The 140,000-nt window shown below is 37.9% G+C and overlaps 5 protein-coding genes across 11 annotated transcripts in view; 3 read left to right on the top strand and 2 right to left on the bottom strand.

Moving 5' to 3' along the window:
* Window positions 1-45,356, top strand: part of mtus2b (microtubule associated tumor suppressor candidate 2b) — a 51,657-nt gene extending 6,301 nt beyond the window's left edge. The window contains exons 2-15 of the mRNA XM_084125884.1: window positions 3,239-5,304; window positions 5,954-6,164; window positions 8,239-8,442; window positions 18,349-18,441; window positions 20,125-20,223; window positions 23,237-23,436; window positions 31,300-31,366; window positions 32,840-33,054; window positions 34,779-34,884; window positions 35,143-35,216; window positions 35,303-35,401; window positions 37,468-37,587; window positions 38,381-38,478; window positions 39,399-45,356. Of these exons, the coding sequence (XP_083982010.1) occupies window positions 3,415-5,304; window positions 5,954-6,164; window positions 8,239-8,442; window positions 18,349-18,441; window positions 20,125-20,223; window positions 23,237-23,436; window positions 31,300-31,366; window positions 32,840-33,054; window positions 34,779-34,884; window positions 35,143-35,216; window positions 35,303-35,401; window positions 37,468-37,587; window positions 38,381-38,478; window positions 39,399-39,606 (3,684 nt within the window). The 5' untranslated portion in view covers window positions 3,239-3,414 and the 3' untranslated portion in view covers window positions 39,607-45,356. The remainder of the gene's footprint in view (window positions 1-3,238; window positions 5,305-5,953; window positions 6,165-8,238; window positions 8,443-18,348; window positions 18,442-20,124; window positions 20,224-23,236; window positions 23,437-31,299; window positions 31,367-32,839; window positions 33,055-34,778; window positions 34,885-35,142; window positions 35,217-35,302; window positions 35,402-37,467; window positions 37,588-38,380; window positions 38,479-39,398) is intronic.
* A 126-nt stretch (window positions 45,357-45,482) lies between these two features.
* Window positions 45,483-56,447, bottom strand: stoml3a (stomatin (EPB72)-like 3a; the record flags this gene model as incomplete). The annotated part of the gene is made up of 7 exons (XM_084125891.1): window positions 53,188-56,447; window positions 52,022-52,125; window positions 51,831-51,903; window positions 49,331-49,413; window positions 48,719-48,922; window positions 47,968-48,102; window positions 45,483-45,677 (listed from the first exon to the last, which is right to left on the bottom strand). The coding sequence occupies exons 1-7, from the start codon at window positions 53,246-53,248 to the stop codon at window positions 45,483-45,485; spliced, it is 855 nt and encodes a 284-aa protein (XP_083982017.1). The 5' UTR covers window positions 53,249-56,447.
* Window positions 56,448-57,372: 925 nt separating this feature from the next.
* On the bottom strand, window positions 57,373-75,832 carry slc25a15a (solute carrier family 25 member 15a). Of its 7 annotated transcripts, none has more exons than XM_084125883.1 (7): window positions 75,736-75,832; window positions 64,283-64,366; window positions 63,808-64,066; window positions 61,075-61,215; window positions 60,331-60,506; window positions 59,797-59,955; window positions 57,373-57,945 (listed from the first exon to the last, which is right to left on the bottom strand). In XM_084125883.1, the coding sequence occupies exons 2-7, from the start codon at window positions 64,335-64,337 to the stop codon at window positions 57,824-57,826; spliced, it is 912 nt and encodes a 303-aa protein (XP_083982009.1). In that variant the 5' UTR covers window positions 64,338-64,366; window positions 75,736-75,832; the 3' UTR covers window positions 57,373-57,823. The 7 variants fall into 7 exon arrangements, with proteins under 7 accessions (XP_083982009.1, XP_083982007.1, XP_083982003.1 ...); XM_084125881.1 differs by having other exon boundaries at window positions 63,808-64,044; window positions 75,736-75,807; XM_084125877.1 differs by having other exon boundaries at window positions 75,629-75,788.
* A 305-nt stretch (window positions 75,833-76,137) lies between these two features.
* On the top strand, window positions 76,138-126,680 carry foxo1a (forkhead box O1 a). The gene is made up of 4 exons (XM_084125876.1): window positions 76,138-77,646; window positions 121,526-121,717; window positions 121,831-123,041; window positions 123,145-126,680. The coding sequence occupies exons 1-4, from the start codon at window positions 77,098-77,100 to the stop codon at window positions 123,146-123,148; spliced, it is 1,956 nt and encodes a 651-aa protein (XP_083982002.1). The 5' UTR covers window positions 76,138-77,097; the 3' UTR covers window positions 123,149-126,680.
* Window positions 126,681-135,972: 9,292 nt separating this feature from the next.
* On the top strand, window positions 135,973-139,458 carry LOC311091536 (uncharacterized protein). The gene is made up of 6 exons (XM_084127494.1): window positions 135,973-136,259; window positions 136,614-136,714; window positions 137,086-137,307; window positions 137,458-137,591; window positions 137,931-138,004; window positions 138,885-139,458. Exons 3-6 carry the CDS (start codon window positions 137,303-137,305, stop codon window positions 139,038-139,040), a joined length of 369 nt encoding a protein of 122 aa, XP_083983620.1. The 5' UTR covers window positions 135,973-136,259; window positions 136,614-136,714; window positions 137,086-137,302; the 3' UTR covers window positions 139,041-139,458.
* Window positions 139,459-140,000: the final 542 nt, after the last annotated feature.

Genomic DNA, 140,000 nt, shown 5'->3' with positions numbered 1-140,000 from the left:
ATTGTATTTTATAATAAAAAATGTTTATTTATTTATTTATTTATTATTATTATTTTTTTTATGGTTTTAGTTAACGATAATAACCCTGCTTCATCCATGCCAGTAGGTGTCAGCATAAAGTTTTCATTAACCATTCATTAGGATGTATTCCTTGATTTTGGTCGTAGATTTAAAATGCTTTAAAAAAGAGAAGTTAAATTTATTGTGCATCAAAACTCTACACTCTGTACTCTCTATAATAAATACAGTTTATATGCAAAACTCATATCTATCTGTACTTAAAAGCTCAAATTTCTCGCTAGTGTTGGGCTGTGAGGTCTTTGAACATTTTAACTTGAGGACTTCTGAGGCCTTTCTGTGAAAGTAGGTCAAGTAGAAGGTTTGGTGTGTGTGTGTGTGTGTTTTGGTATGAAAGAGTGTTTAAGTGTGGGTGTGTGGAGTTGGGCATTGGGAAGTTAAATATTTTTAAATAGTTTGGTTTAAGTGATTCTGTGTAGCATTTATGTTGTATTTACAAATCAGTATAATAATATATGTCAGTCATGACGACTCTCAGAATAGTTTTAGCATGTTATTGAATATGGCAGTGTTAATGCATTTGGTCTTGGTGGACTAGATCTGCTCTCTGCTGTTGGTTATTGCTTCTGCTGTAGAGCAAGTATGGACTTGCTACTGCTAATAGATACATAGACATGCCGCTGTGAGCATGTAATATATGCAGCTGCTGGATGAATAGACGTACATAAATCCTGTTGCATATCTAGGCAGGTGGAGCTGGGGGAGGTAGAGAGGTTCAGTTCAGTTTAATGCTGTCAGCCTAACTGGGAGATTCTCGGTTTCTGTGCACCAGATAAATGTGGCTCTGCACCGAGGGCTTTTGAGTTGCTTGTTGCTTAACAAGCTGCATTTTCAAAGTAGCTTAGTTGTTTCCATTCTCTATTTCTGTCTGCCTTCCTCTTGTAAATAATTGAGCTCCTGACTCTAAATGGTTGTGGTGATAGGTTGCAGGGTTTCTCTTGATACATATTCTAAATCTCTTCACGCTGTCATACACGGCTGTGTTACTGTGACCTGATGATGATGTGACTCGTCACATGCGACTGACAAACCCTCACGCAGAGACAATCAGTGTGTGACACTTAGTCATTGTCTCTGACAGCTCGACAGTCACTGTTTAAAATATTCTGTAACATTTAGCATGAGCATGTCACTAAACAGTTGCTCATTGGGGAATGGAGGTCCTTTACTGTATATGTCCTTTACTTTACTGTCAGAAACATTTATCATGTTGCGTTAATTACATGGTTTGCCTATTAAATGAAAGTAATAGGTCAAAATGAGAGTCAAAAAGGACTGAAAGGGACACTTTCCTTAAAAACAACAACAGAAAATTAGTTTAAAAACAGCACAGAAGCCATAAGGGTTTGTATAGGGCTTTAGTCCTGGAAAGTCCTACCATTTCATCTGTTATTTATTCATCTGCAGTTTTTTAAAGCATAGAAAGATGATAAGACATCATTATGACAGTAAGTAAACCGTAATGATTGAGTGCAGATGCACAAAGTGGGTCAAGAAAGTGGACCATGCCAAGAAAGAGAAATGCACAAAATATATTTTGTTATGTTTTATTCTCTTATATTACTGTAGGTTTGGCAGCACCAAACCAAGGAGACTGTCTTTATGATAGGTGACAGATTGTTTTCTGTTATTTCTTTATAAAATCAGCATTCACTGTGATTAATGTTTGGGTAATATATTTATAAATATAATTTGTAGTAGTGTCAGATTTACAATTTATGATAGTATAATGGTAATTAGCCATAGTTGTCCTTCAGCATTGCATCTATTAAGATACATCATTAGCTCATTTAGATGCTTTCATCTATTATTTATCCTTTACAAAATCAGTTACTATTTTCCTGGAGAAGTTCCCGTTGAGAACATTTGTTTGCTGTTACCTCAGGGAATGACCTCCTACGGTTGAAGTTCTGTTCTTGTTGCTAGGGAGAACTGTTTTCTCACTGCGTGGAGAATTATCAGCATGTTCATCATTCTGTATGAAAGAATTTCATGGTCTGGATAAAATATTACACTTAATCCCATTTGACCGAAGCATTAGGTGATGTGTTTTGCTAGGGAGTCTTTTCACCTTAAAAATCCTTTTAATAAAACAATATGCAGTGCGCTTTGTACTTTTAATACAGCGCTGATCCTTTACATTGTCAGCTGATCTGAGAAGATGCCAGTGTTTGATCATGTTTTTACCAAGGAACTGACAAAGGAACAATGTTTTGGAGCAAACGTTTTTAGCCTTCATCTCTGAAAAATAATAGACTGTTGAGAATTGTGTTTGTTTAGGTCATTTTTAAAACACAATGCAAAAAAAGCAATAAAATGCAAGTGTACATTGACAATAAATTAAAGTACACCACAACAATTTTGGAATGTGCAGATTATAAATTGACCATAATTATAATATTATTTCATTTTATTGGAAACATAAAGCATTTCTGCACAAAGAGCTTTGTGGGTCATAATTCTTAACATACTACTAATAAATCTGTTTATGGCTTTGACTATTTTCCCACCATTGACGGAAATTTCCGGCTTTCCGGTGAACCACATTCTGAAAGAGTATCTCCTGATCAAAACACGGGTGAAGAAGCAGAAACAAGCGATAGCATATATAAGCATGCATGCATGTAAAATAACGTGATAATCAACATTAAACAGCAATATAAATCAAAACTGCCTAATGTTACTGAATAAAATGTCGACCCAGGACGAGGTATAGGACTGTGCAAGCATTAGGTGTGTTGATGCACTCGACCTACTCCATCTATGTTTTTATCATCGTTCTGAATCCGATCCGGATGTAGTCTTTGACAAAAATGCTATATTCTCAACTTTTTGGTCAAAATGTTGCTTTTTTTTAATGAAACTTACCCACATGCATTGCATTAAACTAGAATAAAACAGTTTTTGTGTTTAAAAGCAGAGGCTCTGTTCTGCTCTTTCTTCAGATATTCAGGAGGCCATACAATTTTGTGAAAATAATCAAAAATGGTGGCAGTGGCTGCCAACTTAAAAAAAAAAAACACTGGCAGGGAAATAGTTAAAAAATAAATGATATTGAACATCAGCATACAGATTTTTTATTTATTATTTCTTATTTGTAGTTCTGCTGCAAGTTTTATGTCAAGACATTTATAAATCTGTTATTTACCCCCCTTGACAGGTTGAAGACAAGCCCTGATGTCATCTACTCAAAACTAGTATCTCAAACAACAGTGTGAAAGATGCCAATACTTACTTTAACTTTAAGTTTGAAAGCGGAGAGAGCTCCAGACCTCAAGGGAGGATCAACAAGACTCTACTTGAAAGCTTGAGAACACATATGAGCCTTCAGGAAACATGAGTGTGAATGATGAACACAACAGACCCTTCGGGACCAGCAGTGAAGATGGCTGTAAGGAAATCAGGAACAACAACAACAACAGGGATGCTGAGGATTCGCTGGATGGAGATGCCAATGCTAATGAAATCCAAAAGGGAGATGGAGAAACAACTCTGGAGCCAATTGATGCCTTGTCCTCTGTGGTATCTCACACTGAGAAACAGGTGAAGATGACTATTCAGGCCACAGATTCCCCGTGTGATGACCCGGAGCTGGCTGAGTTTGAGATGCTGGAAAGTCAGGAAATAGAGGATGAGGAAAAGAACAATGTTCCTAAAGGTTACATGAAAGGGCTTCTATCCACCGAGATGACAAAGACCGAAGCAAAATCTCTGAAGGATAACAAAAGGTTTTCCAAGTTTACTTTAAAAGAGCAAGAGTCTACTGTTTGCCCTCAGTCCTCTAGCAAAGAAATGGTGACCATCATAGCCAGCACTGACTTTAGCTCTGAAAATGATGTCTTTGTTTCTTGCCTCTCGACAATGTCGAGTCTTGGAGGAAGTCTTGCTAGTGCTCTGGATAACGCCGGTCGAACACACAGCTCTGATTCGTGGCATGCTCCCTCAGAGCCATACCGAACTCTCTCTGAGGACCTTTCCCTTGCCTCACAGTACTGTTTGACAATTTCAGATAAAACCCGGAGCTCCCTACATACTGAGGGCATGCATCATCAAGCAGGAAAAAGTACAACGCACATCGGCAGTGTCAATCTTAATCTTAACTCTACCGCCTTGCCTGAAGAACCTCATTTAGAAGCACAAGAAAACCAACTAGCTACAGACTTTGTAAAATCTGAGAGCTCAGGGCAACTGACAAATGGCACGAGTGAATGTAGCATTGCAAGGATCACAAAGGTCCATAATGAATCAGGAAGTGCCAATCAGGACGATCTCAGAGAATCTGGAGGTCATGTAAAGGGGTACCATGCAAAAGACGAAAAGGCTCTAAAATTGAAAACAGTATTGACTGAGAAGAAATCTTGCCAACCTCTTGTCTCAGAAAATATTCAGTCTACTTCACAAAACAGAAGGTCCTCCCATGATTCCACTGGTAATATAAAGAATAAACTCAAAACCCAGAATGAGGAATCTCCTGAAATTGCTCTTAAAACCTCGAAACTAACCTCAAAGGGTGCACCCGTCCACTCTGATTGCTCTGAACCCCAACCGTACAAGAAGCAATCATCTTTTGAAAAGACCCGAAGATCTAGTTCATCGAGTTTGGAAAGGCGAAAACCTTGGGGCAGCCCATCTCACTCTAAGACTCCTCCATCCAGCTGTTCACCTCGGAAGCAACCACCTTCGTCACCAGCCAAATATACTAGCACAAGAGAAGCGAGTCAGGAGCGAATTGAAACCTTACAGAGGGCAAATACTGGTTTGAGGCAACCAAGTAAAAGCCTTCTCAGTAGTAGTTGCAGTCTCCAAAAACCGGTCGTTCCTCAACAACCCACTAGAGCAGAGTCTGAGTCTAAGAAGTCTTCTCCACCTCTGAAGCCCAAAATTGTTCGGCCAAAAATCATAACCTATGTCCGCAAGAGCCCTCAAGCAAAACCAATGTCTGAAGGTCCCTATGAAGTATCGACACTACCGCCGAGACTTACACCATACAGTAGCTCACCAACCTCAAAAGATCCCAAATCTGAGGGGTTCAGAGGTTCGCCAGTGCTCAGCTCCTCTAATGTCGTTTATGACAAGTATCGCCAGGAGGTACAGAGGTCAGGGTACTACTCCCCTCCAGGACTGATGCCATCTGGGATCAGGCCACCTAGCCACACTGTCCCCCATAAACTGGTGGGCAAATCGGAGAGTTTCCATGGAGAGCTGCCAGATCAATACTTGCATGAGGTGGGACTTCTCAGTCTATGGTTAACACTGTCAGTCCAAATCTGATTATTTCTGTATCTGATTGGAATCTGATCTAAATTATTGACTGTCCACACTGGGTATCGCAACTGTTCGGATCTGATTTGTGTGTCCCGTGCTGCTCCCTCGTTTTCCGGAATATCTACATTGGTATTGTAATGGCTTGCGTTAGTAGGCAATACAAATGTTGTCTTATTTACAACATGACAATGTGTAGCTGCCGCACTGGACTACTACGTCTTCTGAGGCAGAAACATAGGAGGCCAGTATGTGTGGCTTTATTCCGTGCTGTCGTCTCAGCCGGTATAAAATCTCAACATGTCTCCATTATATTGTAATTTTCTGCTTGTGTTGCAACAACACAACCTTGTTTATGCAGCGAAATTTTTTTGCTGTTCACACTTGCTAGATATTATTGGATTCCATTCGTATATGCACAAAAATCGGTTTGGACTGAGTCTGATCGAGGCTTTAGATGCTAACACAGATGCTAACACAGCATTACTAAACTCTAGATAAATGCGTTGTGCTTGTGAAAGCATGAGCAGTAAACATAATTAATTGATACTTTCAACTGCTTCATTAAGTTTGTGATAACAAAGACATCAAAATATACTTCTTACTGTTCCAGGTTGGTAGAGCGGTTCAGCTAAATACCCATGATGCCGCTGCTTCCGTTTTCCGCTTTCCCAGAGCCTTAAGGCCTCAGCTTGGTCTTGGAGCCGTCACGAGACAGCCTGCTACTAAGAACAGGACTGTATTACCAGGTCAAAGATCGGCACCACCCCTCAGTTATACCGCTCCAGCTGTTCATGCCTCAAGTAGTCACCAAGAACCCATAGGTCAGTAGGCACTAAAACCCTCAAAGTCATGTCCCTAGTTGTCAGCTGACGTTGTTCAGAACGTGATATGTTTAATTAAACAGTATTGATTTGTATTAGACATTTGCTTAAAATATAGCTCATAAAGCTAGACAGGAATATAAATGACTAACTTCACAGTTCTATGCTGCCACTACACAGAATCAGACTTGTTTCTTATCACAATGCCCACACACAGAAATTCCTTCAGCTGAGGTTGTGAAGTGCAGTCATTGATTCTTATAGGTGTTATCATTTCTCTTTGAAATGTAAAATCCATGACAGCAAGGACTGATGAGATACCTTGTCATATACTTATTTTTGTCTATCTTCAAATATCTTTTATGAGATTGAAAACTGTGACTTTGGGAAAACCTTTCGGAATTCTCACTTTTTTACAGTATGTGGCTCTTTTTAACGGGATCTTAAATTTAGTTACTCCTAGTCTTCTGAAAGTAAATCAAGGAACTGGATTTTTCCCAGTCAGTTAAAGGGCACCTATTATGACTCTTTTCACAAGATGTAAAATAAGTCTCTGATGTCCCCAGAGTATGTATGTGAAGTTTTAGCTCAAAATGATGACCAAAATATACTTTGATGAGTTCAGTGAAGTTTATTGTACATCACACAAAAGATGAGCGTTAGTTTTACTCCAGAGAATCACAGTAAGACCTGAATAAACACAGTATAAGAAGTGCGCATTAAAGTCTTATCCATAAACTCTCTCTCTCTCCCTTTCCTTATCATCAACATACACAGCGAAGTACACAAAACACTCGTTACAACTAACAGTAAACAAATATATACACACCTTTTCAGTGGGTGCTTAATAAACTGGTAAACCTTATGTCCGTAAAACGACTCGATGAGCTGTCATAAAGTGCGTGCTCTCACTTTCATTTCTGGCGTGGTCAGTAACATTAGGCTTGTCACTCTGGAGACCGTAAGCTGGATCACGAACAGTACAGATCCATCCTCGAGTAACAACGAGAGTAAATGAAGACTGCTATGTTCATTCTTACATCCAACAACAACACACCTCAATCGCTTGGGAGACATTCTTGTCTACAGCGGCTCAAGCGTCGAACAATGGCGGACTCTGTGTCCAGCTCACTCAGGGCGGGGCTATGCTCAAACTGAAGTGTCAATCAAGGAGTCGTGGGAGGGGCCTGCGCAATTCTACGTCACATTGCACCGAATCTGAGAACAGCTCATTCTGAGACAGTGCTTATGATTTATTGAGATTGTAAAAAAACCACTGGGTGGATTTTGTTCATTCTAGGGTGGTTTTGCTCACACATTGCCAACACACATTTATGTTCAAACACCATGTAAAAGTGAATTTTGCATAATAGGTGCCCTTTAAATATAAAAAAAATGTCCTGGAAATCAAGGAAATTAATAATTCAGCCATTCTGAAAGTAAAAAGGATTACTAAAATCATCGGATTTGTCAAATGAAAATTTCGTCACCCTTAAAAACTGTACTTTTTATTGGTTATATTATTGTTGAGCTGTTCCCATACAAATTTCATTCATCAATCCATAACAACAGGTCTTTTTATTAATTCCCAGTAAACATGGAGATATTTAGAGGTGTTTTCTAAAGCATTAGAAAGCCTATACCTCTCTAAATGACATTTATGCATTTACCTATATATTTTACAAAGTCTGCCATCATTTACTTACTTGTATTTAATTTTTATATTTTCTCTCTGCAACTAAAAAAAAAAGATGTTTTGCAGAATGGCCAAGCTGCTGCAAAGATTCACACTGTCAAGTGCCAGAAAGTCAAAAAATGTATCAAAAAAGTATATTCCAAGTCTTTTGTGTAAGAAATTGTGAGGACTTGTGACATTTGTATACAATCTTTCCTCCTTCACTGGTATTTATTTAATCGCACTGAAATCATGATTTAAACAAATTAGGTCAAGATTTATTTTTACTATTATAGATTGTAGATGGGGATACCGAGCCAAGTTATATATTAATGAACTAGTGATATTTGTTTGAAGGAACAAATCTAAAGGAACTAATGTTTGTCAACTGCTTTACAGTGGATCAGAAAAGACTAGCGTTGGGTGTTGCCCCCAAATTTATGCTCCCCAAACCGGGTCAATCTGGACTGCGTCCTCCCGGCTTCTCCCATCTTCCTCCTGCTCGACTGGCCGCCTTTGGCTTCGTCCGCAGTGCTAGCGTGTCTTCTGTGTCCAGCAATCAATCAAATGACAGCACACACAGCGACCCCTGCCGATCCAGCCGTGAGTTTTACATCTCTTCTTGTCATAAACCTGCTGTTTACACACTTCCCATTCTGGAGTATGCATATGTCTGACTGTTCTGGTTTTAACAGTTTCTTAGCTGTTGCTAGTTGTGTTTGTTTATGTTGAGGTAGAGGTATACCTTCAAGCTCTTGTTAATGGTGTCTTGTAGTGGTGATTGTTTAGAGTGTCAGTCTAAATTCTCAAGTGTAAGGAAATGCTACAGCAGCCCATTCTTAGACCACATGCTCTAGTACTGGTATTGTGTTAGGATTAGTATAGGCATTGTGGATTATCCAACTCTTCCTGTCATAAGCCTTCTTACTCGCAGATACAAAGTACAATCGATGGCTTCAACACCCTGCTTGTTGCACTGTATGCAAGATGATGCATCTCCGAGCTTAATGTATAGAGCAGTGTTTCCCAGTCTTTTAAAGTGCCCCTATCCTCTTTCATATAATACCTTTCATGTAGTGTGTAATAAAGCTGTTTGTGAATGCAAATGGTCTGCAAAGTTTTAAAGATCAAAGTGCTCAACAAATGGAGTTATTGTCTCTCAAAAGAAAGAACAAACACTCAAACACTGTAGTTGTAGCTGAAGCCTGGAAGAGTTTGGTTTGTGTTGTAGACATGTCGAGAAGACACTGTTTTATGCGCTGCGAAAACAAATCCACTTTTCAGCACATCAAAAGGATGAGGACTCGGGTTCTAATTGATATGGTAAAACCGACACCATCGTTACTGTTCAATCACTGTGTGTACAAGTGCTGAGGAAGATCTGGAGCTGAAATTCAGATATGATAAAGGGCAGTTTGGTTTCTGACACAATGTAAGCGGTCGACCAATCACGACAGACTGGGTCATCTGACCAATCAGAGCAGAGAGACCAATCACAACAGACTGAGTCATCTGACCAATCAGAGCAGAGTTGACCAATCACAACAGACTGGGTCATCTGACCAATCAGAGCAGAGTAGATCAAACACAAAAGACTGGATCATCTGACCAATCACATCAGAGTGGACCAATCACAACAGACTGGGTCATCTGACCAATCAGAGAAGAGTAGACCAATCACAACAGACTGGGTCATCTGACCAATCAGAGAAGAGTAGGCTCTCGGAACAGAGTAGTTTAGAGAGACTGAATCTTTATCGAGCAGTTTCAGACACTGTGAGAAAAAAGGTGATGAGAAAATGAGTGTTTTTGAACTTGGATGCATGCAAATCTATTATAGGAGACTCCAAAACAAAATTAAGAGCCTTTAAAGTAGCATAACAAGGGCAGTTTAAACTGGAATTTACTTAGCATGGAAGTCTAGTCATTCTGAAATATGATCTATGATTGAAGACCCTCAAATGTAATTTTGCCATACAGTATTGCCATTTTATTGTTAAGAAGTCATAAGACATAAGAGTGAATGTGAAAATGTGATAAAGGTCGTTCTATTACTTGGAGTGCTCAGCGCATTTTCAGTGCATTAGAGAAATATAGAGAACAGTGCGTGTTGTTTTATAATTGTGTTTACCTTTGATATTGCTTTGTGTGCTGTGGTGGGCTGAGGAATGTGAAGGGAATATAATCAGTGTTTTATTGTTGTGAGGAAGAGAAGTGAGACAGAGCAGAAATCTGCCTCTGTCTGACGTCTGTGCACAAACTCGGCTCGTCGTAGAAATGCTATCATTAGTTATTTTGCTTACACTTCATTTAAGGGTGATGTTGGTAGGCTACTGTGTAATTACACAAATAAGCACTGCGTAATATTAATTAACTACATGTACTTACTATAAGGTTATGGTTTGGATTTGGTTTAGGGTCAGTTACTTGTTATTATGCATCATTTACTGTTATTACTATAGTATGTAACTATGACACCTTAAAATAAAATACTATTATTTTATTTTATATTTCATCTTTTGGCAGTTATTAGTTAAGATAATGGCGACTGCAATATTCTTAATATAAATTAATTTGTTTTATAGGTTTAAACCCCCTGAAACCGGCATTGCAATCATGTATTTAGATCAGATTCACTACACATGTAAACAAACATCCCCATTCTCGAGTAATTTAGGTGAGATTAGGTTCATTCATACAGTGTGCCAGAGCGATGTTCTCGGATGTTATGTGACAGAATTGAGAAGAGCTCTTACAGGAGGATTGCATGAGGAGCGAGAGAGTGAGATGAGAGTCATGCGTCGACAAAAAAACGCTCTAGCGGTCAAAAGAGACGTGTCAGTCGACAAAAAGAATTCTAGAGAAACAGACATAGAAATACAATTGTTTATCCATGCATGACCTCTCAAATCTAAAAAAAAGAAATGACACATTTGACCACTATATGATGAGTCAGTATGTTTTAATGTTGTCTATCTTTCAGAACAATGTGACTCAGATATATCATGAAGAATGAAATATCTAAGTCTACTTCCTTCTTCCCAAGTAACTGATTCCTTCTTGGTAAATCTGCATTAATATAAAAATAGTGGATGAAGGTTGTTTCATGCCTTGAGCATAAGCTTGCAAACTTTAAAGCATCATGTGCTGCATCCTTATTTGTCACACAAGCCGCCGTTTCCCAGTTTCTCCACATTTTTCAGGAAACTACCAGACTTTTCAAATCATAACTTGTGCATTCAATTATAATATAATTTTTTTATATTGTAATTTTTTCCCCCTCCGCAAGCAAGGTTTTGACTAGTGACTACATCAGGATAGTTGATTTTAAAAAATATAGTTTATTATAAAATTCTATTTAAAGGCCCTAAGATGAAGAATTTGCAGCAATTGTCTTTTTTCTTGAAAAATGTTCACATAGAATATCCCATTAGGCTAGCTGTCTGTAATACCTGATCCTGTCATATTTGTTAGGGTTCTGTCACATCGATCTGGTTTATTCTTGGTCTGGTGACAAAGCCCTGACACTCCTTCTGTCTCGGGCGATACGCTCCTTCCTCCGCATGATTCGTTGGATGTTCGGAGCGTGATGTTTGGATCCCGGCACTTCTGTCTAGTTTGGTTTCAGGTTTGGACATTCATGCTCCATGATTTGTCTCTGGTTGTGAGCACACAGGTTGAGTGTTCATTCACTTGCCATGCACTCTTGTCTTGTGTATTTTTTGTAGTGCATGGTCAATGTGTTTATTGGCCAGGCGTTCTTGAGTTGTCGTGTTTTATGTAGCTCGCGGTTTGTGTCTTATCGTCTGCCACTTCTTTCATGTCTTGTTCTGTGTGGTAAGCGGCTCATCTTTTCCATCGGCCGCCTGCTTTCGTGTTATCGTCTTTTGTGTGAGAGCTCTCATTGGCTCATGTTTTGTGTGGATACGTGGCTTTGTTTTTTTTGTTTCTATGGTTATGTTCAGGCAGGCTGTCCACACTGTTAATTGCAAGTGATCAAAGAAGATTTGTGTGTCCAGACATAACCAACCTATCTGCATGGGTTTCTTAATGGCATATAGTAGGCGTACCCAAGTATGTGATGAGGCTTTCATAACGGATGCAGGAAAAATGGAGATGCATCATCTCATGCTCCAAATAATCGCCATGTCGAGTCGCGGTGCAGAACTCAGCGACGGAGGAGACTGGTATTGTGATGTTCCTAAAGGCTGAAATCTTTGGACATGCCGTTTGAATACTGCATGTATGAAAACATCCGCCATTTCTGTCGCTGGTTTTGACGCTATTGTTGCGTGTCGCATTAAGAGTGAGGCTAAAGACAACTCAAAATCTGACTCGGACAGCTACTTTTATGAATCGGACATCGCTAGTTCTAATTCTTAGCATCTGACAGAAAACATAAGACATGTGACTTGACTGACTCCTGCACCAGCTGAGCAAATGCTAATGTATACACGCTGTGTATAAAAAAAGTTGCTGCCTTAAATTTTTAAGTACAATCAACTTGGATGTCTAAGTCATTTCAACTTAAATTACATTAAACTGACCTAAAAAAAAAAAAACGAGTTGAATCTTGTATAACTTATTTTGATGAGTTAAAGTGATGTAAAAACGTATGTTGTCAACTTATTGATCATATAATTTTTACAGGGCAGTAGGTTTTGTCAAGATATTACAGCTTCTGGAACAAGAACAAATGTAGGGCGGGACTTGATATTGTCCATGGGGAATTGATTGGATGGTTGGGATTCGCTATTGGTGGATCTCATGTGAGTGACAGGTGGCCCCGCCCTCATGCCAGTAAACACATCATCAGAAAAGAGAAGAGATGAGCTGCAAGAGGATGAATAAAAAAAAAGAGATGTGCACGGATAAATAACTCCATAAAAAAACATTATCAATTTTGATTTCATGGCGACTGAAAGGCTTGAGTGTCCTCTTATTCATTTATAGCCTGTATTCACTGCAGTCATTCCCTGAAGACTGCAGATAAATGCTGAGCCTAGCAAACAGTGTTTCTAAACTGCTGAGTCATGTATGTGTTCTTACAATACAGAGACACACACTCTCTCTCTCTCTCTCTCTCTCTCTCTCTCTCTCTCTGGGGTTTAGAGTTGTACTGTAAGTACAGTGTGTTTTGAAACCACACCCTTGTTTAGCATCCCGTCATGACATCAGCACACGTCCTGACATGTCTGATGCTATAGTGGGGACACATTTGTCTCTCGGCTCGGACAGCTGAGGGGTCAACAGTGGCGCCTTCCCTTCCCAATTTTATGTCTCCTCTTAAAAACCCAAAGACTCGTCTGCTTGTTATTTAAATCCGGAGACTTGTATGTGCATGCGGCATTTTTGTTCGATGCCGTGCTCGGGATATAAAATATAATGGGCAGCTGTCGACCCCTCCTGAGTGTCCACATCTAGGCCTGTGTCCCCACTTTCACTCTTGTTTCCTCTCTGGGAAAGTGCGTTAGAAAGGAGTCGGGCTGTTAAGTCCTCCCGTTAAGTCTTCATAATGCAGCATAATTCGTAATCTTCAGGATTCGCTGTAAGTCTGAGTTTTTTTTTTTTTTTTTTTGCGACTCAGTGGAGTTTTAAAATCAGATTAACTTTCTGAAAGCGGATGATGTTCTTTGCCATCTCAAGTCTGGATCTTGGATGCGTTTCCTCTGACGGACGAATTTGCCGCACAAAATGTTTTCATTACTGGGGTATTTTGTACCCCTTTTTACTTTTGTTTTAAAAAGAGACACTGAAAAGCAAGACCTGCACCCATGTAAGTGTTGTTTGTGATTTATTCATGTCGCATACCGTACATTATTCATAAGAGCCCATTTGCCTGATTGGGGGGAATAAAAAGATGTTGTCAATGATTTATTAATATTTTAATTATTATTTTAAATTTTCTTGATTATTATTAATGTTTTTGTTAAAATATCTAACTTTAATTAAGGCCACTCCATGCCATATTTTACTGAAAACTCACTATAGAAATTTTTAATTTTTAGTTTTAATTTCCATAATTTTTCTAGGTGTGGACATTTTTTCTAACATCAGTTAGATTTGTAGTTCAAGGATACGTTTACATTTTTTCACCCAGCTTTTTATTGTTACAGTGTAATTTAACAATGCAAACTACCAAAAAACCTGCATTTTGCATCATTCGGTGGACTTTTGTTGACAAATAAACAGTGTTGGGAAGTAACTGATTACATGTAATCTGGATTATGTAATCAGATTCCAAAAATGCTCTTGTATTTAGATTATATTACATTTTCAAATACTCGTAATCAGACTTCAGTTACTTTTTTATTGATAACATGATTACATGTTATTTTCACAATGGCAGTAAATCAATTGATTCTCTCTACTACTTCTTTTTACTCTTTTAAATTTCCCTTTGTAAAAAAAAAAGCATATGGCGTATACATTCAGAAAGTCCTCTAGTTTTGTGTAATCGCTCACACAGACCGGCCACTAGTCATGTGACTATCACTGAAATCTGAGACACACAGCTTTGGATCACTGCATTTACAGAAATCATTTTTTTAAAAAGTGTTTTCTCTACATTGCAACATTGCATATCGAATCAACTCCTGACGAACACCTTAATTATTATTTGAATTATCATTCAGTAAGTCATTTAACCATGTATTGCTATGTTTTTGGAAGGCTTTTGTCTTTCAAACACATTTTTGTTTTTATTATTTTAAAATAATTTATTTTAATAAAAAATTGTATATGATTTATTTAATTATTAGCTTTTAAGCAGTGTGTGTGTGTGTGTGTGTGTGTGTGTGTGTTTTAAATCAAAATCAAAATAATTTTTTGGAATAAAATTATTTTTTTATAAAATAAAATTAAAAATGATAAAAATAAACATTATTTTTATTTATTTTTCAATATGGTACAATATTATCCTAATAAAATCAATGTGATAAACGAGTTAGGTCAAAAGTAATCTAAACGTAATCTAAATGTAATCTAAAATATAGCTGCGAGCAGCGATTACGGGCCCAAGCCGGTGGCACAAGTAGAAAAAAAATAATAATAAAAATAATCCTAACGAAAAACAATAGGGCTTGGGCCCTAATAATAATAATAATAATAATAATAATCCTACCGAAAACAATAGGGCCTTCGCCCTTTCAGGGCTTGGGCCCTAATAAGTACTTGTGTGTGTAAGATCGAACTTCTGCACTTTTGTATTCCTGCCCACAGACATCCGGATTGCCAGAGGGGCGGCAGCAAAATCAAAACTGCATTATGGGTGTTGAATTTTTGGCACCACAGCCATTTTCCTCTGTTTAGCCACAATTTAAGTTTGTTTTGCGTGTTTATTAAATAGCCCATCTTGACAGCAGTGAATTCCCCCTTATGTCCAAAACAATATTCGAGGGCCCCTCACCCCATATAAGATATTTTCAGCATTGCTATAATTAATACAAAGCTTCTTGTTGTTTTCCTGTTAAATGAATTCACTACGATTAATTTTGTAATTCTAAAAGTCTATCTAGAAGAAATTCTAGAAGACAGTCTCAAGTCACATAAATGAATGTGCATCAAATATACTGTACATGTACTTGTAAGGCGTCAGACAGTGAAACCTTTAATGCTTCATCATAAATAATGCACACGTCTTGCTGTCGTGTGTTCTCTGACAACACCTCATGCCATTTGCCAGCCGACGTCTTCCATCTCCTGCTGATATGGACTCAATCATTCTTGTGACAGCATATCATTAGCATTTTTGCATCAGCATCATGTGTTTTTTATGCACACTTTCTCTCTCGGTTTTATCCTTGGAACTCAGATTGTATTCCCAGAACTTCTGGCAAGATTTTCTCAAAGTTATGAACAAACGTTCTTCCAGGAACATTAATTAAATGTTTGATCGAAGTTGTCTGGTCTTTAATAATGTTCTCAAAATGTTAGCACAAAAACGAATGCACCGATACTAAATTTCTCAGCCGATCATGATTATTAAGAATATCTGCCGATACACATAAGTTGATTTTAAGAGAAAAAATAACTAAAACTCTTCCAACTGATGCTGCAAACTACACAGGGAACCCTCTCACTGGGTACATTACAATAATATTAAAGGTTAAAATTAACAACAGAACCCAAACTATTATATTCAACTGCTATTTATTTTCATATAATGACATTCAACTGAAATGGTTGCATACAACTCAGTTGCACATAAGGAAGTTTTCATACACACTGGTCTTCATGACAGATTTATTCAAAAATACATCATTAACAATAAACAAGCTTCTTTCCAAAGAAAGTGTTTTTATAGCTATATAAGTAACAAACTTACATTGAATTGAACATAGGATAACTTTCCTGAGGTAAATTTTAGTTGTTTAAGTTGTACTTTATCTTTCAACATAGCCCTCAACAAAACGTTCTTAGAACATGTTTTTGTTAGCTGGGTTGCTCATGTGTTAATTGTAATACAGGATCTCAAGGTTTTGCACGCGTCAAAAGGACTGATTTTGCTGTTGAATCGCATACACCATGAATGCTGCATTTTTGAGGTAGTAATATTACGATTAGACCATGCATTCACAACAACAACACTGTATTATGAATAGTTAAACCCTTCCTTGAAAACTTAACACTTGACTTAATTGATCTCGAACAGTGTCGCATTAATCATTAATCCTTGCAGCCTCTCTGCGTGACTTGTTCAGGTTGTAGCGCGTGTGAGTGTGAATGAGGATGTGTCAGCGTTTTTGAGACCTGGCTAAAAATCCATTATAAATCTGAGAGGAGGAAGGTGAAGACAACACGTCTGCGGTGTCAGCAGAACACGCCACATAACTCTGGACACTGGCATGAGTTTGCAACTCAGGGCCCTAGGAAAATGTTTAAAGAGACAGTTCACCCAAAAAATTAAAAATCTGTTATATTTTACTCAACTTCATGTTGTCCTGAACTCATATGACTTCATTGAGTGGGAAAGAAAAGCGTGAACCTTCTGGTTAGTAAAGATATGAGGGTGAGGAAAAAATAGCAGTCTTTATTCTGGATGAATTATGGTTGCTGTTGAGAGACTGCTGGTTAAAAACGTTTTGTGGCGGTGCTATGGTACAGTTATGGTATCAGTTATTTTCATATTACTGTATTTTTTGATCATGTAATGCAGCCTTGATGAGCATCAGAGACATACATTTTTCCAATCCCAAACTTTTGATGTTTCCTTTTATATATATATATATATTTTGGGCCTTTATAATCAATAGAGACAGTAGAGGACAGGAAATGATTTAAGTAACGCAGGTTGGATTCAAACATGAGTCTACAAGTCAAACAAGTCTACATTACATTTATTCATTTAATAGACATTTTTATCTAAAGTCAATTTCAAATAAGAATAATATGAGTATAAGCGATTAATCAAAGAGAGAAAACAATACAAGTAGCGCTACACTCTTAAAAATAAAAGGTCCAAAAGGGAGTTCTCACAGCGATGCCATTTTTGGTTCCCCAAAGAATCTTCTCAAAAGATAATAACCTGAAGAACCCTTTTCCACTATAAAGAAACCTTTATGTAATGCAAAAGTTCCTTGGGTGTTAAAGGGTTAGTTCACCCAAAAATGAAATTTCTCTCATTAATTATTCACCCTCATGTCGTTCCAAACCCGTTCATCTTCAGAAATCAAATTAATGTATTTTTGATGAAATCCGAGAGGTTTCTGAACCAGCCATAGACAGCAATGTAGTTTCAACTTTTCAGGGCCCAGAAAGGTGGTAAAGACATCATTAAAACAGTCCATGTGACTCCAGTGGTTCAACCTTAATGTTATGAAGTGACGCGAATACTTTTTGTGCACAACCCCCTCCCCCCCCTCCCACATCATTCTCCTATGCTGTTGACATAGTGTAAACATCGCAGCGCTTCCTGGTTCTACGTCAGAACACCGGCTCACCATTGGCTGCTCCTGCATCAGCATCACACGCATGTGTCGTGGTGCTCACATGACCAGCATCGGCCAATAATGAGCTGGCATTCTGACGTATATCCAGGAAGCGCTGCGATGTTTACACTACGTCAACAGCATAGGAGAATGATGTGGAAGAGAAAGAGATTGTTGAATAAAGTCGTTATTTTGGGTTTTTTCGTCACTTCTTAACATTAAAGTTGAACCACTGGAGTCACATGGACTATTTTAACGATGTCTTTACTACCTTTCTGGGCCTTGAAAGTTGCAATGACGTTGCTGCATATGTAGGGTCAAAAACCACTCGGATTTCATCAAAAATATCTTTGTTTGTGTTCCGAAGATGAACAAATGTCTTATGGGTTTGGAATGACTTGAGGGTGAGTAATTAATGACAGCAATGTCATTTTTGGGTGAAATATGCCTTTAAAGGTTCTCCTGAACCCATCAATGCCAATAAATAACCTTTTTAAGAGTGTACCGTAGAAATGTTCAGTTGTAGTGTAAGTGCATGAAAGGATATTTTCTTCAAAGCTTCTTCTTTGGTTCTCCACAGGTTCACACAGTGGCAGTGATGAAAGCAGGACCCATAACCCCCCGCCCCCCAGCCGCCGCTCTCTGCACACTCCCCCTCGCGCATCACCCGTGGGTAAGTCGCGCCACCGCCAGTTCCTGAGCGTAGTGATATGTGTTATAGTTATCACAGATTAATTTGTCTGATGCTTTTGCCTCCAAATGTAACCTGACCAATGTTGTGTCACGCAGCAGTCACATGACCCTGTGTGAAGAGGTGTGTCACAAGCTGTTTCCATCCGCCCATTTTTATGGGCATTTCGGGATATCACACACACACACACACACACACACATATTTCTATCGTCTCTATGTGTTAAAGAGTCACTGAAGTAGAAGCCTGTCGATAGCTGAAGACATCATTAGAATAATAATAACAGAATAATATTCTCACTCTTACAGAGAATTGAGCAAACCTAGTAATTATGGACAAAATCAGTTCATGGCTTATAAAGAGGGAGATTTGTTCACTCTAATGGAGAACAAATCTTATGAAGCAATAATAGCAATGAGCTTTATTTAAAAATACACTATTAAACCCTCCCAGAAGAGGTATATCATTTTTTTTTTTAAATCCAATACGTTTAAATACGAAAATAAAACTTTGGAAACATGGTAAGACTGTCAAAATACACATCATTTATTTTTTTCAGATCTTTTAAATAAAAAATGTATGAGATATAATTACCATTTACACATGAAATTATGCTGATTTCTGCTTTTAAATTCTCATACATGTTCAATCCATCTAATGATATATTCAAATAAAAGTTATCAGAAATATTGATAAAAATATATATGTTCTTGCATCACACTGGTTTTTGCTGTAGTTCTAGTAACATTTTCAATTTATTAACTTCAAATTATTAATAAAAAGGGGGTAAATGAAGTAATAGCATAGTAAAAAACATGGTAACATTCAAATTTTCACATTCATTTATTAATTAAAACAGATGCAATATGGTTTTAGCTGAGAAATATTAAGTTATGACTGTTTTAAAAGCTTGTGCAAAAGGTGTAATGCATTATTAGAGGGTTAAGCTGAATGATAAAATTCATCAAATGTGTATATAAGCTCTTTTAATGTTAACTACTTTTTTTATTGTAAATTATTGTTATTCTTTTGTATTGTGCATATATATATATAAAGAATATATTTGACCAAAAATACAGTAAGACCAGTAATATTGTGAGATATTATTACTATTTACTAATATTCTATGTGAATATATTTTAAAATGTAATTTATTCCTGTGATCAAAGCTGAATTTTCAGCATCATTACTCCAGAATGAAATAATTCTAATATGATGATTTGATGCTCAAGAAACATTTATTATTTTCAATATCGAAACAGTTGTGCTGCTTATTTTCTCACTTTTTTCAGGATTTTTTGATGAAGTTCAAAATAACAGCATTAAATTAAATCTTTTGCAACATTATTAATGTTTTTACTGTTAACTGATCAGTTCAGCAGTGTTCTTGCTGAATAATATATTACAAATATATATATAATATAACATGTAACGTTCTCCAGTTTTCAGAGTTGATTTAGATTTTTTATATATATATATAAATATTCTTGAAGGGCCCTTTAGTGGTTGAAGTATGCATTGCACCACAGCTGATCACTGCCGTCACAGTATGAGAGAAACATTAGTGGGCCGAGGGCTCCAGCTAGTGGACACTTTCAGCACTTACTTTATCCTTATGTAAAGCTACTGTATCATATAATAAATGCGCTCTTTGTTTCTCTACAGCCTCTAGAAAGGAGTTTCAAAGGGATGGAGAAATCAGCCGTCCCATTGTGTCGTCCCCGAAGAGGTTTGCAGTGGTCTGTCCCAAGCCTCAGTCCCCCAGTGAGTGTCCCGTGACCGTGTGAGGTCTATTTCTTCCGCTCGCCCCTCCCAGTCATTTCACATCCCTCATTAACCAGCTACTAGTGGTTGTCATAGCAACACTGTGAAGACTAAAGACTTCCATTAGGAAACCGGCGATTCCCTCACTAATGCTTCCAGACTAATGGAGGAAAAATTGACACCACAGGTCTTAAAATAAGATCATTTTACGTTTTGCTCAGTTTTTTATTTCTGTATTCTCAATAATTCTGTTGAAATACACAATAAATGGAACATACCAATACATAATGTCAGTTTGGATGATTGGATGATCCATGTTAACAGTTGTTTGGGATTGGTAAGATTGTTGTTTTTGAAAGAGGTCCTTTATGCTCACTGCATTTATTTGACCAATCGATACAGTGAAAATAGTAATAGTGTGGAATATAATTACATTTTAATTTTTATTTAAATATACAGTCAAACCAAAATTTATTCAGACACCTTCAACATTTCTCACATTATCAGTTTATTCGCTATAGTTTAGAAAATGGTAATAAAATACGACAAGAACTGATATTTCACTGGTTTTGGCCATCCTTCTGTCTCACAAATGAATTAGGTTGAATAGCTGTCAGCTGTTAAATTTAAGTACTCAATTAGATAATACCAATTTAGGTAAACCAATTACCAACCAATGCTTAATTTAGTTCAGTCTGTGGTGTAAAAAGGTCGCATTAGCAATTAAAGAAAAAACACTTAAGCAAAACATGGTCAGGTCAAAGTGTCTGAATAATTTTTGGTCCCAAATTTGTATAGATTTTACTGGTAGTCCACAGTATGAAGAATTTTTGGGTATAATATATCACAGTTTACTTTATTTTGCTATCCTCACTTACATAAGTAAGGGATAATCCACGGCTAGCCATGCATTTAAGGATTTTAATGCACGACGTAGAGGCGAAGAACCACCCGACGCGAAGCGGTCCGCTTTAAATAAAGTAGAGCCATCGGATTGCTTTTATTTGAATGAATTCACATTTATTTAAATTCATTATTAAAAGAGAGAGACAGAGAACTGAAGGAGAAGGAACAGAGAGAGAGAGAGAGAGAGATGCGTGCGCGAGAACCTGTGTGCGTCTCTTCTTTAAAGTCTAACGTTAGCAGCTAACGTCCCCTCTTTGCTTAAGCATATAGCTAACTTAATGATTCTTTAATGGATTTATTACAATTATTTATGAATGACAGGCAACACTGACAGTGACAAGGCAATCTTTATTTGAACTAATCATGTCATTTATTTATTGTTAATTCTTTGTGCCGCTTTTTGTCATTCAACGTCTTCTCCAAGTCTTCTATTTCGTCTTGTGCCTGGGCCCATTTCTCAGAGTTGCCATATTCACCATACAAATTAAACGATATGCAAAAATCATCCATTTAGCCTACCTAAATAAACATTTTCATATGCGTCTCTCACTCTGCTTGCAAGTGTATCTGTGTTACTATGGTTACCAATGTAGCGGATTAATTTCGAACTGTAATCAAACTGACTGGAACTACCTGTGCATTAAGTAAGGAATAATTGACGACAGGCCGTTGAATTATTAGAAAAATAATGCACACCCGAGGTGGTAATGCGGTCACGACGCGAAGCGGAGTGGCCGTTACACCTCGGTGTGCATTATTTTTCTAATAATTCAACGGCCTGAAGTCAATTATTCCGCTTATACTACAGTTACCACACCTCGAAACATTGTTCAGATTATGTATTTCAAGACGTTTGTAAAGTTTTTGTCATTAAAACGCTCTTGTATGTAGGACTAATTTCTTACGCATCTAATCCCATGCCTCCGTTGCTAATTCCAAAACGTCATTTTAGAGTTAGTAACGGAGGTTTGAGCCACTGATAGCAGATGCTGGGGACACACGACTAGCTGACACAATCTCTGACTGTTTTCATCGACTGCAGCAGATTTTAAACACCGACTTTGAACACAGACTGAACGCGCTGAACACGCGTTTGGACATGATCAGTCATAAGTATCAAATTACATTCATAACCGGCCTTAAAGTGTGTCCCCGGCTTTATGCAGTTATTAATGCAGTTATTAGAGAGAGATGTTGCAATAATGAGACAGAAAAGCATGTGCGTCGTCAATATTATTATTTATTTATTAATTTAGTTCGTTTTAATTAATTCGTTCATTCTTTTTTTTTCATTGACAGACAGACTAGCCAAATAAATGAAACACAAAGCCATTTTTATCAATACTTATTTATTTGTTATTATCTGCAATACAAATCCGTACTGCAGGACTATCCATTTATTTAGCCTATATTCAGTTTAATTTTCTATTGATTATAATATAGATAGGACTATATACTTTATTTATTAAAATTAAACTGCATGTTTCTATTAATTGTGAAGCTAGACATTGAAAATTGCAGATCAAGCGCATGGGGCTAAATGCTTTTTCTTGTTATGAATTGTATCCTATTTTCCGTTATTACAGTTAACTACGCGAAGTGATATGGAACTGTAATGCGGTCAAGACCTGCCTGGAACTACTTTAGCCGTGCGTTTCCCTGAAAATAATGCACACCTTAGAACGTTCGTCAACCAATCAGATTCAAGCATTCAACGGCCCTGTAGTATAAACGGTTTTACTGCACACCTTCCAGCCAATCAGAATCGAGTATTTAAACAGCCCATGGTATAAATGAACTATAAAGTCCCACTAGTAAAAAAAAATATCAAAAATGATATCTGGTGTCTGAATAATCTTTGGTTTGACTGTATGTTAAAATGTAAATAAACTCATATAGGTTTGGGGTGAGGGTGAGTAAATGATAGCAGAATTTTGATTTTCATAGGGTGAACTATCCCTTTAAAGGTTTTTTTTTTATTTTCTTTTGGTGTTGGATGCATGTAAACCTATTGTAGGAGACCTCCAAAACAAAAATAGGAACCTTTAAAATAGCATAAGAAATCTCATTCTCGTACTAACTAGTTTTTTTTCTTCAAATCTCCCAGTGCGTCAGAAATCATGTGTGGCCCGTCTGGGCGGGCGTTCAGACGGCGTGGATGCCGAGCGGGAGAAGTTGATAATGCAGAGACTGAAAGAGAGATGTGAAGATCAGGCCCGGCAGCTGATCATCCTGCAGGAGGAGCTCAGGAAGTCTTCACGATGCCTGGATGTGTTCACCATCAGCACACAACACTTCTGCCAGAAGGTGACGCTCTCAGAGTCTTCATATGACACCACCGTGACTAACTTAATAGTTAAGACCGTGATGGTACCACAAGGGGTTGCAGGTTCAATCCCAAATAGGAATTACCCAGAATTCAAAGTTTACGATGATGTAAATGAACTGCTGAAAAATAGTTTGAAAAGTGTTTGAAAGAATCAATTTGTGGAAACGAGGCAGTCAAAGTGATCAAGTGTTGTGTTCAAGAGCCCAGGGGGGTCAAAGGGAAACACCTTAATGGGGCTGTCAAAATGGCTGAAACTGGAATTTTATACTAAAATATTACTAATATTTGAATTATATTCAAATTTAAAAGGCATCATTTCAGTTAGGCTTGTCGCGATGAGCAAAATATTAACGCACCACATTAAATTGTTTATTCAAAGCAATACATTACATGAGTGTCTGAAAATAAGTGCATAAGGTTTATACTAATGTTTATAAATCAAATATAATCTCATAAATCACATAAACAATTATGAACAAAACAGCATCATGCATTTATGCCTAGTTTATTACGAAGAGCCGAAGCGGTGATCACACAGAGTACTTTTTGAGTCTAAAAACACGAGTAGCTGTGGAATGGAAAAAGCCCTACAAAGTCTTGAGGCGTGTTTTTTTTAAAGGGGTCCTATTTATAACTTTAGTTAGTGTGTAATGTTGCAGTTTGAGCATAAAAAAGATCTGCAAGGTTACAAAGCTCAAAGTTTACTTTGAGGGAGTTTTTATTTAACAGAATCCCCTTTTCAAGAACTACAACGAACGTTTGGACTTCAACGTGATTTTCCTGGATCTTATGAAGTCAAAATGTTACTCATTTAAATAATCTCCGCCCACGGAATACGCAAAGAAGGGGACGAGGCCTGGTTGAGCTACGCTAGAGAAGACAGTGTTGTTGTCGCTATATTGAAGAGACACTGTTTTTCCACCCATTTCCAAAACTCATTTGTTTGACCTTCCTAAGGCTGACGAACTTAGAATTTATTTTTAACACTGTTCCTGAACATTATAATCCCAACGTGTATCTGTGTGCTGCACATTTTATGGAGAACAGCTGCAGGCTACGCACAAAAGCTTCTCCTTAAATGGAGCAGTTCCCACTTTGTCGAGACAATCTGTTGTTTAGGGATCTCATCTTGTTCGTATGTCTTACTTTTGTAGTTGCATTTTCTATTAATTACAATTATATGTTTTATGTTGTTGCTACGATGTAAAGAAAGGGTAAAGCTTTGCCTCGGCTAGCCTGCTAGCTAACATTACAGTATTGATGTAGTGTTTACTGTTGCTTTTGTAAGCTCTCACTTTTGTAAGACTGTTCAACACCCCTTAGGAAAATTAGCCATGGTTTTGGGATCAATTACTGTTTGTATTACTAGTTTTCCAAAAAAAAAAATCATGATTAAATGGTGTATAACATCTAAAATGTATAAGAAAATTAAAAAAAAACAACAACTCCGAAACGTCCTGTGAAATCCATCCTGCACAATCCTCTTGTTCGTTAACATTCTTAAGTCTGAATTAGGCTTGAATTGGTTTGAAATTGACGCCATCCTTAATATTTACATCTGAGTAGAGCTTGCGGTTATGGAGGGGCGGGACATTTCCCGAACACACTCTAAGCGCTGCCAATCACAACACACTGAGCCAGCTAACCAATCACAGCACATTTCGGAAGGAGGGGCTTCATCGAAAACAACACATTCAACCAGACTGGGGAGAGAACAAAATCAAGACTTCATAAAAGGGCATAATAGGACCCCTTTAAAGTTGAACTTCTGTTTACTTTACATGGCTTTCTAAACATGCGGCTCTCTGTTGCAAGACTCATTCAAAAATGAGTATTAGTAGTGTTGTCAATCGGTGTGTGCAGTTGCTATGGTGTTGTGGGGGGTTGCTAGGGTGTTACTACTTTTTTGATTGCTAAAGTGTTCTGAGTGATTGATGCTACTTGGTCACTAGGGTATTCTGGATGGACAATTGTATGTCATTGCTAAGGTGTTGTGAGTATTTGCATGTTGCTATGCAGTTGCTAGGGTGTTCAGGATGGTTTCCATGGTGTTGCTATATGGTTGTTAAAGCGTTCTGAGTGGCTGTTAGCATGTTGCTATGCGTTCACTAGGGTGTCTTGGGTGGTTTTTCTGGCATTGCTAAGGTGTTGTGGGTAGTTGCTAGGGCGTTGCTACTTTGTGGTTGCTATAGGGTTGTGGGTGGATGTTGGTGTGTTTCAATGCAGTTTAGGGTGTTCTGGATGGTTGCTAGGGCGTTGTTACTTGTGGTTGCTAAAGGGTTGTGGGTGGATGTTGGTGTGTTTCTGTGCAGTCTCTAGGGTGTTCTGGGTGGTTGCTAGGGTGTTGTTATGTAGTAAACAAGCACACAAAGCTTGGTTCCAAATGGGATTGTTTAGGATTTATTGCACACAACCGCAAATGTCATGATTACCATAGTTTAAGTGTTGTCACTGTACTATAGGACATGTTGTTTATCATATTTCATCTGGAATGCTTTCCCTCGTCTGATTGAATGCTTGTATGTGAAAATGTGTGTTCGTGGACCCAGTGGTATCAGACAATGCACACGTGTTATTTTCTTCTTTATTGATCTCATCCTCCTGTTCTTCTATCTCTCCATCATTCACCCCTCCTCCTCCCAACATCTCCGAGTGTGTGTGTGTATGAGAGAGAGAGAGGGCGAGAGGCTTGGGGGTTGTCTGAAGAACATGTGTAGAATCGCAGACTCACACGACTCGTTGTTGAAATAGTCAGCCTATGACGCTAAAAACAGGATGAGGTAAGGTCGTTTGTTGGGTGATTTTAGCCTTTTTCTACCACATTCTCCCTAACTCCTCCTGTCTGTCTGTCCTCCACTCCCTCTCTCTCTCTCTCTCAATCGGTGTGCGTATGGTATTCCCCTGACAGGTTTTTATAAAGCTACATTTTGTCCTAGCATGAGCCAATGTCTCTCTCTGTGTCTCCATCCTACATGCTGTTCGGATACTACAGAAACAGTGCCAGGAAGAGTGTGTGTGATGCTGCTTTCTTGCTCTGTGACTTGTTTGCTAAAGTAGGACCAGTGATGCTTTTTGCTTAAGATCTGGTTTATTTCATATTCATTCTACATTCATCATTTTATATACTTTGTGTGATGGTAGTGTGTGTGTGATGATGGTAGTGTGTGTGTCACGCTGTCAGTGAAGACAAACATGTGCTCTTACGGAGAGGGAAGCCCCACCCTGAATGCTGAGTCTGACACTTGATGCAGATGGTCTGATATCATAATTCTGTTGTTTTAAAGCACTTTTGGTCTTTATTGACCTTTTTATATTAATGCATTTGAAATTAAACATTGCATGATATGAGCATGGATGATGCCACTAACTAGATTTTAACATTTTCGGAAGAAATTGTCAGTGTTGCCCTTGCAAAACTTGTCGCCACAATGTTGGAGCGGTTGGATGTTTTTGGATGGTTGCCAGGGCATTGCTATGTGGTTCCCAATGTTTTGTGAGTGGATGTTGATGTGTTGCTATGCACTTGCTGTTTTGTTATGGGTGGTCGTTATGTGGTTGCTAAGGTGTTGTGAATGGTTCTTGTGTGAGTGGCTTGGGTGTTGTTGTGTGGTTGCTAAGGTGTTGTGAGTGGTTCTTTATGGCTGTGTCCAAATTCAGGGTCTACATCCTTCGGAGTGCTCATTTGAAGGATGTTACGTCACAGCGCCGCGACGAAGGCTGTCCAAATTCGTAGGATCCTTCAAATGCGGCCCACAAATACGTCCTCCTTTTCCCCGAATTGGAAGGATGGGTGTGGTGGATCCTTTCCCGTCCTACCTATCCCATAATTCTTTTCGGCAGAGCGTAATGGCGGACGAAGCGAGTGGTAGCCATGGTAGCAGAGTGGGAGAGGAGTATGCTTTTCGATGTAAGTTTTTTTAAAACTGTCTTTTCAAAAAAAAATATTTATAAATTTATATATATTTATAAATATATTTTTTCAGTGGTTGTCTAGTCAGGCATTTTGTTTTAGCGTTAAGCATTTTTTTTTACATTTGTACGTTTATGTAAAAAAAAAACATTACTTTCGTAAACTAGCTTCTTCCTTACTGCCTGTGTGAATATCCCCTTATAGTAATTATTACACACAGCTAATTTGTTAGTGATTGAAGCTGTTTTTAACGCTTCTAGGGACGAAAGAGCAGACAGAAGTGTTTATAAAGCTCCGGTTGCTAGGCGACAGGATATGAGCAACGGGTAAGGGAGGGAACTGAAAGAAGGCTAGGCTGTCCAAATTCACAAACACCGATTTCCGGGTTTTGCGGTCGTCGGAGGATCCCTCCTCCTTCAACCGGGTAGGAAGGATCCTAAGGAGGATGCAGACCCTGAATTTGGACACAGCTTATGTGTTGCTTTACAATTGCTGTAGTGCTCTGGGTGGTTGCTAAGCCATCACTATGTGGTTGCTAAGGTGTTGTGAGGGGGTCTTTATGTGTTGCTATGCACTTGCTTTAGTGTTCTGGGTGTTTGATAGGTCATTACTATGTGGATGCTAACTTGTTGTGAGTGGTTCTTTATGTGTTGCTATGCACTTGTTGTACTGTTGTGGGTGTTTGCTGAGGTGTTGCTAAGATGTTGTGAATGGTTGTTTGCTGGATGCTATGTGGTCACTAAAGTGTTCTGGGGGGTCTGGGGGGATTGCATTTTGGTTTCTTAGGAGTTGTGTGTGGTTATTTATGTGTTGTCATGTGGTTAATGTGGTGTTCTGGCCAATTGCTAGGGCGTTGCTATGTGGTTGCTAAGGTGGCTGTTTGCAGATAACCACGTGGTCGCTAAGTTTATATGGGTGGTGTCTATGTGCCTATGGATGATCTATTTAGTAATTGAATGCTCCTCGGCAAAAATGATGTAATATATCGTTTAGTTTTTGTTCGGGGCATTCTAAATCTACGTCCAGAGGGGAGGGGGGAAAATTCTGAACAAAGTGGGTGCAATGGATCTTCCAATATTCTCAATGCCAAATTAAGGGTATACTGGTCAGTCAGATTTGTGATGCTTTTAGTGTCTGATCCAGTAATTTTTCTACCCATTTTTGTCACCTTGTCCAGCATGTTCCTGTTCAAGATAGAAAGACCCCCCCCCCAACACTGGATGGCAAAAGACACCACGCTCTGAATAAAAGTTAAATAAAACAATGTCAGAGTACTAGTCTCTGCATTAAAACTGCGCAATTTCCTTAAAAAAAAGAGCCGCTGCTGTGCTTTTGAGTATCTTGCTAATGTATTGGCTGACCAGGTGAGTTTGTGATCAATAATAGTGCCCAGATACTTGTACTCCTCCACAATCTCAATAACTGTCTCTTGAATAGTAACAGGTTGCAGTGGAGGGGGCCTTTTCCTAAAGTCGATCACCATTTCTTTTGTTTTTGGAATGTTTAAAATTAGTGAGTTTTCACTACACCATTCATAGAAATGGTCAACCTCAGTCCTGTAGTCCTGTTCGTTATCTGTTAATGTGTATTGCTAGAGTGTTCTATTTGGTTGCTAGAGCTTTGCAAGGACATTGCTAAGGTGTTGTGAGTGTTGTCGCTAGGGGACTGCTATGTGGTTGTGTTGAGTGTGTTTTAACATGTTGCTATATGGTCACTAGTGTGTTTTGAGTGATTGCTAGAGAGTGCTAATGAGTTCTGAATGGTATCTGGCATGTTCCTATGCATGTGGTTACCTTTAGTTTATTTAGTGTAAACATATTGGTACAGAATATCACAGAGATGTAGGGCTAACTTCTCCTCGACAAGAAATATGATTCCGGACAAGTTCCAGAACCAAAACGTTTAGGGTTATGGGTTTATTTTAAGTCCTAACTCCTGAGATAAGCATTAGTAGCAGTGATGCTCATCAGATATCACTAATAAGAAAGTCCATGTATGATATGTGTTTTTAAAGCATGTTTAAGCTGTTGGTGTGTTGGGTTGTAACAGTGTTACACCCTACAGATTTATCTTTTGTTTTATAGGTGGCGACTGAGTCCTTGAGACCGCCTTGCTCTCACTATTATAGACCTTTCGCAGCAGGAAATGAAAGGTAACTACGCTGAGCAACAAGCCAGTTGGATTAGTATTCATGGAAAGACTCTCTCCAGGGATCTGCGTGTTATGTTGTGTGCTGGAGGAAGATCTGATTGGGTGAGAGCTGTAGATGTGACACAATGATGACAGGTCAGGGCATTTGTGGGGTCATGGGGTCTAGACCCTGCTGTTTGTTTATAGTGTGAGAGGGTCAGGTGTTTTTTAACAGCAGATGGCGTTTGGAGATGAATGAGTGTAGGATTCATGACTGCTGTGTTAAAATGCTGACTCATGGCGTATCATTTGCTGACATTGATTCTTATTAACAAGTATGGATCATAAACATATCATTGTGTTGTGGCATCATCAAACATTCCTGTTACAGATATGGTTATTTATGTCACTTTGGAGTAAATGTGCTATTAACAGATAGAGGTACTACTAGTTAGATAGAGGTCTGTGACATGGTTATCTGGAGCTTGCTGGGTTAATTTAAGGGTTGAGGAACATTGTTTTATATTTAATTATGTGTGCTGCTGGTATACAGAGATATCTTGTTTAAAGGGGACCTATTATGCTCTTTTTCAAAGTCTTGATTTTGTTTTTGGGGTCTCCTAGAATAGGTTTTTATGCTTGGAAGTTCAAAAAATATTTTTCCCATATTTCACATTAATTGCAGCATCCGTAACGAACTGTGGACGACTTCACTGTTTTTGCTCCCTGTCGTTTTGCTTTATTTGATGATTGATTCATCGCGAATTCCCGGCGTACATCATATTTATGCACATGTGACTCTTCAAAAAGGCGCTGATTGTTGACATGCTAAAATATATAGATCAAATTGTATATGTACCTATATTTAAATGGGATTAAATATATAATGTACTGAATCACAGTTTGCTTGCTAACTGTGACCAAGAGCAGATCTATTTAAGTCCACATGTCATTTGAAACACAAACCATGCTTCTAAAAACAGGTTGAGAGCTGTAGCTCCGACCACGTAAGTTTGTGAATGTTCATTGTAAAATTGTTTAACTATATTGGTAATGATGGAATAGTTGGGTTAATAGTTAATGATAACTATACTTTTGGGAAAAGCACCCCTGATTAATTCCTGTTCCTATGAAGCTCCTCCTTCTGAAAAGTGCAATGTGCTCTGATTGGTCGGCCGGGCCAGTGTGTTTGGTGATTGGTCAACTGCTTCAATTGTGTTGGGAAATGTCACGCGCCTTACCATAACCATGAGTTTCAACACGCTACTAACAAACTCAACCAGGCTACTAACAAACTCTGTCCATTTATTTTGCGTGTTTCTTGAGCATTAATTATTTAAATGAGGAAAACTCAAAACTCAAGACTACAATGGAGGTGTTTCAGGGAGTTCAGAAACAGTGTTTACTCATATATAGAGAACAACTGCCTTTGGAGTGACTTTGTGCTTTGTAACTTTGCAGACCTGTTTCATGCTCAAACAGCAACATTACACACTAAAGGAAGTTGAACATTTAAAAAAGCATAAACAGGTCCTTTTTAAAGTGGTATTTTGGCTGGTATGTTTTATTTGGTTAAAAGTGAACTGCATAGAGTTATTCGCAATTTTGCAGATTCATCCCTCTTGTTTATTCATAACAAAATTTTGAAACGTTTGATTACATATTTACTGTGGTAAGCACTGTTGAACACATTTTACATCAGTTCCACTGCCTAATTTTCCCCTACACTCATGTGAGTTTGCAGATTCTGTGTGGAGCAATTCATAACACATTTGTGTATCCCTCCGTGTGTGTTTTCCAGAGCGAGAGCGCTGTCGTGAAGGAGAGGGAGTTATCCCTGCAGTTAGCCAGGATCAGGGATGAAGTGGGTAAGTCTTCTCTGGACATCTCACACACAACAGTGATCTCATGTCGCCCACTTGCGCTGCAGCATACTCACAAATGTTAGAAGGAGGTCAACCACTCAAGAAATAAAAAACAAACTGACCTTCTCAGATTGCATATTTGTTAATGCCATTTTTCTCTTTCCATCCCCCTCATATTTAATTTGGCACATGACTCGTCCCACACTATTTGACAAATATTCTACAAATATGACACACTTTGGTGTGTCCTCCCCTTTTTTGGGGGAAGCTTTAGTGGCACAATTCCATTTTATTTTGTTTATAAAGTTTTAAATTTGGTAGGTAAACTATTTTGTAATATACAATTAAACTAGGATGAAAATCAGCTAGTTTTAAATGCATCAAATATCTCGTATAAAACCATACAATGTCATTTTGAATGATATTTAGTTTCATTTTTAATCACCAAATACTCTATATTCATCTGTGTTATTTTGCATGATTGCGACCCTGTTACAGTATGATTTCCCCTTATTATGAAAAATATGCTATTCCTTAAAATTGTCACACCCAAGAAACATGACTTGTTCTTTTTCTACATGCTTTCCATTTGATCAGTTTTTACAAATATTGATGTGTTGACTGCATTCGTCAAGCTCAAGCTTCAACCCTAGTTATTCAAACAATTTTTTTTCTTTAATTTATGGGAAATTTAAGTTTATCAATATCTACAAACCAGGTTTATTATTATAACTGAACATTTTTTTCAACTGAAATAAAAAAATATATACAAAAACATAAACTTATGTTATTACAGCTAATTGCCAAGGCATTATTTCCCATTTTTATTTAGTTTATTTTGATGAACTAAAAAAAAAAAAACTAAAACTGAGCAAATAAAAATGTATTTGAAAAAAACTATATAGATAAAACAAACAAAAAATACAGCAAAATTACTAAGATTTTAACTGAAACTAAAATGAAAACAGAAAATATAAAAATATTAGCATCTCAATAAACAAATAGCATCTCAATAATACTAAAATAACTGCTACAACTAACATCTGGTGTCAAAATTGCCAGCCTGAGTGACAGCTTTATTTATGCTCAATGTGTGAACCTGTTTCTTTGAACCTTCTGGTGAATTATTATTATTATTTTTTAATAAATGTTGATCATTTAATATTGATTGCTATAAAATTGCAAGAGCACACAAATCAGGTTTTTTTTATATGTTAGGATTAAAAATATTTTTATTTTGGCAAATCTCAAATTTTGGTAACAGGGTTGTCAAAATGTGCAAACCCCATATTTAATTAAAAGAAAATAAAACAGCTCATATATTATTTAATTTCTACACCAGAATAGGTACAAAGGTTGAAAGTAACATGGCGTAAAATTTAGCATATTTAAATCTGTCACTCAATGATCAACATTTTCTCAAGGTTAAGTATGTCCTTTTCACTGCCCGTAACAAACAATTGTCGGTCTCTCCAGTGGTCAGTGTTCAGCGATGGGAGCGTCTGCAGGGTGAGAAGGCTCAGCTGGAGCAGAGTTTTGAGCGGGAGCTGAAAGCACTCCAAGAGGAGCAACAGCAGGAGCTCAAGGCCCTACAGGAGAGACTGGTAGAGGAGCACAACTCTGAGATTCAGCGACTCCGGCAACAACAGAACAGCCACCTGGTGCAGCTACGCTCCCAGCACCAGGACCAGGTGAGACGAGGAAGTAACAGGGTGTAAAGACTGGGGCTGAATCCGAAATTGTGCCCCTAAATATTCCCTACATTAGTCCACTAAAACTGTTCACTTGAAGGAGTGGATAAAAATGAATTCGGACAGCCGTTGAGCATACATCGGTTGTACACATTATTGCTCTGCATTGTGGGATTGAATGAGTGCACTCGATAACGTCCACAACTACAAATGGCTGTCCCCTCAAATAGCGCCCTATTTAAGGGTATAGGGGGCTATTTCGGATTCAGCCTGAGATTATCATTGACACACCTTGAAGAGGATCTTATTTTAGCATTATACACAAAGGACTGCATGGTGTGAAGGCTCAGTGAGGATTAAGAAAGCCTGGAAGGTGTTTGCATGTTTATGTAGTCTGAAAAGTGACCCAAAGTATACTTCAATTTTGACGTGAACTAGTTTAAACTAGTTCTGTTGGCAAAGATATTTCCCTCTGTGAATTCTGCGTTGGATTCAAGTTTGGTGAACTTGACACACAAATTGATATACTATAGCCGCGTTTCCACCGCAGGAACTTTCCCCAGGAACTAGGGACTCTGTGTGTTTCCACCGCAGGAACCAGGGTCTAAATGAAGTTCCAGGTAAATATCCCCCCCTCAGAAAGTCCCTGCTGGCGAGGTAGTACTTTTTCAAAGTTCAGGGGTGGGACTTGGGCACTGAACATGCTGATTGGTTGAGTTCACGCAGCATTTTGATTGGTTGATATTTTATTTCAACCACCATTTTTAAAAGTCTGTTGCGGTGCGTGCAGTAAGAGTTGTTTGCTATCCGAATCAACAATGTAGTTTAAAAAATACGACCGATGGACCGATGACGAGGTTCAGGCTTTAAAGCTGCAGTCGGCAAGTCTGGCAGATTGGGTCGACTTAGCCAAAATTTTGAATGTTTACAACTCTCATGCCCCTCCCCCACTACCAGCGAGCACCCTCCCATCGAGGTCGTGCTCGTCAGTGCGTGTGTACCTGATTTTCTGTGAACGCGTCCGTCTCTTCAGCATCGATCAACACCATGGACTCGGAGGTAGGCTGCCCTGGCTAATCTACCCATAGATAGCAATAACCGAGGAATTGGAAGCTTGTTAGTAGATTTTCTCTCCGCCATCACGCTTCATGCAATCTTCAGGCGAACTCCAGGCGTGTCGTGTGCATGTGATATTGTAACGTGCGCGAGGGAGGGGGGATCTGTGGCGTGTGCACGACCTGTGATTGACAGTCAGATCTCACACCCCCCTGCGCTGATTGGACCCGATGATCCGGAGCGGTGGAGTTAGAAGCTCGGGTTTTTTCTAAAACCACCTTATTTATGTTGTTCTGTCGGATTATAGTGTCGATTTCACTGAATATGATAAAAAAAATGCTGCCGACGGCAGCTTTAATAAGCTTAAATTCAGAGGATGAAATCCAGCGGGAACTGTAAAGTAGCGCGCAGTCCTACGTCACCGGATTAATTAGCCTAATCTTCACGGTACTTTAGAAAGCGATGGAAACGCAGACAGCAACAGGTCTAGGGGGGAAAAAATATCCTGGGACAAATTGTCGGTGGAATTTCGATAGAAACACGGCTGATGTGAATTTTATATGGACGGTCGAATATACGTTATACAGAAATTGCTGCATTTGAGCAAAAATAATCTAATATTCCAGAGCTCCTTTTAAACGCTGAAAAACAACCGTTTTTGTTGTTAGATCGAGGAGATGAGTGAAAACCATGAGACGGCCATGGTGGAGATGGAAGCGACTCATGGTGCCACACTGGCCACTTTACAGGAAGAACACACCAGAACCATCAAGAGTGAGTCCCGCTGACAGACACATCCATCACACTCCCAGAAATCAAAGCGACTGTCTAAAAACCTAGCTAGCTGCCTACTTAGACAGCGTTATTTGAGCTAGAAGGTCTATAGTAGCAAATACAGTAGGTTTGGCCCACTAAGAGAGCTCTGGTAACTTCTGCTTAACAACATCAATACTGACTGTTGAATCCAAACTGTGTGTTAATTCTTCTTCATCAGTGTGTTCTTACTAACATGAACTGGTTGTTTCTTTTTAGACCTGAAGATGGCACATGAGCAGCAAAAGAGGTCAATGGAAGAGGAATTTGAGAAACTCAGACTCTCACTGCAGGTACTGCATGTCTTCACTCTGAATGCCAACATGTGTTGTATTTATGAGGGAACGTGTAAAGGTGTGTGTTTCTGTGCTGTGTTTAGGATCAGGTGGACACGTTGACATTTCAGAACCGCACTCTGCGAGACCGAGCCAAGCGTTTTGAAGAAGCACTGCGCAGAAGCACGGATGAGCAGATAGTGGTAACGTACTGTCCTTGAAGTTCTCTTTTGATTTGTGTGTGGCCAGTGGTATTTAGAGAAAAGTTCATCCCCAGGAAATGTTTCATTTTTTTTCACTCTATTTTACAGTATGTGCACTTTCAATGTACTTACAGTGTACTTACCAAGAAAGTACTGAGTAATATAAGGTAACTACATGGGTTAGGTTTAAGGTTAAGGTTTTAAGGTTAGGTTTAGGGGTAGGTTCAGGAGGTAGGTACATAGTTCAGGAGTAGGTACATAGTTATTACCCAGTTATTGTAATTACTACAATAAGTATATATTATGTACATGTGAAACAGGACTGTAAAATAAAGTGGCAAATTTTTTATCTCCAAACATTTGTCCTCTGTGTTCTTCAAAAGAAAGATCTGGAACGAGGGTGAATGATTGCAGAATGTTAATTTTTTAGTCACCGTCCTTATCTAGATTACACCTCGGCTCACTCGACATCCAGGGATGCGTTTTAAACAGTGTTGAAGGAGTTTGCATACTGGACACTTGTTTACTTTCTTTCCTTCTCTATACTCTTAAAAATAAAGGTTTCAAAAGTTGTTGTTTTTTTTAAACGATGCCATAAGGGGCTTTTGCACTGGAGGGACGCTTTCATAGTTCCTATAACTATTGGTGGAAGAACCTGCTTTTTGGCGTGTTCGCACCGCAGGAACTGGGAATGACTTTAGTTATAGGAACTAAATTAGCTCTTACTTCAGAGTAGGGTCTAACCCAGGAAGTACCAGTGATGTAAGTGTACTTTAATTGAACGATCGCATGCCATATGAAACACCACAACCCTAAAGGTCATGTAAACACACTAATCGTAAACACGAGTTGTCTAGTTAAAAATTGGATATGAACGGGGAGCTTGGGGATTATTTTGATACCCAAGTTCCTGAGTTGGCCGTGCCATAAACTTAAAACATAAACTAAAAAAAGAGAGGAGAACGATTGCTGCTGTGACTGCAAATCTTTATTAGTTTTTTTTCTTGTCGTTAAAGTAGTGCATATTTACATACGTATATAAAAAATCATTTGAAGCATATTGTATGTTTTATACACAGCTAAAATAGCCTGTATTTGAACGCAATTCCGGAATCTTCAGCAAGCTGACTATAGATAGGGTTGCTAAATATCTTTTTGGCTTCAAAAAGATTTCCCCAATAAATAGGCAAGAATAAACCTGGTGTCCTCCATGATTCCTGTTCTTTCCGACAACAAAGCACTTGAATGCGACGAGCTTCCAATCACGACTTCTGAAGTGGGAAGTAGGAAATATCCAATAGCACTGCAAGTTGTCGTAGGATATGTAGTCTCTTAGCCCTCCTTTTTGCTCTTTCAATCACATAATTTATACGTCTACATTCCATCTCCGTTATCACGAAACCCAAGACACAACAAAAACACAGCTCCGATCACGCCGTCCTCCATCCTCCAGCTGTTGAATGCTGTGCGTTAATTTATGTCACTTCAGAGTTCCTACTAGCGGTGTAAATGCAACCAGGAAAATGGCCCTAGGGGAAAATGTAGTCCTCGGGGGACCGTCCTGGAGGCTATTTCCTCTAACTGAGTTCCTATAACTACCCAGTTGCAAAAGCCCCTATAGAAGAGACATTTTTGGTTCCCCAAAGAACCTTTCAGTAAGTTCTTAAAAGAAAGTTTTTTCCTTAGTGTGAAGAATATTTTAATAATCTAAAGAACTATTCTGCACTCTAAAGAGTCTTTTGTGGAATGTAAAGGACCCATGGATGTTAAAAGTTCTTCATGGAACCATAGATGCCAATTAAGAACCTTGATTTTTAAGAGTGTACCTGGTTTAGCTAATACATTAAAAGAAAAATTAATTGATTCATTAAATTCTTAATTGTGTTACTTAATTAAAATGGTTGTAAGAAGCTTATACTGTACATAGGCATACTTTATACTTAATAAATTGTAGTTAATTTATATTTTATCAAATAATTATAATCAAATTCTGGTAATTATATGATTAGATGTGATTAGCTATGTGATTCAGATTTGAAGTAATTTGAATTTGTGTGTGTGTACAGGATGCTCTTGCTCCATATCAGCACATTGAGGAGGACCTGAAGAGTCTTAAAGAGGTTCTGGAGATGAAGAACCAGCAGATTCATCAACAGGAGCTCAAAATTTCAGAGCTGGAAAAAATGGTGAATTACAGTGGAGAAAGAGATGGCTTTAATTATTAAAATCTCCATGAAATTAGATGTTTTGTGACTTTTATTCCCTGTACTCATAAACAAAAGTTTAGTTTTAGCAGATATGTGTAAAATTGACAGTCTTTTTTATAGGAAAATAGGCCAAAAATATTGATGACTCATGTTGCACTACACAGATTTCTGTCCAATCAAATTCTCTATAAAATGAGAATGTCCCTCCCCCAGCCAATCAGAAAGTAGCCAATCATAGTTTGTGGCGTAACTAAAGTAATAAAAAAAAGACCACCCCTGCGTCTGAAATTGCGTACTGTCCGAGTAGGTACTACATTTGAATTTACATCGCAAAATTTGGACGTACTACATCAGCCATGTGTTTTACCAAAGCAATAAGCCCTGTGAAGTCGCACCGCGTCGTGCCTAACAACGTAAAACACGGCTTCAAGGGGCTTATTGCTTTTATAAAACGGTTACTCCATAAAAATATTTATTTTATTCATATAATAAACACCAGCAACAAAAAATACGTGTTAAACGTTATTACACATTTATTCCTCCGCCAAGCAATGTAGTTCTCGGTCAAATCGGTAGAATCAGTCAACATCCCCCCCCCCCCCCCCCCAACCACCCCCCCCATATAATTAAACACTTATTATATCCTCTGATATCACTGGAGTTTCCATCTCATTTGATTTTACATAACAAGGAATACATCACTAAGTTCTCCTTTGAAAGTAGAAGTGTCGGTCTTTCAGTGATTTAGTGTGTTTGTCATGTTTTTGCACAGGCCCAAAAGAACGTTCTGTTGGAGGAGCGTATTCAGGTGTTGCAGCAGCAAAATGAAGACCTAAAAGACAGGATTGACCGCAACGTCGCAACGTCCAGGTCTTTATAAAACATTTCTAGTTCATACCATTCGATTTTCTGAGTAGAAAGTAAATCAAATACAAAATTCTGTCATAAAATTCTAGACTGTGCATGCTAATAGGTCCTTAACTCAATCTGCTTGCAATTCATCACATCACTCTCTATAAGGCACAGCTGGTTGGTTTCTGCTATATCAGTAGTCAATGATCTCGCTGTTCAACCTTCAAACCCTCCACCTTCCCCAGCTCCACCTGTATAGATCAGCTATGGGTAATCATCCATAGCATCATGTCTTACTTGCTCACAGCAGCGTGTGTGTATTGGCACTATCAAGTCCCGTACTTGCTCTGCAGCAGCAACAGCAACAGCGTAGCAGATCTACTCCGCCAAGACCAAACATATCAACATTGTCACGTTACCAATGCCATGCCAAACACTCTGAGAGTTGTCATGACAGAAACTCTTATTTCAAAAGAGCAATGAAATTGTGATTTCCTTACTATGACTACTTTAAGGCCACATTCACATGCAGTTAAATTCAGTTATCAGTTCACCTTTTAGTGCTTAATAATTTAGTAATTTACAGGAGTGACAACTGCATTCTACATTTATACGCATTATGAGTAGAACGGAACTAAACAGTTAGTTGTTAATGACGTATTAAAACGTGTATCAGAGATGTGTGTCTCTTCTGTATGTGTGCATTGCAAGAAAACCACAAGGAAAGAGTTATGAGCCTTGACTCGGCAGATCGAGCTCTGCGTAGGGGAGGAGCCTTACAAGCATAAAGAAAGCACAACGCCTTACAAACACGGAACGATAATTTAGGGGATACACTCCTGTATTTGAATGCGGTTGTCACTCCTGAAACTTTACAGTGTGTACGTGGCCTAAAGCTACAGAAGAATTCTCATTAGTTGTTTCCTCTATTCTACCAGGCAACTGTCAGAGGAAAACGCCAACCTGCAGGTGTACGTTGAGAAAGAGAGCAACGAGAAGAAGCGACTGAGTCGCACCAACGAAGAGCTTATGTGGCGTCTTCAAACGGGCGAGTTGAGCCCTCGAATGTCTCCCACCCAGTCTCCTCTTCATCGACCAGTCTCTGGTCCTTCTTCACCCTCCCGACAACAGCCCTTCCCTAGATGAGTGTCCAATTCTCCGCCACTATCTTTGACACTCTGTTTTGTTCCTTTTTTGTATCTTTAACTTATATTTCTCATCATGTGGTTTCTGATTGGATGGAACAGAAGATGCTTCCACACCTCTTACCCAGTGCGTTTTCTGTTTCATCACGTCTCAACTTACTCGTTACTGTATTTCGTTGTAAGTTGCTCTTACTGAACATTGATAGGCTTTAATACAGTAATCAAGGTTTGAGTTTGAGCATTACTGAACAAAATAGATGAAGGCAAGTATTTAGTGAAGGGAAAGCTCACCCATTATTTTGTCATTATTTACTCATTCCAAACCTGCATGACTGACTTCATTGTGGAACATAAAACTTTTTTATGCAATGACAGTACAATTAATGGGGACTTAAGCTTTTACGCTTTACAAATTGAAGTTCACTGATCATTTTCAACTTTCAGTGAGTTGAACAAAATCAGTCATGAAAGAATCATTCAGTGGTACTTTTCCCAAAAGCATTGCTAGCCAGTTATGATCTCAAGTTCTGTTGTTAGGGTTAGGGTCAACATTTCTGTTTCCCGAAACCATAGTCCCAACGAACATTTGCAAACAGCATCGCAAAGTTGTGTGGTTGGCACGACATCTCTCAACCTGTGGTTAGCAGCAGTTTCTTGGTAATATGACATGTGGACTTAAATTGATCATGTTCTTGAGCACAATAAGCAAGCAACATGCAGTACATTCTATACCTTTTATTCCATACATATTCCAGTTTCATTCTACATCTTATAGTTTGTCAAGAGAATGAAAGCGCCGTTTTTAAAGAATGCTCATGTGCTCTAGTACTCCGGGAAGTGAGGTAAGAGAAAACCCACAATTGAATCATACATCTGGAAATAAAGCAAAACAATGGAGATTAAAAGTAGTCCTTAGACACCATGTTCATTATTTACAGCAATAATCTGAGAATAAATAATCTTTGACCGGTTAATTAGTAGAAGTTATTACTCCACCACCTGAGGGACATCATAAACAACTGCTCTTTATTGTTGAACCAATGTGGTTTGAACAACAGGTTTGAGACAAAGTTACTGTTTACTTTGGGGAAACAGTCATAACAAGCAGGTTGATTTCTCCAAAGATGCATGATACTATGGTAGTTGCACAGCGAGTTATGTTGTTGTACGGAAAAAGCACACCAAACTGTTTATTAGAAACTGGATCACCCAATTAATTAAAAACCAATCCATTCAAAGGAACGGTTCATTGACCAATTGGACATTTGCTATTTTTCTCACAAACAGCCCAAAGACCAAGGAAAGATGTCAAGATTTTCAGTGAATTACGACCAATAAGATTTTGGTTCGTTCTTACAGTCGTGTGACTTTAGTAGACTTGGAATATAGTGCACAAGTTGTATAGATCACTTTTAATACACTTTTATGGTGCTTTGTGTGATTTTTGAAGCTTGAAAGCATCGTTCCCCATTCGTTGTAATTGCATGGAAAAGAGCGAACAGCACATTCATCAGAATTTCTCCTTTTCAAAAAGTTTTTGTGTTCCACAAAAAGGTTTGTCATACGCATTTGTTAAAGTTGTTCCTTGAACAAATGTAACGGAGGCAAGCTAGTTAGAGCTGTGCAAGTAAACCTCACTCCCCTGGCCGCAAGAGGCCTCCCATGCCGGAGACGCAGGTTCGAATCCCGCTCGGAGCGGGTTGAGTAGGACCAGTTATATTGGTGCCGTGACCCGGATGTGAGTGAGGTTTAGGAAGATGATTAACAGAGGCCAGCTAGTAAGAGCTGTGTGAGTAAACCTCACTCCCCTGGCCTCAAGAAGCACACTGGAGACTGTGGTCTTTAGCATCCTTGTAAGTGTGCCCGCATCCCACATAGGACCGGTTTGACAAACATGATCCTACATTAGAGAGAACAGAAAAAGGAACATTATTCTCCTTTCTTTACTTTAATACTTTGTGTCCATCACAATGTTGTGCATTATGATGTTTCACAGGCCATTTTGAAATGTACCTTTTTGTACCTTCTACTCTGATGGATTTGGCTCTTGGGCTTGCGCTGAGGTGAAAAGTCTTCAACCTTTGCCTATGGTCTCAAGCTTTTCCAAAGATTGATCAGGACATCATCTATACCAGTTTTACTAGGAATATCTGCCTTTTTTCAAAGGAAAGCCACCCACCAGCAACCTTCTGTGCAAGCCGAGGCATTACTGTACTCGACACACTCAACAGGAAAACATCTCTACAGGCAAGTTTATAATGGACATGTCATTCAAATGAGGTAAATACTTTGTCATAGTTATATGGTCTAGGGCAGGGTTCACCAATCTCGGTCCTGGAGGGCCGCTGTCCTGCAGAGTTTAGCTCCAACCAGCTCCAACACACCTGTTTGAAAGTTTCTAGTATGCCTAGTGAGACCTTGATTAGCTGGTTCAGGTGTGTTTAATTGGGGTTGGAGCTAAACTCTGCAGGACAGCGGCCCTCCAGGACCGAGATTGGTGAACCCTGGTCTAGGGGGTTAAATGTTGATGCAAACGTGATTTTAACAAGTACTTACACTTTTTAAGGTGGTTCATCCACATGTTGTAACCACTATACAAGGATGCTAATATTAGCATGGACTGACAATTCAGTAGTGTAAATGACTTGCAAAACTTCAACCTGCCGTCTTTACCTTCGTCTTCTCACTCATGTTTGTGAGAGAAAACAACCCTCATGCCTTCATCTCAGCTAACCTTGTTTACAGAAATCTCCAGAATGCATTACACTGTAAGAACTGCCTGTAAACTTGACGCCATAGGTATCAGTCATGGCTGTTTGTGTCTCTCTTCTCTGTACAGTGTGTATCATAAGTCTTCCGGTTGCTCTAACCCAGATAATATGCTTAAACTGCATTCACATGGACACTACTGAGGGCATTTGACCTACTTTGTAGAGACTGCATAATATTAAACTGAAAGGTTTGCGAAAGTACTACAGAACATAACGTTAGCATTTTACATTAGCAATGCGCCATCATGAGTACCTCACTTGAAATGAAAACGCAGGCCTCTACAGAGATTTCTTGTTTATTATAATACATTCAGGGTCTCAAAGCCATGGTCTCAATACAGGAAGTTCTCTAGTCGTGAATAAGAACCTGAAAGTATTCAAACTGCACCTGTGTTTATCTTCCCTGAATGTCCTATAACAACTGTCCTGTATATTAGGTGGATCATTTGAACGTATATACGCACTTGCATTCTTGCTGACGTTGAGGTAAAAGTCTGGATTCAATCTTTGGGAACAGTAGAAAAGAGTTAGGAAGTCGTATTGTTCATGAATGTTTCATTATTTGATGTCTTTAGGGGAAAATATACACGTTTTATTTTATGTCCAAGTGTACTTAGTAGTGCAGCTATTAGTGATTACATTTTTATGAGTTGCTCAAATGACCATGATTGATTTTTTTAAGATAAAATCATTATTTTACATTATTCAGCCTTAACATTTGTGCAAACAGAGAGCAAAAATGGCTGTTGCCATTGCAAACCATGATGGCTGATGTTATACCATTGTACTGGTTAATTTATTTCCTGCTCATTCTCAGAGAATCATTACCTCCTGTCTCAGTCAGAGATTTAGCTCAGGTTAGGAAGGTGCGTCACAAATGTCATTTCACTGTACATAATAATGTAAACTAAATGTACTGTATCTACAGTATATAATGTAAACTAAATGATACATTTGAAGGTTGGTGTCAATGTAATATCAGACTTGTACATGTATTTCACTCAGCAATTAAATCAAAAGCGCTGAATGAAATATTGAAATTTCAAACCAACTACCTGTTTGCCGAGGAAAATGCTACTCTGTCAAGGTTCCTTGGGTGTGCGCTTGGATTAATTTCATCTCTGCTTTTGACATATAAATGAAAGGAAAACTTCAATTAACCAGGTTGTGAAATGCACTGAGTTTTTTTTTTGTTTTTTTTTCTGTGTGTGTCCCATGGACATGATTATTGAATTTCTGAATGTTTCTTCGTATTCTTAAAGGAACAGTTCAGCCGAAAATGAACATTTACTCACTCTCAAACTCGTGTAATTTTTGTCCACAAAACGAGTTTTGAAGAATCTTACCCTTGTGGAAAAGAAGTGCACTTAATTGTATTGAATGTGCGCTTGTAGTGTACTTAAAAATAATTTGGTACTGGCAGAAAATATAACAATTATAAAATAAAAAGCCACTTAAGTGTACTTGGAGTGCTTTTCAATTACTATATTTATTAGCACACTTATGTGCACTTTTAAACATTTTACTTTAAAGTACATTTTAAATCATTGTTTAAAATACATATTAAAGCACATACTTGATTATAACGAACTGTAGTGTGTTATTCAATATTACATTTAAAGTTAATATATTTAAAATTGAGTTAAACTTTATTTTAAGGTGTCAGTATTACAGTGTGAAAGTACTGAGTAATAAAAATTAACTACATGTACTTACTATAGGGTTAGGATGAAGGTTTGGTTTAATTGTATGTAATTATGCATAATTTATAGTTATTACTACAGTAAATACATGTAACGTGTAACAATGACACTGTAATTATAAATATTACAAGTATTACCAATTATTTTACATTTTAGTTTATCATAAATAGTTTTAGCTTGTCCATAATCCAGCCATATTTCAAAGACAATAGAATTATTAAATGATGTATAAAGATGTATTTAAGTCCTATTTAAGTGAAAAGCTTTGATGCATTTTTATATTTAATTGCAAATAACACACAATTAACTGTCTGAAAACATATCATTCAGTTCACTCTTAAGTATATTCATTTAAAGTATGTTTTTTCCATAAGTAGCCTGCTCTTTTTATGCTAATGTATACTTCTTTTTCATAAGGGAATGTAGCGTTTTTCCGTACAACAACATTTCATAGCTCATCATAAAAACCAACATAAATATCATAAAATGTAATACATATGACTAGTGTGCTACGTTCCAAGTTTTCTAAATTCATACTATGAACTGGCATTGTATGGGCGAAAGCTGCATGAAGACTTCAAAATTCTTACGAGTTTGATACAATATAAAGGCCCATTCACACCAAGAGTGATAACTATAACAATAACTATATTAGCGTCCACACCAATGAACAATATTGTTCTGTTTTTTCTAAGTGCGCACTGCAGTTTTGTCGTCTGTCACTTTAAATGCTCGAGCTCTTTAAAACAGGATGGATTCTGATTGGCTGTCGATGTTTTTATCGTTCTTCAGCTGGAAAAATGGTTATAGTTTTGGTGTAGAATCTTTTATTATTTTATATTTAGAAAGAACTACATCTTTATCGTTATAATTTTCATCCTTGTTGTGAATGGACCTTAAGGGTGACTAAATAATGACAAAATGTTTATGTTTTGATGAACTATTCCTTTAAATGGAATAAAAACACAACTGTCAGTTATTAAGTATTTAAGGGAGGATTGTACCATGATTGTGTTAATGAAATGTCCTCTTGTTTTTTTTGTTTTTTTCTCTTCTCCTAATTTGTGTTGTACAGCTTATGAGCTTTATGTGTGATCTGTGTTACAACACGTTATTGGAAAAGCATGTCTTAACGCTGTGATATGCAGTCATTTGTTTGATTCAAACCTTGTTAGTGTAGCTAATCACTGTTGCGATGCATTCAAAAAACCCTTTTGATGATTATGTTGCACTTTATTGCACTTTGGGTTTAAATATTAAAAGATCATGTAAAAGCATCCCGTTTCTACTTTTAAATTAGCTGAAAGTCAGCTACAAGGCTTTTGAAGTTATATTTCCATATAATACATTACACCACTTTCTAAGAACACAAGCACATAATCTAAGAACATAATCTGGATTCATCAATTGTTTTTAGACATGAAATGCTGAATGATATCAATGGGCAAGGGGAAGATAATGGTGGAGTTTCTTTCTGCTGCGATTGTGTTTAGAGTCTGGAGGTATCGCAGCTGAAGAGCTGATGGAGACTCAGACATCACCAGAGACGCTTCCTTCAGGGCCCGCGAAGCGTTCATCTCACCCTCAGCTGCAATCACCTGCACACACACACAACAATAATACACTTGAGATCCCTGAAGGCCTTTAGAGCATTGAGAAATTGCAAGACAAACAGCTCAACTTAAGGGGAAAGTGGGTATTTTTTGTCATTTAAAAATAATTTCTCATATCCCAGTTTATGAGGGGGTACAAAATAGGGCCTGAAAACAAAATGAAAATAAAAGTGACTTATTTTCAGTCACACATCACAGGTGGCGTTAACTACTATGTACTAACATTCACTGCCTACAAGACTATGGATTTACTGTGTAACTACATGTTATTTAACTACAGTTAAATTTATTTAACTACAAATTCCCACACTTACAGCTAATGAGTTTGAGACATGGTTGTGTTTCAGTCTAGGGTTAGGCTTATGATTATAGGGGGTTGAGTTGTGGTTACGTTTGGGGGGAAAGTTAACAGTGTAACTACACGTTAATTAAATGTAATTGCAATGCACCAACATGTATGTGAGTCAAAATCTGTTAAATTGTAATAAGGGAACAACAGTTTTAGAACGTGATTTTTCACTATTATTTACTACAGGATCTGCATTTCCATGGGTTTAAATAAAAGATTTTTGTTATAAGAGGCAATGAAAACAATTTAGTGCATCAAAACCACTCCTTACCTGGTAAAATAAATAAATAAATTTAACTTGACTTTCAAAAGTCAATGATTTGGGCCAGCTTTTTGACAAGCCAAACATGTCAGTCTCTGGGTAATGTAATTTATTTAAGCATCAAAAAAAACGTATTCCGTACAATAAGTATAATGAACGACGCAAACGAATCTTGAAAGTCAAACATATTTCCCCCCTCATGCACATTATCACGTCAGTCAAAAACTGAGGCTGGCTGTCGTGGAATATTGGAACTAAAAACATCAACACTCACTTGACACTCAGTCACTTCACTGAATACTTTCCGGCTAAGAAATAAATAATTATTACCTAACAATCCATCTGTTTTCAAATTCACATTATTTGAATATCACAGCATCGATGTCTGTCAAAAAATAACGCGCACAATTAAACGCTAGTACTATTTACAAAAAGCAGAGATCCAGGGAGTACACGCTTTTCCTGGAAAACCCACACTTTTGAATGCATCATTGCTTTCCGAGAAGAGAAAATGGCAAAGGTGATTTTTATAAAATGTAGTGTGATCACTTCTTGTTTAAAAGATTAAAGCAATTATCAAAGTTTGATCAAATGTTTAAAGGGGTGGTATAATGCCCTATTCACAAAATGTAAAATAAGGCTTCGATGTCCCCAGAGTGTGTATGTGAAGTTTTAGCTCAAAATACGCCACAGATATTTTTATATAGCATGTTAAAATGGTCACTTTTTGAGGGTGAGCAAAAACGCACCGTTTTGTGTGTGTTCCTTTAAATGCAAATAAGCTGCTGCTCCTGGCACAGGGGGCGGAGCTTCAACAGCTTGTATACTTTTAAGTTTCAAAAACTTTTAGCCTTTTATGTTCAAACCGGAGTCAGACAATGATGGAGAGACTCTAGAAGAAATGACAACATGTAGAATGCAACAGGACGTTTCTGAATGGTTAGTTGGTGAATTTATATAGCTGATGTGTATATCTTCTAGTCATTGATTAGCATATTCTGTCATGATAATCTATAAATTGTGTTCGGGGGGCGGGGTTTATGTAAATTCTAGGGTTGGTGATGTCACTAAGCCGGGAGGAATGTTGTGTAGTCCATACCAGCCGTTTGTTGTAGTCCTTAAAAAGCGATTAAAACAAAAACAAATATCTCCCTTTGCTTTGAACTTTGAGCGTTGTAACTTTGCATATGTTGTTTATGCTCAAACAGCAACATTACACACTAACTAAAGTTAGAAAAGTGAAATCATAATCAACCACCCCTTTAATTTTTTACATGATTTGTTACATTTAATTAGCAGATTTTGACTTGTGTATGTAATAAGTTAATTCTATCAAATAGTAAGTGCATAGTAGTTTTTGGAAAATCTGTTAGGAAACAATCATTATCTTTAAGGTTTATTTATTATGTGCTGCCATTGTGTTCGTTGTGGATTGCATGTATTTGCTAAGACAATGCACTGCAACAAAACAAAGCTTCTTCTTTTACCATGTGTTATTGAAACTAAATATTCACTGTGTATTAAACTAAATATTCACCATTGTGTGATATCTTCGTTTTGCTTATTTTTACAACCCAGATTCAATGTTGGGCCCTTTATTTGGGCAGTATTGAGCTGACTTTCATAATGAAATACATGAAGCACTGCATTAGAGTTGGTCTCACCTTGGCACGGGCTTCTCGAGTTGCTTCAGCCTCTGCAGCCATGGCTCTCTGGAGCTGGAGCGGCAGTTTAACATCCTTGATCTCCACTCGCTCCACTTTAATGCCCCACACGCCAGTGGCCTCATCCAAGGCAATCTGTCATCAAGATGTTACAAAGCTTTCAGGATCTGTGAGTATGATATACCCTTCTCAGGGGCACATCTGTACACATAAAGAAGGAGTCTCGGCTAGTAGGCTATATTGCGTGTGAGGATGTTGGAGGTGGAGATTTGTAGCCTTTTCTCACAGCACTTGATATAATTAAACTTATCAATTTGATGGCGGTGATTGACAGCCGCACATTCTCCTCAAAACATTGGATTCATCCATGCTGTGCCGTGCCGAGGCACAACCCACGTAAAGTTGATAATTCCGCTAATAACTGCAATTGCAGATTTCAAACAGAGATGGCGACAAAGAGGTAAAACTACGGACTGCAGCTTTAAAATTTAGCGATTTGTTTTTAAAGCTTTTGCTGCTTTTTATTTAGTTGGCATTAAACGGAAGTTGTGATAGTGTTTTCTTCCCTATTGTGACGTATATCTGAGAGAAACGACTTCTCGAACAAGAACAAATGTAGGACGGGACTTGATTTTGTTCATGGGGAATTGATTGGATGGTCGTGGTTTGCTATTGGTCGATCTCATGTGAGTGACAGGTGGCCCCGCCCTCGCGCCAGTAAACACGTCACCAGAGAGGAGAGTTCTTGTACCTGCATGCTAGATGAGATGCCCTCTCGGTCAGACAGCAGCTCAGACAGGTTCTTTGTGCCCAGGACGTTTCTCAGGGTGGTCTGTGCCAACAGCCGTGTTGCGTGGTCTGCATTGGACACGTTGACAACGGAACAGATCGGGTCAAAGACACGAAAGTACACCACACCGTCCACAACCACAGTCACAGAGTCCTTCGTCAGGAACTGTTCTCACATAAACACATACAGATGCTCATCAAATCCTGTTGATTTAACATTCTATTGGCATGACTGTTTTATTTGGCAAACTTTGGGTTGTCATAAGGGCTACATACCTGTAACCAGTGTTGGGGGTAATGCATTACAAGTAACGTGAGTTATGTAATTAAGTCACTTTTTCAGGCCTATACTGTAAACCAGGGGTGCCCAACCCTGCTCCTGCCGATCGACTGTCCTGCACAGTTCATCTCCAACCCTAATCAAACACACCTGAAGCAACCAATTAAGGTCTTCAGGATCACTTGAAAATTAAAGGCAGGTGTGTTTGATTAGGGCTGGAGATAAACTGTGCAGGACAGTCGATCGGCAGGAGCAGGGTTGGGCACCCCTGCTGTAAACAGTATGTATACTTACCTCTTGAGCAGGAATATCAAATGTCACAGTTCTCAAGTCCACCTTCCTGAATGTATCAGTACATGGCAGCACAAAGAAAATTCCTATAAAAGAAAAGTATAAACATTCAATGTTTCAAATATTCAAATGTAGAAAATTATATATATATTTGATCAGGGATACTCTTTATTAATGATTAATTACATTATATAAATATGCACAGTCATGTGAAAAAGAAAGTACACCCTCTTCGAATTTGATTGTTTTACATATCAGGACATAGTAAAAAATCAGTCTTTGTTTGTACAATTACACTGAATATCAACCTTTCCTGTCCACTCAGACTTTGATCCCGAGTTTATGGAGTGCATGACCATGAAAGTGTGACATCAGTAGCAAACAGCCAATCACATGCCTTGAAACATAGAGAAACTGGCGAAAGGCTGATGTTCCGCTCAAAGCCCTCCACGATGCTCATGGGAACTTTGCAAAACAGCGGTGGCCAGAGACGGATAGCATGCTGATACATCCATGCCTTGAACTTCCCTGGGAGTCCTGACTTATCCACTGTTGACAGCCATGCTTTCAGCTCCATACTATGCACCGTTCTCTTAACCCTTTCATGCATGGTGTCCACATTTGTGGACAGTTAATTTAACTCCATTTAGGGCTCATTTATCGTGATATTTTTCTTTCCAAACCACTTGAGGGCAGTGTCAGTAGATTGACAGCAATATTGTAACAATGGTCTTGCATTCCAAATATTCATTGCTTGATGACATCATTAATCCAAGATGGCTGACACAGCGATAGCCATGTGCCAAATGCCTCAGGCATATCTGTGAAATACATGGATGTCAATTTTGGTGAAAAATAGTATGTACAGTAAAGTATGATGAATATGTTAGTATTTTAATTTATGAACTAAAATTTAGAGTAAAATGTAGTTTTTATACACCAAAAACTAATTGTCCAGGTACGTGGACGTCATGCAACAGTGGAGTCAGATTGCATAAAGTCTGATTTCTGTAACCTGCTAGTATATCTGTTCTATTTTTTCAAAGATGTTATGAATGGTCTTATATTGTAATAAAACAGACATTTATCAAATATATCAACATAAATAACCATTCAAAATGACATATAATGGCTTTAAATGGCAACTTTACACATGCATACGGAGACAAATTTATGTTACATTTTAGATGCTGATATAGCTGAGATTATTCAATATGAAGTAAGATCAGGATGAAAATATAATAAGTTGTTACAATCAGCAGTGAATGTTTTCCATGATGCCCATATTGGTTTCAGTTAAATATATGTAACTACCGTTAAAGTTCCTACAATATTATTGTTTTTAATAACTGAGCTGATATACATAGCATAACATGCCATAATAAAAACACAATGTGCTATATTGTCATCTGTGGCTTTATGTCCCATTTTACGTCTTTGTTGCATGGTGTCCACATACGTGGACAGTTAAATAATTTTTAAATAAAAATGAATTTTGTAAAAATGAAAATGTATTTCAATTTTAGCATAATAATAAAATAATAAAAAGAATCTAGATAATGTTTTCCATAATTCATGCATGAAAGGTTAAGGTCCCGCCACAGCATTTCAGTCGGGTTGAGGTCTGGACTTTGACTGGGCCACTGCAACACCTTGATTATTTTCTTTTTCAGCCATTCTGTTGATATTTGCTGGTGTTCTCGGGATCATTGTCCTGTTGCATGACCAAGTTTCAGCCAAGCTTTAGCTGTCGGACAAATGGCTTCACATTTGACTCTGGAATACTTTGAATTAGTTCATGGTCGACTCAATGACTGCAAGGTGCCCAGGACATATGGCTACAAAACAAGCCCAAATCATCACCCCTCCACCACCGTGCTTGACAGCTGGTGTGAGGTGTTTGAGCCGTGTTGGTCTCATCTGTCCAAAGGACATCGTTACAGAAGTCTTGTGATTTGTTCAGTTGCAACTTTGCAAACCTTAGTTGTGCTGCCATGTTATTTATAGAGAGAAGAGTCTTTCTCCTGGCAATCTTTCCAAACAAGACATAATTCTTCAGTCTTTTTCCAGTTGTATACTGACAGGAACTTTAACATTTAACATATTAACTGAGGCCTGTACAGACTGAGATGTAGCTCTTGGGTTTTAGCAGTGCCAGACTACTGCTTACCCTCTTAATTCCTATGGAAGCAGTAAGGTGTAGTTTTTCACGCATGTCTTCTCCATTTTGGCCTAGTTTTTGTTAAATAAATAATTACATGGTGTAATATGTCATGCGTTGTTATTCATCTGAGGTTGTATTTACCTAATTTTAAGACCTGCTAAAGACCAAATGAAGTCCTGATATGTAAAACCATAGAATTCAAAGAGGGTGTACTTTCTTTTTCACACTTCTTCAGCACTAACAATTTGGATTAATCTTATGTGTCCCTTTGATCAACGGGCTCCAGGTGTTAAATGGATTCCTATAAGCTGAAATTGAAAATGAAAAGCTTTTTCATACCAGGTCCTTTTGGTTTCTTGTCCACAATACGACCTAATCGAAAAATCACGGCCCTTTCATACTCCTTCACAATCTAAGAGTGAGCCAATGAGTACATTGTCCAATCAGTCTTAATTTACATAGATGATAATTACTGTGTTGAACAAGACATTGATTGTGTATTAGAAAATCTTCTTAAAGACACACCTTACCTTGATGCACATAAAAATGGTAACAGGAAGCAATCCAATGGTGAAAATGATGGCGATAAAGATAATGAACCAGCCGAAGCATCCCAGCGAGGGCGGTTTATCATCTGAAAGACATGGAGCCAAACATTTTGAAGGACTTTTTGCTGTTGTTGTGGGAGATCATTTAGAAATCAGCTTCGCTGCAATAATAATGATGTTACAATCCACCCTGTTACAACTTTTCCCCAATCAATCAATCAATCAATCAATCAATCAATCAATCAATCAATCAATCAATCAATCAATCAATCAATCAAATGTAGACACTTTTCTACAGCACAATAGAAATACAAGTAATGAATTATATTCAATGTTTTGTTCTCTTGGCAGCATTTGTCAGCTTCAATCATGTTACTCAAGTAAAACAATAAAAAAAGTTTAATAATATTTTTTTCAAACTAGCTAGCCCTTGCTAAGTTATCTTAAATGTGACTAAATGTGCAACCCTATTAATAATAACAGTTATTTTGTTGTTTTGTGTGTTTGATTTTATTTTTATTTTTTTGCCTATTTGAAATTTATGTCAATTGCTAGAAAATTAAAAATTAAGTTTATATAATAAGAACAGAAAAAGTTAATGTAATCTTTCATTTGACCTCCTGAGTTGGAGAAGAAGGTCCTACATCAGTATAACTGTATAACATATACATGTATAACTGAAACACATCAATTAAATGTATAACTGAAACACATTTAAACTTTATTAAAGAGGCCTCTTGAAAGTTTACTTGCAAACATGATACATGCAAACCAGACATGGAGATAATGCCCTGATATTGTTTAATCAATGGGATATTACATTTCATTTAACCCTGGATTACATGTCAGGTAAACATATCAAATTCCACAGAGACACCTCTACTGACTCACGTGTGCTTACGATCACGCGTATACAACATGTATTAGCATCACTGTCCTTATGAACTTAGTCATGTTCAATTGATGGTGATGTTATTGCCATTGCATTTTTGTACAATAAACCCTATTTTCATGTTAATAGCATTGTGAATTATTACAAATCACAGTTTTTTTTGTTTTTTTTTTAGTTTAAAAAGGAATGTTTTATTTAATATTGTTTAAGTATTTTAAAGATTTTGTTTAAGATCTAGAAATGTAAACAGGCATACCTTTTATTATATGTCTTCCATGTTCAGTCTCCCGGTCTTGGACTCTGATTACGGTGGTCATGTTGAGGAGCGACACAAGTGTAAGATGTGTTATGGAAGATGGCAGGTAACAGAAGCTTTTAACGTGTACTCACCTTCCCATGAGGGTGTGTCCTGCTTCCCGCTAGACCACAGTACTGGAGGAGGGGAGCATTCAGACTCATTTGATATCAGATGTGAATGTAAATACCATGAACCTGAATATTGTGTGGTGCAAAATGATTTTTTATTTGTTCAGGTATATTTATTAAATATTGTCTTAGCTGTAGTGGGAACTTTATAATTCAAAGATATCTGCACCATCACAAGGAAGGAAATATGAGATGTGTAATCACATAACATACCATCATACATGAAAAAAGCTGATATATGACCAGATATGACCTGTGTATTATGCCTGCTAAACTAAAAATCATATTATTTTGCTGTAATTGCTGGTTAAAGTGTTCATGACATAGATTTTTTTTTATTTTAATATGTTCCCTGAGGTTTACCTATAATGTTAATAAAGTTATTTTTGCACACACAAAAAATAAATAAATAATAATAATATATATATATATATATATATATATATGTGTGTGTGTGTGTGTCTGTGGAAAACCTTTTTTGTTTCTAACGTAACCTCAGTTCCCTGATAACGATAATGATGAGCATTGCATTAGTTTTGCTGACGCTATGGGGAAACTCTGTTTCTCCGAACACTGAAGACTGATTGGATCACGTTTATGCACCTGCACAAACAAATGGCATTTCAGCCCGCCAAAATGGGTAGTATATCGTTGGAATCTTTTGACTGAGGAGCGGCAAGCGTTGACTCATGAGTGAGCATAGTAGCATGGCCAGCCACGCAATGATCGCTCCAGTTATCTCAGGGAACTGAAGTTATATTAGTGACCAAAACGTTCCCTTTCAGTGCGGTTCACTCACATTTTCGCTGACGAAAGGCGAACGGCAAAAACCAGCCGACCGCTGCACAGATGTCACCAATGGACACCCCACTTGACCACAACCAGAAGGAGGCTGTTCCCTTGGTGGAGTGGGCCTTCACTCCGATAGGACACTGCAAGCCCAAGGAACTACAGGCCAGTGCTATTGCCTCTGCTTTGTGACTGACAGCCCCTCTGAAGCACACAAACAGCTGCTCTGATTGCCAGAACTGGCTAGACCGCCCAATATATACTCTGAGGACCCAGACTGGGCAGAGTAGATGTAATGACTGCTCATCCTCAGAAGCAGGAAAAGCAGAGAGCATTATGACCTGAGCTCTGAACAGCGTGGAGAGTGTCTTAGGTGCGTAGCCTCACCTTGTTTTAAGGACGACTTTACTGTCATTGGATCCAAGATAAGACTGACTGCAGGTCACTCTTAAGCGTAAGGGGGCGGAGTTCAGCCATCAGAAGCGGCTTGGACGGGGGGTCTCAAAGCGCCCTAATGGCTACTACATACACTTTGAGCATAGTATTGGATAAGTCCACTATCTAGAAGCTCTTGCAGAAATTACAGTATTGGCGCAATGCCACAAGATGGGGGATCTACGTTCCGGACCGAGTACCAGTCCGAGTACCAATCAGAAAAGACAGTTAAGGACATATAGGCGCCTAGTAGTGGGTGCCCTCGCCTCAGAGATAAGCCGCTTTCCGACCGGAGGAACCTTTTCACAGTTCCTAGAACTATTGGCTAAAGTACCTGGAACGATTTTAGTTCTAGGAACTCCATTTGGAGGAACTAATTTAGGTCCTACTTCAGAGTAGGGTCTAAACCAGCACTATAGGAACTACCCGTGACGTTAGTGTACGCTGATTGACCGAACGCACGCGGAACACCAGCACCCGCCATTTTTAAAACAGTTATAATGTAAACACACAGATTATAGCCTATATATTTACTCCAGAAACTAACTATACAACATGGAAAACAGTGATAGATGGGTCTCTAAACCTTTATGCTGAAGAGAAAATCCAACGAAACTTTGAGGGGACCAAGCCAAACATGATTATGTATTTCTGCTCAGCTAGCAACACTGGACATCAACCACACGGCATAGGCTAATAACTTTTTTTCATATACTGTCAACTTTCTATTACAGTTCTATTCAATAACATATTAAACAGTACTGTTAGACAGATCGCTAACTAATAAACACAGAGAATGCGAGCATTGTTTGCTCTGGCGTTCTCAGCGCTGCCAAAATAAAGGTCTGTCGCGCCGTCAAAATAAAAGTCACCGTGCTTGCGTCACTCTCTTACCCCTCCTACCAGTTCCTATGGCCACTTGGCCAGTGCGAACGCAAACAACAAAACCGAGTTTGGGGGAGAGTAGTTCATAGAACTGTTTAGAAGTGGACAGTTCCTATAACTAAGTTCCTGTAACTACTTGGTCGGAAAGCGGCTATAGTGTTCATGATGTTCTGGGAGAGGCGTGAAGGCTCCCGTCGAAGGGCCACAGATGGAGGCTTCACATCTCGGGTTGGGGATGCCAGATCATCCCTTCCGCTTGGAAAAGGAGGTCCCTCCTTAGTGGAATTGGCCAGGGGGCTGTTACCAGCAGCGGCACCATCCTCGGAAACCAACACTGGTTCTGCCAGAGCGGGGCCACTAGCGGGACCGAGCATCTGTTCTCCCTAATTTGGCTGATGACCTGAGGGAGCAGAGCTACCAGATGGAAGGCATACAGGCGTGAACAGGGCCGCTCGTGGGCCAACACATCCTGATCCTTCGAGAAGAACGCTGGGGAGTGGGAGATGTCTTTCGAGGCAGAGAGGTCTACTTCAAAATCTCCAAATCTTCTGTACCATCTGGGGGTGGTCTCCCTTCCCCTAGAGACCGTCCATCCGGGACAGCATGTCTCTGCTCCCTTGTTCAGAGAGCCATGGCCTCACTGAGCGGAGGTTGTGCTGAGCCCATAGGAAGAGGCGACTCACCAGCCTGTTCAGCAGGCCTGACCCGAATCCCCCCGGTGATTTATGAAGGCCACCACTTTCATGTTGTCCGATTGGACCAGGACGAGGTGCCCTGTCCGTTGTGGCTGGAAGGCGTTGAAGGCCAGGAAGACTGCCATCATCTATAGGCAGTTGATGTGCCAGTTAAGCATCGGGCCCGTCCATGAGCCAAACGCTGGCCTGTCGTCGCACAGGGCACCCCAACCCAATTCGTCCGTCACGACCACCTTCCTTCTGGAAACCGATCCCAGATCCACACCTGACTGGTACAGACAGGGTGATTTCCAGGCCAAAAAGTTCACGAGATTTATTTTCCAAAGGCCACAAATAAAGTGCCAAAGTGCAAGAAAGTTGCAAAATGTTTTCGGGTTCAACTCTTCATCGGTGCAATGCAGTGCAATTTTACTTGGTAAAATGTAAATATTTTTTTATATTTAATAAATATTTAATCATATCAAGTCAAAATGACAGTGCAGTTTGCATGTGTGTAAAGTCGTTGAATGACATTTATTTGTGTGACAATGCCCATGTGGCACTGCAACATAATGAGTGTATTTTATGTCAAAAACATGGCATGCGTAGCAGTAAAATACAGTATTGTTTGATCACACATTTGTCACACACATGACTATTCAGCCGATTCAGCCAACTATTCAGTTGTTCAGATATGCATAAACCAAGACCTCATTAAACGGAAACTAGTCGAACAATAAAAGCAGAGCTTTGGGTCTCTGGAGAACCGAGTGTAACATGCAGTCAAGAGCTACTCGCCATAGAGACAGGCTGTGTGTGTGTAAACCACAGATCAACTCGATGGAAACACTGAGCCACTATTACAATATATGTATATGAATTTGGCCATTATGACATAAGCTGCATCCTGTACTTTATGGACAAAGGTATTTTCTCAGTATCCTGCCCATTTCACACAATCCTATGTGTGCGGTTTGTCAGAAGGAATAAAAATGGTTTCTGAAACCGTTCAAGAATTGCTTGAAAGTATTTTTTTGCGCTATATAATTAATATCATATGAACATATATTTAAAACAACTACTTAATGCAACTCAAAAGTTTTAAAATAAATCTTTTTTATAGCAAACAAACAAACAAAAAGGAAAGTTCTAGCATGAGACCAGCAGATATATACACTTGATAGGTCATAAAATGGTTTGAATAAGTGTTATTTTAGTTTTATTAATATTTTGAATTAGCTACTTTTTGTATTTTTAGTTTTCATGTTAATTTTAGCTCAGTTATTAGGAAATCCGGTATGTGCGTTTATCATGTTGCTAGTTTTTTTTTATTGCTACCTAGTTATTTTCCCAGTTTTTATTTATTTCCAGTTAATAATTTTAGTGCTTCAACTTAAACTTTATTGCCAAAAGCAACATTTCTAATTTCTGCTTTGTTAAGTTTTTCCAACTAATATTTATATTTTATTTCAGCTTTATTTCAATTAACAAATGTTTTTAATAGTTTTAGTTAACAATAATAACCCTGGTTTGAAACAGATTGATTTTCAGTTTTTTTATTCATTTAATATTCTTAACAACACTTAGGTGGATAAAATATCCAAGAGGCTTGTGCTCCTGCAACTGAAAACACTAGATGGGATTAAAACATTTCTGAAAAACCCCAGAGACTGAGAGATGAACTCAGTGATCAAACTTTTGCATCATGATCTTGCGACTGACTTCATAGGCCAAAAAGAGAGCTCCGTTGGCAGGAAAAGTTCGGATCATAGTCGGGGTCAAACCAGAATAAAGTGGCGCCACTCCTGTAAACAAGACACCAGAATATTACATGCTGCAATCCAAGAACAAATTGTTTTGTTTCATCATACACACAATCTGATTCAGTTTGAATCATGAAACTCGTATCGTGTGCTATATATCTCATGACGTACTACAGTATACTGATATTTTTAAATGTTTTTCATTGGAATATCAGCCCAAGCATATTGAATAATAAAGTGAAATCTACCTATTTTTTATTGAATTTTGCCACTATTTTTCCCACCCAAAAAGCTTTAAATGTTGCAGAATTTAAAGAGCTTTGCAGCTTTTTTTTTTGTCGACTATATGTAAACATCTTTTATGTAAAATATCTTATTCAGGACAGCACTAAATAAAACATAACATGCCATTTGTATGATCCCTCTTATTTTGTTAAAATGATTCACATTTTCACAGATTCTGCAAGGGGTGTGTAAACTTAAAACTGTAAAAGGCATTTTATTATAATTCTAATAACGTCCACCTTCCGGTCGTGGAACATGTGACCTTTTGCTGTCAAATCTTTACTGATTTTTATAAAGTAAGCATTAAAATAACTTTTATTGTGTAATGTTAGGGTTAATATTTCAAGATGATCATAAAACTAGGCATTTAAATATCACTTTACTAAGACATATTATTGGGAGATATAGAGTGCCGACTGATACTCTGCTATACTGTTATAAAAATCTTGATTTACATTACAAGCATCAGAATTCCATCTTACTTTTTGGCCATATAAATATCAGCAACTACACCAAATTGCATATTTTGCCTCAGTTTGGTCCTCTGAATGAGGGGCCGTTTACACAACATCATTTACTTTCATTTACACAATAACGGCATTTTGGGTTCTTGAAAATGCTAGCTTTTCAGGCTTTTTTAAGCTTTTTTTTTGCAAGGGTTTCAAAGTGCAAGTTTTTGAAAACGTTATACATTATCATCACCGTGTAAACTACAAAAACACAAATTTGTGAAAACGGTGACGTCATGCGCATGTGTATTAATTGCAGTCTATCCACCTTATTTTTTCAGGTAAGCGTGGGCGCCATTTGTAAGTTTAATGTGTCTGGCTTCCGGTGTCATTCGCTTTCAGTTATTTTTAGCTGTACAAAACAGCTCGTTATCCTGTTTGATATTGCAACCTGGTATTCCTTACTATAATGTTTTATGTATTGTCTTAATTATAAACACACTGGTTTATAGCGCAAACAGTTTTACATTTACTGTAAACACATCTGCAAAACACATGCAAACTTTTTTATTATTATTTCTTTTTATATTTTGTCAAAATGTTCTATTATTTCAAATGTCAGGCTTTAAGGGTTAAGTGTGTCATGACATCATATAAAATACATGTTCTGGCAGAAATGGTTTCCTGAGAATGACCCATTAAACACCAGTAGCATCATGCAATAAACAGTAGTGTTTTGAAATGCTAATTATAAACAGGAAACACACATCTATTCAGAGGCTGTTTTCTGTGTCCTTAAAGGGATATTTCACCGTTGGAAAGATGAATGTGTATTTAAATTGGGTCATTTATGTAGTAGAAATGTGAAATTATTTTAGAAGTTGGTGCCTTCTAGACTGAGAAAAGCCATAAAATGTATTTTTGGCTCATGTGGATGAAAGACAACAACTCCCAGAATGCACTTGCTTCGCTGCCCAACAAAGCCACTCCCAAGGAGACATGAGGGAGGGAAGCACGGTCATTCGAAAATACTACCGGGTTTCTACTGATGCAAAGCTTAATGCTAATAAGTGAAGTATCCCTTTAAGCCATTAGCCTAGCAACATGCAAGCTAAAAGTTTCCTGTGCCAAGAAACAAGGATAAATACAGAAATCTCACCCTCATTTCGTAAAATCCCCATAAGAGTCTTGAGGAAGCCTTCCTGCTTCCCTGCTAAAGACAGAACCTGGATGCGAGACTTCACACAGTCAATGGGGTACACGACCAACCACAGACAGGCTCCGCCGAAACCACCGCTGAACATCAACGGCACCACACCTGTCAGAAACACACGGATCGTGAGGAGCATTTCCTGCTAAATACACTGAAAAAATTTAAAAGCCTGTGTCATTTATTTAAAGTGCATTTTTGTATTGGCCTATTCGAAAACAATGGTTTCTGGTTTAAACCCGTTTCGTTCAGTTTGACTAAAAGTAAATAACACTCCCCATCACTGCTGGTCTAGAATTAGTTTTCTCCGTAATAATAGCATATTGGCAAAATCTTAAAGCTTTTTAAATCTTAAAGAGGTTAAAGCTTAGTTGGTCCAAAGTATCATTTTTCGAAAATGGAAATGTCCAAGCTGTTCTTTTCCATACACTGAATAAAACTTGGACATTCTTCAAGTAGATGGTGTTCCTCCCGTGGGCTGACCTATGTGCTCTTTGTCTCTGTCCATGTGGTTGGCAAACATGGAACGGCTGAGCTCATATCCCCCGAAAAAACAGAAGTATCCAGGTACCTCACGGACGATAGTGGTGGTCAGACCCTGATAGAAACCCAGAGGACCGTTTGTCCGCAGCACATTTCTCACAACGGACCACACCGTGCTGAAAGACAGAGAGGAACTTCAACAAGATATGGCAACTCTAGACGCTAGAACTGCTGAACAACTGATTTTGAGGTCATTTTTGTCTTAATTTAAAGGTTCAAAAACACAAAAAGTACTCCGAACTTAAAAACAGTAGTTGGCTTCAACCAAATTCAGCCACTTAAATGTTAGTTCATCCAAAAAGGAAAATTCTGGGTAACACTTTACAAAAAATTTACATTAGTTAACTACTTTAGTTAACATGAGCTAAGAATGAACAATATTTATTAATGAACACCATTTATCAATCTTAGTTAATGTTAGTTTCAACATTTACTAATACATTATTACATTTCACAGTGGAATTCCTGGTAAAAACATTGAATGACTAAAAAAATCTACATTGGAGCTTTAGTCTGAATAAACTCAAATAACATTGTACTTTTAAAAAAATACAACTAAAATACTTCTAGTAATGACCAAATTATTTGATTAACCCTTTATCATCCCTATTAAAATGGACATGAAGTTACCACAGGCCTCATTTCTCATTTTCAATTACCAAAACCTCCTCTGTCCAGACAGACCTTTTCTGTCCGCTGGCAATCTTGCCGGACGCCTCCATTTCATGCATGGCCTGCAGTCGGCATTTAACCAGTTCAGTGGGGCATAAAGCCAGAGAGGAGAAGATAGAGGCGACAGAGCCTGAACAGGCCTTCTGAATATCACTGAAAACACATAATCACACACACTTAATATGGTTAATCCTTTCAGGTCAAATCAAATGTAATATGAACGACTGGATTTGTATCAAGACATATACCATTTCTCAACAGTGACACCAAACTAAACGGCTACATTTTTACATTTTCTGAAGAAAACAAAATTACACATCTTTAAATGAAAAAGGATTAATACTGTCCCACCAACCTAAAATAATACTGACAAACTATATTTCATTCGAAAGCTTTCAGACTCTAGTTTTCATGTTTGGTGACTGATTTTCGTTAGAAATGACAGAGCAAAAGTAATTTATTCATTTGTGACAGGAGTATTCATCAGAGTCATAAGGTGTACAGACCTTTATTTTGAAATAGTGATGCACATGAAACATCATCAAAGATCAGTAGAAACCTCGGTTAGTTTTCATGCCAAGAGTTCAAAAGAAGCGATTCTCCATTTTTGATGTGGCGCCGAACTATAACAGATGTCTGGGTTTTTATCACATATATTTTATGTGTTAGAGGTTGAATATACTGCCCAATAGTGCAGTCAATTGGCTTATTTTGTTGTAAATAAAACTCTAAGTATTTGTGGTATTTCGCCACTGACACGCCCCCAACTCGTAAAGATCTGAGATTAAAGAAAATCCCGAGCTTCCCAACCGTATTTATGACTTTGTGGTAGCATTCATGTGCATCCAACTCAGAAATACAATCTTTCTGACATGAATTGAACGCACCAAGACACAGCCGAATCGTTGGCATTTGGGAATAAGATCACGTGGCTGTTTGAATCGAGATGGCGATCTTTTAACGATTAATCGTGCAGTTCTAATGTCCATACTACTTATGAATAGGATGTCTACTTCATAAATAGTATGTGGAAATAAAATAAAAGTGTGGTGATATATGGTTCAGATCACTCAAACCTTATATGGAAATGGGTGAGACCTTATATGGTCACAATTGGTACTTGGATGTAATCTAGTGGAAAAGTTTGGTACTGCGCCCAAACAAAATCTTTCTGAAAGCTAACCTAAAATTTGGAACACTTGGAACTTGGAACATGGAATTTGTTCATAGTTTTGGCTTTGATTTTCTTGCCGTTTTAGAGTCGACCATGTTTTGTTAAATATATATAGGCTATATAATAAAACTTTTATAACTTTTTACAGCTTTTTTCACTTTACAGCTTTTTTTTCCTATATCTATATCAGATTATATCAAAGTACCAAAGTATGGCCATCTGATCCCATTACTGTACCATAATTTACACAGTATTTTTTCTAAGAGGTGACAAGAAAGAAACCCCATGTGTTAACTCTAAACATGTAATGTTTATGGAGTCAAGAAAGGCGTTCTGAACCCGCTGGCCGTGGGTCACATGACACAGCGTCTGTCCTTGAACATTGAATTGCATCATGCATATTGAGTAGACTAGTGGAAACATAAGCACATAAGAATTACTGTATACTGCAAAACGAGAAGTGTTAAATGCTTCAACACAAACCATATAAATAACTTAGACAGCCCCCGAGTCTAATAGAGCTTTTTTTTTTTTTTTTTTTTTTTCGCTAGAGGGTGAAAAGTTACATACCTTTAAGTAATATTTTCACGCTCTTCTCATCATTTGACAAAATATTGTGTTGACAATTGATATATACCATGGTTTTTATTTGTTTTCTTCACACAAGCCTTACACCAGTGATATATTACAACTTTATTAAAATGCTAAAAACACACAATCAAGTTTTTTTTTCGCCCTCTCAAACGATTATTTTTATTGAAGAACATTCAGTTCTTGAAACTACTGGAATTACAAAATTAATTGTGCAAAATTAATTTAAACACACACACACACATATATATATAGGGGGTCTTTGAATATTTTGTTGGGACTTTTGGGCACATGGAGTCAAAGAGGTTGAGATTCACTCTTCACTTACACTGGTGTCTCCTTGGTAAACAAGTACACTAACTTTAAAAACTAAATTGTTTGGAGTTGTTGAAATCACTGTATAAAATTAACAAATCCTTTTCAAACCAAAAAAAAAAAAATTTAGAAATGTGTTGTGTAATTCACTATTTGTTTAGATTTTCGTAACGTAATAATTAAAAAAAAAATTAATCATGGATTTTCATAGTTTAAGAGCCCAAAGTTTAATGTTGATTATAAAACGGATAGTTCCGGTCCTTGATTCTGATTGGTTGAGCCACGTTCAAAGCCGTTGTAAATTACTCAACAAACACACACCTGTGACCGCATTACATTAGTATCACTGCGCAACTGCTGTTTGTGATTCTTTGTTGCTGATTGTGTTGCTTAGCAACCTCTTTGGAACTACATTGCTTGGCGGAGGAATAAATGTGTTTATTTGTTGCTGGTGTTTATTTTATGAATGAAATAAATATTAGAATGAATATTTTTATGGAGTAACCGTTTTATAAAAGCAATAAGCCCCGTGAAGCCGTGTTTTACAGTGAATTTAGAACAGCCAAGGGGGTTTTAGGTTTTTCGTGCCTAACAACGCCCCTTATCTGTTCTAAATTCGCTGTAAATCACGGCTTCGTGGGGCTTATTGCTTTATAATACCTCACCTGAGTTCTGTGCCTCGGTCCAGTCCTGAAACAAAGCGCACAACATTCTGGCAGAAGCCGTAGCTCATGAAGAGCACAGCGTTTTCAGCAATGTTGGCTATGAGGGCAGGTGTGGTCCCCTGATAGAGGCCTCGCAGTCCAACCTGTTTGTAGACAGAGACGAAGCAGTGGACAAAACCTCTGTACAAGCCAGGGAAAGTCTGCATCTTCACCTTGGCTGTATCGAAGGGCTGCCCGCTAAACACACACGCAATCCCACCTCACAAAAAACAGGAGAGGAAATAGAACATGCTTCAATGTTTTTAAATAACTGATTCTATCTTGTTCCTTATAATTAACAAAATTTCCCATCAGCGTGCTAAATTTGTACAATTCAGACAGGTGGAAAATACACTGTATCGTGGCAGCCTGTCAAAATGACTATATTGTCTATTTGTTAATGTAGACATAGGAAATGATGAATAAAGGCTGTTACCACATGCTCCAGCTGACAGATCAATGACGGCTTGAGTGACAGGATGTGGAGCCATGGTTAACTTCTGCAATATTGCATCACTTCCTGTGTAGGAAAAGTGCAGAAAAAAGTTTTACTCAAGATTCTTCCTCATTACCATACACGTCTGCCATCTTTCAAATATACACATCAATACAGAAAAAAAATGTAGTCTAAACTATTAACAAAACAATTTTTAGCATAAATAAATATACATACAGTGTGTGTGGTTTGTATTTGTTATATCTCTGTTGTTTTGTGAGTCTCTCTGTATGTCTGTCTAGGAACGTCATCTGATTGGTTCCTGCAGGATGTTTGGAACGCCATCTGATTGGTTCCTGCACGGTGATTGATGCACTATCCTGATTGGTGCAGAGTGTTTTAAAAGACACGTCATCATTTCCTCTAGAGACAGAGTGGGTTTTGTGCTTGAGCAGAGAGATTTTGTGATTATAATGTGCTGAGTTTGTGAGTGTTAAGGGTATTTTGAGCATTGCGAGTGTTAAGAGGTTTGAGACTGTGAGTATTGTTTGTTTGTTTGATTTGTGAACTTTTTGTACCTGAATATCTCCATTGGTATATTTGACCCTTTGCCTGTTTACTGACACTGATTTGGACCGCCCTTTTCAGTTTGTTTGTCTGACTGTATATATATTGTAAATATTGGTTTTGGGAAAGTAGGGAGCTTGACGCCATTTTTTTTATTTTATTGTAAACTGTTTGAGCTCTGTTTTTGGTTAGGGAGTTAGGCTTACAGATTGTATTTTCATTTTCTTTTCTTTTGGATTAGGGTTTAGGAAGAGGTTTAAAGAGAAGGTTGTTTTTTTGTTTGTTATTTTGGCTTGGTCAGCTCCTGAATCATAAGTCCCAAATTAAGAAAATAAATAACTTTTTGTTCTAACTCCTTGCAAATCTCTGACTCTTTCATGTTGCCCCTTTTCCCCTAGACGGGGTGTAACAGTGCATGAATGATAGATAGATAGATAGATAGATAGATAGATAGATAGATAGATAGATAGATAGATAGATAGATAGATAGATAGATAGATAGATAGATAGATAGATAGATAGATAGATAGATAGATAGATAGATAGATAGATAGATAGATAGATAGATAGATAGATAGATAGATAGATAGATAGATAGATAGATAGATAGATTTTACTCTAATTTGTCAGAAGTCATGCTTTATGTAACAATTCTATTGGAATCAGAATTCATGTAGAATCAGAATGGCGATGCAAAATTTGCATATATATCACTCTTTTTATCTCATCGGTCAAACAGGTTTGCAAAAAAGGTCTACAATTGTTCGCTATTCTGTCTAATCCATTTGAATAATTCATTCACACACACTGTTTTCAGTGGTACCCAAAACATTTCGGGATACTTTAAAGGAAAACGCTGACTTTTTGGGACTTTAGCTTATTCACCGTATCCCCCAGAGTTAGATAAGTCCATACATACCCTTCTCATCTCCGTGCGTGCCGTAACTCTGTCTGACGCACCCACCGCTAGCCTAGCTTAGCCCAAAGACTGGAGGTAAACGGCTCCAGCTAGCATACTGCTCCCAATAAGTGACTAAATAACACCAACATTTTCCTATTTACATGTTGGGATTTGTATAGTCACAGCGTGTACAAATAACAAGGTCAAACCAAAGTTGAATAGCATTAAAGTTAGATTGCAATGATGATTGAATCTTAGAAACAGACACATTAGATGTGTAGATCACTGTGTCATCTGCATATAGATGAATACAACAGTCTAAGCAAATTAGAGGAAGATCATTGATAAATAAAGAAAATAGAAGAGGCCCTAAAGAAGAGCCTTGAGGGACACCTTTCTCCATTATAGACTGTGATACACAACCATGCAAAGAGACACGCTGACGTCTACAGTGAAGATAAGAATTAAACCAGAGAAGAGAGTTGTAGTGTGTCGTCATTGGCCGATTACATGACTTCTTTGATGGCATGCACCTGTAAAGGGAGGACAAAGGGACTTTAAAAAAGAGGTGTGGTGCAACCGGGTGCAGGCTGGGGTGGTGACCTGTTAAGAACGTTTTGGCTGTCTCTCGGGGACAATAGGTCCTCCGGAGATGAAGATAGCTAGTTAGCTAGCTGCCTTGGGGTGAGATAGTTGAGTTGTAGAGGGGGGGAATTAATGTCACCGACTACCTCAGAATATTGCTCGGCTGACGCCCACGTGCTACCGAGATTCTATGAATGAATGCCCACGTGCTACCGAGATTCTATGAATGAATGCCCACGTGCTACCGAGACTTTATGAATGCCTTGACGCATACGACGGATGGATTTTATGAATGAACTTTAAGTTCCGCCCCTGGACGGTAGAGTGACGTCTTCGGTGAGAAGACGGGTTGCTGCTCGCACTACTCACCCCCTACGGATGAGTCTTCTCTGCCCCGCGAGAGGGAAGTGTTTTTAATCTATTCCTACATGAATTGTTTGACTGTGTATTGTGTAACGGACAGCGGGTTAGAGAGGGAGGTTGGGGAATTGAGAACGGAGGAAACACGCCTTACGTGTGTTCACTGTGTGCTGTGCAGGCTGGGGTGCCATGTTGAGTATTAAACACTGTGTGACGTACTGAGCGTGAAAACTCACTGTGTGTATATGAAGTGTTGTGCTTTGCGGAGTTTCCCGTGTTTCTCTTCCCTGGCTCCATATCTTATCTGTACCCGCATGATGAGTTTTAGCCTCTCTATTTGAAATAAAGTGTAAATTCTCTTTGATTAAACCGGCTGGCTGTTCTTTGACCACCGTAGGGCTGTTTTGAGGTCTATTACACTGGTGGCAGCGGTGAGATCAGCGCTGATTGCGGATCTTATAAACTTCATTGAACTTTTTTTAGCCTACGGTTTGTCAGAATGTTAGAACCGCAAGAGGCGGCCGGCGGTAGTAATGCCGTGCCGGTGACAGGTGTTTTTTTGGGGAAGAGAAATGTTGCGCCTCGTCCTATTTTTATACCCGAAACATTTACGTGTACAGGGCGTGAGTGGTCTGATTGGGCAGAACAGTTCGAAATGGCTGCGGAGATTAACGGCTGGGATGATGTATTAAAGCTCAAATTTATGTCTTTGCTATTGTCAGGTCATGCGCAGGATATTTATTGTGGCTTGCCAGATGAGGCTCGGCGAAATTTCAGTCAACTGAAGGTAGCAATGGGTAGATGTTTAGAGCCCTGTGAAAGTACTGATTGGAATCGCGTGAGCTTCTCCTCGCGCAAGAGGCAGCCAAATGAAACCGTGCGCGAGTTTGGAAATGCTTTGAGCCGTTTAATTTCGAAGGCATATCTGTCCGTGGATAATGCCACGAGGGATTTACTGGCTCGAGATCATTTTGTGGCCCATATAGGTTGTGTTGATACGCGTATTCATCTGCATAGTGTGAAACCAGCCACGTTAGAGGGGGCTATTAATCTGGCGTCCGAACTTGAATTAATTCGGAGTTTGGAACGAAATAGTGCTCTCCCAAATGCAAAAGTTTGTGGTGTGGTAAATGATAATGTTGGGCCAGCTAGAGATGGGCAAATTCAATCTTTAATGGGCATGGTAGAAGGGCTCCGTCAAGAAGTAAAGACTTTGCAGAGTACTGTTAAAATACTACAAGATCAAGTAACAGGGAATTCGGTTGCTCCGCTTAGTCATCAGACTGATTATGCTACAAATAGACGAGATGCACGGTCTTTTAAAACTGATAGTGCACGAATAGACTCACAAAATAGAGATAAGACTGAAGCTTGTTGGGAATGTGGGTGCACTCGTCATTTCAAGAAAGATTGCCCATATGTGTCGGGAAACGGGAGGGGGCGGGCCCGGTAGACCAGGAGCCCGCCCCTCTCTCTGTTGCGTCTATGTCTGGGGGAGTATGTCAGTCCCAATCAGAAACAGGTGGAGTTTATGTGTTTGGTAAAGTTGGGGGGGTGGAGACCCGCTTATTGGTGGACACAGGGGCACAAGTATCAATCGTACCTAAACCATTTTGGCTGGAGGCAACCGGTGGAGGGGGTGATTTAGTAGAGTATAGGGGTAGATTGAAGGTTGCTAATGGAGACCAAATGGAAGTTATAGGCCAGTGGGAAACCACTTGTCAATTTGATTCTTTGACAGTAGTGGTTGATTTTGTAGTGGCAGATATTAGCCCCGGTGAAGTGTTACTGGGCAGTGATTTTCTAGTCAAATTCGGTGCAAAACTGGATTTGAAAGAATTATGCTGCTATTTGATGGGAATAAAATTTCTGTACAATTGCAAACTGACTTTTTAGCTCCTTCCATGCCAGTGGTAGTTTGTGGGGATACCAGGATAATTTTGGGGTCAGTGGAGGGAGCGCCGCCAGGAAAAATAGTAGGTATGCTGGAGCCCGGCTCTTCTCTGTCTCGCTATTGTGATGTATTAGTGGCACGTGTGGTGTGTGTAGTCACCGCTGGCGTTATGCCAGTTCGTGTTATTAATGTAACCAAGGAAGCTCATACTTTACGTGATAGAATGAAAATTGGGGTGTTGGCTACTAATGTAGAGGTGGGGGAAGGTGCAGAGGAAGTAGATGAAGGGTGTGACGGTAAGATCTTGTGGTCGGCGGATGCTTTGATTTCTCACTTTGGGTTAGACTCTAGAGGGTTTAATGTAGAACAAATGCAGGCCATTCGTCAAGTGTTAGAGCGTTATAACCAACTTTTTAGTACAGGGGATACTGATTTGGGTAGGACGCATCTTATTCGCCATCAGATTGATACAGGAGTTGCTAAACCTATTAAAATGGCCCCTCGTCGGGTTCCGCTTCATTTACAACAAGAAGTGACTGATCACATAAAACAAATGTTAGACAATGGCATTATTCAGCCTTCGTGTAGTCCTTGGGCAGCTCCAGTGGTACCAGTTAGAAAAAGAGATGACAGTCTGCGTTTCTGTATTGATTATAGGAAACTAAATGAGGTGACACAGAAAGATGCCTATCCGCTCCCAATGATAGATGATGCGTTGGATAGCTTGGCAAACGCGTGTTGGTTTTCAACCCTCGACCTAGCCAGTGGTTACTGGCAGGTTGAGGTTGACTCGAAAGATAAACCCAAAATGGCTTTTACTACACGACAAGGTCTTTTTGAATTTAATGTTCTTAGCTTTGGCCTGTGTAACTCCCCTTCCACTTTCCAAAGGTTGATGGATTTGGTTCTGGCAGATCTTCAGTGGACTACGTGCTTAGTATACCTTGATGATATAATTGTTTTTGGTAAAACATTTCAGGAACACCTGGGGCGCTTGGAACAAGTTTTTGGGAACTTGTATAAGGCCAATTTGAAGGTGAAACCCTCCAAATGCAATTTATTTGCAAAACAGGTATCCTATTTGGGTCATGTAATTTCAGCGGAGGGCGTTAAGGCTGATCCTTCTAAAGTTGAGGCGGTGAGGGGGTGGCCGGTCCCTAGAAATCAGTCAGAGGTTCGTAGTTTTCTGGGACTGGCCTCTTACTACCGTCGCTTTATGAGGAGTTTTGCAGAGATTGCTAGGCCCTTACACCAATTGACGGAAAAGGGAAAGAAATTTCACTGGGGAGAAGATTGTCAAAGAGCGTTTTTTACACTCAAGTCATGTCTTATATCAGCCCCAGTTTTGGCTTATCCCGATCCCTTGAAACAATTTATTTTGGATACCGATGCTTCAGATGTTGGGATAGGTGCTGTACTATCCCAGGTAGAGGGGGGGATGGAACGCATAGTGGCCTATGCAAGTCGAGCCCTGACAAAACAAGAACGCAAGTATGCCACCACCAAAAAGGAATTGTTGAGTATGGTGACGTTTATGAAACATTTTAAGCATTACCTTTTAGGGGCAGAGTTTGTGCTGCGTACAGATCACAATTCCTTGCGGTGGTTACATAATTTTCAAGGAATTGAAGGACAGTTGGCCCGTTGGTTAGAACAGTTAGCAAGTTTTCAGTATAGGATCGTTCATAGGCCAGGGAAACAACATGCTAATGCAGATGCTTTATCGAGATTGCCGGGCCTGAGTGTAATTCCGGGTCATGTGTCAGACCAGATTGGGGGTGTGGCGATTGAGGAAAGTTGTCCTGTGAGAGTAGTGCAAGTGGCTAAAACGAATGTAGGGCTACCACCTGGAGAAAGACTGGAAGACGATATGGTTAGGTTGCAGAGGGAGGATAATGAGTTGGGGCAATTATTCCAGCTGCTAACTAAGCCATTAAAGGAGTGTGGGGAGGTAAGAAACTATCCTGAGCTGCAGAAATTTGGAAGGGTGTGGGATCAGCTTCAGATACAGGACCAGTTATTGGTGCGAGTCCCTCCACAAAATTCTGATGCAGCTAATAAAGTACAGGTGGTGCTTCCAAAGTGTTTGGTTCCAAAAGTGTTAGCCATGTTGCACAATGTGGTTACAGGTGGCCATCTGGGGGTGCAAAAACTACAAGGAAAAGTTAAAGATCGGTTCTATTGGCCGGGGTGGTTTGCCGATGTGAGGAGGTGGTGTAGGGAGTGCTCTGAGTGCGGCTCACGGAAGCTTCCAGTTCGAACTCCACAGGCCCCGATGTGTCCTTCTGTCATGTCTCGTCCTTATGAGCGTGTGGCTCTGGATATTTTGGGCCCACTTCCCGAAACCGTTGATAAAAATCGGTATGTTTTGTTGGTGGGAGACTATTTTTCTAAGTGGACAGAAGCTTTTGCTTTACCAAATCAGGAAGCACGATCAGTTGCTAAGGTGTTAGTTGAGGAGTGGGTTTGCCGCTATGGTGTCCCTCGCAGCCTTCATTCTGATCAAGGCTGAAATTTTGAGTCTACTCTTTTTCAGGAACTTTGCAGATTATTGGAGATCAATAAGACGCGTACGTCCCCCTATCATCCTCAGTCAGATGGGCTTATTGAGCATTTTAACAGGACTTTGGTTTCTATGCTATCAATTTTCGTGGATAAGAATCAACAGAATTGGGATTCTTTATTACCTTATGTAATGATGGCGTATCGTAGTAGCGTCCATGCCACTACTGGCTTTACCCCTCATAAAGTGGTGTTTGGGCGGGAAATGGTATTACCGGTGGATATAATGTTGAATGTGAACTTGGAAGAGGCTTTTGAGTCTCCAAGTGAATATGTGCAACGTATGGCAGGGATTTTGTCCACTGTTGTGGGGGCAGTACAGCAACATCAGTTACAGGCTTCTTCCCAGCAGAAAAAGTATTTTGGGCTCAAGTACAGTATTATTCAGTGGGAGAACTAGTCTGGGTTCGAAATAAGGCTCGGAAAAAAGGGGTTTGCTTTAAATTGCAGAGGTGTTATAAGGGCCCCTTTAAAGTAATCGAGCGGTTGTCTGATGTGCTGTATCAGTTACAGTCAGTTGAGGGAGGGGCTACTACGGTTGTTCATTACAATCGGTTAAAAACATATGTTTCTCAATCTGTTTCAGAGAGGCTGGAGGGGAATGATGAGTCGGCACAATTACCGCAGCAATTGGTTGACCCGTCGACCCTTCAACAATTGCCCCCGGTCATGGCCGATAGACCGCCATCTGCAGAGGGACAATCTTGCCCGGTGGGAACAAGGGAAGGAAACCTACAACATGGCTCGCCAGTGCCTTCAGCGTGGTCAAGGTTGGAGTATAGCCCGGGATCTACAGTTAAGCCTTAATATGATGGAGGAGGCTCTGCACAGAACATCACAACTTCTGCAGAGATGGGTCGACCTCCACGACAGAAGAAGTTGCCGGTTTGGACTAAGGATTATCATCTTGACTCGAGGACGAGTCTTCTGGATTAGTGGGGGAATAGTGTAGTGTGTCGTCATTGGCCGATTACATGACTGCTTTGATGGCATGCACCTGTAAAGGGAGGACAAAGGGACTTTAAAAAAGAGGTGTGGTGCAACCGGGTGCAGGCTGGGGTGGTGACCTGTTAAGAACGTTTTGGCTGTCTCTCGGGGACAATAGGTCCTCCGGAGATGAAGATAGCTAGTTAGCTAGCTGCCTTGGGGTGAGATAGTTGAGTTGTAGAGGGGGGGGAATTAATGTCACCGACTACCTCAGAATATTGCTCGGCTGACGCCCACGTGCTACCGAGATTCTATGAATGAATGCCCACGTGCTACCGAGACTTTATGAATGCCTTGACGCATACTACGGATGGATTTTATGAATGAACTTTAAGTTCCGCCCCTGGACGGTAGAGTGATGTCTTTGGTGAGAAGACGGGTTGCTGCTCGCACTACTCACTCCCTACGGATGAGTCTTCTCTGCCCCGCGAGAGGGAAGTGTTTTTAATCTATTCCTACATGAATTGTTTGACTGTGTATTGTGTAATGGACAGCGGGTTAGAGAGGGAGGTTGGGGAATTGAGAACGGAGGAAACACGCCTTACGTGTGTTCACTGTGTGCTGTGCAGGCTGGGGTGCCATGTTGAGTATTAAACACTGTGTGACGTACTGAGCGTGAAAACTCACTGTGTGTATATGAAGTGTTGTGCTTTGCGGAGTTTCCCCGTGTTTCTCTTCCCTGGCTCCATATCTTATCTGTACCCGCATGATGAGTTTTAGCCTCTCTATTTGAAATAAAGTGTAAATTCTCTTTGATTAAACCGGCTGGCTGTTCTTTGACCACCGTAGGGCTGTTTTGAGGTCTATTATAGAGTGTTTAGAAAGGCCTTTCGCATATAATTTGTCAAGAAGCATATAATGATTGACCATATCAAAGGCCTTGGTGAGGCCACCTATTCAATATTGCACCAGTCGACATTTTATTGTCTAGGGAAGATGAAACATCATTGGTAAATTTTAGAAGAGCAGTAGTTGTAGAGAAGTCTGGTCTGAAACCAGATTGATTTGATGACAAAATAGAGAAATCATTAATATATTTGAATAATTGTTTAAATATTAGTTTTTCAAACACTTTTGCTTTACTACTGATGATGGAAATAGGTCTGTAGTTGTTGAGATCAAGTGTATTGCCACCATTATGTATTGGTGTAACTCTGGCAGACTTCCACACTAATGGAACCACACAGGTGGATAACGATAAATGAAATAAATCCGATAAAGGAAATGCCAGTATGAAACGCAAGCTTAATAAACTTAATCTCCAGCCCATCAGGATCAATACCATTACCTGACTTTAGTTCAGAGATTGCCTGCTGAACGTCAGTAGGATTTATTATAGCAAATGAAAAGGAACTGTTAAGCTCCTCTGCCAGACTAGAGTAGGAGAAATTAGAAAATTGTGAACTACAAATAGAGGAAAAGTGTTGGTTAAAAGCATTGGCAACCGTGGAAGGATCACTGAAAATATCATTGTTAACTTTGATTTTGGTAGCAATGCTTTTAGTAGAATTGTTGAATATAAGACTTTTCCAAAACTTAGGATTATTGAAGTTATTAGACAGAGAATTTTTTATAATAATTCGATTTAATATCTTGTTTTAGTCGTACACGTATTTCTTAATAGTTTATATACAGCCCCGTCTGCTAAGTCCTTTGACAGGCGGTACTTTTCCCATGCCTTATCTCTTTGTTTAAAAAGATGTATTAAATCAGCATCAATCCATGGTAAATGTCGGCCCTTAACCTTTACTGATATCCAAGGGGCATGTTTATCAGTTACTTTAAGATTCCAAGCATCTTCAACAAAAGGAATGAGGTGAAACCTATTCCAATATGTATCTAATAAATCTTGGATAAAAAAAAAAAAACCTCAGTGTTAAGATGTTTACTCTGCCTTACCCTGATCACTTTGGGTGGTAGGCGAGGTAATCTAATTTTCCATGCACAGAAAACCATGTAATGATCACTAAAGCAATCGGGTAGAACACCAGATTCATTCATTCATTCTGTTACCGAGTCGGTGACCAAAATCCAGTCCAACAAAGATTTGGATCTGTGGTCAACCCCAGTAGGTTCTCTAATTAGTTGAGTCAGATTTAAGCTTTCAAAGAAATTTCTGTCATTTAGAGATGAACGATCTAACCAGTTAATGTTAAAGTCACCATCTCGTTTGAGCTACCCACATATTTAATAGCAGTGCCTATGCAGTGTATTGACTGAGTTTGGAGGTCTGTATATGTTCCCTATAGTCAGCTGTTTATTTACGTGAGAACTGATTTTTAACAATAAGACATTCAAAGTATACAGGGTTTTCCTTAGGGGCTATAAACTCGGATAATAAATTTGAGGAGATATAAGTGGCATATGACATAAAAATGGCATTCCGAAAAACGCCAACTTAAAAAAAAAACGAAAAAAACTTGCGGGTTTATTCATTCCACTGTCATGTCATGATTTCAAAAGCAAAAACACGTTCTGTGTGCAAGTGAATACTTTCGTACAATCCATTGCACTGTAGGAAACAAAACTTCATTATGTTGAACGATGAATCCAGCCAACAGGGAACGTTCTCCTAACATTCTGGTATTTTTCTTTTGAAGTTATGAAAAAAAAAAAAAACGTTCCTCCAATAACGTTAATATAACATTAGTTCAGAGTTAGCTACCTGCTCTTAAAACGTTATCACAAAAAAGTTATTTATAGGCTACATTGCTGTAACATTTTATTTCTGAAACACTTTGGACGTTCGTTAAATGTTTTTCAAATGTTATTACTTGTTTCTGGATGTACAGAGAACATTCAAAAGTAAGTTCCCATAATGTTTGCAAAAAGATCAAATGGAAATATCTGGTTACCAACATTCTTTAAAATATTTTATTTTGTGTTCAACAGAAGAAAGAAACTCATACAGGTTTGGAACAACTAGAGGGCGAGTAATTTAAATTTTGGGGTGAACTAACCCTTTATTTGCATGACGTTTTCTTAATTTAATGGGAACGTTGGCAAAACGTTCTTAGAATATATTTTTGTTTACTGGGAAGCAGCTCTTTATTGCGTGCTCAGTTTGTGAACGAATCTGTACTGCAGGTAAAGACAATTTATCCATAACAGTATCAAAATCTGGACACTTTTTTTAATGAGCGGACGTCTGTGGAAATACAATTGCAACGGTATGTGAATTACAGTTTTGAGAATGATTAAACATACACACGTAAAGAGAAACAGAAACATTTAGACCATATTACACTTACACCACAGAACATTGCATACGTTTAGTGTAAGACAAGGATATTTATATCTGACCTGTGAGATCTCTATTAATAGCCAGCTAGTCTTAATCTTTAAACCAGATTCAGAGGGAACCCCACCCTGAACCTCCTCATCATGTGCCAAAATTCACATGCCAAGATCATAATGTCTTAGCAACATTATACTCAGCTGTTGCAATCTTACATGTTCTGTATGATCACACATGTATTCTTACACTCACCCGCCCTTCCTCGAGCACCCAGACACTTCTACTAATGTGGTGCAAGAGCCTCGGAACAAAGCGTCCTGTGAAAGTAGTATTCTTAGGCTACTGACTCAAAAACACACCTGAAGAAGCCTGCAAACACCCACACTTCTCGATCACACAGCGCCACAGGTGTGTACATGGCCAGGCAGGGGGTGTGTGTTGATGCGGGGGCTTCCTGGAAATAAGACAAGGCGGTCTTTCGTGTTTCTGTCATATCCTGCCGATTCAGAACCCGTTGACTCATAATCAAGATTGTCACACAAGAAGATTTCACCAAACGCGATATTCGAGCAGCGACAGTGAGGGATTTAATCCACTAGATGGCAGGATAGCCTCGAGCATATGCCAGTTATCTAATCATCTGCACAAACTTTGTTCAGATTAAGATGTGGTCCTGAATTCTTACAAACAAATGAGTACAATATGGTTATTTTGTAGGCTTTTAATGTAAGAAGAAAAAAAAACTGTCACACATTAGTTTTATACTGGAAAAAGTAATCAAACCAATAGATTTATTTAATGTATTGATATTACATCATATACAATTATTCCAAATTTCATTTCCATTTCAGATTTTCATTTAATAATAAATAAACTAAATAACACAACTGAATATATTTATTCGAGCATGTATTTTACTACACAAAGTAGCGGGTTTTGCGCATTAATGAAAGAGCAGGCTATACTGCAAATAAATGCATCCTTAATAATTGTATTTATAATAAATCCACCAAAATAAATGAGAGATAAATAGAAATATATTCAATGTCCTCATTGGTTCCCCCTTATGTACAAAATAGTTAAAAATGTAAAAGAGATAAACACTACGGTTCATAAGATCTGCTGTTTCCAGAATCATTCGCATGTTATATAACAAGCTTTCCTTTACTATTACTATTTTGTTACAATATAATTAAACAAACAAAAAGAACTGCGTTTCTGTTATGTCCAAGCAATACAATGTAGCTGGAAGCCACGCGGTCAAAACGAGTGAGTATTTTCATAATATCCAAACTCCGTGAAAGTTTGTTTACTAGTTTTCAAGAGGAGGAAAACACGGGTTGTTTCGCTTTCAAACGCGCGCCTGTGATTGGCTCTCGGCGCTTGTCAATCATACTCGGGGGCGGCGTCAGGTGACATATGATAGTGAGTTCCAGTAAAGCGCACTTAGAGTTTTAGTACACAGACATTCAACAAGCGACAGCAAGAGCACTATCACACACTACTGGACTGGACTGGATTACAAAACTTCATAACAAACGTCAATCTGATGCCGTTCTACCCGCACTGTGACCTTTCCGTCGTTTCCAATGTGACTAAGTCAGCTTAAAGTAGGAACTCATTTCCTTTCTGTTATTGTTTCGCGTTTCACGTCATTTTTTTTTCTTTTCTTTTGACAATCATATGTGACATTTTAAGAGGCAAACAGTATTGCTGGTACCATGGCTGACGCAGCCCAAAACCAGATGGTCGAGATCGACCCGGACTTCGAGCCACTCTCCCGACCCCGCTCCTGCACTTGGCCGCTCCCGCGACCGGAGTTCCCTAACGCGGCCGCCGCGGACTCCAACACCTCGTCCCCGGCCCCGTCCGTCAAGCAGGAGCCCTGCAGCAACGCGGACTTCATCAACAACCTCAGTCTGCTGGAGGAGAATGAGGACTACCCCGATCAGAAGCCTCTCATGCTGTGCGGCGACTTCCAGTGCCAGGAGAACTGCATCCATCAGCAGCAGCAGCAGCAGATCCCGAGTCACCAGCAACAGGTGCCCGTGCTCTCCTCTCCGGTGGCCGCAGCCGCAGCCGCGCAGCGCAAGAGCAGCTCGTCCCGACGCAACGCCTGGGGGAATATGTCATACGCGGACCTGATCACCAAAGCCATCGAGAGCTCCCCCGAAAAACGGCTCACCTTGTCTCAGATCTACGACTGGATGGTGAAAAGCGTCCCTTATTTTAAGGACAAGGGGGATAGTAACAGCTCCGCCGGTTGGAAGGTATTTATGTTTTCATTTTTTTTGGTCTGTGCGTCACCCAGTTGCGCCAGGAGTTTTGCGTTTTTACGCGGGCATCTTTTCAAAACAACTTTTAACGCGTCATGGTTACCATTGGCTCCCATTGAGTTGCGCTCCCCTCCAGCTGTTTTGAAAACAAAAAAAATGTTGTCTCGTTTCAGGGCTGATTTTGTTGGTGCATCCTTCACTTATTGTTTTAGGATTGTCATGGGATTGTCAATAGTCTCCATTCACTGTTGTGTAGGACAGATGATTGGCTCTCATTACAGGCAGCGCATAGTGAGGTGGTTCAGCGCAGTCAATAGTTCAAGTGCTGACCCTTGTCACATGACAGGTCCCGAGGAACAAGTGTTATAGGTGCATGTGGACTGCCAGGGCTTGTAGGATCTTTCAACATTTACAGGTAGAGGTCGTTGGAGTTAGGACAAGATCAAGATTTGGACCCAGACCATTGCCAGAGCTCCTAAAGTTGCAATCACATTAATGAAATTTCAAGGGCAAAAGGGTGAATTGTCTATTGTTAATATCGTAGCAAAGCACACAATTCACAAAAAGATGTCACTTTCAAACAAAGAGCTTTTTGTTGGTTAATAGTGAAATCGCATGATTAACTTTAATCCTTTAAATCTTGAAATCTTTCGCCCTCACGCAAAATTCCCTTTCGCGTTGATTCCTATTAAAATGACTGGATTTCACCCGTAAAAATTTGCAGAGCAACTGTAAATGTGATTGTATCTTATCTCAAATCACAAAGTAGGAATTCATAGAAAATTGCCACCCTCGTAACTGAAATAGTTGTTTTCCCATGGGATCTGGTTGATTTTATCAGAACAGAGAATCAGGTTTTCGCCGTATTTTCAATTTTTCCAAATTGAAAAATTGAAAGATCAAATTCATACGAAATTCAAATGAAATCAACACACTTTAACTAAAATAGTTGTTTTCTCATGAGATCTGGTTGAATTTATCGCTGTAGATTCTTTAATCAAGAGAATCAGGTTTTCATCTCATTATTCAATTTTCTTAAAAAGAAAAATTGAAAAAAATGTAAGTTCAAATTCATATGAAATGCATAGGAAATCACCACATCTTAACAAAAATAGTTTTCTCATGAGATCTGTTTGAATTTATAATAACATTCTTTTATAAAGAGAATCAGATTTTCATCTCATTTTCAATTTTCCCAAAAAGAAAAATGGAAAGTTCAGATTCATACGCAATGCATACGAAATCGACACTTCCTAACTAAAATGGTTGTTTTATCATGAGATCTGATTGAATTTATCGAACATTCTTTTATCAAGAGAATCAGATTTTCAATTTTCCTAAAAAGAAAAATTGAAAAATGAAAGTTAAAATTCATTCAAAATGCAAATGAAATCGACACTTTGTAACTAAAATAGTTGTTTTCTCGTGAGATCTGGTTAAATTTATCGCAACATTCTTTAATCAAGAGAATCAGATTTTCAATTTTTCTAAAAAGAAAAATTGAAAAATGAAAGTTAAAATTCATTCAAAATGCATATGAAATCGACACTTCGTAACTAAAATAGTTGTTTTCTCGTGAGATCTGGTTGAATTTATCGAACATTCTTTTATCTAGAGAATCAGATTTTCAATTTTCCTAAAAAAGAAAAATTTGTAAAATGAAAGTTCAAATTCATACAAAATGCATATGAAATTGACACTTCGTAACTAAAATGGTTGTTTTATCATGAGATCTGGTTGAATTTATCGCAACATTCTTTAATCAAGAGAAACATGTTTTCACCGTATTTTCAATTTTCTTAAAAAGAAAAATTGAAAAAATAAAGTTCAAATTCATACAAAATTCATACGAAATCGCCACTCATTAACTAAAATAGTTGTTTTCTCATGAGATATGATTGAATTTATTACAAAATTATTTAAACAAGAGAATCAGGTTTTCACCGTAGTTTCAATTTTTCCAAAAAGTAAAATTGAAAAATTGAAAGTTCGAATTATACAAAATCAACACTTCTTAACTAAAGTAGTTGTTTTCTCATGAGATCTGGTTGAATTTATCACAATATTCTTTAATCAAGAGAATCACCTCATTTTAAATAAAAATAAGATGTATTATACAGTATATAAAATAATTTTAGGATAAACTATCCTATTGGCATTGTCAATAAAAAAATAAAAAAGTTTAATGGGGTAAATAAAGTTTTTGGGCTCATAAAAAGAAGTGAAAAGAAGTTTTATTGCTTTTCATACACAGGAACTGGAGTTGGACAGAAGCAGTGACACATAGTGTGAAAGTATAAAACTGAGCTTTGTCATGGGGTTATATGTCATCAAGATTAAGACTAAGCAGAAGATGCGTGATAAGGAGGATCCTAATACAGGTGACATGCTTGTACCACCGGTATGCCTGAACAACCCTGGCAACCGGAGAAACAGGAAAACAGTGGTTTTCATATCCATGGAAACCTCGTTGTTAAGTGGGTCCAAAGTTGTGTTGTTAGGTGTAGTGCATCATCACACAACACGCTATTAATATCCGCGGGATTAACCGTCAATACCCCTCTGATGTTTGCCAAGTATGCTACGCGTGCAAGTAAGGATCCGCCCCGCACTCTGATTTATTGTGTGTCTGTGTGCCAGCATTCCACAGTTGTCATGCTTTTGTGCGTCCCTTGTGGAGGCGTAGGCATCGATGACCCGAATACGCATGCATGCACCTCTCTCTTACCTCTGACGACACATTACTCTTAGTAGCACGGGCAGTACTCGGTGGCATTCGCATTGTTATCAGAAGCACATCTGATAAACCCAAGGTCAAATCTCTGTGTCTGTGTGTGTGTGTGTGTGTGTGTTTGTGTTGTGGTTGTAAAACTGATATGATCTGTTGAATCTGTGCCGTGATTGGATGCTCAGTATGTGACTCATAATGGGGCAATGTTTTTGAGAAACCACAGGAAATTTCCCGCAGGAACTGTTCAATTTTATTCTGATCTCATAAACAATGTGGCGCTGGTAATGATCAGTTTCCTCGGGGGCTTTTCACACACACACACATTTGACCGTAGATCAGCTTCTGTCAGTCCAAACCAATGTGCTGAGAGGAGTTGAACATCAAAAATGAGTCGTTTTAAGTCATCTGGAAGAGTTACTGTAGAGATAGACGTCATTTCATTTTTTTGTTGGGGAATGACTAATATCCACGAGTGTTAATGTGTTTAAGGTTGCCTTGTTTATTTGTACTGTGTATAAATGTTGACTAAATGGGGTTAAAGTGAGCATTATATAGTGAGTTTGTCGGGTCACTTGGCCACGGTGTCCATCCTGGATAATGCAGCTTTTTCATTGACACTACGAACGTGCAGGTTTTGTGTGTGTGTGTGTGTGACAAACAGTAAAAGTAGTATCCTACAGTGTGACAGCATGCTCCACTTCAATTATTTTATGATTTTAAATATTTGTAATTACTTTAATATGTTTTTTAAATAATAATAATATTAATGAAAACAATTAAATTCATATTTATTTGTATAGAGCTTTTTACTGTACATCTTTTTTCAAAGCATCTTTACAGAAGAAGCATGTTTCAAATATTACTATCAAGAAACCAGAGGTGTCAAGGGGGAAAAAAAATGATTGATGAGGTATTAATTTTATTATTATTTTAATAAAATGTAGTATAATAATAATTTTCCATAATGTATTATTATTATTATTTTAAAGGTTTTAAATTAAATTTAAAATAATTAATTAACCAATTATTTAATACAAAGTGAAATGTATTTTTTAAAGAAAATAATAATATTGATAATTAATTTTAGATTTAATTAAAAATGTATTAAATCAATTGTTTCATTGTTTCATTTAAATGATCATATTAATAAAATAATACATTGAGAATAATTAGACTTTAATTAAATATATTTTTCATATTGCATAACCTTTAAAATGAACTAGTGAAACCAAAACATTGGTTAAAATTAATAATAATATATTAATATATATTATAATTAATAATTATAAATAAATACTTTTTTTTACAAGTTTTGCTAATAATTAATTTTAGATTTAATTAAAATTTTATTAAAACAATCATTTCATTGTTCAATTTAAATTTAATTAAAATGTTTATAATAATGATAATAACAACAAATTGATAATAATAAGACTAATTAATATAATTTTTAATTAGTTATTGACTGCATGGTCTATTTGTACTTTTAAAATGTATTAGTCATATTGCATGACCTTTAAAATGAACTAGTGAAACCAAAAAATGTTGATTAAAATGTATGGAAACTTATGTCTTTTACATTTTGATAATTCAAATTGTAATAAAACTATTATTTCATTGTTTAATTTACATTTGATGTTTCAAATAATAATATTAATAATAGGCTAAATTGAGAATAATAACACTTTTATTAAAATATATATATATATATATTTTTTTTTTTATGAACTAATTGAGAGACTGCATGGTCTTTTAAAATGCATTTGTCATATTGCATGACTTTTAAAATTGAGCAGTGAAATCCCTCCAGGCAGTCAGTTCTCCAGGGGAAGACACAGGCACTTAGTCAGCTTTGTTCTCTCTCGAGAGCTGTGTTCACAAAGAGAGAAAGGCAAGGGTGAGAGGGGCAGAAATGTATCAGTGCTGCTTCTTGCACACATGGGCTTCGGTCCTGAGGATTCGACAGTAAGTAACTTTCGGGCGGTTAATGTCACACCTCCAAAGGGTAAATTCTTGAAGCCAGGTTACCGTACTCGGGTCACCCTTTATCCAGTTCCCACAATCCACTGAAATCCAGTGTCAGTTAGTCTGAAGCATTGATGCATTTTCGTAACAAGATGTTGGCGAACTTTGGCATGTGAAATTTACAGACTAAAGACTAACTGAACATCGGTTAAATGGTCACATTGGTTGTTTAGTGAAGGGAATACAGTTCAAAGTGAGTACCAGACGCTAAGTACACATTCCTTTGAGATAAATCTGATGTTTACTGACTCTTAAGCTTCAGTTAAATCAATGGTTTGTCACTGTTGTTCAGTTTGGATGCCTGTTTTAATATATCTGAATGTTTAAATAATAAAAAAAAAAAAAACAAAAAAAAATAATATATATATATATATATATATATATATATATATATGAAATAAATTATACATTTAAAATTATATATAACTAATATAATTAATTAAAATAATATAAATTAATAGGCTAATTCAATAAATGATTTATTCATAAATTAAAAAATTTAAATATTTATACTTATAATAAAATATAAAAGTATTAGATTAATTATATACAATATTATAAATATATATATATATATATTATTTATTTTAAATGAAAAATGTGTATATATATATATATATATATATATATATTATTTTTTATTATATTTATATATATATATATATATATATATATATATATACTAATCTGAATAAATAAATCTACAAAATATAATATAACCTAATTTTCATTTGTCATTTTTTATTTTATTAATATTATTTAAATATGATTTATAATGTATATATGGTTTTATTAATAAATCAAATCAAATGAATTAGAATAGAATGGAATTAAATAATGATAAAATCAAATAATTGAATTGCCATTATATATTCCTTTTAAAATTCTGACTGTAATAACTGCCATGATATCTGTACATAAACTGACACATTTTCAGAATGTTTCATTTTACTCAATGACAAGTGTCCTCTATTAATAGTTTATAAAACCTAGTGAGTCAGTCATCTGTGAGCAGCTTGACATGATCGCTCTCCTCTTTTGCACATCATTTGCCATCAAGAGACATTTGTTCAGATTTCAAACCTGATCATTGCTGTTTTATTTACTTTGGCTATTTCAGCATTTCAACTCTTCTGTTATGAATAGGCACGTGCACTAACCACTAGTCCACACGTTCAGTCTAGGTTTGAGTTTCGTTCAAGGTCTCAACCCATGTTTCAGTTCAGATTTTGCACAGGCACCAGCTTTGACTGCACATGCATCCGATGGTTCCTGTGGTGTATATCATGTGTCTGTGGAGTGGTCAACTCTAGTGCTCTTGCATGTGTTGGGTTTGAAAGGTTACACGTGATATGAGGTCTCTGAGTGTTTCTGAACAAACATGCCTAGACGGTTGGGCTTGATCTGTGCTGTGTTGCTCTTGCTAGATCTATGAAACATACGTCACTCTCGCAGTGTAAATATTTGACGCAGGCCGCTGTCGCCAATCACTTGTGCGCTCTTTGATGTCCCCGATCGATGTTCCTGTCCCGTGGGATGTCACACTATCACTCCTGTGATAAACCCTCCTCCAATCACCTCTTTCAAAACAATCACAAACAGTTCGGCCTAGTGAGATTCTACTGTTTTTTTGGGGATGTCAGATTTTGATTGACACTTGTATAACTATATCAAGTATTGGCCGATATGTTTTTTTCAGGGTTCAGTGGCGATATGATAACTAGAGAGTGGAATGACCGATAGTATATGAGATTTATAAATACACTGGTATAAAATTAACCATTTACATAATAATAAGTTCTCTTGGGGAATAATAATGATAATAATAACTAGATAAAAAAGTTCTCAGTTGGCTTGAGAAAGTCGGACCAGAAAGTTTGGTTTAAAAGCTTGAAGTTTGAAGATTAATAATAATAATATAACTAGACAGTGAAATGACCAGTAGTATATGAGATTTATAAATATGCTGGAATGAAATTAACCATTTAAATAATGATAATAATAATAATAATAATATAACTTGAGAGTGGAATGACTGATAGTTTATGAGATTTATAAATACGCTGAAATGAAAGTTACAATTTAAATAATAAAAAATTATGATAATAATAATAATAATTATTATTATTACTGTTATTATTATTTTATTAATATGGCTAAAATGTGTTTTGTAAAAAGTTTAGTGTGTGTTTACTCAAAATATTTGAAAAATAAAAACAAGTAATCAAGTATTTGCAAACAAAAATTGTGCATTCATCATTTCAAGACAGTACTGTAGTATTCAGTCCGTAATAAAGAGTGTTAGTGTCTACAGTGAGTGGTTTTCTCTTTTTCTTTTCGTAAGTGTTGTTTAATTAATATTTATGACATCATAAACTGAATCAGGTATTTAATATACCCCTTAAATGTTTATTGACTTGAATGATTCTTCAACCGAAATGAAAGTTTTCGTTTAGCTGGAAACCGAAACCAAAAATAAAGTTTACTTAATAATCGATAAATTAATCAAATTTATTTAATAATCAACTCTCAAACAAAGACATTGAGTTGTATATGAATATTTATATTGTATATAAAGCAATTACATAAACGTTAATTATTTATATTTATATAGCATTATTTATTATTATTATTACTTATTATATTTATTTATAATTGAATATATAATTGATAATTATAAGGCATTTTTCAGAGAGCTTTGGGTTCCGTGTGCCCATACCCGCTCCCTGTGATGTTTTCACATTCCCTCCTGCTCAGTTCATTCCCTGAAGAGCCGAGAACATTAGCTGGAACATCATTCCAAGAATCACATATTTTGGCTCAAGGAAATCTGTGTCTTGCTTATGAAGCTCCTGCTGGGACAGTGCAGTTTGGATACCAACATCCGTCCAAACGCCCTTGAGCCCCCCCCCCCCCCCCACCTCCTTCCTCTCCTCTCTTCCGGTTGTCGTTTTGCGCTTACGCACGGGCCGCTAACACTTAATCGAATATGACTCTGCAGAAAAGTGGGTCGTCTGCTGTTATTTTTTAACTGCGAAAGCTGTGAAAAGCCAAAGTGACGGATAGAGATCTCCTCGGCCGTCTCCTCGGGCTCCGGCTGCCCGACACACGCGCTTTTGCTGGAGTTCAGATAAGGCGACACTCATTAAAGGTTGCATAATGAAACGTTTACTGGAATCCGAGAGCTTCGGGCCAAAGTCTGGTGCCACTTGTTAGTCAGTGGAGCTCCTTCAGCGGAGCGTGAGCGGGGGGGGGGGGGGGGGCGTCTCTGCCCCTCTTGTGCACTAATGTGACCTGCCTTTCCCAATGCAGACCCAACAAGCTGACGTATAAGGGCCGGTGGACATGTCATTTCGTAGCACATTCTATTTCAGGCTTTAGTCTTGCAATAAACCTCTTTTAAAACCAATAAATCCAGCTTGAGGTATCGCTGTCCTTTCTGTCTACACCCTGTTATGATGAATGTATGAAATGCTGAATCACTATTCCTGGCATGCGAGTAGTGGTGTGTATGCAAGCGCATATATGTGTGAAGGTTTCATGTATGAAGAAAGGAGCGTTTAGTTTGAAAGGCTTGTTTGGTTTACTTCAGACTCTTTAAAGCAGGGGAATCCAATCCTGCTCAAGATTTGGACACACCTACTTTAAAGAGATAGTTCTTCCAAAAATGTTTATTTTTGATGATTATTCACTCGCCTTTCTCTTCCATTCTTTTGTGGAACAAAATAATTTGTTATTCTGAAGAACATCCTGGTCACTATCCTGGGAACATGAGGCTTTCAAGCTCCAAAATGATTTAAAAAGCAGCATAAATGTGGTCCACATGACTCACAGAACTGTATTCCAATTAGATCAGTTTGTGTGTGTGGAAGAGATGGGATTCATTTTTTCACTGAAGGTCTTGGCTTTCTCTCTTTGGCGCGTTCATGAAAGTTTGCGAGACAATTAGTAACAACATCTGAATGGGCAACAAATAATTGGAGTTGGATTTTGAATTCAATTAATGCCGGGGACACATTTAACAACCAGCTGAAACATTTTAAGACTGACTGAACACACACTTACAGACTGTTTCCATACACTGCAATAGATTTTAAACACCAACTGTGAACACTGACTGCACGCGACTCTGCGCGTATCAAATTACATTCATAATCGGCCTTACAGTCGTTAAGTGTGTCCCCGGCTTAAAGGGTAACTCTCGCCAAAATGCAACCTAGGGTCTTTTTGTTAATCTACCCGAGGCGAACTTTCGTTTAAAAGCATAATTAGAATGGAAACGCCACTTTTAAGTTTGACCATATTTTCGTTTTCTGTCAAATTGCCTTTTGAATGGGAGTGAATGGGGCACTTCAGTGATAGCATCAAAAATCGCTATTTTTAAAACACTAAGAAGGCTCGACACAACATGTAGTATCACCAGGGGCTCTACACATGAACTCCAGCATTGAGAACATTGTGTACACAGTTTACTAAAAAGAAAGGTTTTGAACAACTCACTGTCGCTGTTGTTGTTTCCAGCCGCCGGCATTTTGTCAGTCAAAAATAGTCGATCTCCGAATACAACATAACAGGGAGGAGAGTAAAGATGGAAAGCTCCTAAAGCTTAGTTCCATATAAATTCACGGATAATTTGTTGTTTTGTCGTTAGTGAAAATCAAAATCAAAACTGTATTTGAAAAAGGATCCTCATATAAGAAACAACACTAAAATTCAGAATCGGTTCATTCGCATTCGGAGATCGACTATTTTTGACTGTCAAAATGCCGGCGGACACAGCTTCAGTGAGTTGTTCAAAATCTTTCTTTTTAGTAAACACTGTGTACATAAACAATGTTCTTAATGCTCGAGTTCATATGTAGAGCCCCTGGTGATACTTCGAGCACAGTTTCATGTTGTGTCGAGCCTTCTTAGTGTTATAAAAATAGCGATTTTTGATGCTATCATCCCATTCACAAGGCAATTTGACCGAAAACGAAAATACGGTCAAACTTAAAAGTGGTGTTTCCATCCTAATTATGCTTTTACACGAAAGTTTGCCTCGGGTAGATTAACAAAAAGACCCTAGGTTGCATTTTGGCGAGAGTTACCCTTTAAATGTTCAACGAATCAATTTATCTAGGTAGAAAAGCGGTTGGAATGATTTAGGACCCCGGAGTCAAACCGATACGTTTTCTCTTTCATTGGTCAACTCAGTGATCCAGTAACAACGATTAACAGCTAACTGGAGAGAAAGATTTTCAGTGAATATTGACTTAAATGTTGGTATGTCACAAATCTATTGTATGGCTTTAGAATACATCTCACAAGTCATATATCACGGTCCTTTTTCATAGTTTTGGAGCCTGAAAGTCCCAGTCCTCGTTAACTTCCATTATATGGAAAAAGGCCAGGATATTCTTCAATATCACCTTTTGTGTAAGCTTACATATTTGAAACAATGTGAGAGAATAAATGGGAATAAAAAGGGGTACTCCTGGAGGGCCACTGTTCCGCAGCGTTCTGCCCCAACACACTTGCCTGAAGTTCACAGCAATCCTAAAGACCTTTACTAACAGATTCAGGTGTGTTTATTTAGGATTTGAACTAATCTCTGCTGGATAGTGGCCCTCTAGGAGCAGGATTGAACACCCCTGCTTTAAGCTCATGAAAACAGAAATGACTTGGCTTGACATTTTATTTTCATGGAAGTTGAGATTGGTACCTGACCCTGTATTGCTTCAATGCTCTTGTTTACCTCTGTGACCTCAGAGAAGGCAAGAAGAACCAGAGACAAGAAGTGGAGATTTATGTTGCACCCTTCTCCAGACTAAACAGACCACTGACAGACAAAAGGGAATTAAACAAGAGCAATGTTTGATATTCTTCAAGTACCGTGAGATCCAAGGGACATATTAGCTGGCAATGATAAATTGTGCTGCAGATTTCTGCTCTCCCGCAAGTGCTTGGTGGTCCGGAGAAATCAGACTCAAACTATTCATCGTCATTATAGAGTCAGTTCTCAAGAGCTACACAATTTCCAAATGGAAAGAAATTGTCAGAGCCTGAACTCTGACTCAAGTTTACTAACAGTTGTTCTTATTTCATTTATCAACAATGAACTTAGGCAAGGCAGTGTATTTTGAGCCGCGTTACATAGCAATCTGAGTTCCCTCACCTATGATGTAAGAGTGCACTGTGGTAAACCCTTCCAAGTAGGACAGTTCCGGCAAGTCCGCAGCCGACCTTTGAAACCATCTGCTGAATTTAAACTGGTTGACGAGGTGGAGGGGGAAGTATTTCGGGGCTCGACAGAGCCAACGGGGGTTAGCATGCCTCTCCCTACACCCTCCTGTGCCCATCTGCCTGTCCGGGCAGGGTGACAGGGTGGCGTAACTGCCCTCGCTGTGGGCAGAACAGGCTGATATATCGGCAGACCGCTGACCGCAGCCCAGGAAAAGAACATCGCATCCTCGTGGTTCAGTTTAGCAGGGCTGGGGATTGCATGAGGAAACGGGCCGCAGAGCTGCATGTTGGCAGGATTGCTGTTTGGGTTGCAACATGCTCCCTCAACCCCATAACATATAAATACAAGGAGAAAGATGGGAAATGTTTGGACATACATGATGTCGGACAGTTTCGCCACTGATTATATGTTCCAGCGGTGATGTAGACGTTTGGAGCCTTGGGCTTATTATAAGGGGACTTCTGAAACAAAACTTTCCTAGTATGTGAAAAGCAATAAGTCAAATGAATACACAGTATTCATAAAGCCATAACCGAAAAATACCCTGATGACCTACTGCTTCTGGTCAGATTTTGAAGTATGCATCCAAATGACACTATTTTCCCATGAACCCATGGGAGAGTCGTCATTATTCATTAATGGCGAGGAATGGCAACATATGTGATGCACTTATTAATATATAATATTATATCAGGCTATATTATATTATTATCAGTAGGGATTTTTTAAGAAATTACTATTTTTGTTCAGCAATGACAAATTAAATTGATCAAAAGTGACGGTAAAAAAATGAGTGCAGACTGGGTGAGTATAAGAGACTTTTCTTTTTTATCCTCCCGGTCCCAAACTTTTTAATATTATATTATATTATAAGGGTGGGAATCTTTTGGTGACTCACGATTCTAGTTTTTGAAACAAATTTCGATTTGATATTTGCATAGATTTGATTCGACTTTATTGTTTTGTGTTACTTTTCCTAATTGACTGCGGTAGATAGTTTAATAGGTCTTGAAGAAAAAAATCCCAAAGAATTAAATTAGAAATGTATTTAGTTTTTCTTCCCATTTTAGTCAACCCAGTATTATAAAACAAATGCCATTTCAGCTGACTGTAATCATTACACACATGCCTGGCAGTCTTCTGTAATAAAGCAAAGCAGGCAATTTTATTTTATTTTGATATTAAAAATAGGAACAAAGAAGCAGGTTACAAACAATAGGATAAAAACAATAAAAAATTATACAAATTAAATAAACTTTATGTTTTTCATGTACAGTAGCAGTCATGTACACTACAGTAGTAGTTTATTTAACATGTAGTAAGAAATAGCCTACTACAGAAATGTAATAATAAAATATAAAAATAAAACACTGTATAGTCTTCACTGTATGATTTAAATATAAATGTATTCATATTAAAGATACAAAAGTGATTCAGTCAAAATCAGTGAGTGATTTGTTTTTTAAATTAACATTAATGAAACAGATGGCAACCGTTTATGAGGCTGCTGTCCCTTTAAGAATGAATGTGCAGATCTAATACACTGTTACACATCTGATTTTCTCCTAACTGTTTACCTTCATGTAGGACACAACAGACTATGTTATGAATACTCCACACAATGTGCTTTTTGACTTAATTGTGTGTGTATTTGTCCGTTCAAGCGCAATAAGCTGTGAAAGAGAACTGAAATCGGGATTGCATGCATTTGGGAGGCGGCATCTGTGCCTATCTATTATACTATTTTTATTTTGCTATTATATTATATTATATTATATTATATTATATTATATTATATTATATTATATTATATTATATTATATTATATTATATAGGGATGCACGATATATCGGCCACCATATCGGTATCGGCCGATATCGGTTAATTTTTAATGTTATCGTTATCGGCCCAGTAAGAAAATTTGGCTGATATATTAAAGCTGATAAATAATGTATTATTTCCTTCAGCTGAGACTCTTCAGATGCGCACTGATCAACATGATGGTTTTGAATTGCTTGAAATATGATTGAAATCACTTCAAAAAAGGAAAATACGGATATGTGCAACATGAGCAGCACAAGGCTCTGTCATATCGGCTACATAAAACTATAACGAGAAAATCATAATTGTGTGTTTGGGACATGGCTTTTAATGGTGAGACTTTTGTTTTTGTATCAGGCTCTCAAAAATTATATAAAAATTTGGATTTTAGGTTTATCGGCCAATATATCGGTTATCGGCATTCAAATATAAAGAATCATCGGTTATCGGTATCGGCCAAAATTATCGTATCGGTGCATCCTTAATATTATATTATATATCAATATGGACATTTCAAGGATAGGCCACCAAAAACATGGATGTCTTGTCACCCTCGGCTATTGCCACACAAATAAATTTAGGCTTCTCCATTAGTATTTAGGTAGAAAATGACTTAAATTTCGTAGCGGTTTTCCGCCCGCAGCGCTTTCTGCAATGTTCAACATGGTTGCGTGACTTCAATCACGCAATACTCACCTAGAGCTCCAAAAATCCAACTGAAGGAATTTGCACCAACTGCTTTGTTTTTCCTTCTCTTTGCAAGATTTAAGAGCCCATCAGATGGTGAGGGTAGACATACTGGACCATTTAAAACCAAATAGTCTTGGAGAGTGAGTCAGAGTGAGTCACGGAGTTGTTTGCTATGGCAGTAGGTGAGCACGGCACCAGCATAAGAAACTCATCTACTCCATCTTTACTGTAAATCAACACTCTCGTTAAAGGGCTCACGTCACGGGAAACGAGATTTTCTTTGTTCTTTTGAAATTAGAAGCTACACAGATCATTTTCATGTTCAAGCATCCTCCCTAGTTCACCTGGACCATTATTGAAAATAAATAACAAGAAGGAATGATTCTTGAGCATCAAACCAGCATATTAGAATGATTTCTGAAGGATCATGTGACGCTGAAGACTGGAGTAATGATGCTGAAAATTCAGCTTTGATCACAGGAATAAATTATATTATATTACAGAAGAAAACAGTTATTTAAAATTGTAGTGATATTGCAGAAGAGGCTTCTTTCAAAAACATAAAAAGATTATTGGTAACACTTTACAATAAGGTTCATTAGTTAACATTAGTTAATGTATTAACTAACAGGAACTAACAATGAGAAACACATTTGTTACAGTATTTATTAATCTTTTTTAATGTTAGTTAAATACAAATCCAGCTGTTCATTGTTTGTTCATGTTAGTTCACAGTGCGTTAACTAATGTTAACAAATACAACCTTTGATTTTAATAATGTAGTACAAGTAAATGTTGAAATTAATTTGAACTAATAAACGCTGAAGAAATAATGTTCATTCTTAGTTCATGTTAACTAAAGAAGTTAATGAACCTTATTGTAAAGTGTTACCAAATTATTACCAACTCCAAATTTTTGAACAGTATCGTAAGTGCACTTATATTATACAAAAGCATAAAAACACGGAGCTTTTTAAAACAGAAAAACTCTGATGCCCTTTTTGAACTTGTATGTCGGCACTTTTACGGGAATTTAGGTCAGCGCAAGATTCTGGAAATATAATTGCTGCATATAGGTGTGAATGATGAAAAGAAAATGGCTTTGCGTGCACTTTGCCGGCAGAAGTGATGTTTGTTATTAAGCGGCTCTCATTCAGAAGCAGACTTGAGCCGTCACGTCACGTTTCCTGTGAGAAAGAAGAGCTTCGTCTGCTGCTGACTGACAAATGAGGGAGTGAGAGCGATAGCGGAGACGGACGGGGCCACCCAGACTGATCACAGGGGGCCACCACTCAACATGCTGCATTTCTCGGCTCATTTCTGTGCGTGGAAGTGAAAGAGAGAGAGAAATATGTGTCTCGATGCCAGTATTTGTGTGCGAGTATATCGTAGCCGTCACTTTTATGAGCCCGCCGGCTGCCGAGGCCCCAAACCGCAGGCATTACCCTCTCCACTGTTGTGCAACTCTTTGCCCTAAAGTGATTATACGTGGTGCCTGTCAGACTGGCCCCACTATTATGACACATAGACACACAGTGAGCGGCTTCAGCTCTCATGCCTTTCCACACACAATATTCAAACGCTGACCCACTTCCGTGCCGAAAAGCGTATCGAGTGTTTCATCTTGATTCTGTTTGGAGATTGCCGGAGAATATGGATGTGTCTGCTTTTTATCTGCGTCAGGCGCACGCTGAGGGATTTCCTTTAGCGTCATTAGCATATCTAATATAATAACTCTTTCAGTTAGCAATATGAGCATCTTAGTTCTGTTTAACACATTTTACTATATTAAAATCCATTCAAATATCTAATCAGCCAATCACATGCCAGATACGCAGTGCATTTAGGCATGTAGAGATGGTCAAAATGATCTTCTGAAATTCTGTGGAAGGAAGGTGATTTAAGTGATGTTTGTTGGTGCCGGACGGGCTGGTCTGAGTGTTTCAGAAACTGCTGATCTACTGGGATTTTCACACAGCAAGAACAGCAAACTGAGACTACAATTCACACAGGCTCATGAGTCTCAATTTCTGGGCCAGAATTCGGCATAAACAACATGAAAGCATGGATTCATCCTGCCTTGTATCAACAGTTCAGGCTGTTGGTGAAATGGTGTGTGGGATATTTTCTTCACACACTTTAGTTTAAACACCAGAGCCAACCTGAGTATTATTGCTGATCATGTCCATCCCTTTATGAACAGTGTATCATCATCTGATGGCCTCTTCCAGCAGAATAACATGCCGTGTCAAATCATCTCAAACTGCTTTCTTGAACCTGACAATGAGTTCACTAAACTCTCCCCAGACACCAGGGGCCAGTTGATCTCAATCCAGTAGAGCACTTTTGGGATGTTGGGACTTTCTATTCATCAAAGAATCCTGAAAAAAGTAGTTTTGAACATTAATAATCAGAAATGTTTCTTGAGCATCAAGATTTCTGAAGGATCATGTGACACCGAAGACCGAGGGCGGCACAGAATGAGTCAACATCTGAATATTGTATGTGGAAATGTGTCAAGTATTTCATCTTGATTTTGTTTTAGACTGTGTGATTTCGTTTGACATCATTTAAATATCTTTTTTTTTTCTCAGTTTGAGTATCTGGTTTAAGATGGACCTGTGACTAAACTGTTTTCTCTGGCTCTTTTGAGCTGTGCGTGTGTGGCGGCTGTTTTTGTGATGGTGAATTCCTGTGTTGAGGCCGAGCCAGTTGGGCAGATTAAACGTGTGCCCACATGTGCTCTCCGTTTTGTTTCAATGAATCATTCATTTGGTGTTGGCCTGCCGACTGAGGTCGATCACAACATAGTAGAGTGAAAACAAGTGGCGGGAGTTTTAAGCCTCTCCACTCGGGTTTGTTTTGTTTCTGCATGTTGTTGATGTTTTGGTGAGGAAGGTTTCCATGCGTCAGTCTCTTCCTGTCTCAGACGCCGGGGTTTCCGTGACTCATTCAAAACTTGGAGTGAAAAGCTGGATCGACCTCTCAGTGGAATGTGTGTCTGCAGATATTATATTCATATTATGGTGACTGTGATTTGCATTGAATGTTAGAATAAAAATGAATAGAATCCAACCTATCCTATAATTGATTTATTTTATATATATATATATATATATATATATATATATATATATATAAAAACATGCATATATATGTATTTTAAAAAACATGCATTTGAATATATATATATATATATATATATATATATATATATATATATATATATATACAGTGCTATGCATAAGTTTAGACACCCATGCTAAAGTTGACTAAAAAGAGGAATAAAAAATAATCTTTTGGAAATTGAACTTAATGCCTTAATTAAAAAAATTAGGAAAAATCCAACCTTTAAGGACACCAATTTTCTTTGTGAATGAATAATGTATCGTAAATAAATATATGTTCTTCCTTAAAATACAGGGTGCATAAGTCTGGACACCCCTATGTTAAATTCCCATAGAGGCAGGCAGATTTGTATTTTTAAAGGCCAGTTACTTCATGGATCCAGGATACTATGCATCCTGATAAAGTTCCCTTGGCCTTTGGAATTAAAATAGCCCCACATCATCACATAGCCTTCACCATACCTAGAGATTGGCATGGGGTACTTTCCATAAGATCATCTCTCAATGCAAATCAAACCAGCTATTAGGCTAACTGAAATAAAACCATGCCAATCTCTAGGTATGGTGAAGGCTATGTGATGATGTGGGGCTATTTTAATTACATAGTATCCTGGATCCATGAAGTAACTGGCCTTTAAAAATAAAAATCTGCCTGCCTCTATGGGAATTTAACATAGGGGTGTCCAGACTTATGCACCCTGTATTTTAAGGAAGAACATTTATTTATTTACGATACATTATTCATTCACAAAGAAAATTGGTGTCCTTAAAGGTTGGATTTTTCCTAATTTTTTAAATTAAGGCATTAAGTTCAATTTCCAAAAGATTATTTTTTATTCCTCTTTTTAGTTAACTTTAGCATGGGTGTCTAAACTTATGCATAGCACTGTATATATATATATATATATATATATATATATATATATATATATATATATATGTATATATATATATATATATATATATTCAAATGCATGTTTTTTATGTATGTATATATATTATATATAATTTTGCATTACATTTTTATTTTTATGGTAGTCTATATTTTATATTATTAAAAGTCATTATACATTACAAATGTATTTTCAGATATTACAATGATTTACTATAAAATAAATGTAAATTGAATAATTAAATAACATTGCATTATAATATTGTTAACATTATAGACATAACTAAATTAAGACTTAAAAATATGACGTTTTATATGTTATATTAAGGATATTATCATTTAGAATTTGTATTTTTATTATTATTACATGTGTATTAAATATTAATTAATTACTAAATAAAAGAATAGAAAATACTTAATTAACTAGTAATATATTAGATTATATAATTCATATGTAATTATTGTACTAATTATTATGTAATTAATTATAATATTATAATGTCTTTAGTAATCACTTATCACTAAAGGTAGGCTATATTAAGTATAATTTCTATCAGTAGAGGACACTTCTACATCTGTGTTCACATTAGTCCTCCTCGACTCTGACAGGAAGTCATCATCAGCGTGGATAAAGTGATGTCATCGCTGAAGGAGAGAGTGCTGGTTCCCCTGTTTCCTCTAAATCACCACCCAGGCCTTCCCTTCATCCTTCCCTTTCTCAGCCTCTTTCCTCTTCCACATTCCCGGCTCCCACACGGAACGGTCGGAATGTTTCAGCAGTCGCAGTGGAATCTGCATGATAGGGCTTTTTGGCTGACGCCTCGTGAAAAAGCCAAGAGGGATCGAATTCAATGTGCAATTAGATCTGGCCTCTGATCCGCACACGTCTTAACTTGATCTGAACCAGAACCGCTCGCGCGGCTTATGTTACTACAAATCATGGCATTTAGACACTATTCTTCCTCTCACAAGTACTGAATGATCAGTCACATCAGAGACAGCTCGTAAACTTCATTGGATGAACCTCACGATGACGGTGAACGTGATTTTACCAAGTACCGCATGTTCCTGGATCAACATCTTTATTGATCCTGGAACAACTTTCCAATCAACCAATCAGATTTGAGGGACAAGTTTACAGTTTATGTCAAGTTTAGGCTTAGAACCAGGGTGAGGTGCTTCAACATCAGTGTTATTCACATATCATTTCCCTCTGATTTTAGCGAATAGTTATTGGTAGGGTTAGGTTTAGGGGTAGGGATAGGGTAAGGACAAAATTTTGGGACAGGAATGTTATTCCAGGATCATGTCTTACTTGGCAAAATCACGGTGACCTCACGATGACATGACCGAAAGAGAAAATTACACATATTTTTGTTCCTTTATGATATTTTTCACAACAATTAAGCAAATTTTATATATTCATATATATATATATATATACTGTAGATGCGAATAATTCCGATAAATTGATTTGACAGCACTAGTTTAGGCATATTTTAAATTAGTTGTTAGATTTATTTTAAGTTGACTTTCATTTAAGTGTAATTTTTATGTACTTTTGTCATCTTTATTTGTTTCTATTTAGCTTTCAGGTTTTTTTTGTTGAAATATATTTTATGTCAGTTAGTTGGCAAGGCAACATTTCAAATTTTTGTCTAGGTTTTATAGTTGTTGTTTTTTTTTTTTAAATTGTAATTGTAATTTGTAATATTTTTAATTAATAGTAACAACCCTGATTTAAATATGCATGAATTAAAAGCTTCTAATAATGTATAAATACTTCTAAAATTAAATATATAATTATTGATTTTTTATTGATGGAAATGTACTTATTTGGTGTGGAAAAAAAATCTTAGGCTTAATTTTCTTTGAGCAAAATATCATTTCTTAATTCCTTCTTTAGATTTTGGACTGAAATACGGGTCAGTCATTTCTAAAGTCTGCGACATTTACTCTATATACGTCAATACACGTAGTATTTCCCATAAACAAATAATGATGAACAAAGAATTGAACTTCCTAAATTTGCCCCCGAAAAAAGAACAAAATTAAAAAATGGCCGTAGTGCGATAAACCCGCATCCTTGATTTGACCACTTCCTGTTGCTGAAAGTATGTGTTCTCCTCTCCTCAGTGAATATGCTTTCTATGCCCTCAATTCCCCTTTGGTGGATATTTCACATTCTTATACCATGACGTATTTCAAAACATACATACATGCGTCTACCTTTCAGTTTAAATGCCTTTCATGAGCTCTGACAGATCCACTCATACAGAAGACATCTGGTATGATTTCACAAAGCAGACGGACCTATTCAACACAAACCAAGCTCTTTTTTTCCCCTCTTACGCATATAGTGGCATGACAGACTTAAGCAATGGATTGTTAGTCATGCATTTGCGCAACAGCATTCATTCAGCTGTCTATTGTACAGTGCTGACTTGAAGAGTCAGCATTGTTGGCATATTTAATTGATAGTACCGACATAATTAAAAATGATGCATTTGTGAAACAGCAGCATTAGCCTCATATTTGATGGATGAGTTGAATATCAAATAGTGCTCACATTCAGAAATGCGCTTTATGTAAAGCCTGCAGGCCAACCACTCACAGGTCAAACTTACGTGACCTCAAGTGAAGTTCAAGAATCGTCAACTCGCGTTTAAAGTGAACGCGTGTCAGAGATCACCACTCTTGATACCATTAGCATTCTTCTCAGCCTTGCTCAGTATGCAGTTCCAGCGAGGATAGGCACTGCTGCCAAAACAACCCCAATTTTCATATTTGACAAATTAGTTAACAATTAACACTCCCACTCTATACTCTGTTTCTTACTAAAACCTTTCAGTCTAGAAAAAAAAAGAATAAATTAATTAAATGGCCAATTATTTTGCATACTAGCCTACTGCTTGTACTATTTCTACCCATAAGGTTTTCGTTCATCTTCGAAACACATATGAAGATAATATTTTTAATGAAACCTGAGAGATTTCTGTTCCTCCATTGCAAAGCCCTTTAACCCAAAACTCTGATGCCTCAAAAAGTCCTTAACGACATTGTAACAGAAATCCATAAGGTAGTAAGAGTAGTATGCTATTCCAAATTCAGTCAACAAGTCAAGAATTATTATATTTTTTTAAATCAACGTGATATTATTTTCGATTCATTCGTTTTAAAGGACAGTCAAGTGGGCCGCATAAGCTAAACATGCTTAGCACTCCCGCTCTAAACTAAAGTTGTGTCCCAAATAACTCACTATACACTATACACTCAACCGTGTAGTCTATGAATTTTATACAGTTGGAGTCTGATAGCTCCTTCATCTCCGCTTCGCAAAGAGTGTAGGGATGCAACAAACAATTATTTTAATGATGCACAATATATCAGCCACCATATCGGTATCGGCCGATATATGGTCATTTTTAATGTTATCGTTATCGGCCCAATAAGAAAATTTGGCTGATAAATAATGGCTGGTAAATATTTCCTTGAGCTGAGACACTTCAGATGCACACTGTTCACCATGATGGTTTTGAATTGCTTGGAATATGATTGAAATCACTTCAAAAAGGAAAAGTGCAACATGTCCCATAGGCTACATAAAATATGAATGAGAAAATGCTTGGGAAATGGCTTTTAATGGTAAGACTTTTGTTTTTGTTATAAAAAAAAAAAAAAAAAAGGATTTAGATTTATCGGCCTATACATCGGTTATCGGCTTTCAAATATAAAGAATTATCGGTTATCGGTATCGACCAAAATTGTCATATCAGTGCATCCCTAAATTATTTTGATAATCGATTAATTATTGACGTCTTTCTGCAGTTGAAACACTGATTGAGCAATTAAATGAGACAGGATACATTTAAGTAAGTTGAACAGTATCTATCAACATACCTTCTGATGTTCATTCATGTTTTTTTCGCGCTGAAACTAGTAGTAAAGGGGAATAAAAGGTGGGAATAAAAAGTGGCACGTTTGAAGAGGAAACGTGCCACTTAAACTGAGGCGCTATCCGTCACGCAACATTAAAAACAGCCACAAAACCACAATCATTGTTTGAATTTCATAGTAAAATTGACAGAATTTAAAAGCTGAGTCTTTGTTTTATATTTAAAAGTAACCTGCTCTGTCTGGTCTGTCGGTGAATTGTCTTTTTTTTTGTATTTTACATTTTTTATTGATATTACTGCAGCGGCCCACTGGTCAAACCACGTTATTGCAGGCTCTTAAAATAGGTAATATGAGATCAAAAGCCTATTCGACAACAAAAATATTTGTCAACTATTTTTTATTGTCGATAATGTCGACTGATCATTTCAGCCCTAGTTGAGTGCTTGAAGTGACCAACATTCCTCACTTCTTGGTGTTTGAAGTGCACTTTCTCTCTTTGGAATCCTTAGTGTGAACACGCTCCTCACACTATTTATACTACAAAACGACATAAAATAGTGCACAAGTACACAAATTGGGACCCACCTTATTTCTTACTAAAACCTTTCAGTAAAGCCACCCACGGTTCAAGGTTGCGTGACAGTTAGCGTCTACGGTGCTCAAATGAGGTCTCTTGCGGCCTGGCTGCAATAACACCCTAGAGGCAGACATCTGTCTGGCTATACTCGTCTACTGTACCGTAGCCTAGCTGTCGCTAACACTCGGACCCACCTATGAAACCCCACCTCACCACAAAGACATGGAATAGTGTGTCGGAACCACACAGAGTCTTTATCCAAGCACAGAAAAGGACACTTTCTCTCGAGCACACTCTAAAATATCTCCTTCCCTGATGGCCACAAACGTGTCTCTGTCCGTGCACAGCGCCATTCTGTACAAACGTTGGCTATACGTATACTAGTGCAATACATGCAGCCCAGAGGATGCAATTAAACATCATCTTAAGTCACTTAAGTAGTTTTAATGTTTGTTAATTGTGTACTTTGGGTGTAGAAGCAGTATACGTGGCAGTGGAGGTACTTATAGTATGGTTTAGTTACAAGTAGGGGAGATGTAATAAATGTGGTGTGAACCAAAAGGTTCAAACCATGCAGGAAGGAATCCTAAACTATTGTCATGTTCATATGAAATATTAGTATACTGCATACTGCACAATATAGACTGTACACTGTCTATTGTTCTTGGTTCAATGAAATAGTTAATTTTTTGTCTAATAATATATTCAAAAATAGATTAAAGTGCCCCTATTATGCTATTTTAATAAGAGGAGCATTTGTAGTTAAAAGGTATATATAAGACTTCAGATGCAAAAGCCTCTAAGTGTCATCTGAAATTTTCTTCTAAAATGAGTATTTTTATCAAGCTCGTATATTTAAGTTCAGTAATTTCACTTTAATGACAATTAATAGGTAATTTTAACTGCCATTAAAGTGAAATAAGTGAACATAAACATAAACATACAAGCTTGATAAAAATTATCATTCTAGAAGGAAATTTCAGATGGCACTTAGAGGCTTTTGCATCTGAAGTCTTTATATATATATATATATATATATATATATATATATAGGAGAGGATATATGAGATATATATATATATATATAACAAAATGACCTATTGTTTAGCTAGATAAGGCGCTTATTCCTCGGCTGGGATCATGTAGAGCCCATTTGAAGCTCCATTGAAACTGAAATTTGGACCCCATTGAAGTCCACTATATGGAGAAAAATCCTGGAATGGTTTCTTTAAAAACCTTAATTTCTTTTCGACTGAAGAAAGAAAGACATCTTGGATGACATGGGGGTGAGTAAATTATCAGGACATTTTATTTCTGAAGTGAACTACTTTTTTGATAGGCTTTTATTTTGATAGCTCGACCTTACTTGCTTGGCACGTTACAAAATCTCATTGGTTCTTGCAGAAGCTCAAATGTGCTTGCATGATGCGAGAGCAAACTTCATTGGTGACAGAATTTTTATATTTGTGTGAATAACCCTTTAAGATAGTACAGTATGTTAGTATGCTGGATAGTAAGAGTGGTATGCTATTCCAAGTTCAGCCAATAGGTCAAGAAAAAATTATTCAGAAACCGTGTGATATTACTTTCAATTGATTCATTTCTATAGTAGGTCAAGTGGGCCGCACTGCATTGTGGGTACAGTATTTCTTCCAGTGTGCTCTGTTGCATATGGGTATTCTATGTAAATACCATATTCAAAATGCATACTGCAGAAATTAGTAGTATGGAAGCATTTTGTTTAGACACTAATAATAAGTTGCTTTGGATGAAGCATCAGATAATCAGAAATTAGTCGCAAGTAGTCATGGATCATCAAGCAGTGACTTTGTTGTAGATTTAAGGTCAGTTCTCCCCTTATATTTTGTATTCGCTTAGTCTTTCCATTCAAAAATTTGCAACAAAACTTATCTCATATCAGAAAATACAAGTTGGCGCAGGGCCTTGAGTGCAGAATCACTACAGCAAACCACCATTAAAAGGTCACGTTGATGCACTTCCTGCCAATGAGAGCATCCGCAACCTGCAAAATGTGTGAGAAAAGAAGTGTGAGAAGTGCTATATCTATTTCCTTCTGAGGCCGCCCACCTTGGCCCTGGCAGCTCTCTTGGTTTGATTCATCAACTGTTTTTGATGACGCCAACCTGATTCGCAGGGCAGCCTACCTCACTTGACACCCCATGGCCAAACCGCACTTTTCCACCAGTGAACTGCAAACATAAATAAATATATAGAATTTCATAAAGAGGCTGTGTTGTTTGCGCTGCTAAGAAAGGTCACTTGGATTAGCGATGGAATCTTCTCCATTGACGTTAAGGAGAGTCCTTTGAGACCAAAACAGTGCCTGTATTTATAACGTTAGCGTGTTTTCTGTCGGAACAGCTGTACAAATGCTCAAAGGAAATGACTTTTAGATTGAGGCTCTTAAAATATGGTGTGCACTACAATCATGGAAGTTCATTGTTAGCAATGCTGTTTTTATCTCAGCGTATGCCTTCAGAAATCATTGTCGTTTGTTGGACTTGCTCTGTCCTTTTTTTCCTCCCTTTCTCCCACCTTTTCTGCTATCGGACGCCTGTGTTTTGATAAGGAAGCGTTAGCTCTCGAACCTGTCCTTTTCGGGGCAGCGTGTGCTACTTGCCCTTGTGAGGTGGACTGTGGCTCCAGTGTTTTTGCGCGGAATGGTGATATTAGCTGGATTCGTATCAGTGCTAGCCAGTACTTCCTGCTCTAATACAATGGAGAGGAAGTCAACTAATAGTGCTGCACTCGACGACTGCTATGCTCTTTGAAACCCTGTGTTAACCTTTCCGCCATCCATTTGTATGCCACAACAGGGCCATCGGGGGCATAACATACACACGTTGACACTCGCGTGCATACAGTAATGCACATTATGACATTATTACAAGGTGCACTTTTTGAAATTGTACCTAAATGTGAAACATTCATGAAAGTGTACTTGATTTTAAGTGGCCTTTTATTTCAGTAATATTATCTGCAAGTAGTTTATAAAAATGTACTTTTATGCTTCAAAGGACATTAAAAGTGCACATTCAATACAATCTCAGAAAGGGTGTTAGCATGGTGTGCTAACTGTAGCTAAATGTCTGTGGTTTGCATAGTTCACTAGTTGTCCATCAACTTGTTGTGGTTTTACACATCATTAGAACCAATCTTTCCTTGTTCCAACCCGATAAATAGTTCAGATATCTGTAAGACTCGACCTTGAGTAGCTATTATGTCTTTGCAGGCTAATATCAATCAGGCTAATAGAAAGCTAAACTGTAAAACCTGGAGCATGAACATGATTTATGCACAAACAAATTAGTTGCTAGTTTGCATGATACTAGCCTAAGACTGCCTTAGGAAACCACTGTGGTGTATCCTAGTGGGATTTTGCTCTCAAATACTGAAGAAGTGCTCTCTGGCAAGCGATAAACTGCTTGGCTAATGCTCAGCTATGCTAGCTGACAGATATTGTCTGGGATGTGTGTACCCAGAATCTTTTTTGCAGATGTTATGAAAGAAAATTGCCAGCAACCCTTCAGCCATGGCAGACCGCCTCGTCTTTTCACACAACGTATCAAAGCTCTCTGCCTCCAACAACAAGTGATGTTAATGCGCAAGAACACATTATCAAGCACCCAGTGGCGAGAATAGTGTAAATGTACTTGTGTTTTTTTATCACACACATACACACATTTACTGTATACATACACTATATACGATACTGGTAATAAGAATTTTCCAACCATTGTGTTGTATGTAGAGCCCGACCGATATATCGGCGGGCCGATATTATCGGCCGATATAAGGCATTTTCCTAACTATCGGTATCGGCATTTATAATGGCCGATAAATTAATATTTAAAAAAATGCAGCGATGCAGTGATTTATGTAAGGATGGCGCTGGCGCTGCTAATAAAGCACCTAAAAGCTGTCACAAAGAACTGGCAAAAGTGGCAAAAAAATAACGGCCGCGCCCGGTGTAGACACAGTGTTAAAGCTCATTCTGCTACGTTACAACATCAAGCAATATTCCAATAATTTATGTAATTATAACACTTTATATAGTGCCATTTTGCATTAAGAGTAGCCAGATGGACATGCGAGAAGAGACACGTTCAGAATTAATACACTTTTAGTAAACTACAGAACAGCGCGAGCGGGAAGCGGCGCACCTCACGCGGGCAGAGAACGCCTCCGAGAATGGACACTGCATTAGTGATATAAAACGCACACACACAGGTCTGTTAAATTAAGCAATACTTTTAAGGTAGTCTAATATTTTTCTGACTAACAAAATTACTGACACAGTAAAGGGTAGATTTAAATAAAGAAAAACGAAATTTAAATAAAGAAAAACGAAATTTAAATAAAGAAATTAAACGAAATTTAAATAAAGAAAAACGAAATTTAAATAAAGAAAAACGAAATTTTAAAAAAAAATTAAACGAAATTTAAATAAAGAAAAACGAAATTTAAATAAAGAAAAACGAAATTTAAATAAAGAAAAAACTAAATTTAAATAAAGAAAAACTAAATTTAAATAAAGAAAAACGAAATTTAAAAAAAATATTAAACGAAATTTAAATAAAGAAAAATGAAATTTAAATAAAGAAAAACGAAATTTAAATAAAGAAAAAAACGAAATTTAAATAAAGAAAAACTAAATTTAAATAAAGAAAAACGAAATTAAAAAAAAATATTAAACGAAATTTAAATAAAGAAAAAATGAAATTTAAATAAAGAAAAACGAAATTTAAATAAAGAAAAAACGAAATTTAAATAAAGAAATTAAACGAAATTTAAATAAAGAAAAACGAAATTTAAATAAAGAAAAACGAAATTTAAATAAAGAAAAACGAAATTAAGTCAAATTAAAAACGAGATTAATTTAGATTGATAATAACGGGTAAAAAGGCTAATACATTTTGTTTCTATTATTCTATTTTCCACAATGTCAAAGCAACACAGCTTAATCCAAAACACAAGCTCAGACATGCACTTCGTCCATACAAACTCCGCTGTTCTGCGCTCTAGCCAGAGAACACTCCAGTTGCTGGAACACTTGCGCGTCGGTTCTATTTCTAGCTTGCATGCGTTTTCCGCGTGGCTCGAGCCGCGCCTGAGAGACGCGTGTCACACGCAGGCAGTGTGCAAACTCCAACCTGTTAACATGGGAGCCGAAATAAAAATGGCCATGCCACGCAGTCAGTGTGTCGCCGGCCTTATTCAAGCGCGAATGAGAACCGTTTCGCGGGGGATCCCAGATGTGAAAAAAACCACAAAAAACCCCGAATATTCGAATGTCAAATTTTCAAATCGAATACCAACCCACCGAACGAATATTCAAATATTCGGGTCCAGCCCTATAGCCTACTTTCACGTTTAGTACATTTTGCTTACTACTTATTTAAAATAGTATAAAACTACTGTACATATGTAATTATAAACGTTTTCATTATGATATTATTAATTTTACTTTACTAAACAGATCTGAGTTCTTCCTCCACTGGTAGATATTAGAGAAATTAAGATAAAAATAGAAGATAAGGTTTTGTCAGTGACACTTTTGATATATTTATTGATACAAGTTATGTTTTAAATAACGTGACTAAATTAAAAGACAAAGTCGTTAGTGAAGATTATGCAACAGTATTTAGAATATAATATAATATAAAATGCAATGCAAACTAGTTTGGTTACAGCTCAAATTCTCATTCTATCATTCACCCTGCCTCCATTACATATCTTTGTCACACAAGTGTTTGATCACCACATTTGAGTGATCATTGCAAACCATTTATGTATTTATTCTGTTTATACTGTGTATTCTATATACAGTACCCATCAAAAGTTTGTACACACCAATTGGAAAGTGTGTCCAAACTTACTGTACTATAATACACATAAATAATATTGCTACTGTATTATAATATACACATAAATAATATCGGCCGATATATCGGTATCTGGCTTTTTTTTATCGGTATCGGCATCGGCGCCCAAAAATCCATATCGGTCGGGCTCTAGTTGTATGAATGAAATCCAAACTACATTGGTCATGTTGTCGTCACGTGACCTACAGCCCCACTTGCCTCACTTCACTGCCAGTCACAACTCCTCTCCCGTGGCCTTGTGGGATAGTAAATTGTCTATCAGGACAGGTGTGCTCTTCGTAAATCAGTGAATGTCCCTGTTCTTTTCGCCTACTGTTTTCTGACCACTATGAATTCTAACACTATGCCTACTGGCCTATATAGTAGGGAATTAAGAAGGCATATTTTGATGCATGGATTGTGTCATTCGCAACATCACATATGATCATATTTATTTTGGAGTTTTATTAGGGAAAATTTTCCACAGATATTTTGCCATATAAAGTGCATCCAAAATCACGTACTTAGTAGGTACTACATTAGATAAAGAACTTCCCTCACAACCGTTGTTGTAATGCGTGTAGTATAAATGCTATTCATATACTATGCCTTGCCTTGCCTTGCCTTGCCTTGCCTATACTACATCCACCATGTTGGCATTGTCATGTTATCTACTCATTTTATCACTGAGGTAAAAGTTGAGAAGATGACTTTGATTTGAATCGCTCACACCATTCACATCAGCAAGAGTCCGATTGTCATACATTTGTAATTCCAAAAAAGCTGCCACCAATTTACTCTGCTCTGCATGTTAATTTTACATCAGAATGGCGGTAATGTAAGTGGAAAGAGTGGTATTTCAAGGATTCCAGTAAAAATTAGGTTTCTTCCAGGAAAAATGGAGAGGAGCTTTGAGAAAATTGGATTGAGGAGTTTGGACACTGGGAACTCTGTTTAACAGGTTTCTCCTCGCCCAAAATTTAATTAGGAGGAGCTGACGTCATCGCGTGACACAGGTTTTCTTTTGTGACAGCACGAGTATGTGATCAACTGGCTCATGATGAGCCGATGGCGTGTCAGAGTGGCGTGTTTGAGAGAATAAAGGGGATGAAAGGACAAAGGAGAAAATTCAGAAAATAGAATCCAATCATGCATAGATGGTTACTGTAAAATTAAAAGCGCATTAAAATCATTTGCGATGTTGTCAGACAAATTATTGCGAATAAATTGTGAATATTTACATATCGCCCCAAATTTCACATTTATTTTGGGTTTAGCAGTCATCATTCAAAATTAAGGAATGTGGATTTTTCCATACTTATACAGATTTCCAGATTTGTGTGGCACTGTATTCTTTTACACCCTTTCAGCTCATGATCCGATGTTTTCAGTTGCTGCATCCCAATTTGCATATCCGTCCTAAATAGTATTCGAAATTAGAATTAGTGTGTCCCAAATCGTAGTGTTGAAATGAGTATTCCAAAGATACCTGGATGGTCTACTTTTTCCGGTCAGAATCCGAAGTGCAGATCCGTGCACACTCTTAACGGCTAATATTTCCCACAATGCATTGCGCATTGGATGAGAATTTGATTAGAACTACAAACACGAATAAAATATGTTAAAAAACTACAAACATGGCGGATTCCGACGGTTAAGTAGAGAGGTTTAGATAAAGGGGTTTAATAATCAGTATCTAACCTGACGAAATTATATTTATTACATTTTATCCACTTTATATTTAATCTGAAACAACATTGTGAACTTCTGTAATGATACGGTTGGTCATTAACTTTTAAATGCATCATAATGCGAACACATGAGGAGAGTTCATTGCATGAAAGACCCACGACTGGCAGATCATTGTGCTACTACTGTACATTTCTCTCTGATACGGTAGGAAATTAAATGAAATTGAATGTGAAGGATTTTAACTGTGACAAGATGATTGACAGGGTGCATGTGATGAAAACAGTAAAAATAAAACATTATAATAATAAAAATTTGATTATTTTATAATATATTATTAAAATGACAATTACAGTTGTATTATTTAAATTGTGATATATTTCTTTAGTGACTTGTTTATTATAGTTTAAAAAAATAAAATTGTTATTTTGACTAATAGTCATGTTAATTGACAAAAAGAGCAGTACTTTATCACATGCCTGAAATTTGTCTTGGAAATATTCTTTCAGTATATTTTTACAGTCAATTCTGGCCAAACCACAAAACCAAGCTGGTTAATTTTTACGCCACTTTCTTCAAAGGTCCACCTTCTGTTCAGGGATTTCCTCTTGAACTGTCACATTTCCTCAGTTGCCTTTCCTTGGCAACACATAGCGGTTGCCGGGTACGTGAGGATTGTAATGACGACTGTCATTTCCGACCTCTGCGGATGATTTTTAATGAAAGCAGGTATGTAAATACAACAGGACGCCAGGCGCGTCATATTTCCCCATCCGCCTCTCCCTCGCAAGCCGTTTAAGAGCTCCTTTATTGACTTTTAAAAGTAGGCCAGCGCGTATTACCGTGATTGTGCCCTGTTGGCCAAGATAGCTTATCAAAGTGCAAACACAGGAAATCAACACAAGCTCGAGGAGACACAACTGTCTCCTGTACACTCGAATAGACATTAAGATTTTCTTCTGTCGTAGCTCGGGATTGGCTAATTCACTAGGCCAAAGTGTGGCGGCAACTAGTGTGGTGAATATAGTTAGTTTCACCATGCCTTGAAGGCCGACCGATTCAGGGATGGTTTGCAAAAGCACACTAAATAAGATTAGGCCAACCTGGAGGAAATGGGACGCTAAATCGGTTCTCTTACACCAGCATGATCCAGGGTTATGGAGCATGATCTTTATTTGGGAGGAAAAGGAGCCCACACTGAAGTCTCGTGTTCAGCTATTGACTGGCTGTATTGAGTTCAGCTGGAGTCCAATATTTCATTTCCCCGGAGTGGAATCCGAAACAGAGAGACAGACTAGAGGCCTGGCGAGACCTCAGCTGGAGCTGGTTCTGATTTGGGAAACATTCTGATCCCGTGAGTCAGGCGGCCCCACAGACACACATTCAGGCCAGAGTCAGTCACGAAGGCCTTGGCAACTATCACTCCAAGCGGGTTTAGTGTCCTTTTCTAAAAAGGCTTTGAACATTTCACCCCCTTTCTGAAAAACACCAGCTATCTTTAGAGGAATACTCCAGGTTATTTACAGCTCAAACCAAAAAGGACGATTTAGTCCTTTACTATGCCAATAAACGTTTTTACTGCAGTATTAATAAAAGTGCATTTTTGCGTTTGAACTCTCAAACCCATTTGTCTGCTAAATTTACGTTGAAAGTTCATTACTTTAAACAAGGGCTGCGTCTCAATCTTTATCCTTCCAAATTGGACAAAAACCTTTGCAGTCTAGTATGTGGAATCTGTATCGCCATTGTTACAAATGAAATCACAACATCTAATGAATCCACAATAATTCCAATGATAAATCCCTATCTCGATTGTGTTTGGTTAATCGTGCCATATACCGAGGGAGTTGGTGATATGCAGCCCAATTGCTGAAGACTTGATTAAAAAAGTGGATTTTAATAAAAAAAAAGAAAAATCTTCAGCTTCAGCAGGCCACTTATGCAATGTACAGGAAGTGCGTAACAGGAAGTGGCGAGCACAGTATGTCTGCATACTGCAAATCGAATAGAAGATTGTTTCCTTGTAACCGCTGAACTTCTGACTCTCATACTGACCTGACTTGGCTTGTTAGAAACATTTGCCCCTGTGTGTCTGTGTGTGAGGAGAGAGATAGAAAGAGTTGGATTTGGTAGTGTGTATTTCTGCTCATCTGAATCTCTGTGTGTGTGTGTGTGTGTGTGTATGAGAGTTTGTGTGTTCACTTTAATGTGGCAATAAATCAATGTGTCGTTCTCTGCTGAGTACGGAGATATACTCGTGTGGGCGTCTTATCTGTCCCTGTCTCTTTATAATCTCCCAGTGCGACTGCATACTGGCGCTGTTCAAAGACAAAACCCGCACCCCGTTTGAACCAGTAATAGGAACCATTGGCTTTGGGCACTTTGCAGGTTCGAATGGGGAGAGCTGAATAAAAAAGCTAAACAGCTGAATGATCATTTTAAAATGGACAGAACTTGGCACGGATATTGTTTTTTCAAGTTTCCAGACTTGTTGCCAACTCAGGGAATTCCCTGATGTGCGGCCTGATGGAATGCGGTTGCATAAGAAGCAGAACTGTCAATCCATTAAACATATTAATCAAGTTAATTACACAGTATGGCGATTAATTAATTAATTAATTAATTGCAATTAATCACACATATCAATATTTGCTGTGAAGACCCCTCAAATATACACTACCGTTCAAATGTTTAGGGTCTGTAATTTTTTTTAATGTTTTTGTAAGAAATTTTTTATGCTCTCAAAGGCTGTGAATAAAATACAGTGATATTGTGAAATATTATTACAATTTAAAATAACTGTTTTCTATGTGAATATAAGTTAAAATGTAATTTATTTCCGTGATGGTAAAGCTGAATTTTCAGCATCATTCCTCCAGTTTTCAGTGTCACATGATCCTTCAGAAATCATTCTAATATGATGATTTGATGCTCAAGAAGATTATTATCAATTTTATAATGTTTTTGCTGCTTAATGTTTTTGTGGAAACCGTGATACATTTTTTTTTCTTTTTTCAGTATTCTTTGGTGAATAGAAAGTTCAAAAGAACAGCATTTATTTAAAATTAATAATATAATATAATATAATATAATATAATATAATATAATATAATATAATATAATATAATATAATTAATAGTTTTAATGAAGGGAAATAAGTGCAATTTCATTTGTGTCTCTCAAAGTAAATCTACCTTGACTAAGTGTTATTACATCCATGAAGGATGGATGTTAAATGTTTTTACTAGACTTTATTACTAATGAGCACAGTGTTATGCGGACTCAAGAAGCAAGCATTTACATCTTGACGAAAACAGTCATCAAATAGTGTCATGTCTGGTTGGGGGATAAGAAAAACAACAACTGAATATGAAAGTTTGTCTGACATCAAGTGCAACACCACCACCACAAAGTCACAGTATTTGTGAAAGCATAACTCATCATGTTAGCGGTCACGGGAGACATGACACCTTCTGAAAAGCATGAGCCAATTTTATGTGAAGACTGTAATTTGAGTTTAAGTCAAATGAGATTACCTTCTATTTGTAAAGTATTTAATTTGTTTGATTATACAAAATTATGCATTACCGAATGGTTAAATAATATACACAACATTTTTTTTCCATGAAATTCCCCACAAAAGTACCTTTACATATTGTGATGTAACTCATGCTGAGACTGTCTTTTAAAGAGGACCTAATATGCTTTTTTTAACATTTTCAACTTCCTTTAGTGTGTAATGTTGCTTTTTGAGCATGGAAAATGTCTGCAAAGTTACAAAGCACAAAGTCACTCCAGAGGGAGTTATTCTCTATATCAGTAAGCCCTGATTCTGAACTCCCTGAAACGCCTCCATTGTAGTCTTGAGTTCTCTTCCGGGAACGAACACATCACGGCATTCCTCATTTAAAGGGATAGTCCACCCAAAAATGAAAATTATATCATGATTTACTCATCCTCAAGCCATCCAAAGATGTATATCTTATACACAATCTGAGTTATATGTAAAAATATCCTGGCTCTTCCACGCTATATAATGGGAGTGAATGGGAGGGTGAGATTTTGAAGCCTAAAAAAGCGCATCCATCCATCAAATAAGTAATCCACATGGCTCCAGGGGGTTAATAAAGGCCTTCTGAAGCAAAGCAATGCATATTTGTAAGAAATATGTCCGGAATGTATTATATATTATATTATATGTATAATATAATATAATATACAAGTGCATCACATATGTTGCGATTTATCGCCATTAATAAATAATGACGACTCTCCCAAGGCTTCAAAATATTGCCCCCCCCATTCCCTCCCATTATAAAGCTTGGAAGAGCAAGGACATTTTTTAATATAACTCCGATTGTGTTCGTCTGAAAGAAGAATGTCATATACACCTTGGTTGGCTTGAGGGTGAGTAAATCATAGGATCATTTTCATTTTTGGGTGAACTATCCCTTTAAATATTTACATACGCAAAAAAGGGGCGGGGCCTGGTTGGGTTGTGTTCAGGGTTTGACATTAACTTTTTTGCTCACCAGCCACTGTAGCTAGTGGTTTTTCAAACTCAGCATTTTTACTAGCCACAATTCGCACTTGGCGGGTGTTAAAGGTCCCATGACATGCGACTTTATGTAGGCTTTAATATAGGCCTTAGTGGTCCCTAGTACTGTATCTGAAATCTCTTTCCAAAAATTCAGCCTCAGTGCAGAATTATAGCCACTACAAGCCAGTCCCAGAATGAGCTTCCTTCAGACGGGCCGTTTCGGTGTCTGTAGCTTTAAATACTAATGAGGAGGAGAAAGGCGGTGCAAGGTGGAGGGTGGGTGTGGCCTATGACCACCTTGCGCAACGGTATCATGCATGTTTACATTGGATATATTGCAATGGCACGAAGACACGCAGTTGTGTTTCCGAATGGTTAGTTTAAAATATTATGTCTGGATACGGTACTTTATTCGGATGGTTTACAGTTATTATCATGTAGCTAAAGCTAATCTACTGTTGCCTTTTCATGAGAGATCTGTAACATCTGTAATTTATCTTATTACAATTACATCAAGCTCTGCGATCTTGAAATGCGGATATCGCGCGCGCCATATAACCAACAGGAAAACGGTTATCCAAATAACAAAGAAGTGTACAACACTCGCGTTACAGTGTGTGTATTCACACACATACTTGATGCTGTCTACCTTTACATTAGCGCAAGTAACTGCATAGCTGCATAGCTAATGTTACAGCCACATTCTATGTGTAACAAGCTAGGTAACCATAAACAGTAAAGCAACACTTATATATCATTAGTTGACTTACTTGTCCGAGGTGTGTAACGTTAGCTGAGCCAAAGAGAGTTGGTACTGATCCAGACTTTAGTTTCAGACGTTCAGCAAGCCCAGCTCTGTATTGACCCTTCGGTGTACATCCAATTATTGAGCAATTATTATGCTTTGCTCGCTCAAAAGCCATGATATCTCTCGTGGACAAACTAAAATCGCGCGCGCGCGTTCTACTTCCTAGCTCATTTTCTCATGGGTGGAAAATATTCTCTGGGCGGGCAAAGCAGAGCAAGGGGAGGTAACATTTCCTCCTTATAACGTCATAAGGAGGAGATTCAAGATCAGCGCATTTGAGCTTCCATTTTCTCAAAGGCAGAGAAAGAAAGCAAAAGCTCGATTTACACCGATTAAAATTTCTAGAAACTTGGGGACCATATACAGGCTAGGGGAACTCATATTAATGTTAAAAAACCTCAGAAAGTGAAAATTTCATGTCATGGGACCTTTACTGTCAAGCCCTGGTTAGTAATGTTAGTAGTGTTAGTAGTGTCTTGAAACTTGTGGTTATGGTAAGGGGCGTGACATTTCCCAAACAGGATCGAAGCAGTCGACCAATCACAACACAGTGATCCAGACGACCAATCAGAGCACATTGTGCATCTCGGAAGGAGGAGTTCGTAGAAACTGGAACTAAACAGTAAGATGCATCGCTGAAGAAATCAACTAGCCAGTCACGACTGTTTCCCAAAACCGTATTGTCGCAAATTTGTCGTTCAACCACGTTGGTTAATGATGTCACGCAGGTGGTGGAGTAATAACTTCTTTTCATGAATCCGCTTGAGATCGAATTAATGCTAGATGTTTTGCTATGGCATCTGAGGACTAATTCTCATTTTTCGCAGTTATTTTGCTTTATTTCCAGATTCAATCATAGGCTGGTTCTTACGTACTAGAGCACGTTCGCACATGCGCACTCTTCAAAAACAGTTCTTTAAATCTCTTGACAAACTAAAAGACGTAAATTAATATTGTACATATTCTACAGGAAAGATACAGATTGTACTGAATGTCAGCTTGCTTATTTTGCTCAAGAAAATGATTTATTAAGTCCACGTCAAGCAAACAAGAAACTCTGCTTCTAACCACAGGTCGAGAGCTGTCGTTCCAACCACACAACTTTGCGATGCTGTTTGCGAATGTTTGTTGGAACTATGGTTTCAGGAAACACCGACTCGCTGAATTACGCTGAGAACGACAGAACAAGAGAGGTGCTGCAACAATGTCGAATATGTGAAAAATATTCAACCATGAAAACCTATTCTAGTAGAGCCCAAAAACAAAATCAAGGCTTTGTAAAGGGGCTTAATAGGTCCGCTTTAAGACTGTGGTCATAACACTGAACTTCCAGCTTATTTCAAGGGCTAACCTTTGGATTAGTTTCCACCTGACTGCTTCAGTTCTGAGGCTTGGGTTATACTTAGTATGTGTGAGACCTGCTGAGCTAGTGATGAGCTAATGACAGGTCTGGGCGCTCTCTCTGTCTCCTGCTAACCACACTCACACATTCTTGACGTCTGTCAGCAGAAAGCAGCGCTGTCTACACCAGACATGACCCAACACGAGGCCAAGGCTCAAAACGAATGCATAATTAGACCCTCGTATTTTTCTGGACTTTGCGTTTTGAAGACTTGAACGTTGTGAGGTGCATAACTGCATTTGCTGTGGCCTTTTCGCGGCCTCTGCTTTTCTCCTGCTCATGCGTCACAACATTCGCTCCCCCACGGCTGCAAGAAACTGCTTTGAAGTTCTGTAGGAACTAGATCATTTCAGCACGCTTCATGCTCTTTTTCTGTCTTTTCTGACGTCTGATTATCATATGCAGGCTAGAGATTGTCTCTATGTCTTTCACCTAGAAGAAAAGTTCCCTCATGTGGCTACGTCTGAGTCACACCAGCCTTCTCTCCGCCAACCTTTCCTGGGGATTTTTACATTTTAGAGCGCAGAGGACAATTTTAGTGACATTTTAATTCTGCTTAAGAAGTTGTTCCTTGCTTCTCCAGGCCTACAGGTTCTGTCATCACATTCAAATCAGGCTGCAAACTCACCAATCAGCTAAAACATGATTTATGCTGCTGTAATGCTGTGTCGCCAACTTTAGAAAGTTGCTCCGTCATGAAAATCATTTTCTTGAACCGGTGCTAAACAAATTCAACAAATTTATTTAGATAACTTCTTAGATTTTGTTTAGATTGTTATTTAGTTTTAATATTAATATATATATATATTTTTACACTTTTCAATTAAAAGTAATTTACGGTAAAACGGAAAGGAAAGTTCACACTACACTTTCCGTTCCATTGACTTCCATTCATAGACCTGAAACAATAAGCTCATGCGAAGAAGTTCCAAATTTCAAGTTTGGTGAACTTGTATTAAATGAAGTCATGTGACCATCATGGCATTGCTTCTTAGCTGAATTAAAAGAATACAAACTGATATTGTGCAGATCCCAATTTCTGATTAAAAGCTGGTTTTGGATTCCCAATGCTGATGCCTTCAGTAAATCTTGGATGCTTAGAGATGGAATGAGAGGGGGAAGGAGGGGTTGCAGTCGCAGAACAGTGTGGCCTTTCAGGCTCCTTGGAGGAAGGGATTGAAGTAAGGAGGGAGAGAAATAGAAATGGAACTCTGTGTCCTTGGCTTGTGGACTGGCCCGAACACATGACCTCCATCTGCCTGTGCAGCTTACAGTGACACACACTCAAACACACACACACACACACACACACGCATGCACTAATGTATGTTAGTGTGTCACGAAATTACTCACATGTTCATGTACAACCAAATATGACCGCTTAAGCCAGAAATATACTCTTCGCCAGTATGCAGACACGAATGCTTGGCCAGAGTATTGCAAGTGCGCGCACTTTGGCAGAAGCCAACCTCAATACTCGATAGAGTTACCTTGAAATATCTGCACTATTGAACTGGATGGGTTCTCTATTATTTTGTCGTGTTGCATCGTGCCGCTCACGACCGGTGTAGCAGCACAATGTATTATTTGTTTAGGTTGATTTAATTATGTTTTTGGGGTGTCACATCACATTATGGAAGGGCAGTTGTATCACAGTGAAATTTCTGTTTTCGTGTCAATCATAGAATAGGCGTGTATGAATTGCATTTTTGATGTATTTTTGAATAAATTAATAGATCAGGACAACAACAAAAAATCAGTCACATAAAATAAGACATTTTATACCCACTATAGTGCCCCTTGTGGTGACCCTGCACTGAAAAAAATGATTCGTTGAATTTAATAAAAAAAAATTATCTTAAGTGGTTGCACACAATTGATTTTAGCTACATTTAAACAATTGATTAAGTTCAACTTAATGCATTTGTTTAAATGTAGCTAAAATCAGTTGTGTGCAACCACTTACGATACATTTTTTTATTAAATTCAACAAATCATTTTTTTCAGTGTGAGAATGGTGTGCGTACTTGCATTGCGTTATAAATTATGAACACATTTCCAAATGTAATGACCTGAAGCATTTGAGTTCACGTACTTGGGTAGAGTATGCATATTTAAGAAACATCTCGGGTTATTTTCACCCTAATGTTTATGTATCACGTGTGGCATGCTAATCATTAGCATGCTACTCATGAGGTACTTAAAGCAGCATTATGCAGCTTTGCCGATTTCTTCGCTGTTTTCTCGCTTTTTGCTCGCGGGTTTCTCTTTAGAGCTCCCCCTACAGCTTCGGAATAAATATTTGACAACACTGTCGTCAAAACTCGTTGGCGACTCGCCCCCCTACCATCTTCTCCCCCTGGTCCTGTGCATTTGTTTTCAAAGAAGACGGGCGAACGCACAGAGCCATGTCCACTGAGGTATGTATGATACACAGACGGCCAGCATATAAATGTTTAGATAGTGTATGTGTGCAGTGCCGTAAAGCAATTCGTTACATCGCGAGACCCGCCGGCCCAAAGTTGCAAGTGTGGTTTTTCCGCTCACAGGCGCTCGGGGGTGCGAGAAGACCACCATTCAACCCGAAAACAGTCATATAACCATTCTTCAAATAACTGTTCTCTGTAAGATTTATACTTATCAGGTAGGGCTTGAATGGCTGTGATTTATAGAGACATTTTAAAGCATATGTCCAAGGTCTAGATGTCCATTATTTAAGGGGGCAATGGAGTGGGCAGTAGTTGAGCTCTTGGGTTTGTATCTGTGGTCTGTAGCGCTTTGTTTATTCTCTCGGGAGTGAGAATGACTGTGGCTGGAGCTGGTGCCAAACAGAAGTCTGCCAGAGGAGGAGTGCAGTAGACCAGGGCAGACCTCTCTCTCTCTCTCTCTCTCTCTCTCTCTCTCTCTCTCTCTCTCTCTCTCTCTCTCTCTCTCTCTCTCTCTCTGGCATTCCAGTCCGCTCTGCACACACTCACATGCTCAAATACACAACCACTGCTTCCTGAAAGACAGGAAGTGAGGCCGGCTTCCTGTGACAGTCCTCTTTCATGTGGTCACTTCCTGGTGTTTGGCTCTTGCTGTTGACTTTCTTCATTGTTCCTGCAGCAGGGGCTTCAAATTGTGTGTATGTGAAATGAGTACTTTGAATATGTAATAGCAGTACATGCAAGGGTGTGATGTTTGTCAGGGTTCCCACGGTGAAGGACACCCAGGAAATATCAAGGAGTTTGACATTTTCGTTTTTTTTAAGACTTTTGCAGGCATAATCTAATAATCTAACTAATAAAATAATCAAAAGTCAAGAGAAAGACATGGGAATTGTTATGCTTAGTTTTGCAAGAAATTGCTTATTATCAACACAACGTATACAATAATTTTGAAAAGTTCTAGAACCCTAGTTTGATCATTTATTCACTTCCAACACAATGCAACTGAGCATTTGTGAAATATTTTTGTAATAATTTTATACTTTTAAAAGGTTTTTCCCCAACCTAAAAAATGATTTAAAAAAATGTAATGCATAATTTTAACTGAATTTGACAGACAGTGATCATCCAGCATTTTTGTTGTATGAGAAATAAAAAAATAAAAAATTGGAAGCTGCATTGAAAATAATACATATAAATTCTGCTCAGAAAAAGGAATATGAAAATTAAACATTAAGATAAAATTAATAATTATTTTCTTCCGTTCATTGATGTGCTCCATGTAAATGAAAACCTGAATTTCAAATTAAATTTAGAAATGTACATTAGTTCGCCAGTTGAAGTCAAACTTCCAGATGCAATTGTATGACCTCAGGCAAACATGGCGGCATCAACGGAAATGTTCACAGATAAAATCAGTTCCTTTTAAAACATAATGTAGGCACTTTGAAACATAGATGCATTTTATATGATCATAAAACTTTTATGAAAAAGTTTAGCAAACATTTGCAGAGATCGATGTGTTAAACACAGTGAACGATCTTCTCTGTTGACAATCACACACCTGCAAAACAAATGCATTGCCATATTATTCTTTAAACGTCATAAATCAGCGATATAAAGTAAGAATATTACACTTTGAATGGAATACAGCATAACATTAAGCTACTACAAATTTATTATAGTATAACTGCAACAACTACCGTATTGTGGGCACCGTAAAATATTTTAAAAATATAATATATAAAACATATATATTATATTCATTTATTTATAATTAATGAATTTTTTGTGGCATTTTTGCCATTTTATTCAGATCATAGTACAGTTGGAAAGAGGATATGAAAAGTGGACGTTTTTTTTGCGCAGCACAGTATGATGACAATATAATATATACACACACTTCCACTGTAGGTCAACATAATGATATGATTCATTTGCATAGATGACACATTGTGTTCGAACTCGATCATAACATTCCAGAAATTGCTCCGTTTTATATAACGTCGTCTCATTGTGTGTAGTGTTGTGGTATCTGTGGAATGGCAGTATTGTTGTGAACCCAAGATTATAGGATCTTCACACAACAAGAGTGATGGTTGGGGTTTAGTATCCACAGACAGGAATGTGGATTGGGACACTGTAGTTCCAGAAGAGATAGGGTATTAGCGGGTTAGCTGTGATTATGTTTGAACTTTGAACACAGTGATTAGCTGGAATGTCGAAGTTCCTGTGTTCTGCCGCCATTAATACATCAACTATTGTCAAAACAGGCTAAAATTGTGTTGATCGGGAAGGAAGCCACAGACCTGCACACAGGATGAGCGCGCTTTGATATCGTTTGGGTTCTCTTTGTCGTTTTTTGGCCGTATGTTCTCGGTGTTTTGGTTTTAAAACGCTCCCCGTCCACACTAGCATTGTCAAGCATTTTCCAAAAGTTCCTCATACACGCTGAAACATTGGAAAATGTTGAAATCCTCTTACTGCGCATGTGTTAAATGTAATAAAAGCTCGCTGAGATAATACAGAGAGACCAGAAATAATAAAGTTCTCATGCTATTCTTCCGGCACGACCATTATCTCAGCACTTACAGGTGTGTCAAGGTCTCACTCAATCGCCATTCCATTTATGGTCTAAAACGCATCTGTGCAGAAGTGTAATATGAAGATTGTACAAAGTAACATTTATCTTCAGCAACACTGTGACACAGAGCAGGCACTTACCGCTTTGTTAGAGTATCTTCAGAAAGCTTGCAGGACAAAAATGGCGTCTCTGTGGACAGAAGGGTAGAAAAAAAAAGATGGATTTTCTCAAATGAGTATCTGGATTAATGTGGACTCAAAATGCCACATTCTGTCCTGATATTCCCCAGTTTCCCGGGGCTCCCATTCTTCCAAACCTCTCCATATATCCATCAGTGAACTGTCTTCTAATGTGGTTGTGGTTAAATTTGTCACGCTATACAAGCTTGCGGACTGGCCAAGAGTCATTTCACATGACATGCAAAGTTGTGTTTTAAAGCAGTGATGCTGTGTTTTCTGTTCTGCCATGTGTGGAAAGGATTTTAAAATTTAAGCCAGATGGACCATGTTGTGGTTAGTGGGTTCAGTTTGTACTCTTCTGCTGTGGATTCGTGTTGTGCGTAGCGTGTTGTTAATTTTCAGGTTTTGCTTCCCTCTGTTAATGCGGGCACATATAGTGTAAGTCTCCATAGGATATTATCTGTCCAGTTATTGTGATAATTCCCTGTTCATGAATGCATGTGATGCATGCAATGTGATGCAATGGGAAGAGCTGTTTCTGATTGGCAGGCTTCACACAAATTCCGGGAGTTCTTTGTCCGTGCATTTTTGCAAAACGTTTAGGCCTATACCAAAATTTTTCAAACTTATATGTCGAAATATGTGATTGTTTTAAAAAACTTGCTGACGCTGTCATGAGGGTGTACAGAATTCCTTTCTGTGATATCATTTCCTGTTTAATGTTTTTTTTTTGTCACATGACAACAGCAAAATGGCTTCCTTGCATGTTGGTTACACCGCATGTTGGTTAAGGCTGCATATCTCAGCTGCCACGTCACCAAGCTGCATCGAAGGCCATCTCAATTTGAAAGATTAATTTGGCTTATTTTGAAGGATGCATAAAGTGTGTCATCTGTGTCCTCCAATCACCCCCAATCCTTTGCACAAATTCCAAAAAAAAAAAAAAAGATTTGCCAGAAAATGAGTCGGCATTGAGCTTGTCCAATTTTATTATGAAATGCAAGACAAAAAAAAAAACAGAGATAAAGGCATTATGTAATATAATTATGTAAGGTAATATAAATAATTTTAATATAAAGTATTTTTCCAAATTAAGTTTCAATAGTATTTTCTGCCAATATATGTTTTATTGTGAGCAGCACCATATGTGAAACTGAACAGCCACTATAGGATTAATGGGTCAGATTTAAAAGAGAAAAAAAAAAAAAAAAATGTCTCTGCACGTGCTACATGAAGCCTTTTAGTTCACAAACAACAGCAAAGACCATCCTAAGCTGCCATCACATCCTGTAACTATCCATTAACAACTCTAAATTAGACATAGGAAGCATTAGGCCAGCATTTCAAAAATACCCCATTTTCCACCTCTCTAGGGAAAATGGTTCTAATGATTGAGATCACCATGACAACGTAGGTAATGTGTCTATGCCAGGCTGAATGTTTACCCATGTTTGCCTGACATTACGGTATGTGAACTTATCAGAATGATAGAAAAGTTCATAATTATACTAGACTGAATTCACCCCAGTGCCACAACTATTTTTTGGCAAGAGTAGAATAGAATAGCAGCTTTGGTAGAAATGGCTGGTCATTAAGATTTTTAAGTGATTTGTTGCTAATTAAGTCCATTTTTGCTCTCCTGTAAAGGAACAGGTAAAGAAACCGAAAATGTTCTTGGAACTTACATGCGAGTGACTGTTTCGAACTGGGTTTTTGAAACAATTCCTGTCTTCCATTGTTAAGTGAACAGGTAATTGTCAGGTCAAGAAACTCAAACAAACAAAGCAGTTTTTTGAAATGCCAGTGTTTGCAGTTGTGTTTCCATGTAAAACCTTGTCCATGATGACCATGTCACCTTTAATACTTTCAAATCAAAATCGTCACTTTTGGAGGAACAGATTCTTTCTCTTGTACACAAATTTTATAATGTCTACTAGATAAAGTGTAGCATTTTTAAGACAGATATATATCATTAATATTAGTCTTGGTGGTCTAAACCCAAGGATTATAAAATTCTCACTAAAAATAGAATGATGTTTTTATGATTCACAGCAAAACATTGAAGGGAATCTCTGTTCTATGTGATTGCACCACTGAGGGCAATTTGTAAATATTTGCAAGAATATGTTTAAAAGAATGGCCGATGTTCAAGGAAAACTGTCTCCTTTGAATGACAGAAAATGATACACATAGGTGAAGGAAAGGGTGAGTGGACGAAAGCGGAGGTGAAGAGAAAAGAGAGTTTAATAGAAAACAGATGCTGCGAGGATTTGCACTCTGCTGATTTACCGTCAGAGGGGAATTTGCGGGAACGAGGCAAACTGCGAACATAACACTCATGCTTTTTCTCCTTGCTCTGCTTCTCCTCCACAGAACTCAATCAGACACAACCTGTCCCTACATAGTAGGTTTATCCGTGTGCAGAATGAGGGGACAGGGAAGAGCTCTTGGTGGATGCTCAACCCTGAAGGCGGCAAAAGCGGCAAGTCGCCTCGACGCCGGGCCGCCTCCATGGACAACAACAGCAAGTTTGCCAAGAGCAGAGGACGAGCGGCAAAGAAAAAGGTAAAAGCCGCACACCAAACCTTGTTGTGATCTCTTTGATAAACAGTACACACTATCCATGAAAATATGTTATTTTTTCTCACGAGGGCTTCTGTTCCTCTCTATATTTATAGCTGGCTCTTCAAGGTGGGCCCGAGGGGGGTGCAGACAGCCCAGGCTCTCAGTACGGCAAGTGGCCCGGCAGTCCAAACTCCCACAGCAACGACGACTTTGATGCCTGGACGGCTTTCCGTCCCCGCACCAGCTCCAATGCCAGCACACTGAGCGGTCGTCTCTCGCCCTTTATTGACGACGAACTTGGCGACTCTGACGTCCACATGGTCTACCCAGGCCCTGGGTCAGGGGCCAAAATGACCTCCACCCTCCCCAGCTTGTCTGAAATGGCTGGTTCTCTGGGTCACAGTGGCCCTGAGAATGTGATGGAAAACCTTCTGGATAACCTCAACTTGCTCTCACCTAAGAACGCATCAGTGGGGCCCACAGGAGGCCCTGGGTCAGGATCCAACCAGTCCTCACCCTCTTCGCTCATGCAGGCCAGCCCTGGTTACTCCCCCTACAGTTCCCCAGGTCTGGCTGCAGTCAACCAGCAGACTCAACAAGACTATCGTAAGTGTCTCTACGGCCAGGCAGGAATGGGCAGCATGTCCCCCATGCCGATGCAGTCTCTGTCAGAAAGCAAGTCCAGTTTTGGTCCCGGTCCAGGAACTATGGGCCAGTTTAACTGCTCAGCAGGGCTGCTGAAGGAGCTTCTTACGTCTGATGGGGAGTCTGGAGAGCTCCTGCCCTCGGTGGATACCGTTGTCTCCCAGTCAGCTGGAAGTGGTGGATGTATGTTGCCCCCCTACAGCAGTAGGCGGAATGAACTTATGGGAGTTGGATCATCTCATAGCCATGCCCTCTCTCATCCGCACAATATGCACGGACAAGCCCCTCCCACACCTGTGGCACTGAATGGGCGATCGCTGCACCATATGGCCACGATTGGCGGTGCCAGTGGACGCCTGGGAAGCGTCAAGTCGGCATTGCATATGCAGTACGGAGGCTCCAGTCATCTCGGAGGTGGAATTCCTTACTGCAGCATCAACAGCAATGGATATGGCCGGAGCCCAGGGATGATGCCCCACCTGCAACAGCAACACCTGGAGAAGCTGCCCAGTGATCTGGACGGTATGCCTGTGGAGCATTTCGATTGTGACGTGGAGTCCATCTTGCATGATACACTCATGGATGGAGAATCGCTGGACTTCAACTTCGACCCCATGGCCACCCAACAGGGGTTCCCGCCTCACAGTGTAAAGACCACCACTCACAGCTGGGTGTCTGGGTAGGGCCCTACTTTTATTAAACTTAGGGGTCAATAAGATGTTTACAGGAATTTGGCCTCTTGGACAGTACAACATTTTTACGTATTTTTTGTTTCTTCACAGGTAAAAACTCTCAACTGGAGTACAGCAACACTGAGCTGCTGTCCACATGCATCCAAACCTCTCGTCAACCCCTCGTCAGGGAACGTAGCCCCTGTTATTCTTTCGCTTTCTTCAACAGAGGCATCTGAGATGAAACCTCACACTGCCAAGCACATTGGCTCAGTGCGGAGTTAAATTGCAAGGACGTTTTCCTCAGACATTGGGATTCAAACCAAGTGCCAAACCAGGTGCCTGTGCTCCATAGCCAAATTGACAAGCTTTATTGTACTGCCTTCTTCTTGCTGTAGAGAACCTGTGCTCAAATCAGGGCAATGAGAACCTAAGGCCCTTACATCTGCTGCAGCACACACTTACCAATGTCCACACCAATTTACAGGAATGGTTTTAAAGTCACATTTTCCATTAAGGGCAAACTGTGATAAGGTATAACACACAGCAGCACACCTCAAGTACATTTGATACACCTCAGAAAAGTGTCACCCAAGTTAATAGCTTTCTTTTATTCATTGTGTTGTCAGTTTAAAACCTTACCCTGCAGTTATTGCTGAAGGTAACACATGCATGCTGTGCTTCATAGAGACTCCATGATTGGCCTTATTGGGAAGAAGAACTGGAACAGTTGTAGGCAGAAATGACTGTAAATAGATTTATTTAGAAATGGTCCTGCAGAAACAAGACCTCGAAAGCGTTAGGGAAATTGTTGCAGACTAGTTGAACTACGTCGCATACAGCACATCATAACACTTTCATTTCTGTCTCGTCAGCATACTTGACGTAGAGCAGATGTACAGTACTACAGTTCTAAAGAGTATGTTACTATAAACTGGTGTACAGAGTTTTGTGTACAGAGTTTACACAATGATATCAACAATCAGGGCAACATATTTAATGTTGTTTTGTAAACCTGAGAGAAACTGGATTTGGTATTCTGCATTTTGGTGGGCTTACATGGAAGAATGTTTCTCATCTGAATTGTATACATCTTTCCACATTTCTTGTAAATACATGAAATATATATTTCAAAAACTTATAAAGTAGAAATATTTAGTTTTTTTTTTTCTTTTGTATTATCATAATTATTCGTATTGCTGTTTATTATTGGCTTCAGATTTATTATTTGGTTTCAGAATTTTGTTATTTAAAGGAATAGTTCGTCCAATGATGAAAAACCTATTTACTCGTGTCATTCCAAACCCATTTATTTATTCTGTGGAACACAAAAGGTAAAAAAAGGTCTATCAAATCGGGCATCATTATCATTCAATGGCAAACACCAGTGGTTCATTCAAATTCATCCTTTGTGTGTCATGGAAGAAAGAATGTCACACATGTTTGGAATGACAGGAGGGTGAGTAAATGATCCCAGAATTAAAATATTTGGATTAATTACTCCTCTAAGCTGTGTATAGTGTGTTTCTTCAGAGGTTTGTGGTCCTCAAAAGACAAATTTAGCATTTAAAAATTATAATAATAAAATCGTCTGTGCATTCCTGTATTAAAAAAAGATCAGGCCTGTCTTTGTTATGACCCATATAAGAGCTAAATCTAAAGATTCCCATGGTTAGAAGAATTTAGGGAAAAAAACTGTTGGATTTTCTCTTTCTCTGAATTTTTTAGTGGGCCCCGGACACCACCAAAGCCTTTTACAGTGGTTAAAGTAGTTTAGAGCTACAGCGCTAGCAGACTCCTATGCCTTTGCCACCATATTGAATCTGTTGCTGTAGTAATGCTGCAGTTTTCTGCCTTTAAGAAAGTGTAGAGAGTTTTTGAATTAACATTATTTATTTGGCTGAAGGAGAAGTGGTGTGATTGTATCATGTCATGGTGTATCATTTACACTTGTATTATATTTCTGTTTGGCTTTACATCTCTCTCAAATTGCAGGCACTGTGATGTATACGTTCTACAAGTTTGTGGTGATTTTCCAAGTCTGTGCTGCTTCAACCTTTGTTTATCATTTCCTTTTCATTTCTCGTTTCCTTTACCGAAAATTTCAACAGTTTTGCTGCCTTGCGTAGTGCAGGTAGACCTTCAAAATGTTCAAACTGGTAAAAATTGAAGCAGGCCGGGGGCCAATATCTCAGATAATTCATTAAAGACTTGAAAATATCGAAAATGACTTATTGAGTAGTCACAGACAGCAACATAGTGTTGGCCCAGATCTGGCCCACATCTGGTACATGTGGAATCCACACGTACCAGATGTGGGCCGGATCTGGACCGACACTATGTTACGCTGAAGACATTTTAATGCTTTGGAGAAGACTATGATATATCAGTGGCCAACCTTTAAATATGAAATGCTTAATGTTATTAGACGCTAACACTTTTCTAACCAGCAACAATCTGCAAGTTTTTGTTTCTGGTTTCTATTCCTATGGCTTTGTAACTGTGAAGCCCTAGTCATTGTGAAATCTAATTGGTCCAAAATTCCACTTTACATAACTCTATATGTAACAAAATATGATTGGCTGTGCCATCATTTTCACTTTCAGTATGAACAGACAAATTTCTTGTCCTGGTTGGGATACCATGAGGTTCAGTCATTGGACGAAAGTCAGACATCTGTTTACTTCACACCATAAAAATATTATTATTATCAACCTCTGACCCACACTGCCTCACTCAGCACAGGGAAAATATTGGATGCTTTTTTTACTAATATCACTGTGCTCAGCATCATCATGAACATGCATTTGCTTTGTGAATTTAGCTGGTGATCCCACCTATGCACATCCATGTACTTTAATGATTATTATGATTATTGTCATCTCCAGTATGTTTTTATCGATGACGAGATATTTGATATTTCATGTTTGATAGAGCTGTGGAGTCATGTTAATGTCACAGATGTTAGTTCATAGTTCTGAAGAATATGAAGTGTATTTAGAGAGTAGAAGATAATTTACATGCAAAGCTTTTTGTACACTGACACTGTTATTCTTGTATTTAGAAGCAGTTTGTAGAAAACATGGACTAATGAAAAGGCAAAAAAAAAAAAAAAAAAACTAATAATAATAATAATTGAAGAAATTTGGAAGAAAATTTAGCTGTTTTTCTTCAGATTGTGGAGTTTGGACCAATTTTTAATGAAAAAAAAAACCTTTAAATTAAAATACTGCACTTTGTCTATAGATGTAATGAGTTCTCTTAGAGATATGAAAAAAAGTGAAGATTATCTATTTTGAAACAAACTGTTACATTTCTTAACTTATGTACAGAAATGATTTGATTCACAATCAACAGATTATATAACTAAAGGTGCAATTTGTTTATGTAGTTGAGAAAGTAATAATCTATAAGAGAGAAATGATATTGTTAAGCTGACATGCCAATACTGACATATGTAAATTATATCTTCATTCTTTAAGTTCATCAGCAGAGAGCAAACAGTTTGTGAAATGTGAGGCTACAGAGCTCTGGTTTTTTGCTCTTGATGCCGATGTTGTGCTTGTATTTCTGTACAAGAAACATGCTGCCGCTGTAAAAAGCCATGTGTATATAAATTATGTTATATAAAGAAGAATCCAATGTGACTGTCTCTCTTTATTCATTCACAAGGGTACTTTGGAAACTTTGAGGGCTTATGGGAAATCTTAAAATCATTGTCCAAAAAGTACAGTACAGGTATGTGACCACTTTGAAGAACCTGGAAAGAAACAAATTATTACGATTATGAAAAATTATGTAAATGTTATATTCTCAGGGATATCAACACATCTTTAACAGTTTTGACAGACTTACACACATGCTTAAAGACGTTCCTCTAAATCAGTAGCCAGACTCTCATCTGTCAGACAAGGTCAGTTGAACCTTCAAATAATCATTTGAGTCTCGTTTTGTTTTGTCGAGTACTTTAACATTGAATCAAACGGCATTATAAGCTTGGTCTTTAATAACATGAGTATAGAACTATAGTCATGTGTTTAAATTCCCTATAATGTTTAGGAAAGTCCTGAAAATGATCATTGTTAATGTGCAAAGTCATACACAACTTACAAACACAAAACTTTCTAAGTTTAAAAAAAAAAAAAAAAAATCTTTTTAAAGAGGGATAATCACATTTAAATGAACTTTAGCTCCGGTTGAAGGGGACTTTATTTGTATAACTTTTTATACATCTTTTCATTTTTATATACTGTAAACATTAGTGTTCAATGATAGATACCTATCATTGTCTTTCAGGGCCATTCAAAAAATACAGTTTGACTTGGATTACATATAGTTTCTAAAGAGGTGTTCTCCAATTTTGATCAGAGTACTTTTTCAAATGTCTCATTTAATTTTTTTATACTGTGTTTTAGAATATATTTAACTTATGAAATATGCTTAAATGGCAGCCCGTCTACTCATTTTATCTTCAAATAGGACAAAGAAGTGGCTTTGAAATTAAGGAAATTGTAGCTTGTTCTCTAATTTCAGGCTACATTAATCGGATAGATTTGAAAATGGAGTTTTCATTTCAAAGCGCTCTCCGTCCTCACTAGCGTTTTCAAGCGTTTTCCAAAAGTTTCTCATCCACACTGAAATGTCGAAAAACGCTAAATTCAGCACATGCGTAAACCCTCATAAAAGCTCACTGAGATGAGACAGACAACAAGACATTATCACGCAATTCTTCTGGCAGGATCATTTTATTTTGCTAAATATCTCACCATTCACTGATGCGTCCACGTCGCTCTCAGTCACCATTATGTTTGGTCTAAAACGCAACTGCTCTCATATTTTGCTGCAGGACAGCAAATACGAATAAATTTTCTGTCATCTTTGCAGGACTGTGATATGAAGAGTGTACAAAATAACATATTTTAGCAACTGTGTGAAAGCACATAACAGGCACAATACCAGTATAAACATGAATATCTATGGGTTCACGACTAAACTTATGTCATCTTTTTTAAATACATCCATTTTCACAGTCCACGTTACAACGCAAAAACGGCGTAAATTTTTTCAAATGTATCCACTTTGGAGAGTGTTTTCAAAATGCTTTGTTTTCGTTGCTAAAACTGCGTCTCAGTGTGTGTGGAAGTTAGGCTAAAACAGAGAAAAAAAGATGCGTTTTCAATCGAAAACGTATTAGTGTGGACAAGGCCTCAGATACCTCCCTGTTATTGGTGTTAATCTTGTACCTGGTGCTAATTTCCTTAATTATCTGACTAACCCTGTTTAACTGGCACTTTCCAATGTTCGCTAACATTGCAAGATGGCGAGTCGCTCGAAGGTTACTGACAGCAGGTTGTCCAGATAAAGGCCAAAGGGATGACCTTTTCAGCCATCGCAAGAGAAGTTGGTTGTTCCAAATCTGTGATTTCTAGAATACTGCAGCTTCAATAACACTAATTCATTCAAGTTCCCCCAAATGGGTGGTCATCCATGTAAGACAAATGCATGAGAGGACAGGATAATATGGAGACTCAACACTGAAATCGGTTTAACACTGCTCCTGGAATTGCTCGCCAGTTCAGCGTTGAACAGGGTAAGGATCTGTCTTGGCATCAGTGTCTCGCCATTTAAGAGAATCCACTCTGCAGTGACCAAGCCATGAATCAAAAGGCTAAGCTAACCTATGCTGAGGAGCATATGTTGTGTGGACAGAGGACAACTGGCCCAAAGTTCACTTTAGTAATGAGAGCAAGTTTAATCTATTTGGGTCCGATGGGGAACATTATAAACTGGGGAAAGACTGAACCCAAATTGCATAAATAAGTCAGTGAAAGATGGAGGAGGAAGTGTCATGGTTATGTACAGTTATGGATATATATAACACACACACATATATATATATTTATACATATACATATAACCAATGACGGAAATCAGAGTACAGGGAATATAACGTGGGTCAGGATCTGATGAAATTACTATAAAAACAAACCATCTTGCTTGCTCCTACGCTCTGAAACTAACAAAAGGTCATTAACTTCATCCAGACTCTCCATGAACGGACTCATCTGGAGCCGTAATTGGTGTTATCTTTTCCATCACATAGTTGTTCTCCCTCACAGTCCACACATACTCCTCAAATGTTGGTGGGGCTTTCTTGAGCCATTTAAATGCAATGCTTTTTTGGCAGCTGCCATAAATATTTGTAAAATGCTTTCCCCCTAAACTCTACCAATCAGGAAAATGTTTTCGGTTACCAATACTATATTCGCAGGCGTATTTGTCACCCATTGTACATTTATTCCACAATCAAACATATACAATAATGGGGGCCTGCCAAGACAAAGTGAGTGGTATTCATCTGGTCATGTGATCTGAAAGATAGGACCAGCTTTATGTAGACAGTAGGCCACTACTATTACTGGTGACTTATGTGAGAATGCATTGCTTTCAACACTACTGGTTAAGAGTTATTTTTGAAAGAAGTCTCTTACGCTTGCCATTTCATCATTTAAAAAAAAACTTTTTTCTATTTCAACATATTTTAAAATGTAATGTATTCCTGTGATGTCAAAGCTGCATTTTCAGCATCATTACTCCAGTCTTCAGTGTCATAAAAATCATTCTAATATAATGATTTGATGCTCAAGAAACATTTCTGATTACTATCAATGTCAAAAACTGTTTTTGCTGCTTAATATTTATGTGGAAACTGTGATTTAAAAAAAAAGATTCTTTGGTGAATAGAAGGTTCAAAAGAACTGCATTTATTTGAAATACAAAAACTTTTGACTAGCAGTGTAATCTAAAGTATTAGTCATTTCTTAAGGTGTGAAATGATCGTCATCTAAAACTGACTTGGTGAAACTTTAAAGGAGCTCCAGGATATATTTCACTAATAAATCCTAATTAAAGTTTGTAAAAAGTTCTCCCTGAAATAGCACATACGTTTAGTCAGAATGAACTCAGTCACCCCAGTTCAGGCTTTGGGTTCTTTCTGGCTCCTCCTCAGCACTGAGATGTGATCGGCTTGGGGGTTTCTGGAGCCAGATGGTCCTGTGGAAAGCAATCGTGTGAAAAGCAGTGGGGATCTTTATCCTGGCTTTGATAGTAAAGAACGCCAGGAAAAAAAGTGCTTAACTGGCACTTTTTTCCTCCTTGCACTTCTCTCCAGGTCTGGGTGTTGGATTTCTATTATGGTTCAGGCTTCCAGCTGGTCCTCGTCATTAGAATGATCTTGACATCATGCCCTGATCTCTCCGCCTTTGGACAACACCCAGCCCAGAGTGTTATCTGGATCCAATACGGTTTATCCAATATACATTTCTTAAGATCCAGACAAATGAGGGTTGAAAGTGTCTCTGAGTGGGTCAACTAAGGACTTACGCTGGGTTCTGAGAGATGAACAGGTGGTAAAGCTCAGTGCAAAATGAGAACTGGCATTTGCTACTTTTTCTCACAACTCTCCTGAGTTTTGCCTTGCTTTCCATTCTCCTTTCCTTAGCAGTGTGGTCCAGCATTAGCTTTGAGCGGCATGTGCTGACAGAGAGCAGTACGGGGAGGAGGGATCTCCACCCCGCTGAAGGCCCCTCATGAGCAGGCTCCTGTGGAATGCACTGCGTGTGAGTTTTCCGCATGCGTGTGTGCGTAAGATTGGTGTGGACGGCAGCCAACTGTATATATGGCCCTTACATTACAGAGGGCACAAGGCAAGACAGGTTATGTGAGGACACACAGATGTGACACTGGTACAGTCTGGAGTCTTTAAAGGTGGTTTTTCAGGTTCTTTTCAACAACCTACTGTATTATTTGAGTGAACAAAAAGAGTTCCTTCTTTGATTTCAAAATATTTTTTCTCTCCTTGGAATGTCCCACTTACTTCAACATTAAAATTTAAGGTAGCAACTCAACTTAAATTTGTAAGTATAAGCAAATTGACTGTGCAAGTCATTTCATCTAACTTTGTTTTTTTTTAAGTGTCTATACACTGTAAAAAAAATTATTGTTGGTTTAACTTAAAAAAAGTAAGTTGCCTTAATTTTGAGTTCACTGAAATTGAAAATTTGAGTTAATACAATGAAGGAGATTGGTTTAATCAACAGAAACTCAAAATATTATGTTATCTGAACCACATTAATGATCTAAGTTGATTTGAAAAGAAAAAAGTTGTGATAACAAATCATGAAAATATTTTTTTAGTGTAGTTGAAACACGTATAACTTGAAGTCCCCCTCTAGTCAAAAAAATTATCCCTTTGATCACCAAAATTCATATTTAAATGTTTTTTCCTTATACGTGGTTCTATGAATATGCAAATTAGCCCCGCCTCCACTCACTCACACCAGCTCAGAGATCCACTCATTGATGATCACATGTTGATCTGATCGGTTACAAGGTAGTTTGTGGCGTCAGAAACACCAGCGATTTCAAACTGTTTTTGAGACTGCAGTTTTAAGAATTAGCAATGGTGTTGACTTATGAATTTTCACATGGTTTGTCTTAAAGCTTATTAAAAACACCACATAGACATATATGTGGAAACTTTTTCAAAAATAACACAAAGAATGGCCTTCTCAGCTGCCATAGTTGCAACTCTTGCGTCATCAGAAAAGGGTGTTCAAGGCACCACCGTTTCCGTTTAAAACACGCTTTGCAACTTCTTGTCGGGGCTGAACGCTGCCCTGTTTCCAGTGTAGTGGTGCAGACATTCTGTCATATTTAATTGTTTAATCCTGCACTTAAGAGTGGCTCTAGTCTGTACAAATGTCACCGCTACAATGGCCGCCGTATAGGACATTGCTAGATGTTGCTTAAAAAAAGCCCACCCTCAAGTCATTATTTATGACAAGGTCCAAAATACCCATCCAATGGACAGAATGCCTCTAAAGCCAAGCTAGTCCAAAAGAGGGGTTTGGTAGTCACCAGTGGTTAAATTGGGCCGGGTATGAAATCTGTATGAAATGTGCATTTCTCTCTGGCGCGTTCACTACTGCGAAGATCGCGAGTCGTCAACTTCATCTATGCAGGGCACTGACACAGAAAACACTTGTTTATTAATAAACAATTGTCTCCTTGCTATATTTTACATATTCATAATCATTACTTTTGCCGGTTCTTTGTGACAGCTTTTAGGTGCTTTATTGGCAGCGACACCCTTACATGTTACATTAACGCGTCATCACTGCATCAGCACCGAAAACAGGAGATTTTTTTCAATCCCTGTTTTGGCAGGGGGAAAAACTGATCAGAAAATGTAACGAAAATGTAACAAAACGTTGTAGAAATATAGTGGAGTAAAGTATAATAATAATTGCTGAAAAATGTAACGAAGTAAAAGTCAAAAGTAGCCTAGGCACTACTGATTCTACTTAAGTAAAGTACAGATACGTGAAAAATGTACTTAAGTAAAGTAACGAAGTATTTGTACTTCGTTACATTCCACCACTGCTGATTAACAGTAATGTAAATACTAAATGTCATAATACCTGTTGATACTACAACAATGCAAAGTATGCTCTTAACCTTGCAGTTTTTCACATATCATGTAAGACTCAATTTCTCCATTTCTTTGCACAAAACTCTCCAGAAAATGCCATTTAATGGTTTATTTTTCAAAAAAAAATCCCAGGGGGGCATCCCCCCCCTCCCCACCCCCCCACACACACATAATAAATCCCAATTTAACCCCTGGTAGTCACCATACGATTTGCATACCGTCTAAGCATGCAGCAGCCTGGTCCAGTGTGGTATAAATGATGGCAGTCTTTGTGTGGAAGTCAGTCTGGTGGCTGGAGACGAAACGCTGAAGTGTCTCACCCTGCTTCTCCATATGGAGCCAGTTAGAGACTCTGAAAAAGCATTCAGCCCCTAAATTACACACGCTCTGCCAAGAGCAAACGTAACTAGTGCATTCATCAACCCACTTGGAGAGAGAAAAGGATGAGGAAAAAAAGAGAAGCAGATGTAGTGGATGGTTGTGTGAAGAGAGATGAGGCGTTTCAGACTGCTGTCCTCAAATGACTCCCCACTGGAGTGACGATCACCCGACTGGGTGTGAAAGAACTCTTGGAGTCTTGGATATATTTACATGTTTCCAATTATTCCAAAGGAATAGTTTACCCAAAAATAAAAAATAATCTGTCATCATTCTCTGTCTTGAAGTTATTCCAAACGTGTATGGTTTCTTTTCTTCCATGAAACGAAAATTAGTTATTTTGCAGAATGTCTAAGCTGCTCTACATCCAATTTAAGTGAATGGTCAGGTCACAAAAAAGACAATAAAAGTACCATAAAAATAGCCCATTATTATACAAATGTACACAAGTTATTTGTTGAAAATACTCAAAAGCAGGATCACTTACGTAAAATGACAGTAATGAGGTGCACCATGTCTGAATGTGACCAAGTACAAATGAGATTTGAACGCTAAAGTGGTGAATAGATACTTTAATTTCAACCTGTTCCTCCCACAAACCTATCATATGGCTTTAGAAGACATGTAGCTTTATAGGAGTGCTTATAAGCGCTACTTTTTTTATGCTTTAAAGTTGTGGTTCTCAACTGTTTTTTGTCATGGGACTCACATTTTCTTATAGTCATAAGCCTCGACCCCACATTTTTAAGAATTTGAATCAAGTAGCCTATTATTTCTCAAAAATGGTTGACACACACAATAAGTACCATCCCACTTTACTTAACATAGGCTACACCTAAATTGTGAGAATATCACTAACACTATGACTAAACAGTATGGTAAAGCTATTAAATAACAGTCCCAAAATAGTTTTGTTAATACAATAAATTTTGTATGTTGGTGTTGGTATGAGCCACCACAGTCATCAAAAATATAAAAAAGAACACAAAGTGAAAATAACTGATAGTTTTGGGTTAAGGTTATGGGAGTCATCATGCTAAATGCACAAAAACATGTACTGATCCTGATTAACATATGTAGAATACCTGCATGCAAATTCTTCCCAGACAACAGATGATGTACTACCAGTTATGCAATTTATTGGTACTTTTTGCTAATGACTTACTAATTGACAACGTAACTACGACGTTGCATGTGATACACAGTTCGGCTGGCATGAGGAAAGTTTGTTTTTCTGAGGTGAGACTTTTTATTTAAGTAACATTTTACAAATAGGCCTATAACGTTAGAATAATGACACTGACATACAGTAGAGCTTGACAACATTTCATCTGGCAGCGTATAGCCTACTGAATCAAGACAACGCATTTTTGTCTCAGACAATCTTTTCCTAAACTGTCTGACAGAAAATTCAGCAGCTTTCGCGCACGTCTTTCAAAATAAAAGTATCTCACCAGTAAATCAGAATTACGTCGTCGTCGTCGTTGTTTATTTGACTACTCTGCGACCCACCAGTTGAGAAGTTTTATTTTTTGGGAACTTGACAACCCATTTCCCCATTCACTTAGCTGCAGGGAAAAGTGCAGCTTGGACATTCTGCAAAACATGATTTATGGAAGAAAGAAAGTCAAACACAAGAATGAGTAAATTATGACAGTATTAACATTTTTAGGTGATCTTTCCCTTGCTGGTGAGAAAGTTTGCAGTAACCGATTCCAAATCACCTCCCACTGTTTCAGCTCCTTAGGGAGAATATTTGGCTGTTAGCAACTTGTCAAAGTGAGAGCTAAACAGAATAAGATATCTAAATATCACACATCACACAGCTAACAGTTACCCATCAGCACTGTTTGAGCTTATATGGTGAGGTCGAAATGGTCCGTCATAGTGTGCTGTGGGAATAATGTATTTTTGTAGGCCAAAATCCAGTTCCATCGTCCTTAAGTCAACAGTTTTTTTGGTTTTGGTTTTTGGTTAAATGGCTGAAATAAGGTCTCTGGTGAACACAAGCTCAATATATTTTCATGTTTTATTCAATGACATAAAATAGGGCTGCATCTGAAATCACTTCCCTAAGGTGAGAACAGCATTATGTCCTAATTCACAGTAGATAAAAAGTAGCCTACACGGATGACTTACTACTTCTGGTGAGATCCTGAGGAGTGCATACGATGGACACTTTACTATCCCATGAGGCCACGGGACAGGATTTGTGAAGCTGGGACACAACTAAAGCTGGTAGGTCACATGATAATGACAACAGTGTAGTATATGGATTCATACTTTATAAAACATACTTTTTAATGGCCGTGAAGTGAGTACAAAAGAAGTACCTAGTAGGCTATGTGATTTCAGATGCAGCCTAGTATCATGGTTTGCATGAGGGAGTTTATATTTTCTTCAAAAAAAGATTTTTGTTTGTGTATATACAGTAGTCAACATTTGAAGTGGATCAAAACCTTACATCAAAGTTACACATGAATTTTGAACACTACCTGTATAATATGTATATATATGTAGCCTACTGTTTAAAATATTAACAATCAATTGGCCATATTTTATATCGTAAAATATTGCCGTCACATTAAAACTTTGCCCCTTCTTGGGTAATCTTTTAATATGCATTAAAAGGTTTATATGTATCAATTCAGATGAGCATTAAAGGGGTCGTCGCCGTCGGATGCAAATTCACTATGCTGTTTGCATATAAATGTGTCTTTGCAGTGTGTGGACACAACCACCATACAATGGAAAAAAATCCATTCACTCCTTTTTTTTAATGCTCAAAAAGTCTAAACACTCTCAATAATCAAGCCGTTTGGATTTTCTGAGCAATATGATGCCATATTGCTCATGCTCCGCCCACGTCCGCTGACGGACTGTCCCTCATTAGCATATTTCAGCCCTCAGCCATTTGTATACGGTCTGCCAAGGCAGCACTTTACGTGTCTTGTGTCTACATCTATGGTCTACATGCCCCACACTGTAAAAAATCCAACTCACAAAAAGTTAGACTAATTATTATATTTAAGTTAACTGGACAATTACATGCAAAAAAGTTGGCTTAACCAGTGAAAAGACGTTGTTTCAACAATTGTTGGACTAACTTAGTATTAATTGTAAAATCGATTTGTAAATGCAAGTTAACAAGCATGCAAGTTGGGTTGGAGGTTGGAGCATGCGCATTGTAACGACCACGAAGTTGGCGCATGTGCAATGAAGCGCGCCAACAACGAACAGACTTGACGAAGGAGCCATTTTAAGCATCTGCGTGCGAGACCGTAACGGACCTACTCACAGCCAACGTGTTTCTTCTTTCTTCAGCTTATTTACAACGCGAAAGCCATCATTTTCTGTAAGTATGTATTTATATTGAAGTCGTTTGTAAAAGTACATGTATCATCTTGACCGCAGAGCCCTGGTTACGGCTATTCATTTTTTTCACGAGCAAGCTTAACTAACGTTAAGTCTCCTAACTTAAGTATTCAGCATGTAAACTGTTTAGAATATAACCTGTGTAATCGTAGTAAGTTAGGAACAAGTTCGAAATCGCCACTTATTATTTTAAACTAGCTTTGACGTTATAATGCACTATGTAACATTTCATTTGTGCAATACACCAAAGACATATTTTGAAGTCGACTCTTCATCTTAAATTTAAACTCACACACCCTTTACAGTGGTCTAATATTTGAATTTCATGTTTCAGACTGAGCTTTTTATCTGTGCCCTTCCGGCTTTCTCACGTGTTTCCAGACTAACTTAACTTTACTCGACGGAGTCCACAAGACTGCAAACGTCTAATTTAAAGTAAGTATAATTTTATGGAGTTGATTTAGATTTGATATTATTAACAAATACATGCAGAAAAATCTATAAATTTGATCGAATTTGCAAATGTATTTTGCAATCCACAAACATGCATTGATTTCAACTTGTGTCTTCAATGAATTTGATCTAATTCAAAGTACCATAAATTGTGATACATTTATACAAAATAGAATATTTCTATTCACAAACATGCCAATGTTTGTCCAAATCTCTGCACATTTATTTAATTCTGAATTTCACAGACACAAGTTGAAATGCTGTTGTTTGTGGATTGCAAAATACATTTCAGTCAAGCTCATGGATGTGTGTGCATGTATTTAAAGGTGCAATATGTAACTTTTTTTCAACAGGAAAAGAGGAGGAGATGACAGGATCATCCCTAAAGGCCAGTCTGATTATTCTCTGGAAAAGGAATGGCTCATCTTGGTTGAGGAAATGAAGAAGAAAACCACAAATATAGTGTTCATCAATCAGAAAATGAGCTTGACTTTCTCCCTCTGACAATTGTGGAAGTAGTGCCAATGGTATCTGAAGTGCTTGAACGATGGCCTGCCCCATTTCTTCCAAATGAGGTAAAATAAAGAAGACTGAAATTAAATTAATTGGCTGTAGATTATCTTTAATACAGGTTATTGTTGTGTTGCTTGTAAATGTCTGTTGTAAGCCATGTGAAGCCAGTTAAACAATGTTACAACCAAGACCTGTTTTATTTCTATCACCAGTTATTGTGGACCTCCACGAGACATTCAGAGCATCAACACACCAGCACACTACGCAACTCCTCGAGCTACGCAGAGCAAGAAAGGGGGCATTTGGAACAGAAATGGAAGATCATCTCAAAAAGCTTGTTCAGCAGGTAACTTGCTGATAAACATCATGTGTCAAAGATAGTTTTAAAAACAAATTTATCAGAGCTGTTTGCTATTATATAAAGAACACTTTCTGAAGATATTTTTGAAGGAATATGACAATGTATGCCAAGTTTACACTGGCTGATTAGACTGATTTTGGTCCTGAACTTAGAATACTGCATACAATACTGATTTCCTATTCAGCACATCTGACATCTGATTAGGTGGCTCATTAGCAGAGGCTCTATGACTTCAAACATACATGCAAACTCATAACAAATTTAAATTAATAACTGTGCATTAACGAAATTTGTTGTTGTTTTTTGTACCCATTTTTTTTTTAGACCACAAATATTGTGACTCAGAAAGCAACTGTCCTGGAAGGTCTCCCATGTTTCTCAGTGAAGATTCATGCCTGGTGAGTATGTTTCATTACTTCAACAGATATACAACATCTTACCAAATGACCATGTGTGACTAAAAGGAATGTGAATTTTTGTGTTAACAGCAAACAGATTGTTTTGATGATTCATTGATTTGATTCAAAGTATTTTTTTGCAAGTACAACATGATTTAGTCAATGATTGGGTATGCAACATGTTAACATGTTTTAAATTATAGGCCAGATCATTATCATTTACTAAGATTTATACCATCTTATAGTTTTTATTAGTCTGGTTGACACCAAAACCTTCTATTGAACAAAATGAGCAAACGACTGAATGAACAAACAAACAACTGGATCAATGAATGAATCAATGAACAGTAACAGATAGTATAATATTTGCTAGCCAATTGTAAACCTTCGTTGTATCTGAGAGTGGGTCTGGGGAAGGTTCATTCACAGCCCATTTCCAAAGGGGCGTCACCAACGGACGTCGCTCAAATGCCTCTGGACGCAATTGGATAGACCTAAAACCAATCAGAGCGATCGTCATCGTGTAAAGCCTGCTTCAACATTTGTGATTGGTGCCTCTATTTGGAAAAATTGGAAATGGGCTTGAATGGGCTCTTGGCCAGACTGACTTGCAGAGCAAATCTCAAAGTTTGTCAAGGTTTTCCCAGGCTAAGTTTTTATACTTCTATGTGAAATAGCTTATTCAGGGCAGTACTAAATTGAAAACAAGACAATTGTTATTTGTGCGTATTTGAGTGCATTTACTTGGAGATTCTGCAAGTGGGATGCAAACTTATGAGCACATTGTATAGGATTACTTTATGGTTCCTTAATGTATCTTTTTTTGTTGTTTGTTTTTGAGGTTAGTGTCAAGTGATATTGATTTATTCTTTATTATTAGGACAAGACTCCAGAGGACAGACAGACCAGAGGGATGAAGGTGGGAATCCTTGTGGTGATTGAAGATGATGCACTTGCATACCTGTTTGGCCTTTTGTTTGCCTTGGATTTTGAGTACCCAAAGCAACTGAAATACATTTTGAGAAGGTGTTCATGAAGATGGCCACTCATTGCTCTGCTAGGATACAGTCCCTAAAAACTAAGCTATAACTGTGACGTTGCATTTGTGAGCTGTTTGGATCAACTTGAGGCTGTGATAAACATTGTGCAACTGTTTCAGCACTTTCAACACAAACGTTAACTTGCACTTATAAATCTGCTCATTTTGTAACATTTTCAGTGTTAACAATTTAAAATGTTAAACATTTAAAAGATAGAACTTTTAAAGTATTTAAGACCATTTGAATGTGAGAACTACTGAATGTGTTAATGTACTCTTTAAACTCGTGTACATTTAATGTACTCTTTAAATGTGTTAATGTACTCTTTACTTTTTTAATGATAATGAGTATGGCTTAAGTGTTAAACATTGTTTCCATTTCCACACCAATGTGTTGCTGCTGATGTAAAATAAAACCTGGACCAAAATATCAAGCCTGTAGTTTTAGCTTTATTTTTTAACCTTGTAATAATGTTGATTTAAAAAAAATGTAGTCAACTGAACATACTTTATTAAGTAATGTGAAAATAACATTAAAAGTTGAAATTTTATAATTTTCTAATTTTTTTTAACTACAAAAACTGAATCAGCTGAACAAAAGATCTTAAGTTGGGAGAAATGTGACTTTACTTAGTGAATTGAGTTAAGTGAACTACTTGATTTAAAAGTTGAGTAAACTCAAAAAAGCCATGCAGCAAGTTGCCTCGAAATTTTAAGTTAAGTCAACTTTTTTTTTTTTACAGTGCATGGAAGAGAGGGGTTGAGTGAGCAGTTGCTCATTATCATTTAATGCACCGAAACGGGTCGCTGTGAACAGAGCTGTTTTTGAGGAGGTAAAAAGGGTGTTGTTTTACACAACCACTGAGGAATTTTAACTAAAGTATGTTACAAACTTTGCCTAAAGAAGCATACCAACATGTGGAAAATGGGCATCCGATGACCCCTTTAAAAATCAGC

The sequence above is a fragment of the Abramis brama genome, assembly GCF_963993115.1.
Source record: "Abramis brama genome assembly, chromosome: 10".
Lineage (NCBI taxonomy): Eukaryota > Metazoa > Chordata > Actinopteri > Cypriniformes > Leuciscidae > Abramis > Abramis brama.
The sequence above is the reverse complement of the archived record's forward strand: the minus strand, read 5'-3'. Positions and strand labels throughout refer to the sequence as shown.

Bases quoted from the DNA above. Each gene is read 5' to 3' on its own strand.
- foxo1a (XM_084125876.1), top strand. From the start codon at position 77,098: ATGGCTGACGCAGCCCAAAACCAGATGGTCGAGATCGACCCGGACTTC. The intron at 77,647-121,525 runs GTATTTATGTTT...TCTCCTCCACAG, and splicing joins ACAGCTCCGCCGGTTGGAAG to AACTCAATCAGACACAACCT. The intron at 121,718-121,830 runs GTAAAAGCCGCA...CTATATTTATAG, and splicing joins GACGAGCGGCAAAGAAAAAG to CTGGCTCTTCAAGGTGGGCC.
- LOC311091536 (XM_084127494.1), top strand. The intron at 137,592-137,930 runs GTAACTTGCTGA...TTTTTTTTTTAG, and splicing joins TCAAAAAGCTTGTTCAGCAG to ACCACAAATATTGTGACTCA. The intron at 138,005-138,884 runs GTGAGTATGTTT...CTTTATTATTAG, and splicing joins TCAGTGAAGATTCATGCCTG to GACAAGACTCCAGAGGACAG.
- slc25a15a (XM_084125883.1), bottom strand. From the start codon at position 64,337: ATGGCTCCACATCCTGTCACTCAAGCCGTCATTGATCTGTCAGCTGGA. The intron at 61,216-63,807 runs GTGAGGTATTAT...ATGTGTTTTCAG, and splicing joins GACCGAGGCACAGAACTCAG to TGATATTCAGAAGGCCTGTT. The intron at 59,956-60,330 runs GTCAGCCCACGG...TGTTTCTGACAG, and splicing joins CAGAGACAAAGAGCACATAG to GTGTGGTGCCGTTGATGTTC.